Raw genomic sequence first — 143,109 nt, forward strand, 5'->3', positions numbered from 1 at the left:
GGTCAACGCCATCCCACTAGTCCTCCATAACTTAAGAGCATGCCCCCGTGGAAGCCTCAAATTATCCCCCTATGAATTACTATTCGGAAGACCCTCCCCAGTGTACAATACCCAGTTTCCTACCTCAGAGCTAGAAGTGGGCGAGTCAGAATTAACTAAATACGTAATACAGCTCCAGCAACAACTCATTCTTCTCCACAAATACGCCGCCTCAGGCCAAAACATTCCCTTAGATGAGAATATCCACCCGTACCAACCAGGGGATTGGATACTAGCAAAAACTTACCATAAGGTACCCCTACAGCCCATCTGGGAGGGCCCCTACCAAGTACTTTTAACCACTCCAACTTCTATTAAGGTAGCTGAAAAGACAGCCTGGTTGCATCACACTCGCTGCAAGCCTGCTTTGCCACCCGAACCTGCCTCAGACGACTCCCCCTGCTGCGTCCCAGGCAAACCGGTAGATGACGACACTGAGATAGAGGAAGACCAACAGACCGGACCAGATCGGGGCACAAATCGAGCCCAACAGACCGGACCAGATCGGGGCGCGAATCGAGCCCAACAGACCGGACCAGATCGGGGCACGAATCGAGCCCAACAGACCGGACCAGATCGGGGCACGAATCGAGCCCAACAGACCGGACCAGATCGCGGCACAAACCGAACCCAACAGACCGAACCTCACCCACCATATACATCAGCCCATTGGACCTCCGAAATAATCACATCAGCCACCCAGGATGACCAACCCCCAATACGCCTCAGACTTTCTAAGACACACCCAGTTTGACAGCTCTACATTTTGACAGCTCCGCACTTTGACAGCTCCGTTTGACAGCTCTACAGTTTGACAGCTCCGCACTTTGACAGCTCCGTTTGACAGCTCTACAATTTGACAGCTCCATTTGACAGCTCCACAACCTGACAACAAACGCTATTTACAATGATAATCACCATACCCACCCTCCTCTTTCTCTCTATTACCTCGACTCTTTCTCATAACACCATAACCACACACGACTCATGCCCTGGATTACAAATGGAATACAAATATCTAGACTTCGGAATTGTTGATATGGTAAAAAGAGGGACGCCCGACCGCCTAGGAGATTTTGATTTCTGCTTACCTGAAACCCGCGTTCTCCTTCGACATTCCATACTACCAACCCTCGCTATTCACCAAACGTGGGAACTTTTCATTCGCTCACCCTCATACCTACCACTTGGCAAACTCATCCTCACTAAAGATGGCCCTTGGAACCGAGCCCGCTGCCTCAATGGCTCTTACGTACTTTTTTCTGACGGTACACCCAAACAAACTCTAAACTGGACACTTCTGGACAATGGCGGCGGTGACTCAGTCTATACTGACCGAAATCACCCCACAGATCACCTGATCCATGGGTTTTACTGTCAACGAGTTGATTCCACTCCCCGCCAAACCATCCTACAGGGAGTTTGCCTGCGCAGGTACTGCTGCGTCTGGGACATCGGACTCGCCTCCGCTTGGGACGGGAAAGCATACCTAGAAGGCTGGCATCACTCCCTTACATCTTCAGCAGAGTGGGACACTACCGGACCCCAAAGATGTGGTGGTCTTACTACAAACCTCACTTACCTACTCCGCCAAGACCCTCTCCACCCCCCCGGTACTGCACCTCGACAAAGGGGGGAACTGTCAATATCCGAAAACCCCGACAGTAATGATTTGTTATCCACTTGGCACTCCAACACCTACGTAAAACTGATCTCTCAAATTGCGAAACAGACAACGACCAATGAGTGCTGGATTTGTGCCAATGCTCCCGCACACCTCCACAGCGGCCTACCATTTCTTGGAGTACCCCTCACCCTACAACAACATCTCTCCGCTGACGTACAATCCTGGAACCTGACTGCCGTGAACTTGACCCATCAATACATCTACCTAACCGGACCCACAACGGGTGACCTCTGCCGGAAGTTCAGCGGAAATGACAAGCCCATCGGAGAGAGCACCTGTAAGTACACCATTGATATTGCTCTAAATGGCAGGATTACCCTATGGCACCAGGACAACCCCTCTATTCACCCCACCTTAATGTCTGCATGGAAACGCGTAATGAGCTTACCTGACTCCTGGAGTCCCTCCCCGGCCTCCCGGTGTTTCTTCCGCACCTTCCTCACTGGCCGCATAAACTCGTGCCTACAGGGGTTGTTCTGGGTTTGTGGCCACCGCGGATACACGTGGGCCAGCCCCCATTCCCGTGGCACTTGCTACCTCGGACTAATTTTGCCTGGGGTTCGGGTCACACAAGATCTACCCCCCCGGGAGGAGACGCAATAAGAGGGCAAAGGACTTATCACAACTCTCCGACGTGGCAGCTAATAGCGAAACTTATGGTCGGGCTCTCTTTCCCGCGTATGGAGCTGGCTCCAACCACGTCGACATCCTTAAATTAACGGACATCCTACTAAATTTCATGGAGGAGTCCAATGCCGCCACTCAATCTATCCTGACGGAATTAACGGAAGTCAGGCAGACTGCGATACAGAACCGCCTTGCTTTGGACTACGTTCTCGCCTCGACAGGAGGCGTTTGTGCCCTTGTTGGAACTGAGTGCTGTACACACGTGTCCGATCAAACCCTCAATATTACGGGACACCTTAATAACATCCATAAACTAACCGACGAGCTTAAAGATATACAACATGAAGGATTGTCAGATAGCCAGTTGTGGAGCTGGCTACCGGGGTCTGACTGGATAAAACAGCTCCTTGGAAACGGACTTCTGATCCTGATCACTGTAACCATCTGCATTGCTGTCTTTTGCTGCGCAATCCACTGCTTCCCGATGTGCTGTCAAACCTGCGGCTTTTGCCCTCCAATCCTTCACCCGCGGTCGACTGCCACCTATAGACCGCCAGCACCCGGAACCCAGTCCACCTCCATCGAAATGGGACCCCTGAAGGACTTCCAGAATCCGGACACTAGGTATGACATGTCAAACTTTTATTGATTTGTGCGGAGAGAAGGATTGCGCGGTTTTCCCCACCTTCGCAATCTTATCTCCGAAGGGGGGAACTGTCGCCGGAAATCACCCCCCCCCTTAACACGTGTTTCACACAAGCACCATACTCACACACACGTATCTCCCCCTCTAACCCTAGAGATGTTCCTTTAGAGGGCCATCTCTTAAGGAAAGCCTTCCGTAAATAAGGAAGCGCGAACCTGACAGCTTTCCAAAATAGCGCTCCGCATCGCCCTATCTTTATTGCCAGTAGACCGGCCGCCTGAACTTTACGGTAAGCAACGGCCGTCTCAGCCAATCAACATTGTCGAACAGCGCCCCTTGCGGCAGCCACGCTGGTACTGCAGGCTGCAAGCGCTTTTTCCCTCACCTCTTGACAGCTCTCAATACAATGTTTCCGAGTTCAATTGACCGTGACTGATCTAATCAAAATGTAGCAAGTTGCTTCCGAAAAGTGAAAGTACTTCGAACTACAAGGACAATATTCTTCATAAATTCGCCAAAAATCAGCCGTACCTCGGATTTTCATCGGACCACTTTTATTCTACTCCATATTACAAAGGCTATCGAAGGGGGGTGACCTGATGCACGGCAGCCATAATCTTTTGACCGGGCAGTCACGTACTCTGGAGAGCTTCCCAGCTGATGTGATCACCTTGATGGCCATCGTGATGGGCCCAGACGAAAGGCTATCAGGAACACAATAACCGGCATGTTTTAGTGTATTCCGCACAGACTCTCACAAAGGACTCTGGCCAGGATTCCCCTCAGGGGGCAGGAAACCTCGCCCTTCTTTTGTTTTTGAAAATGACTCATGTGGGATGGGGAGAGGGGGCTCCGGCCAGGTGTCAGGACTCTCGGATTACCTGTGTAACCCCTCCTCGACTCCTCCCAATTTTGATGTAATCGTGATGTAAATATGATGTAATTCTGGGGGTGTAGCTTGGGGGATTAGCAATTAATAAAAGTTAGGGTCGTCCTTTGTTCGGGGCTTCCATCTTGCTTCACCTCGTGGGCGGTGGAAGTCCTGTCGCGACAGTCTTTTCCTTAAATAAAGACCGAGCCTACTGGCTGCTGTTTTGCTCTGAATTGCTCTGGTTGGTGTCTTCATTTGTCCAAGAGAGCCCTCGGATTTTCCGGTAACACTTCCCATCTATTCAAAGGACCTCTGCTGCACGATACCAAATGTTGGAATTCACTGATCAATGTCTCTATGTACTGGCTCACAGGGAAAACTTCAGAAATTCCTATAGACATGTGAGCTCAGCTGCTCAGCAGCCCCTCTGCCTGGGTGATAATTCCTGGCATCCTGATACCTGAGTGCCAGACAGGTAGCCATTCCAGAAATAAGAAACCCAGATGAAGACAAAAGGGTGTCATTAACGTGGCTGGGAAACAGGGAAATGTAAATATCTCTTTTGTTACACGATGGGTGTTTGGTGGAGGGCAAGGGGAACCATGGGGCAGGGTCCAGGATGCTCAGATTCCTGCCACCAGACCTCCCTTTTCATGATGTAACCATGATGTATTAGTGATGTAGTTTGGGGGTATAACATGGGGATTAGCAGCTAATAAAAGTTTGGGGCTTCCATCATGTTCCACCTTGTGGCAGGTGGGAGTCCTGTCGCAACAGTCTTCAATAAAGACCAAGCCTACTGGCTGCTGGTTTGTGCTGGTATTCCTGGCTGGTGTCCTTGTTTTTTTTGTCCAAGAGAGCCCTCAGATTTCTCCGTTAACAGGAGTGACAGCAGTTCACTGGGAAAGCATCAGAGAACTCCAAGCATCTAGATCTCTAAGCAATTATTATTTTATTTATTGAATTTAGGTACCGCCCTATACCTGGAGGTCTCAGGGCAGTTCACAGAACAATATCAAAATATAAAACCACTATATATATATATAATCGAAATAAAAACAACCCAATAACACCCCCTCCCAAAAAACCCATATTTTAAAAGGGCATAGGGTATATACATAACTGCTCTTTAAGGAGGACAACCTGATCTAGTACATGTATGACACCCTTTGCTGTCTTTTAGTGTTATGCTGGACATTGCTGATAGTTGTGGTGTGGAATCTATAGTATTTTAAGGCCTGAAAACCTTTAGAAAAAGTAAGAAGGTCTCCTATTGACGTTTAGGATTGTCAGGACTGCAGTTCCTTAAAGAGAATTGTAGGCACATTTACATGGGGGTGTATCCCACACTGAACTCGGTGAGTTGCTTCTGATCATATGGACATAAAGATAAAGGGACCCCTGACCATTAGGTCCAGTTGTGACCGACTCTGGGATTGTGGCGCTCATCTCGCTTTATTGGCCGAGGGAGACGGTGTACAGCTTCCGGGTCATGTGGACAGCATGACTAAGCTGCTTCTGGCGAACCAGAGCAGCGCACGGAAACACTGTTTACCTTCCTGCCGGAGTGGTACCTATTTATCTACTTGCACTTTGACATGCTTTCGAACTGCTAGGTTGGCAGGAGCTGGGACCAAGCAACAGGAGCTCACCCCGTCGCGGGGATTCAAACTGCCGACCTGATCGGCAAGTCCTAGGCTCTGTGGTTTAACCACAGCGCCACCCACGTCCCTTATATGGACATAGGATCCAACTTTAATTAGATCCTGCCAATATAGTTTTAAACTGGCTTCCAAATGCACCGTTCCAAAATTATCACAGCCCATGTCCAAATCACACACACAGAGAGATGTTTGACTTCTTAACATTTTTATCATTACAAAACGTGCAAAAAAGTTTACATCCAAACATTTCAAAATATAGACTAAATATCCTGAAACAAATCCTATTTTATTTATTACGGAGCATCCGAGTTTTGCAGAGCTGTTAAGCTCAGGCAGAAAATGAGGACAAGGCAGAGGCCGGCTGTAAAGGTGCTTCTGTTTATCTGCGGAAAGTATTTCCTCAACTTTCACTGGCATTAAAAATGCAATCATCCCAAGTTGTGGAGGTTCTGGATTTCACCTGCTCTGGGTCCAGCCTGTGGACAGCTCACCAGATGACATCACAAAGATACTAACAAAATGGACAGACACAAAGGATGTGTGAAAAGTGCAAAGTTCTCCTCTTCCTCCCTTCTACACTAGATAAAATATCTGTATATTTTAATTTAACTTTTAAAGAAAAACATTAACAAAATTGCAGAGCAGATGGGTGGAGGGAAGAGGAAACTGATATAGCCCTTTTGCTGAAATAACCCTTTGACAGCTCCCCACCCCCTTTTAAATCTCAACTGTGAAAATATATAATTTGGCATGAAATCTACCTACCTTGAATCTGAAATGAGAGAACCTAGAAATATGGATATTTAACTGGCTAATTTTTATTCCAAATTACTTTAATATGCTGTTTTATCTGATACAGGGTCAGTGGCAGGGGTCAGCATTGTTGGTCAACTTTCATTATCCACACACTTTTTTTTGGGGGGGGGGAGCATTGTCAACCCCCAGAGCTTCCTGGCTCTGCCACTCTGAGTGTGCAAGATGATGTAGATGGGACAGCAGCCTTGACCGTTTTTCCATTCTCCCTCTGGTCCAGAGAGAGAATAGTAGGCAAGTGAAGGAATTCCACTCTCCCTCTGTTTGTATTGGGTCTGGGAGGGGAAGGGAATGGGCAGTGGGGACAGCCCTAAGGAGGGGGGGGGTGTCATCTTGGGGAGGAGATCTACTGAAGTCATCTTTTCCAAATACCGATATATATTGAGCTGGCACTGATCCATTATTGCTCCTTATGCTACTTCTCTGCCATATTTTTTTAAAAATCTCATTCTTTCAATCTTACGTTTTAGGATTCTGCAATTTTGCACTTCTATTTTTTATGTTGTTTTATTGTTACCTGGTTTGGGAATTTTCTATAAAAATATAGCGCTGTGGGTTAAAGCCTCAGCGCCTAGGACTTGCCGATCGAAAGGTCGGCGGTTCGAATCCCTGCGGCGGGGTGCGCTCCCGCTGCTCGGTCCCAGCGCCTGCCAACCTAGCAGTTCGAAAGCACCTCCGGGTGCAAGTAGATAAATAGGGACCGCTTACCAGCGGGAAGGTAAACGGCGTTTCCGTGTGCGGCTCTGGCTCTGGCTCTGGCCAGAGCAGCTTCGTCACGCTGGCCACGTGACCCGGAAGTGTCTCCGGACAGCGCTGGCCCCTGGCCTCTTAAGTGAGATGGGCGCAGTCTCTGTCAAGACTGGCCCGTACGGGCAGGGGTACCTTTACCTTTTTATTGTTACCTGGTTTGGGAATTTTCTATAAAAATATATACGCCCCAAACTTGAAATGCAGTTGTGAAAACAGTGTGGTTCTGCTCATGTGAACAGATACCGTGGTCTTAGTGCCCTTTCTCTTGCACAAGGATCAAAGGGTGCCTAAGCCACAAGAGCCTTGCAAACTCCTGATTCAGCACAAGACAGACTATACAAATGCCCAGTCCACCTGTAATGGTTGTAGGAAGCCACCTTATACCAGGGCAGACTGTTTCTCTACCCAGCTGCATATTGTTTACTCTGACTGGCAGCAGAGGTGCCTGATATTTGACTGCAGTCAGGTATTCCATGAATCCAAGGATAGCTTTTCAGTGCCCTTTTAATGCCATCATGGCTTTATTCAAGTTGAAAGATAGGACAGAGTATTCTCAGCAACTCTTTCCTACCTTCAGGAATCTAGATTCACAAACACACACAACTAATTAAAAAATAAACCTGCTTCTCATTATACGTGCATTTTGTCTGTAACAGTCAGACCTTCCCTGGCACTCCAAGTAAAAACCAGGAATAACAGTTTGTTCCCTTGAATATTGTTGGCATACACTGATATTTCTATAATATTATAACCTATAAATAATACATTGATCAGAATAGTTTAGGATTTAATCTCACTGCTACTAGGGCTCCTGCGATCAATATAAGCCAATTAGGCTCACCATCTGTAGTTTATTTCAGGGAACAGTTTTCTATCCAGAATTAAAATTTCATATTGCTAAATAAGCAATCATCCCTTGAATTAAGAAAGAGGTGGCAAGCTTAGTTAGAATGCCTGTAAGTAGTGGTACTGTATATTTATAATATTACTTGCCTGGTCAATTAGTCAGATTCTCTTGCATTCCACCCCTGTCAAATGACAATCTCTCTCTCTCTCTCTCTCACACACACACACACACACACACACACACACCAGACACTTCTAGAGCAACAGCCAGTGGTTTTCTAGCAGGCAACAAAACCTTGAGACAAAAAGTGCATGACATGCTTCAGCAGAAATGGCATCTACTGAATGGAGTTTTTTAAAAGGCATTTTAGCTATGAGCACAACAATTGCTTATGTTGGATCGTCTTGAGGGTCCATCAAGTACAGTCCCGTCTCCCAACAGCAGTCAATAAAATGTTCCTTGTAAGCTCCCAAGATGCAGGCAGCTACTTTTGCCTAAGCCACAGGGGGATCTTGACATCAAACACTGGCTCTCTCTCAAGCATCGTACTGCAGTGACTGTCCCACTCTGCTGTCTGGTCCTCTGTCTCCTTTAAGGCTGTTGCTGGTACTGGCTTTCGGTGGCAGTGAAGAAGTCCTCCAGGATGCTCTGATTGTACTCGAACGTCGGGCGGTCCTCAGGCTTGCGTTTCCAGCACTGCATCATCACTTCATAGAGCTCCTCTGGGCATCCCTCCGTGCGCGGCATCCGATAGCCGCGCTCTAGGGCACGGATCACTTCCTGGTGCGACATCCCTGAATTCAAACGGAAGGGAGAGAAACCATAGCTCAGTGGTTGTGTACCTGCATTGCAAACAGAGGGTCCTAGATTCAGTTCCCAGCACCTCCAGGTTGGGCTGAGAGAGATCCCACCCTTGAAATATTGGAGAGAAGCTGCCATTCATTGTAGGCAATGCTAAGCTAGCTAGACCAATGCTCTGACTCAGTAGAAGGCAGCTTCCTAGGTTCCTATGGGCTTGTAGAAGCTAAGGGTGGCATCCAAAGTAGAGCTATGTGACTCATTCCATCAGCACAAGGATTTCTCCTTGTGCACTTGAACCTTTCTCCTCTCCTTCCCCTGTAGGTAAAGGTAAAGGGACCCCTGACCATTAGGTCCAGTCGTGGCCGACTCTGGGGTTGTGGCACTCATCTCGCTTTACTGGCCGAGGGAGCCGGCGTACAGCTTCCAGGTGATGTGGCCAGCATGACTGAGCCACTTCTGGCGAACCAGAGCAGCACATGGAAACACTGTTTATCTTCCCGCCGGAGTGGTACCTATTTATCTACTTGCACTTTGAGATGCTTTCGAACTGCTAGGTTGGCAGGAGCAGGGACCGAGCAATGGGAGCTCACCCCGTCATTGCGGGGATTCGAACCACCGACCTTCTGATCGGCAAGCCCTAGGCTCAGTGGTTTAACCCACAGTGCCACCCGCGTCCCTTCTCCTTCCCCTGAGTGCCTCCTAAATCTGTTCTAGGAGTTGCCCCCAACCCTTTGGAGCAGATTTGAGGAGGGCACAGCCCACATTCGGGGGGTGGAGGGGGGAGAATTTTGGATGTGCTAGTGCAGTCCTTCTGCTAATGGAAACAAGTGCATTGGATATCGCCCACTTAAAAATGGAGTAAAATTGGACCCATCTGCTCACCAAATAACATCCCTTCTGAAAGCAGAAAAGTTGGAACACTGCATGCAAATACTATGAACATACAAAGCTGCCAAACAGAGATTTTTGAGAGCACATGGTTGTATTTGGTAAACAATCTCCCATATTTAATCAGGCAGTTTAAAATAGGCGCATCCAAGAGGTTAAATCGTTTTCTTACCTAAGCAGTTTATTTCCCAGCTAATTCCTCTTGGAATGATGACCAGGATGCTATTCTTATTAAACTAAGATCTCTTGGTGGAGCTATTTGGACGTTTGTTTCTACCAAGGGTGGATAACTAGCTGCCCTAGCCCTTAAAGTTCTCGTGGGGTTCTCTGTGACCATCACCACCCCCTGCTCCTCCTTTCCACCAAGTATCCCTACTTTTCACAGCCATGAGCCAAAAAAATCTGGAGACTTGAACATCAAAACCACAACATGTACTGTATCTAAAGGACATTGATAGCCCTTTAACAGTCACAGCTTCCCCCCAAGAATCTTGAGAACTGCAGCTTACCCCTCAAACTCACTCTTAACGAAGTACAATTCCAAGGAAAAGTCGTGTGCCTTAAAAGTTTGGTGTGGGTGCCTGCAAAGAGACTTTACTTATTACGCACCTGGGTATGGGGTCCGCCCATAGGTGATGATCTCCATCAGGAGGATCCCGAAAGACCAGATGTCAGACTTTATTGTGAAGGAGCCGTAGTTGATGGCTTCGGGCGCAGTCCACTTGATGGGAAACTTGGCACCTGCCCAGGATGGTCAAAACAAAGAAGGGGAGGCTCAGAAAGATGGCATGGTATGCGCAGCAAGAAGTGGCTTATCAGCAGATAACAGGTTCGCTTTCCAGACTGCATTGTGGACACAGGCTGGGCCTGCACTACTAGTCTTTTACTGCAAGGAAATCTGGCTCCTAAAGGATCGTGAAGCTGCATCCTAAAGTGGATGAAGCGATTCTCCTCCGGATGCAGTGTTTAGAGAAAAAGCAAGTGATAAGCTATGCGTGTTCTGTAGAACATCAGCTGACTACACTTCTAAGTGAGTACTGATCCTTAGCTACTTGATGTACCTGTTAGTCACTCTTCATCAGCGAATAAATGGTCCTATCGAAACAGTTCATCATCCAGAAAAACTGTTCTACGTCTGGAACAGTTACAGGACTGTGACTGTTGAAAGGCTTTGTTTGCCTCTTTGATACTGATTGACTACATTTTCTAATTTTGTTCATGCAACATTGATTGACTTCTATTATTTGTGACTCTTACTACATTTTTTCTGTTTAAAAATTGTGAAATAATACATGTTACAAATATTTTGTTAGAACATTATTAGCCGTGTGTTGCCTGTGATTGTTCGGAGTACTCCGGAGAACCGCCTTGCAAAATTCGGAGAAGTATGAATTCTGTTGCTTCAGAAAGTGCAAATTGGGTAGGTCTGCCTTTCAGTGCAAACTGGATTGAAATTTCTCTGCCCTCCATCCTTATTAAGTGTCTAAACCCTAATGCATACTGTACACAGAAAGATTGACAGGGCAAAAGCAGGAGGGGCTGGCTTGTGCAATCAAGCATATAAAAAGCCTCTCTTTGCACCTTCCCGGGCTGTGTATTCGTTGTCATCAATCACCCGAGCCAAGCCAAAATCGGCAATCTTGCACACCAGCATGGCTGAGACCAAGATGTTGGCAGCTCTCAAGTCCCGGTGGATGTAGTTTCGCTTCTCAATGAAAGCCATGCCTTCTGCAATCTGCAGTAAAGAGAGAGAGATCTATTGTAAGGGGAGCAATAGTACAGCACCTGGGGAGGTTAGGACAACATAAATGACTGGTGTGCTGAGAGTATCACGGGGGTTCACTAGACACACCCTTAGAACAGGGTTCACATACCTCCACAGCCCCAGTAAATCTTTGCAGCAGCCTCTGGCAAGTGTGTTCTGTGAAATGAAATCTAGGGTGACCTGCAAATTCTGCAGCTTTCCTTAAACAAGTTTTCTTGCAGGTGCACGGAATTCCCCCCTTTGGGAAGAGGAATTTGCTTCCAGACGATGTTAATGGTGCCATGGCTAAAAATTGGCCGCTGTTTCTTTAATGCTTAAAAAAGCTGGGTCAGCATGAGTCAGCGGCCTGCACTGGGTTGTATATATAGAGTGAGAAATGTTAGTTTGTTGTTGGGTTGGTTGGTTAGTGAAAGCTGGTAGTGTTGATGTGTGTACAGTTGGTCAGTCGCTTTTGCAGAAAGACTTTTAAGAATAAAAGCAGAAAGTACTCTGCAAAGATACTTTTCTCGGGGACTCTTTTATGCCGACAAGGGTCCGAGGACCAGGCTGAGGCGACAACGGGAGGTCAGAACCTTTTTCTTCTTACAAACACTGACAAATGGAACAAGTCTCATGCCCCCTGCCAAAATGCAAACCAATGCAGCCTCCACAACAGAACAGCAAACCAAGACACCGGCTGACCCTTCTAGTATGCCATACGTTGCTATATTAAATTGCTTTGGGGTGCCTCATGGGAAGCCGATTAATAAATGAAATAAATAATAATTTACATTAATAAGTGAAGGAGAGAGATTTGTGATGCTGATGAGCACTGTGGCAGGTAGGATTCCTTTTCACTTATTATGTTTCCTCTGAGGCGCACAAGGAGGGGCACATGGTTTGCTACCAGATGTCGGAAATCAAGCCTTATCAGGAGAAACTGGCAACTCTCCCAGGCACCCGGCATGATTCCCTGTTGACCTCCCTGGCTGCATTCCCCAGCAAGATCCAGGCTAGGTCGCAATAGCCGATCCTTCTCAGCGTGAGAAGAACACACCCCTCTTTCCTGCCCCCCCTGGGCAGGGGAAAGAGATAGACAGAAACGTATTTACATGCCTTTATTTCTGTCTTTGCAGCATTACAAAAAACGTGACTGCTCTCTTCAAGCTCCAGCAGTCAAGTGACAAACACTTCCTGGACAGGAATAAACGGAAGAGCTCATATTACACTCTGAGCTAATTCCGGTGCTTCGCACTGTGAATTGACTGCCCCTCTGATTCCCATGGGCAGCCCCAACATTCCCATCATGTTTACTTTTCAAGCTAGCACTTTGCAGCTGCATTGCATCCATATCGTAACATGGTTCTCCCCACTGCACCATTTTACCCTTACAACAACCCCGTAAGGTGAGGTTGAGGAATCATGGGCTGGTTGATAAATCACACTTTCTCTTCCCACAGTGCAGTCATGGGTACTGTCAGTCAACTGCAGCTTGCTGTACCGTCCAAACCCCAAAGAACTATGTTCATTCTCAACAGAGCCAAATTAGCCAACTCCAAACCCAAACAGAATTATAAACCCAGTTGAAAGTATAACTACTTGTGCCCGTAGATGCCAGTAGTACACGTGAAAAGGATTTAGGGATCTTAGTAGACCACAAGCTTAGCAAGAGTCAACAGTGTGATGCAGCAGCAAAAAACACGAATGCTATTTTACAAAAGTATAGTGTCCAGGTCCAATACCACTGTATTTTGCCTTGGTCAGACCACACCTGGAATACTGTGTCCAATTCTGGGCACCACAATTTAAGAATGATGTTGAGAAGCTGAACGAGTGCAGAGGACAGCGACCATGATCAAGAGTTTGGAAACCAAGGGTTGTCACATGGAAGAAGGAGCAATCTTGTTTTCTCCTGCTCTGGACGGTAGGACTCGAACCAGTGGCTTCAAGTCACAAGCAAGGACATTCCGACTCAACATCAGGAAGAACTTTCTGGCCTTAAGAGGTGATCAACAGTGGAACAGTCTCCCTCAGAAGGTTGTGGACTTTCCTTCCTTGGAGGTTTTTAAGCAGAGCTTGGGTCAGCTGTCATGGATGCTTTAGCTGAGATTCCTGCACTGCAGCGGGGTTGGACTAGATGATGCCAGGGTCCCAACTCTACAATTCTATGATTCTACGCCCTGAGAGTGGCTTGTCGAAAACCATGTAATGCCATGGGTGAGGCGAGAATTTGACACAAAACTTCCTGGTCTGGAGATTCGAGCTGAGCGATTATCGGACGACATGTCTCTGGGGCTCTGCAGAGACCTGAAGCCAAGGGGTTAACTGTCAGCCCCACCAACCTAAGCAAGACAGATGGCACCCTGGGTATACCTGCTCTTTTGATGGACTGATTTTGGTGGAGGGAGGGAGAGCACAGACCGTTGTGACAAAGGCCGCCTTGTTCCGCAGCGGAGGGAGACCCAGAGGAAGGAAATGCCCTTGGACCCGTTCCAGGTTTCCTACTTCCTTAGGAGTCAATGCAAACAAACAAAGCACACTAGGCAGATTTGCATATTCAAATCTGCATCACTGCGGGGGGGGGGGACAATGGGTTCTCACAACCATGGCCCAACGCTCTCACATCCCTAGATATTAAATGCAACAAAACCCCACCACAAAGTGGTGCCTTGCTGTTAGGAGCCCACTGGAGGGTCTCTAAGCCTAGGAACTCTCACATCTGCAGGGTTGCTCATGCAGGGACAGGGGAAGGAACATGTGGCCCTTCACATGTCACAGGACTCCAAGTCCCAGCGGCCATTGCAGCTGGCATGGCCCAATGACCCACACACACCTAAAGACCTGTTGGACAGCTTCTTTGGCCCTGAACAGGTGGGACAATCCTTGTAGAGTTGTTTTGGGCAGTGAGCGAAACATATTGCCGTCGTATGAATCTAGGGTACGACTGCATTTGGAATCCTCTGCACAATTCTGGCCACCTGGCTCAAAAAGCAGGGCAGAAGCCCAAGAGCGCCACACCACCAGGCTGGTACCAGTAGCAGTACCGGCTTGTGGCAAGAACTCACCAGAACTTGCCACTGCCACTTTGTGAGTGCCGCAACACAAACCAGGTAAGGGAGGCTCGGGTAGAGGTGTCAATATCCAGAAGGATATTGCAGAGTTGAAAAAGGTTCAGAAAATGACACCCTATAAAGAAAGGCTGCGGCATTGGGGACTTTTTAGTAGCCGAACAAGTTTAGCGTCAACTGAATAAATTCAAGACCTGGAATAGCTCAGTTTGTAAAGCATGAGACTCTTAAGCTCAGAGTTTTGGGTTTCAGCCACATGTCAGGTGAAAGATTCCTGCACTGCTGGACTAGATGACTCTTGTGGTCCAACTCTGCAATTCTATGATTCTACGTAGTTTTTCAGCAGCTCCTTGGCTGCCCAGGATGGAGGGCAGGTGTGGAATTCTAGCTGGGATGACCCTGCCCTGCAAAGAGGGAACAGAGACCCCATTGGGTTGAGACACCTTGGGTCAGGCTTTAAAAAGCGTCTCTTACCTATAGCTATGAGAGGACAGACTTGGGAGGTATGAAAGGAAGTCCTTTCCCACAAAGTGCATAGCTAAAACTACTGTCATGGTCCTGTTCATGGGCAATCGAAGTCCCGGCGGGGGACGTCAGGACTGGGGGCAAGATGGTGGGGTGGGAGCAGGAACGGGGGTCCAGAAGCCAGGATTCAGGAAGCCAAGAGTCTGAGGGTCAGAGAGCCGTTGAGTCAATAAGCCAAGGGTCCGAGTGTCAGGAATCAAGGAGTAAAGAAGTCAGGGGTCCGAGGGTCAGGAAGCAGGGAGTCAAGAAGTCAGGGGTCTGAGGATCAAGAAGCAAGGAGTCAAGAAGTCAGGGGTCTGAGGATCAAGAAGCAAGGAGTCATGAAGTCAAGGGTCCGAGGATCAAGAAGCAAAGAGTCATGAAGTCAGGGGTCCGAGGGTCAGGAAGCAGGGAGTCAAGATGAGGTTCAAGGATCAGGAAGCAAGAAGCCAAACACAGCAAGGCAGGAAGTGTGTTGCTGTGGCAAAGAAATGCTGACCTTATATCCCTTCCCGGCTCTTGCCACCAGGTACTGTGAGTTACCAATCAGCCTCACCTGTGTGGCCACGCCTTGCCTCCCCAGAACAAACTCAGGAAGGCCCAAGTCCTGCAAAGCCCTATTGGTCACAGGGCCCGGCTCCTGCACACACTCCTGACAACTACAGAACTTGCTGCCACAGGAGGCAGGGATGGCCAGCAACTTTAAATGAGGATGAGACAAATTCATTGAGAAGAGGGCTATCAATGGCTACTAGACTTCCAAATCCTGCAGACCATAGGAGGGGAGAGATCCAAGTACTACTTGTGCATTTGTCACCAGCATTGGTTGGCCACTGTGAGAAAAGGATGCTATATTAGGTATTTTAGGTCAATACATACCAAAAGAAATGAGGACTTTATTTATGTATGCCACTACAGCAGCAAGAATGTTGACTGCACAAAATTAGAAGACTGGAGAAATACCAACTAAAGAACACTGGCAAGAGAAGTTGATGAACTATGCAGAACTGGCAAAAATGACAGAAAGACTAAGAGAAAAAGACAACAGAGACTTTGAAAAAGATTGGGAACCATTCATATTAAATTTCCAGAAACAAAGATAGGCGATAGACTTGATGGTAGGATTTAAATAAACATCCACATCATTAGCATCAGAAAATGTTTAGAAGATAGTGAAATAAGATGACGTAGTTTATTTTATTTTTAGGCTTATAGGTTTGATGTTATGCTATTAATAACCTTTACTGTTGAGAGATAGCAAAGCGGATGAAAATAGAAACAAACCAGAAACGCAAGTTGGGGGAAGTCTTGGAGGGGAGGGAGGGAGGGAGGAATATAGAGTAAATGTTAAAAATTTGAGGTGTATGTAATGAATGAAAAAGAAAAATGAATTAATTTTTTTAAGAGAGAGAGAGAGAGAGAGAGAGAGAGAGAGAGAGAAAAGGATGCTAGACTAGATGAGCTCCCCTTGGCCTGATCCTGGTCTCTTTTTCAGGTCACACTCACCTGGGCACAGAAGTCTATCAATACAGGGAGCCGCTGTTTGTGACCCTCGTCACTCTTCAGGAAATCCAGCAAACTACCTGCGGAGAGGAAAGAAACTTGACAGGGCGCAGTCCACTGTGTTCTTCAGAAGGGGCCAGATCTTCCATTAGGAAGGGACCCATTGCTCAGTGGCGCAGCACATACTTTGTTCCCAGGCTCACATAGACATGGGCTGTCTGGATGCTCAGAGACACGGGCTTACCCCACCCTGTCTCCCAATAATCAGCCTTTCCCAGGGGCTGATGGGAGTTGTAGTCCAAAATGGCTGGAGGGCACCAGGTTGAGAAAGGCTGCCCTATATCATAATTAGCACCAAAAAGTTTTGCAGGGACATCTGGTAAGGTGGCCTCTCAGTTATGCAGCTGAGTCTTCTGCATCTGGACTCCGGAGTAATCTCTGTTCCAGAGGGGCTTACTCCCACTTTAGAGTTAAAGGCACTTTCATAATAAAGGTAAAGGTAAAGGGACCCTTTGACCATTAGGTCCAGTCGTAGCCAACTCTGGGGTTGCAGCGCTCATCTCGCTTTACTGGCCGAGGGAGCCGGCGTACAGCTTCCGGGTCACATGGCCAGCGTGACTAAGCCACTTCTGGCAAACTAGAGCAGCGCACGGAAACGCCGTTTACCTTCCCGCCAGAGTGGTACCTATTTATCTACTTGCACTATGAGGTGCTTTCGAACTGCTAGGTTGGCAGGAGCAGAGACTGAGCAACGGGAGCTCACCCTGTCACGGGGATTCGAACCGCCGGCAAATCCTAGGCTCTGTGGTTTAACCCACAGCGCCATCTGACTTCAAATATCTTAAGGACTGTTGCATGAAAGATGGAGAAGCTTGTTTTCTGCTGCCCCAGAGGGCAGGACCTGAACAAATGCATTCAAGTTACAAGTAAGGAGATTCTGGCTAAGCATCAGGAAGGACTTTCTGATGGCAAAAGCCGTCAGACAGCAGAACAGACTCCCTCAGAAGACGGTGGACTCTCCTCCCTCAAGGTTTCTAAGCAGAGGTTGGGTGGCCACCTGTCAGATATGCTTTAGGTGAGATTCCTGCATTGCAGGGGTTGGACTAGATGACACTCGGGGTCCCTTTCAACTCTGCAATTCTATTATTATCTTCTTCCTCCTCGTTCCCATGCTGCATCTGGCCTCCCCACCCAGCTATCTCTTCCTCCCAGCTGCGTGCTGCATCCTGCGCAACCTCCGTGGCATGTGGCACTCGTGTCCTGGGAGCTGACGGCGCCTCCGCAGAATGCTGCTAAATTGTACCAGCCCTGTAGATGCTGGCTGCCTGCTGCCAAAAACAAGGCAATAACCCCGATTCTTAAGGAACTCGGGTTTCAATAAAAGGCGAAAGATTTATACAATCTGAAGAGAAACCAGAGTATGTGGTGGGAATGTAGAGACATTAAAAAATTCTGGGAAATGATATATAATGAGTTAAAGAAAATGTTCAAATTAACATTTGTAAAAAAAAAACAACCAGAAGCATTTTTGTTAGGGATTGTAGGAAAAGACCTGCCAAGGAAAATAAAGAATTTATTTATGTATGCGACAACGGCGGCAAGAGTCTTGATAGCACAAGAATGGAAGAATGAGGAAATCCTGACAAAAGAACAGTGGCAAGAGAAATTGATGGATTATTCAGAACTGGTGAAATTAACATACAAACTTTGAGACAAGGACAACTGTGACTTTAAAGAAGAATGGGAACCTTTTACAAATTACTTAAAAAGACAACAAAATGAACTGAACTCCTTGGCAGGTTCTGAATAAACATACACAAATTTATTAAGGGTCAACATAGTAGATAGATAATATAATGATGTACAGTGGTACCTCAGGTTAAGTACTTTATTCGTTCCGGAGGTCCGTTGTTAACCTGAAACTGTTCTTAACCTGAAGCACCACTTTAGCTAATGGGGCCTCCCACTGCCGCCGCACCACCACCGTGTGATTTCTGTTCTCATCCTGAAGCAAAGTTCTTAACCCAAGGTACTATTTCTGGGTTAGCGGAGTCTGTAACCTGAAGTGTATGTAACCTGAGGTACCACTGTATACAATTTTATAATATGCAGAAGTTAAAATTGGTTGAGAAATCGGAGAGAGGAGCTGAGGTAAGTCCTAGGGGGGAGGAAGGTTTTTTTGGGGAGGTGGGAGGGGGGGAAAAGGGGGGAAATAATGAAAATGATTTGTTTGAATAATTTGTTATGTGAAAACAGTCCTTAAAAACCCTTATATAAAAAAAGGAACTCGAGTTTGAAAATGTTTCCAATTTCTAGCCTTCTTGATTGTGATGAGAAGGCTGAAAAAAAGATAGAGAAGGATGAGTGGAAAAGGTATTGTTGGGCAGATGCCTTTTGCAAAAACCTCCTTTTGGGGATAGAGGCTTGGGGATGGAACAAGCTTCACCAACCGGGCACCCTCCAGATGTGCCGGCTGAGTCTGTAGTCCCAAACATCTGGAGAGCACCAGGTGGGCAAAGGCTGCTGCAGAACCTTCCGCTCCTTGGAGGATGGGTGGCGGCTAACAGATTGAGGTTGAATCCTGAAAAGACAGAAGTACTGTTTTTGGGGAATGGGGGGCAGGCAGGTGTGGAGGACTCCCTGATCCTGAATGGGGTAACTGTGCCCCTGAAGGAACAGGTGCACAGCCTGGGAGTCATTTTGGACTCACAACTGTCCATGGAGGTGCAGGTCAATTCTGTGTCCAGGGCAGCTGTCTAGCAGCTCCATCTGGTACGCAGGCTGAGACCCTAACTGCCCACAGACTGTCTCACCAGAGTGGTGCATGCTCTGGTTATCTCCCGCTTGGACTACTGCAATGCTACCTTTGAAGGTGACCCGGAAACTACAACTAAGAATGTGGCAGCCAGACTGGTGACTGGGAGTGGCCGCCGAGACCACATAACACTGGTCTTGAAAGATCTACACTGGCTCCCAGTACATTTCTAAGCACAATTCAAAGTGTTGGTGCTGACCTTTAAAGCCCTAAATGGCCTTGGCCCAGTATACCCAAAGGAGTGTCTCCACCCCCATCGTTCAGCCTGGACACTGAGGTCCAGCGCTGAGGGCCTTCTGGCGGTTCCCTCACTGCAAAAATCGAAGTTACAGGGAACCAGGCAGAGGGCCTTCTCGGTAGTGGCACCCGCCCTGTGGAACACTCTTCAATCAGATGTCAAAGAGAACAACAACTACCAGACTTTTAGAAGACATCTGAAGGCAGCCCTCTTTAGGGAAGCTTTTAATGTTTAACAGACCACTGTATTTTAATACTTTGTTGGAAGCCTCCCAGGGTGGCTGGGGAGGCCCAGCCAGATGGGCAGGGTATAAATAATAAATTATTATTATTATTATTATTATTATTATTATTATTATTATTATTATTTCTGCGTCTCACCTTTCTCCATGTATTCGGTGATGATGTAAATAGGCTCCTCCTTGGTCACGACAGCATGCAGCTTGACCAGCTTGTCGTGCTGCAGGGTCTTCATGATGTTGGCTTCTTCCATGAAGGCTTCCACAGACATGCTCCCTGGCTTCATGGTTTTGACGGCCACTTTTGTGTGCATGTTGTAGGTGGCTGGAGAGGAGAGAAGGGGCTGTTTCAGAGTGGCAGAATCACAGAGCATCATCCATTCCTACGCCCTGCAATGCAGGAATCCTTTGGCCCAACATGGGGCTCAAACTCATGAGCCTGAGGTCAAGGGTCCAAGTGAGCTATCCATCATGGGAAATGGAGCTTTCCATCATCATACCCAGGGGGACCGTATGAGACCCCAAACACTATGCTAACTGATGCCCAGGGATGTTGTGCAGTCTTTGATTTCCAGGCAAGCGTGGGGTGCAGTGTAAAAGCAGAGTGTGGAACGGGCTACGGAATTCTTCAGCTTTAGCTAAGAACAGTTTCTAGACTAAAACAACAGGCCCCCAAAGCCTACGGGCGTTATTTGGCAAGACCCAGTGTCAGAAGCACCCTGCATCTAGAAAGCTAGCACATCAGGCAGCATGGTTCCAGACTCCTGGGGTTTCTTCATGAACATGTGAAGAAACTACAATTAATCCAGAATGCGGCAGCTAGACTGGTGACTGGGAGCGGCCGCCGAGACCATATAACACCGGTCTTGAAAGATCTACACTGGCTCCCAGTACGTTTCCGAGCACAATTCAAAGTGTCCTTTAAAGCCCTAAATGGCCTCGGTCCAGTATACTTGAAGGAGCGTCTCCTCCCCCATCGTTCTGCCTGGACACTGAGGTCCAGCGCCGAGGGCCTTCTGGTGGTTTCCTCACTGCGAGAAGCCAAGTTACAGGGAACCAGGCAGAGGGCCTTCTCGGTGGTGGCACCCACCCTGTGGAACGCCCTCCCACCAGATGTCAAAGAGAAAAACAACTACCTGACATTCAGAAGACATCTGAAGGTAGCCCTGTTTAGGGAAGTTTTTAATGTTTAATAGGTTATTGTATTTTAGTGTTTTGTTGGAAGCCGCCCAGAGTGGCTGGGGAAACCCAGCCAGATGGGCGTATAAATAAATAATAATAATAATAATAATAATAATTATTATTATTATTATTATTTATTACATATGGAATTGGCTGCAACCGATGGTTACCAAATGGACCCTCCATGTTCAGAGGCAGTATAACTCTGCTTCCCAGAAGCCCATCTGGCTGGCCATCACAGGGAACTAACACAGAGGACTAGGGGCTCCCTCAGCCTCATCATCTGACAGTCCAGTTCCGATATTCTTACCCATCCAGACTTCTCCGAATTGCCCAGCTCCCAGTTTCTTCTCCAGCTTCAGAGAGCTGCGGGGAATTTCCCAGGCATCTTTCTCCCAGGGCTGCTGAGGTTTCGGAGCGATACAAGGGTAACTCAGCTTTTGGCACAGACCATCAGCTTGCCCTGGAAAAGAACACCAGGTTATTCTACCCTGCAGGATCCCAAGGCAAGGCTACAGGCTGGCACTTTTGGAAACAAGGCCCCAAACGGACCACAAATTTTGTTACGCTGAGAAGAGCTGCACTTGTGCCACCATGGAGAAGCCTTTGTATGAACCCACCGCAGATACGTGAGAGAGTGGCGTGGATTAGTGGTCAGAGTTCTGGACTAGAGACCTTGGAGACCAGGCTTCAAATCCCCCCTTGGCTGTAAAACGCACTGGGTGACCGTGAGCCAGTCACAATGACATTGAGGTGTTCCAGGGAGCACCCAGTACAGGCTCACCCTTATAATGGCTGACCAGCTCCTGCAGGCTGCTGAAGGTGTTCCGAGCAGAAATGTAGAAGCCGCCGCTGTCCAGTGTCCGAATCTTGTAATGCTTCACTGTCTCCATTTTCTTCTGGTTGTCGAAATCTCGCACAGACAAGGAGTAAGAACCTGGGCCAAGAGGGAGGAATGCAAACTGAGAAAGGAGGTTCACGTGACCATCTCACCTGTTCTCCCATACCTGCTCTTTGGGTTTTGGATCTTGTCCATTATAAACGGGAGGAAGGGAGTGCTTCTAAGGAGCCAGCTTCAACGAGAAACAAATAAAACTACTGGTGGTATCTGCCATATGGACATTGCCTCAGGCTGGGCGCAATGACCTGGTTTGCATGAAACACTACACCATGGTTTGTGTAAGGCAGCCTTCCTCAACCTGGTATGCCTTCTTGAAGTTTTGGACTACAGTGGTACCTCGCAAGACAAATGCCTCGCAAGACGAAAAACGCGCAAGACGAAAGAGTTTTCCGTTTTTTGAGTCGTTCCGCAAGACGAATTTCCCTATGGGCTTGCTTCTCAAGACGAAACGTCTTGCGAGTTCTTGCGAGTTTGTTTCCTTTTTCTTAAAGCCGCTAAGCCGTTAATAGCCTCTAAGCCCCTAAGCCGTTAATAGCCGCTAAGCCCCTAAGCCGCTAAGCCGTTAATAGCCGCAAAGCCGCTAAGCCGTTAATAGCCACTAAGCCGCTAATAGCCGTGCTTTGCAAGACGAAAAAACCGCAAGACGAAGAGACTCGCGGAACGGATTAATTTCGCCTTGCGAGGCACCACTGTACAATTCCCATCAGCCCCAGCCACACAGCTGATGGGAGTTGTGCACAACGTTTGGAGGACACCAGGCTGGGGGAGGCTGGTTCAAGCCGTGGTTTGTTTAGCAAACTACAAGTTAGCCATGGTTTGTTTACCAACTGCTCTCACCTTGTGCCTATTTAGCTTGGCAAGTGTCTCCGGTGGGCTGGCCAAGCAAACCACGGTTCACATGCAATTCCTGTTGGGAAACTTTGTACGTGCAGCTACTCATGCAGAGTCAATTAGGGTTTGGCAGACAGCCAAAAGGCCATGTGAAGGAATAAGTCTGCCTGATGATAAAGAGGCATGGAGACAGCTCCTTGATTGGTCAAGCTCTCTCAAGGGAGGGTTAATTAATGGCCTACTAACTGTTAGTTCAGTGGGTCAGTGTCAGTGTAGGAGTTGTGAGTCGTGTATGAGAGAGCAAGCTAAAGATCCGTGTTCTGTTCCTGTAAATAGCCCACTGTATATAATAAACACCTAACTACAAGTTCCTGGTTCCTGCTTCGTCTATCCTGCAGTCCAGTCGCCAATTGCTTCCATGGATTCTGCGTTTACTCTGCTAGGTCTGGCTAAGGTCCTGCGACTAGTCGGAAAGTTGCGAAACACCAAATAGGTTTTGCCAGGAATTCCAAGCCATAGTTAAGACAAACCGAGGTCTGTTAACCAGCAAGCCATGGTTTCCCCATTGTGGTTTGCTGGCAGGAAACAAACCACTAGGCAGGGTTTGAACGATGAGAAAGTATTTCCCTAAACTGTGTGTTACACACAAACCAGGCCAGAGTCTGTCTTTCCTATGTTCAAGCCCCGCCCTCACAAGTCAGCCTACTGACCCCCGCCCTATGATTGCCTTGACTCACCCAGGGGTTGGGGAAGATTGCAAGTGGCCGTTTGGGTTCTCGTGTGGTCCTTGCGGAAGAACACCCTGCTCAAGCAAGCGATACAGGTGGCAGGGCAGGACCTGTCCTCCTCAGGCGGCAGGCAGGAACCTGGCCATCTAACCTCCCTGCCGCTGTCAGCGCCTCCTCCTCCTCCTGCAAGTCACACACAGGGAAAAGCTTGCAGAAAGCAGAGGTGGGTCAACCTGTCCTGTAGCAGCAGCAGGAGGGAGAACTGGAAAGTGCCACTGGATCACCAGCACTTCCTCCCCAATCAGCGGCGTAGCGTGGGTTGTCAGCACCCAGGGCAAGGCAAGTAATTTGCGCCCCCTAACCTGGGGCAAGGCAAGTAATTTGCGCCCCTAACCCCTAACCTGCCGCCGCTGCCAGCTTCTTCTTGCTGCTGCCTGGGCTGCTGCCATGGGGCTCTGCTACAGCCTGCGCCAGAGGCTCTTTGGCGACTCCGGAGGCAGCGAGCACGCCCCCCCCAGATGTTGCGCCCAGTGCAGCCGGCCCCCCCTGCACCCCCCACGCTACGCCACTGTCCCCAATCCAATCTCAGCCCCCTGCACTGGAGAGGCTCACACAACAAGTGGGGCCTGCCCAAGCCCTCCACTCTGGGACTGCCCCACAGGAAGAGAGAGGAAAGGAAGATGCTGTATCAGGATGGTGCCAGAGGTGTAGCAAGGTACTGTATTTTTCGCTCTATAGGACGCACTGGACCATAGGAGGGGGAGAACAGGGGGGGGAAATTCTCCCCTTCTCTGCTCAGCGAAGCTCAGGAGAGACGGAGCCCCTTCCATTTCTCCTCCCGCTTCGCTGAAGGGGCGCTGCACAGAGAGGGAAAACTGTGCAGCACCTCTCCAGCGAAGCGAAGCCTGGAGAGCGAGAGGGATCGGTGTGCACCGACCCCTCTTGCTCTCTAGGCTTCAAGCGGCTATCCGCAAGCCTTTGGAGCTCAGCGCGAACTCCTGCTGCGCTCCGAAGGCTTGCGGATAGCTTCCTGAAGCCCCCGGAGTGCAGTGGGAGTTCCCTGCGCTCCAGGGGCTTCAGGCGGCTTCAGCGAAAGCAACACGAAGCCTCCGGAGCAGGGGGGGAGCTCTCCCTCTGTGCTTCGGAGGCTTCGCGTTGCTATCGCTGAAGCCAAGGAGCCTGCATTCACTCCATAAGACACACGCACATTTCCCCTTCATTTTTGGAGGGGAAAAAGTGTGTCCTATAGAGTGAAAAATACGGTAGGTTGTGGTCCAGCCTGAGTGCCACCTCTGGGGGTGTGTGTGACAAAATGCTGTGCGGCACTCAACGTCTGCGAGAGACGCTTTGGTTTTGGCACGCAGGCTGTAGGGCAGACGGCAGACTCCATGTTGAAGGCGTGTGATCTCCCCCCCAAAAAAGCTCCACAACTTTGGCTTCCCCAAAGAAAGCTCCACAACTAAAAAGCTCCACAACTTTGGCTCCGCAAAAGAAAATGGATTACAGTGGCACCTCTGGTTGTGAACAGGATCCATTCCAGAGGCCCATTTGCAATCTGAAAAGAACGCAACCTGTGTCTGCGCATCTGCGCATGCGGGGGTCACGATTTGCTGCTTCTGTGCATGCGCGTGATATCATTTTGCGCGTCTGCACATGCGCGAGCAACGAAACCCGAAAGTAACCCGTTATGGTACTTACGGGTCGCCGTGGGACGCAACCTGAAATCGCACAACCTGAAGCCAACGTAACATGAGGTATGACTGTAAAGTCAAACCATTTTTGCAGGCAAAAATAAATAAATTTCAATGTGGGGGTGGGGAAATTTTCCGCCCTGGGTACCACCTGACCTTGCTACGCCACTGGACGGTGGAAGAGAAAAGCAAACTGAGCAAGGGCAACATTTGCTCTGCCCCACTTGTGGGTTTCCCAGAGGCATCCAGCAGGCTCCTTCTATGTGTGAGCAGCTCCTCTCTGAACAACAGGGCATCTGTTCTCCAGCGGGTCCAGCTGTTTGTGGGGAAGAGCTGATCTGGCACATGCACACAGGAAGCAGCACCACTTACCCTTGGTTGTCTCGCTGTCTCGGATCATGAAGGAGCCTATCACGTTCCCAGGGCTCAGCAGCTGCCGCTCAGCGTCCTTCCTGCTGACGCCTCTGAAAAACCACCTGGGGGGGGGGGCAAAAGTCACAAAACAGGAGGGTGAGCAAGCCAGGTCTGGCTTTGCATGCGCTGTGCACCTTCCCAAGCAGGCAGGGGTGGGGGGCAAATCGGTCCATTTCAGTTTCTCATTTTCCCAAACTTTAGTTCGCTTCTCCACATTTCCACATCAGTTTGAAATTCTGTATTTTTTTAAAATTATTATTACCGTATTTTTTGCTCTATAAGACTCACTTTTTCCCTCCTAAAAAGTATGGGGCAATGTGTGTGCGTCTTATGGAGTGAATGCAGGCTGCGCAGCTATCCCAGAAGCCAGAACAGCAAGAGGGATTGCTGCTTTCACTGCGCATAGATCCATCTTACTGTTCTGGCTTCTGAGATTCAGAATATTTTTTTTATTGTTTTCCTCCTCCAAAAACTAGGTGCGTCTTGTGGTCTGGTGCATCTTATAGATCGAAAAATACGGTATTTTTAAATAAAATTTTATTATTTTCCTTACACATACCTTTGCAATACAATACATTAAATCACATAAATACCTCTAGCTCTGCCGAGGTTGCAACCCTCCCTCTCTTCAGCAGGAATCCCTTATTTTCTTATATCGCGCATAGTCATACCTCAAGTTGAATGCGCTTCGGGTTGAGCGCGTTTGAGTTGCGCTCTGCGGCAACCCGGAAGTAACGGAGCGAGTTACTTCCGGGTTTCGCCGCTCGCGCATGCACAGATGCGCAAAATGACATCACGCACATGCGCAGAAGTGGCGAAACGCTACCCGTGCACACGCGGACGCACCGTCGCGTCTTGCGTTCCATTCGGGATGCGAACGGGGCTCCGGAACTGATCCTGTTTGCATCCCGAGGTACCACTGTATTCTACTTTTTAACCTTATATCTGTCATACATTGTAAGAGCTATTTCAATCCTGCCAGTGTTTTTAAAGTTTTACAATTATCCTTTATATACACCATAAATTTACTCCAACTTTCTTGAAACCTCTGATCGTCCTGATCCTGAATTCTTCCCATCAGTTTGGCTAGCTCTGCATATCTCATCAATTTCGCCTGCCACTCGTCAATAGTAGGAATTTCTTGCAGTTTCCAGTTTTGGGGCAAGCATTTTTTCTTGCTGCTGCTGTGGCGTACATAAAGAGACTTTGGTCCACTTTCTTAATTTCTTATTTATTTTTTAAAGTCCTTGTGAAAATCCATCAACGCTGGGGTTGATACTAGGGAATTCTACTCTAGTGGAAGCTGGCAGGGCTAGGTGGAGAGGGTCATTTGCCCCTGTTCACTATCCCACCCACCCCCCAGCACAAACGGCACTTTAATTGCAGTCCTAGATAAGCGCCGTGCCGAGAAGACCCCCTTCGCCACCCCCCAGCCACAGAACAGACTCACTCCTCTGTCTCCAGCGAGTTGACTCTGGCGACATAGTTGCTGGGGATATAACCCTCTTGGCCTGTCGAGAGGGCTTTGGCTCTCCACCACTCGCCCGAGCTGCAGAGAGAAAGAAACAGAGAGGAAGGGGGGCAGAAAGAGGTAGAGAATATCAGTCTTCTGTCACTGAGAAGCAGCAAGCACACGCTCCAAATGGCAAGTTCAAAAACAGATGCCCAGAAAGGCATTCCCCGCAGCGACACCCCTGCAATGCAGGCCGCTTGCTGCTGAGGTTTGCCAAACGCCAAAACGTATTCAAGGCATGATATAAGATGCTGTGCTTGGGTAAAGGCTAAAATGCATCTTAAAGGGTGTGTGGCAAGGGTTCAGGGGCTATGAGCCACAGACTTTCCCAAGGTCCACCAACACGTGTCTATGTAGTTGTCTGAATGGGCTGCAAAGGTCTATGGCTGCATTCAATTCAAAGTGTTGGTGCTGACCTTTAAAGCCCTAAACGGCCTCGGCCCAGTATACCCGAAGGAGCGTCTCCACCCCCATCGTTCTACCCAGACACTGAGGTCCAGCTCTGAGGGCTTTTTGGCGGTTCCCTCACTTTGAGAAGCCAAGTTACAGGGAACCTGGCAGAGGGCCTTCTCGGTGGTGGCACCCACCCAGTGGAACGCCCTCCCACCAGATGTCAAAGAAAACAACAACTACCAGACTTTTAGAAGACATCTGAAGGCAGCCCTGTTTAGGGAAGCTTTTAATGTTAGATGCATTACTGTATTTTAATATTTTGTTGGAAGCCGCCCAGAGTGGCTGGGGAAGCCCCGCCAGATGGGCGGGGTATAAATAATATATTATTATTATTATTATTATTATTATTATTATTATTATTATTCACCCTGTATATTTAAAGCACATGGCTCCTCCCAACGAAACCTGAGAACTGCAGTTTGTGAAGGGTGCTGGGAATTCCAGGATTCTCTGGGGGCAAGTCTACCTATGCTATGAATTTAAACAGGTTTTATAATCCTTCCTTGTCCCCAAGGGAAATACCTCTGCTACGTAAGCTTAGGATCTGTCAGATGGGAGCTGGAAACAGACATCTCAGTACCATAAATAAACTACAATACCCTGGAAGGAAGCAACAGCAAGTAAAGAGCTATACAACCAAAGTTGCTTCATAGTGTAGAGATATGAATGCCTCTACATGCTTTCTGCATAAAGGTAAAGGGGCCCCTGACCATTAGGTCCAGTCGTGGCTGATTCTGGGGTTGCGGCGCTCATCTTGCTTTATTGGCCGAGGGGGCCGGCGTACAGCTTCCGGGTTATGTGGCCAGCATGACTAAGCCGCTTCTGGCGAACCAGAGCAGTGCACGGAAATGCCATTTACCTTCCCACTGGAGTGGTACCTATTTATCTACTTGCCCTTTGACGTGCTTTCAGTCTGCTAGGTTGGCAGGAGCAGGGACCGAGCAACGGGAGCTCACCCCGTCGCGGGGATTTGAACCGCCGACCTTCTGATCGGCAAGCACTAGGCTCTGTGGTTTTCCCTTTTCTTTTCCCTTTTCTTGTGAGGAATCCTTTTTGGAATAAGGGAATTTCCCTTAAAAAAAGGAAAACGTTGACAGCTATGGCTTTCTGTGTCTTAGACTTGTAGCATGGAAGTGATGAATGGTCTGTTTAAATTTGAAGGTTCATTATGGTTCCACAAGATGTGTATTTCTTTAAAGGCCAGAGCAAATAACGTGACCTAGTTTTACAGCCATGAAGCAGTATAGCAGGTGCTGCTAGGTAAAGGTAAAGGTACCCCTGCCCATACGGGCCAGTCTTGACAGACTCTGGGGTTGTGCGCCCATCTCACTTAAGAGGCCAGGGGCCAGCGCTGTCCGGAGACACTTCCGGGTCACGTGGCCAGCGTGACATCGCTGCTCTGGCGAGCCAGAGCCGCACACGGAAACGCCGTTTACCTTCCCGCTGGTAAGCGGTCCCTATTTATCTACTTGCACCCGGAGGTGCTTTCGAACTGCTAGGTTGGCAGGCGCTGGGACCGAGCAGCGGGAGCGCACCCCGCCGCAGGGATTCGAACCGCCGACCTTTCGATCGGCAAGTCCTAGGCGCTGAGGCTTTAACCCACAGCGCCACCTGCGTCCCGCAGGTGCTGCTAAGTTGTAGTAATTAAGCTGTTGGGTATGGTATAAACAGCAGCATGTAGCTCTCTCAGTACCCTGGTAGATGGGTCATGCTTATTGATATATTGTAATTTAGTGTAAAAGGAGTTTTTGTTTTTGTTTCTAAAACCTAGCAAAAGTTATTTTGCGTTTCTTGAATGTGTGGTCTCCCCAGCACGCCTTCTGCGGTGCAACTAATCTGCAAATAGCCGACAGGAAGTATACTGTATTATATATGAAACCTATTTTTATGATTTTTAGCAAGAACTTAAACGAGCTAATACCACTTACTGTGCGAGGGGCGGGGGCGGATTTGCCCCACCAAACTGAAAGCAGGCAAAAAAACCACCCCTGCAGAGCAGCCCTAACACTTATGAGGATCCAGCATAGACAGGATATAACAAAATTGGGTCAACCAGATTCCCAAAGAAAGCAGATCAGGGCCCCCCACCACTTACTCCTAGATTAGACCCCCCCCCCCACACACCTTCGCTCAATAAACAGCTGCACTAGAGGGGGTCTTGTACTTACTTCTCTAGGACTTTGAGACGGTCGCCCTTCTGGAAGTTCAGGTCTTCCTTGTGGATGGCTTCATAGTCGTAAAGAGCCAGAACAATAAACTCTTCTGTTCCTGCGAGAATGAGCAAGGGTTGTATTCACACAAACTCAGTGTTTACTCTGGACGCAGGGACAAACCTCACTTCGCCGGCAGCTAAATTATTGCTAAGTTATTGTTGCTGAATTTCCTTATTGGTAATTTTATTGTTCTATCTTTGTGGTTGTTTTATTGTAAACAAAGGTAGCTCTATGTGGGGCTACCTTTGCAGGTGACCCGGAAACTGCAATTAATCCAGAATGCGGCAGCTAGGCTTGTGACTGGGAGCGGCTGCTGGGACCACATTGGTCCTGAGAGATCTGCATCGGCTCCCAGTACGTTTCCGAGCACAATTCAAAGTGTTGGCGCTGACCTTTAAAGCCCTAAACAGCCTCGGTCTTGTATACCTGAAGGAGCGTCTCCACCCCCATCGTTCAGCCCGGACACTGAGGTCCAGCGCTGAGGGCCTTCTGGTGGTTCCCTCATTGCGAGAAGCAAAGCTACAGGGAACCATGCAGAGGGCCTTCTCGGTAGTGGCGCCTGCCCTGTGGAATGCCCTCCCTTCAGATGTGAAGGAAATAAGCAGCTATCCTATTTTTAAAAGACATCTAAAGGCAGCCCTGTTTAGGGAAGTTTTTAATATTTAATGCTGTATTGTTTTTAACACTCGTTTGGGAGCCGCCCAGAGTGGTTGAGGAAACTCAGCCAGATGGACGGAGTATAAATAAATTGTTGTTGTTGTTGTTTTTGCAATCGGTATATAAACGTTATGAAATAAAACAAATAAAACCAGCTGGTTGACAGGCAGGTATGGATGTGGAGCAAGGGAGGTGACTGGCGCTGTGGCTTAAACCACAGAGCCTAGGGCTTGCCGATCGGAAGGTCGGCAGTTCGAATCCCTGCGACGGGCTGGGCTCCCGTTGCTCAGTCCCTGCTCCTGCCAACCTAGCAGTTCGAAAGCACATTGAAGTGCAAGTAGATCAATAGGTACTGCTCCAGAGGGAAGGGAAACGGTGTTTCCGTGCGCTGCTCTTCTTCGCCAGAAGCGGCTTCGTCATGCTGGCCACATGATCCGGAAGCTGTACGCCGGCTCCCTTGGCCAGTAAAGCGAGATGAGCGCCGCAACCCCAGAGTCAGCCACGACTGGACCTAATGGTCAGGGGTTCCTCTACCCTTTACCTTTTTATGGATGTGGAAAGCTGAGCCCATGGCTGACAAGGGGACGTATGTCTTTGCAGCACACAGCTCTCTGATGTAGGCCAGGGGCCACAGATCTATGGGTTCCCCTCCCGCCAAGACAGACCATAGAGGCAGGCATACATACCATCAGTTGCGGAAGGCTTCGGTTTGCTGGGTGCTGGGCCAAGCTGGGATGCAAGAGAACAGAAATAATTTATGAACAGGAAAACCGAATCTCCACAATACAGCATTTCTAACCCTCAGTCTCCTGCACAGTCTTTGCAGCACGCTTTGCCAAACTGGTGCCCTCCAGCTATTTCAGGAGACAAGTCACATCCTTGCCGGCCTTACGGAAGATGGAGTTCTTGTTGTTAAATATACCAAGAGAAAAGAGCACACCAAGTACTCAGGCCAATACAGTGGTACCTCGGGATGCGAACGGGATTCGTTCCAGAGCCCTGTTCACATCCCAAACAGAACATAAGACGCGGCAGTCTATCTGCGCATGTGTGGCTTGCGTTTTGCCGCTTCCGCACATGCTCGTGATGTCATTTTGACTGTCTGCGCATGCACAAGCGGCGAAACCCTGAAGTAACGCACTCCATTACTTCTGGGTCGCTGCGGAGCGCAACCCGAAAGTGCTCAACCTGAAGCGTATTTATCCCGAGTTATGACTGTATAAGTTTCAATAGTGGGAGTGGTCCCTACTCGCAAATCAGTAGTCAATTGAAACAAGAACTAATCCATTCAAAAGTATGTATTCTGACAAGAATTACAAACTCAAACAGAGATTACCAACTCAAACTCATAAGGATACGTATATCCAATTATGGATCAGAAACCAGTAAGTTCATGTTAGCCCAAAGTCAGATTCAATGTCAAGGTCTTAGTTTCAATCATTGAGCAGAAGTCAGAAGTCAGTTATGGATCAGAAACCAGGACAGGGCCCTGTTTCGATCAGCTGGAAGTATCTAATATTACATGAAAGTACATTTAAATTCTAAATTAACAAAAATAGTAAAACAGTCATAACTCTATTTGAGTTTGTAATTCTTGTCAGAATACATACTTTTGAATGAATTAGTTCTTGTTACAATTGACTATTGATTTGCGAGTAGGGACCACTCCCGCTATTCAAACTTATATTGGCCTGAGTTCTTTTCTCTTGGCCTTACGGAAGATGGCATCAGCTCTTACGGGTTAGAGACTGCTTCCTCTAGTGGTGATCTCTAACCCCCAAAAAGCTTATCCCATCACAAATATACCAGCCTTTAAAGCAAATGCTTCAAGAGTTTGAAGGGACCCCGAAAGGCCATCTGTTCCAGCCCCCTGAAATGCAGGAATCACAGCTAACCAATCCATGACAGATGGCCATCCAGCCCTTTGCTTAAAAACCTCCAAGGAAGGAAAAGTCCACCACTTTTGGAGGGAATCTGTTCTGCTGTCAAACAGCTCTTACCATCAGAAAGTTCTTAACACTCCGTTAAATACCCTTAACACTTCGTAAAATACTGTATTTTTCGCTCTATAAGACGCACCAGACCACAAGACGCACCTAGTTTTTGGAGGAGGAAAACAAGAAAAAAAAAATTCCTAATCTCAGAAGCCAGAACAGCAAGAGGGATCTCTGCACAGTGAAAGCAGCAACCCCTCTTGCTGTTCTGGCTTCTGGGATAGCTGCGCAGCCCGCATTCGCCACCATAAGACGCACACACATTTCCCCTTACTTTTTAGGAGGGAAAAGGTGAGTCTTATAGAGCAAAAAATACGGTATCTCTCCTGACTTTTTCTTTGAGACTGGCAAGTAATTTAGACTTACAGCGTTAGTGGGGTCTGGTATGTAATTATTCAGATCACCCAAGCTCTGACGAGGTCCTGAGTCTTTTTTATTGAGGTCGATTTCTTTGGATTTCATGCAGCCCATTCTGGGAGAAGGGAGGGAGAGAGAGAAGAGATTCTAAGCCCAGGCTCTAGACGAAAATATGTGTTTTTCTTTATTTATCTAACAAAATTTATGTACCGCTTGATGGTAAGGAAATCTCCAAGCGGTTTACAGAGATATAAAACAAAACATTAACATTGCTGATTAAAACAAGTAAAAGCAGGTGGTTTAAAATATTCAGAAGATTGTTAAGATCAACAGCAGCTAAAAAGAAATAAAAACACGGGTAACTTCGACACGTCTGTAGGCTTGCCTAAATAACAATGTTTTAAGGCAACTGTCAAAAAGCACAGCCAAGGTGTCAAGTGGCAGAAAGTTCCAAAGTGCAGGTGCTGCCACACTAACAGATTGGTTTCTTGCAAGTGCAGAACAAGTATGATGTTGTGCAGTCAAGAGGGCATATCCCACAAGTAAACTGGTCCCAAGCCGTTAAGGGCTTTACAAACCAATAGTAACACTGTGAGCTTTTGTGGGCAACCATAAGCATCATATTTTGCATTCACGGGCTAAACCACCTGAGCACAGCACCCTCAGCGCCTGAGTTGAGATGCATCCAATTTGCATCCCAAACAGACCCTTTCTTCTTCTGTCCTTGTAACTCAAGCCAACATAATTCTGGAAGCATCAAGCTAATCCTGTGGCCCGTCCATCATTATTGAAATAGGCAAAGCAATATTTAAAAGACTAACCCAGCGGCGGTGCTCCTGCTGCTACCAGGGACAGGAATTTTCCTCACAGATGATCAGAGTTGTGAGGCTGCGCAGCAGGTGCAAAATTCGGGAGTTGAAACCGAGTTCCCTGCACGCAGAAAGCAAGCCCTTCAGGAAGATGATCTTGCCTCCAACTTTTCCCCATGTCTTTTCTGTGTGCAGGGAAGTGTTGGCTGTGTGCTTATGGTTTGTTTTTGAAGTTCAGGTGGAGGCCTTCACTCATGCGGTGCTACAGCCTTGCGCTTGAATCCGGCTTGCACAATTGGAGTCTGGACCAGATGAGCCATTGGCCTGATCCAGGAGACTATTCTTTTTTTCTTTTAAATAATTTTATTAAGAATTTCAACATAACAAATTATCAAAACATATCATTTTCATTGTCCCCCCCTTTTCCCCTCCCCCACCCTAGGAAGAACCCCCAAGACTTCCCTCAGCTCCTCTCTCTGATTTTTCAACACATGCTATTCTCTGCATATTGTAAAGATCCTCAAATTCTCTGTCTATTATGGTAACAATCAATAAATTTGTGTATGTTTATTCAAAACCTGCCAAGAAGTCCAATTCATTTTGTTGTCTTTTTAAGTAGTTTGTAAAAAGTTCCCATTCTTTTTTAAAGTCACAGTTGTCTTTGTCTCGTAGCTTGCATGCCAATTCTGCCAATTCTGCATAATCCATCAATTTTTCTTGCCACTGTTCTTTTGTCGGGATTTCCTCATTCTTCCATCCTTGTGCTATCAAGACTCTTGCCGCCGTTGTCGCATACATAAATAAATTCTTTATTTTCCTTGGCAGGTCTTTTCCTACAATCCCTAACAAAAATGCTTCTTGGTTTTTTTTACAAATATTAATGTGAACGTTTTCTTCAACTCATTATATATCATTTCCCAATTTTTTAAAATTTCCCAGAATTAATTTCCCAGAATTTTTAAATGTCTCATACGTAAATAGATTCTTTATTTTCCTTGGCAGGTCTTTTCCTACAATCCCTAACAAAAATGCTTCTGTTTGGTTTTTTTTTTACAAATGTTAATTTAAACATTTTCTTCAACTCATTATATATCATTTCCCATTTTTTTTAAATTTATCTACATTCCCACCACATATCATGAATAGCAGACTATTCTTAATACCTTACGCTCTCAGGAAAAACACTCACCCTAGAGCATTATCTCCCTACGAACCATGGCCACCACAATAACCACAGAGCTGTGATAGGAGGCAAGTGGGGAAAGGGCATTTCCTTCCCCACTGACATGATCCCCTGTGGACATTTAACATCCCCTCTCAGTCTCTGAAAAGCAGAAGGCGCTCTCAGCTCAGTCGATCAAGAGGCATGGCACATAGGGAACAGAATTTGGGCCACTAGCCCAAAGCGGCGCCACAAGGGTATGAGATAAGCTTTCCTCGGCGCAGGGGAAGTTGGTTAGGAGGAAGAGAAAGTTTCTTCTCTCTCTCCGGGGACAGGAAGAAGCACACAAAGCACACACACAAGCTACTGGTTTCAATTGGCCTCCACCTGCCAGCATTTTGGGTTTCGATCTTTACATATTGCATTTGTTGCAATGGCGGCCTCCAGACGTTTGCATGGCAACTCGCGCCAGCTCCGGCCATCACGGGTGCTATTTGCTCCCAAAACATCGGGGAGGCATTTCTCCTCTTGTGCCCTCGGTGCCAGTGGAAGCAATTTTAAATCTTGAGTCTCAGTCGCCAAGACTTCTCAAACTGCTTGCAATCAGACAACTCCCACTCGCAAAATGCGCCAGGCACCTGGCTAATTCCGAACGCTGGTCAGAAGCTGGGGAAGGGTGACATGCAACAACAGGCCCAAAGTGCCTCTGAACATACCGTATTTTTCGCTCTATAAGACGCACCAGACCATAAGAAGCACCTAGTTTTTGGAGGAGGAAAACAAGAAAAAAAATATTCTGAATCTTAGAAGCCAGAACAACAAGAGGGATCGCTGCGCAGCGAAAGCAGCGATCCCTCTTGCTGTTCTGGCTTCTGGGATAGCTGCGCAGCCTGCATTCGCTCCATAAGACGCACACACATTTCCCCTTACTTTTTAGGAGGGAAAGAGTCTTATAAAGCAAAAAATATGGTACTTGCAGCAATAGACCAAGGCACTGCTGGGGTGGAACTGTGTGTTTCGGGGCAATTAAGCCTTGTTCGCAGCATTGTCATAAGCCGCTCCACACACAGAGCCAGAGACCACTGGTCCATCAGCCTGCCACTTTGCAGGGGTTCGCACTAGCAGAACTTCAAAACGGGACGTTCTTTTGCTATAAAGTGCTGTTTCACGCCACCTCAATCTCTGAGCGGGGAAACTCCAAGGCTTTCCGGGCACTTACTCAGGGTTTAATTTCCTCGGAATGAAGGTCAACAGAGACTGCAGTGTATTTTGGATACAGTGGTACCTTGGGTTAAGAACTTAATTCGTTCTGGAGGTACGTTCTTAACCTGAAACTGTTCTTAACCTGAAGCACCACTTTAGCTAATGGGGCCTCCCACTGCCGCCGCACCACCACCGTGTGATTTCTGTTTTCATCCTGAAGCAAAGTTCTTAACCCAAGGTACTATTTCTGGGATAGCAGAGTCTGTAACCTGAAGCACCTGTAACCCAAGGTACCACTGCATAGGTAAAAGGTAAAGGACCCCTGGAGACTATGGGGTTGCGGCACTCATCTCGTTTTCAGGCCGAGGGAGCTGGCTTTTGTCCACAGACAGCTTTCTGGGTCATGTGGCCAGCAGGACTAAACTGCTTCTGGCACAATGGAACACCGTGGCAGAAACCAGAGCGCATGGAAACGCTGTTTACTTTCCTGCCACAGTGGTACCTATTTATCTACTTGCACTGGTGTGCTTTCAAACTGCTAGGTTGGCAGGAGCTGGGACAGAGCAACGGGAGCTCACCCCATCACAGGGATTCGAACTGCCGACCTTCCGATCGGCAAGCCCAAGAGGCTCAGTGGTTGAGACCACAGCGCCACCTGTGTCCCTAGTCTTTTGCATATATGGCTTTATTTACACACACAGTGGTACCTTGGTTGTTAAACTTAATCTGTTCTGGGAGTCTGTTCGGCTCCCGGAACGGCTCAAAAACCAAGACGTGGCTTCTGATTCGCTGCAAGAGCTTCCTGAACTCAATCGGAAGCCGTGATGGGTATTTGGCTTCTAAAAAACGTTCGCAAACCGGAACACTCACTTCTGGATTTGCGGCATTCGGGACCCAAAACGTCCGAGTACCAAGGCATTCAACAACCAAGGTATGACTGTATCTACAACCTGAACATAAGATAAGAGGGGCCGACAGAATGAATACCCCAAAAGATCTTGCTTCTCCATGAGTCACTGCTTTGAACCCAGAACAGAGCAAGCAGGTCTCTGTGAATCCAGCTTCCTGCCTGCTTCCAGCTCAGCTCACACCCCAAAACTTTGGCAGTTGTTCTCCTACCTAGCAGCTAGGAGATGAGGGGCACCTATCTGCCCAGATGGTGCCACCACTCACTTGTAGTTCTTGCAACCTAGCTCATTTTTTGGGGTGCTGACCAGGACACTTAAGTGGCCTGCAGAGGTCATTGTCCTAAGAGAATTGTCTGACTAGTTTAGATTCTCTTCCACTTCTTCTTCTTCTTCCTCTTTGGCAATCACTTGTAGCCACGTAAGACTGTCTTCCATAAACACGGTTTTAACAATGAGTCTATAAGTGACTATGGAGGCCAATTCTGGATCCACACGTCCTTCCACAGTGGGGACATAGGTTTCCAGGTGGGAATTGATCATGGTGAGGGCTTGCTAAGCGTGCCTTCCTCTTAGCACGTTTCTCCCTTGCATCCTGAGTTCAAGTGTCTTCAAAGCCCAGGACACCTTTGGTAAAGGCTGTTCTCCAACGGGAGCACTCGCAGGCCATTGTTTCCCAGTTGTCAGTGTTTATACAGTGGTACCTCAGGTTACATACGCTTCAGGTTAAAGACTCCGCTAACCCAGAAATAGTGCTTCAGGTTAAGAACTTTGCTTCAGGATGAGAACAGAAATCGTGTGGCAGCGCAGCAGCGGGAGGCCCCATTAGCTAAAGTGTTGCTTCATGTTAAGAACAGTTTCAGGTTAAGTACAGACCTCCAGAACGAATTAAGTACCGTATTTTTCGCCCTATAGGACACACTTTCCCCCCTCCAAAAATGAAGGGGAAATGTGTGTGCGCTCTATGGGGCGAATGCAGGCTTTCGGTGAAGCCTGGAGAGCGAGAGGGGTCGGTGCACACCGACCCCACTCTCTCTCTCCAGGCTTCGCGGACCTCTCCGCAAGCAGCGGGAGCGCTCCCGCTGCTTGCGGAGAGTTGCCTGCGTGCTGAAGCCTGCGCGCGCTGAGCTCAGTGCGTCCAGGCTTCGCGGACCTCTCAGCAAGCAGCGGGAGCCAGCGCTGGGCTCCCACGGCTTGCAGAGAGCTGCCTGTTTGGGGGCTGGGGTCGGGGGAAGCTCCGGCGGGCCTCCCCCGCCCCAGCCCCGCGCCTGGGGGGGGGGGAAATAATTTTTTCCCCTTTATTTCCCCCCCAAAAAACTAGGTGCGCCTTATGGGACTGTGCGTCCTATAGGGCGAAAAATACGGTACTTAACCTGAAACTGACCCCCCAAACCGACAACGGTGCAATATTAAGCATTTTAATGTATTGCACATTTGCAAATGTAGGGCCAGCAGCTTTGCATGGAGAAGAGGCCCCAGCATCTCCAGGTAGGCCTGTCTGAGCTGTCAGCTGTCAGTGACAGCTAGATCAGACCCTCCAAACTAAGCTAGATCAGACCCTCCAAGTGTCCCTATTTTGCAGGGACAGCCCCAGATTTACAGAAGCCATCCCAGGTTCTGATTTGATCCCGGAATTTCCTCCTTTTCCTTAAAGGTAAAGGGACCCCTGACCATTAGGTCCAGTCGTGACCAACTCTGGGGTTGCGGCGCTCATCTCGCTTTATTGGCCGAGGGAGCCGGCATACAGCTTCCGGGTCATGTGGCCAGCATGACTAAGCCGCTTCTGGCGAACCAGAGCAGCGCACAGAAACGCCGTTTACCTTCCCGCCGGAGCGGTACCTATTTATCTACTTGAACTTTGATGTGCTCTCGAACTGCTATGTTAGCAGGAGCAGGGACCGAGCAACGGGAGCCGACCTTCTGATCGGCAAGTCCTAGGCTCTGTGGTTTAACCCACAGCGCCACCCGCGTCCTTTTCCTTAGGACGTGTCTATTTTCATCAGAGAAATGTTGGAGGGTATGGAGCTATGCAACTCTCAAGCCAAGTAGACAAGTAACTGTACAACTTTAGACAACATCTGAAGTTTGCCCTGAATAGGGAAGTTTTTAATGTTTTATATTGTGTTTCTATATATGTTGGAAGGTGCCAAGAGTGGCTGGGGCAACCCGGTGAGATGGGTGGGGTATAAATAAAATGATGATGATGATGATATGTCTATTTTCATTGGAGAAATGTTGGAGGGGATGCTAAATAGATTGTTTGCCTCTGTATAAGGCAGCTTCCTTTCATTCTTCTGCTACACAGTGTTCCTGTCTCAAGAGAGCCAGGTCAACCTTTGGTTTCTAGGTAAAGGGACCCGACCCCTGACCATTAGGTCCAGTTGTGGCCGGCTCTGGGATTGCGGTGCTCATCTCGCTTTATTGGCCGAGGGAGCCGGCGTACAGCTTCCGGGTCATGTGGCCAGCATGACTAAGCCGCTTCTGGCGAACCAGAGCAGCGCACGGAAACGCCATTTACCTTCCCGCTGGAGCGGTACCTATTTATCTACTTGCACTTTGACGTGCTCTCGAACTGCTATGTTGGCAGGAGCTGGGACCGAGCAACGGGAGCCGACCTTCTCATCGGCAAGTCCTGGGCTCTGTGGTTTAACCCACAGCACCACTCGTGTCCCACTGGTTCCTAGCAATGGTTTTAAAATAATTTAAAAAGAGAACTTGTCTTATGGCTCATCAGATCTGCAGACAAGGCAGCCCCTGTGCACTGATCATGCTTTTGCATGAGGAAGAAGAACTTTCTCAGGAAATTAAGACTTTTCCCCACAGTGCATAATTTGATTCAGGGGCCCTGCCAGCTCCTCTTTCCTACGGTGGCCACAAGCGTTCCAGTAAATATACCCTCAAAAATCTACAGTGCCCAAGACAGGGTGGGTAGGAGCTGCTTGCTCCATTTTGGGTCCCCAATCTCTTTTTTTTCTATCTTTTAGATGTGGCAGCTATTAGGTGTTACGCTCCTGTCTAACGGCAGCCATTTTGCGACTGGCGCCCGCGAAGCCTTCTGAAGTTTCCAAATGGGTCCGTTGGCCAAAAAAAAGGTGGGGAATTTAATTATTTGCATTCACTGTCACACGATGAGATAAGCTTTGTGACTTAAAAAATTGGATTAGGTCAAGGCTTCTCAAACTTTCTACCTCCAGGGGGGCTGTCTGAAAAGACCAAAATTTAGTCTACGGCCATACTACCCTGAACACGCCCGATCTCGTCTGAAAAGACCAAAATTTACTGAGGTTCATTCCCCTCACAGAGCTATAATTCCCAGAACGATTTAAAAGCCAATCTCTCTTCATAGCGAACTCTGGGAATTGTAGATCTGTGGGGGGAATGGGGGGGGGTGTCTCTTAGCAAGCTTCACAAACTACAACTCCCAAAATTCTTTGGGGGAAGCAAGGGCTGTCTAAAGTGGTATCACAGAACTTTAAAAGTATGGCATGAAAGTGGCCTGAAATTGTCCCAGTTGGAAAGGGCGCATGTTGCACTTTTCTAAAAGAAAGAAGGAAATCTGTTAATAATAATAATAATAATAATAATAATAATAATAATAAAATATTTATACCCCACCCATCTGGCTGGGTTTCCCCAGCCACTCTGGGCGACTTCCAACAGAACACTAAAATACAATAACCTATTAAATATTAAAAGCTTCCCTAAACAGGGCTGCCTTCAGATGTCTTCTGAAAGTTTGGTAGTTATTTTTCTCTTTGACATCTAGTGGGAGGGCGTTCCACAGGGCAGGTGCCACCACTGAGAAGGCCCCCTGCACTTCTCACAACGAGGGAATTGCCAGAAGGCCCTCGGTGCTGGACTTCAGCATCCGGGCAGAACAATGGGGGTGGAGACGCTCCTTCAGGTATACTGGGCCGAGGCCGTTTAGGGCTTTAAAGGTCAGCACCAGCACTTTGAATTGTGCTCAGAAACGTACTGGGAGCCAGTGTAGGTCTTTCAAGACCGGTGTAAAACTTGCATCAACACATTTTTCCACTTAAGCACCATTGCACAAATATTTTTTAATTGGCAAAAGTGTGTGCAAGTACAAATTATGAGATCAATTTGAATAAAATGGTGCTGACGACACGGGGAATATTTTCTTTTTTTTTTATAATAATTTTTATTCGTTTTTCAAACAGATAACAAAAGTACCACAAAACAACATAATTTCCAACTGATCGTTTCATACCCTTCTTTCTTTTGACTTCCCCATACCTCCCCATCCCTGCATTCTTGTTTAGTGATTCTTTAGCAACCCTTAGGTCCATTATCTTAATTCCCTTTCATAAAAGTTCCTTTAGTTTTTTTGACACGGGGAATATTTTCAAGGTGTGCTGAAGTTGAGGAGTGACAGCAGGGGCTCACCTGTCTGAAACATCAAACCTGCCGAGTCACGCTAAAGCTGCCTGCATTTGCAGAGAGAATATGCAATCGAATCTTTTGGCCACTTAGATTGCGCAATTTCAACCATGTGTGGCTAGGGGCCGGCTGGTTGAATTCTGCAAGTTTAATGTAAGCAAAGCCAAGAGCTTGAAAGCTCTTTCCACACCACGTAAGCCAAGCAGAAACAGTGTGGTATGAGCTCTTCAGCTCTCTGCCTTGCTTGGAGGGGGGGCGGGGTGGGGGGCAAAGCCCTGTTGGTGCACCAGTTCTGGAGTGCTTTTGCGAGATCTTGCTGGGCTCACAAGAGCATCCCTGGCCTTCTGGAGCCCATGCGCTGAGCATCCCTCGGCCTCTAAGAGACCTCGTGCTCTGTTGGAGCAAAACCAACCACAATGGACATACTTGACCCAGCAGGAGAGTTGTTGGGGGGTAGCTCGGTGGAGATATGTCTATGACACACACAATACACTCTGCACAATTTGCTCAGAAGCATTCATACATATGCAATAGCTAATGTAAATTTGTGCCCTAGACCTATGTGCAATGTGCCTGATACTAGGAACCATGGTTTGTTTCCTCTGTGCATTGAGGGGACAGGACAACCCACCATCAACTATGGTTTACTGTGACGTGCTATCTGGGTCACAGAAGCAAACCAATATTTCATTTTATTTATGAGAGAGGAAGAGAGATGATTTTCAAATATACCAAAACTAAGGAAACAACAATAAGAATATTAGGTGCACATTCCAGCCCAAACTCCTTGGAGACCCTGGGTGGAGATGTGGGCTCAGTTTTTTACCCCCAAAAGCAGCAGTGTTGGAGGAGAAAATTGTCTGGTTTCCATGTAACACTACACTGTGGTTTGACAAACTACAAGTTCACCATGAGTTGCCGCACAGACAATCAGACAAACAATGGCTTATTTATCCAAAGTTTGTTTGTTCGTTGTTGTTTTTCCAGTTGCTCCTGCAACTGAGGTGGTGTGGCCAAACAAACCTTGGTTCAGGAGGGGGTGTCAAGTTCAAGCATGACGACAAGCTGCAGTTAAAACAAACCAAAGTTCATAAACCAATAACAAACCATGGTTTGTTGGAAACCCTAGTTATACCTCTGGACAAAGTTTGTGTGTGTGATTTTAATAAACCATGGTGGTGGGTTAAACCATAGAGCCTAGGACTTGCCAATCATAAGGTTGGCGGTTCAAATCCCCGCAACGGGGTGAGCTCCCATTGCTCGGTCCCTGCTCCTGCCAACCTAGCAGTTTGAAAGCACGTCAAAGTGCAAGTAGATAAACAGGTACCGCTCCGGCGGGAAGGTAAACGGCGTTTCTGTGAGCTGCTCTGGTTCGCAAGAAGCAGCTTAGTCATGCTGGACACATGACCCAGAAGCTGTACACCGGCTCCCTCGGCCAGCAAAGCGAGATGAGCGCTGCAACCCCAGAGTCGGTCATGACTGGACCTAATGGTCAGGGGTCCCCTTAACCTTTTTAACATTCTGAGGCAGCCAGGCTAATGGTTAGCCTTTCCTCACACAACTATTGGGGGGGAAAATGCAGGTACTTGTATCCCCGCCCCCACTGGGTGAGCAGTGGATTGCAGCTTTTGCAGGGGGAGCAGTGGCATAGCGTGGGGGGTGCAGGGCGGGGCCCGGCCGCACCGGGCGCAAAATCTGGGGGTTAGCGTTAGGGATAGGGTTAGGGGGCGCAAATCCACGGGTTAGGGGGCGCAAATTACTTGCCTTGCCCCGGGTGCTGACAACCCACGCTACGCCACTGAGGGGGAGGTGTGTATAAACAACCAGAAGGACAGAGCTGGACACCCCTCCCACAGAGCTGCGATACAGATTAAAACAGAATCAAGATGCTAGATTTCCTCCATTGTTCCCACCCTTAGAATATCTTCGCTGTGCCTCTACAAACTATGATGTGCTGAAAAGCCTTAGGGCACCAGAGCTTGCGTGACTTAACTCCGGTTCAACTGCAGTGTACAGCACGTTCTCAGGTGCACACTGAATAGCACGGTTGAGGGCTAAACATTTAGTTGAAAGGGTGAGTTGAGTCCTTGTGAAACTACTTTCTTTCACCACCTGGCTACGTATTCCAGCAGCCTTCTCCAACTTGGTGCCCTCCAGGCTCCAGATGTTTCAGACTGCAAGGTTCAGCTCCTGCAGAGCCACTGAATCCAGTGGGGTGACTTATGAACTATACAATGCAAACAATAGAGTTTTGGGGGGGCATGTCCCCTACAAACCCCCTTGAAAAGGGAGACGTCTGATCAAAGTACCCAGAGCCTTCGCAGAGCCTTGACTCACGACTACCCAGATGAGCCGAAAGCGCAGGTGAGTGATGACTCGGGGAAAGAGGAAAACAAATTCTGCACATGCTCTAGAGCAGGCTCTCCGCTGCCTTATCATTTCACAGGCTCCAGGGCATTAAAGACACAGACAAAACTCCGGGTTAAGCATTTCCTACAAACACACAGACAAGACTCCGGGGTAAGCATTCCTTACGCTTCCCTCGTACGACCCATCTCCATCCTGCCATTCCCGAGGGAGCGGAGGGTCGCGGCTGCCCCCTGTCCCCGCCGTCTCTCCCCGGATTCACCTGCCTGCCGCCTTCCGACGTTCCCTCGACGGCGCGTTCTCAGCAGCCCGGCAGCTCCTGCGCGCTCGCTGGTGCCTCTTCGGAGGTCAGGAGCATCTCCAGAATGGCTCTCGCCTGTACGCAATCCTCGGGCGGGACGCACCCCACAAAAATGCCCGGCCAGGGGAGGGGAAAGGTCTCTGCCCCGCGCGGTTGCTGCAGCAAAGCAGGAAAACAGCAGTTGTTGCGCCTCCCCGACGGTTTCACGGTCCGCAAGCAGAAGCAGAAGCCGACGCGCCCGCGATGGGGAAGCCGCGCGCTTAAGAACCGCCCAGCCCCACGGCGGCCGCGCCTCTTTCCCGAAGGCCTCGCCCCCCAGCCTCTCCGTCCCCACCAGCCCTTCCACTTTTTAAAAAGAGGGCTCTCTCTCAGCAAATACTGTAGTTACCTTTCACTCTCGCAAGAGGCAAAGGGCGGTCACCACTTCGGATGGAGACTAGGCAAATTCATGGCTAAATTGGATAGAAGCGTTTTCTTTCCTCTCTCCTCCTAACACTAGAACTCTTTAGCTCAGTCGGTGAAGCATGAGACTCTCAATCTCAGGGTCGTGATGGCCGAAAGATTCCTGCGTTGTAGGGGGTTGGACTAGATGACCCTCGGGTTCCCTCCCAACTCTTGTTGTTGTTGTTGTTTTGTTGTTGTTTAGTCGTTTAGTCGTGTCCACCTCTTCGTGACCCCCTGGACCAGAGCACGCCAGGCACTCCTGTCTTCCACTGCCTCCCACAGTTTGGTCAAACTCATGCTGGTGGCTTCGAGAACACTGTCCAACCATCTCGTCCTCTGTCGTCCCCTTCTCCTTGTGCTCTCCATCTTTCCCAACATCAGGGTCTTTTCCAGGGAGTCTTCTCTTCTCATGAGGCGGCCAAAGTCTTGGAGCCTCAGCTTCAGGATCTGTCCTTCCAGTGAGCACTCAGGGCTGATTTCCTTCAGAATGGAGAGGTTGGATCTTCTTGCAGTCCATGGGACTCTCAAGAGTCTCCTCCAAAACCATAATTCAAAAGCATCTATTCTTCGGTGATCAGCCTTCTTTATGGTCCAGCTCTCACTTCCATACCTCACTACCATAGCTTTAACTATATGGACCTTCTCCCAACTCTACAGTTCTAGAATTCTATGGCATCCAATGAAGCTGAAGGTTGGACGAATCCGGACAGAGAAAAGGAAGGACTTCTTCATGCAAGGCAGAATTAAATCTGTGGAACTCCCATCCACAGGAAACAGGGCCACCAACTTAGATGGCTTTAAAGAGGGATTAGAGATATACCTTTAAGAATGATAAAGGATTCAACATATTTGTGGGAGGAAAGGGGTATTGATGGCTATCACTCATGATGGCTTCTGAATCCCTGTTGCTGGAAACCACAGGAGGGGTCTTGTGTTCGGGTCCTGCTCATGCGCTTCCCATGGGGGCATCTGACCCAGTAAGCTCTTATTATGTTTTTACCTTGCAATATGGAAATGTGAACCCTGCATAGAGGTTCTCAAGAGGTTAAAGGGTTGCAGCAGGTGCGGGGGGGGGGGGGGCGGAAGGGGAGGAGGGAACGGTGCTTTCCCTCCCGGGCAAGCAGCTTATTTCTCTGTTTGCCCTACTCCACAACTGGACCCCTGCGGTTATTTGCACTGCTCGTATCCAAATCACAAACTACACATTCAAATAAGGGTGCAGCCTTAACCAGACTTACTGGAACATTAACTCCTGAAGAAACCAACAGGACTTCCTTCGGAGAAAATAAACCAACAGGACTTCCTTCGGAGAAAATAAGATGCTTGTGTGGAATGTGCTGCTGTTCATCTCTCAGAAATGTATGGTGGAGCTGCTATCCAAAATGCACTTTTCCCTTTCTGGTCCTGAATGGGGTAACTGTGCCCCTGAAGGACCAGGTGTGCAGCCTGGGAGTCATTTTGGACTCACAGCTGTCCATGGAGGCGCAGGTCAATTCTGTGTCCAGGGCAGCTGTCTCCCAGCTCCATCTGGTACGCAGGATGAGACCCTTCCTGCCCACAGACTGTCTCGCCAGAATGGTGCATGCTCTGGGTATCTCCCACTTGGACTACTGCAATGCGCTCCACGTGGGGCTACCTTTGAAGGTGACCCAGAAACTACAACTAATCCAGAATGCGGCAGCTAGACTGGTGACTGGGAGCGGCCACCGAGACCACATAACACCAGTCTTGAAAGACCTACATTGGCTCCCAGTACGTTTCTGAGCATAATTCAAAGTGTTGGTGCTGACCTTTAAAGCCCTAAACGGCCTCGGTCCTGTATACCTGAAGGAGCGTCTCCACCCCTATCGTTCTGCCCGGACACTGAGGTCCAGCGCCGAGGGCCTTCTGGCGGTTCCCTCGCTGCGAGAAGCCAAGTTACAGGGAAGCAGGCAGATGGCCTTATCAGTGGTGGCGCCCACCCTGTGGAATGCCCTCCCACCAGATGTCAAAGAGAACAACAACTACCAGACTTTTAGAAGACATCTGAAGGCAGCCCTCTTTAGGGAAGCTTTTAATGTTTGATGTATTACAGTATTTTATTTTTGTTTTTTGTTTTTGGAGGTTGCCCAGAGTGGCTGGGGAAGCCCAGCCAGATGGGCAGGGTATAAATAATAAATTATTATTATTATTATTATTATTACTTCTGAACACCCTCAAATCACATAGGATGAGGCCACCATTGGCTCCTATCTCCCTCCACTGCTCTTGAGGCCGCATCCAGCTCATGGCGTTCCCTTTGGAGCATCAGGTTCGCCACTCTGGGAGCAGGATTCTGCGCTAGATGGGCCACCTGTGGTCGGCCAATCCAGCCACCAGTTCAGTGTTGCAATTTTTGCTTTGTTTGTCACTTAAAACCAAAATGTCACTTTCTTTTCTCCCTCCAGAGTGTCAGCGGCTGGTGGGTTAATCACATTAGATTTCTTTTCTTTCTTTAATTGCCACAGCAACAATCTTCCAGGTTTGTTTGCAAATTCAGACTCTTTCCGTTTAGGATATTTTAATTTCATGTAGAGTCAGAATTGATAACTCTGTTTGTAGCATTTTAATAGTCTGCATTACAACCGTGTTTCCCAGTTTTTCAGTTCATTTATTTTCATTCATAGTAAGTTCTTTTATTATCTCTTGCTTCTTGTCTTCTCCTGATTTATTTTGGGAAGCGTTTTGTTGTATATAAAGAAGCCTCTTATTACTGCCTTACCCGCATCCTGTACCATATTTAAGTCTGTTTAAATTTATTTCAATGTAGTCTTTCAGGACTTTCATCCCTTTCCCCTATATCTCTGGCTTCTTTAATAATCCTTCATTTAATGACCATCTATATGTTGATTTCTGTTATTATTATTATTTATATGCCACCCACCTGACTGGATTTCCCCAGCTGCTCTGGGTGACTCACAACAAAATATTTAAATCACAATAAAACCTCAGACATTAAAAACTTCCTTGTACAGGGCTGCTTTCAGATGTCTCCTGGAAATAATAGAGTTGTTTATCTGTTTTACATTTGACAGTAGGGCATTCCACAGGGAGGGTGCGACTATGGAGAAAGCTCTCTCTGCCTTGTAGTAATAGTAATAATAATAATAATAATAATAATAATAATAATAATAATTTATTATTTGTACTCTGCCCATCTGGCTGGGTTTCCCCAGCCACTCTGGGCAGCTTCCAACAAAGATTAAAAATACATTAAAATGTCACACCTTAAAAACTTCCCTGAACAGGGCTGCCTTCAGATGTCTTCTGAATGTCAGGTAATTGTTTATCTCTTTGACATCTGATGGAAGGGCGTTCCACAGGGTGGGCGCCACTACCGAGAAGGCCCTCTACCTGGTTCCCTGTAGCTTTGCTTCTCGCAATGAGGGAACTGCCAGAAGGCCCTCGGCGCTGGACCTCAGTGTCCAGGCAGAACGATGGGGGTGGAGACGCTCCTTCAGGTATACAGTGGTACCTCGGGTTACATACGCTTCAGGTTACAGACTCTGCTAACCCAGAAATAGTACCTTGTGTTAAGAACTTTGCTTCAAGATGAGAACAGAAATCGCGTGGTGGCTGCACAGCAGCAGCGGGAGGCCCCATTAGCTAAAGTGGTGCTTCAGGTTAAGAACAGTTTCAGGTTAAGAACGGACCTCCGGAACGAATTAAGCACTTAACACTAGGTACCACTGTACTGGACCGAGGCCCTTTAGGGCTTTAAAGATCAGCACCAACACTTTGAATTGTGCTCAGAAACGTACTGGGAACCAATGTAGGTCTTTCAAGACCGGTGTTATGTGGTCTCGGCGGCTGCCCGTGGTTCTCTGTAGCTTCACTTCCCTCAGTGAGGGAACCACCAGAAGGCCCTCGGAGCTGGACCTCAGTATCCGGGCTGAATGATGGGGGTGGAGATGCTCTTTCAGTCTATTTCTACTGCATAAATAAGTAACCTTGCACTCTCTGGGGAGAAGAAAAGAGGAAACATCCCTCCCCCCCATACTTCCCTCTCTAGCTCAAAAAAGCATGACAGCTCTGGAGCCCAACCCGCCCACTCCCCGCCCTCGGGGTCACCGAGGAAAGGAGCCTTCCTGGCTTGCTTCTCTGTTAAAAGTTTAAAACAGGAACATGCAGAAAATAGGAGGAGGCTGCTCTTAAGGGCTGCTGCACTTTGAAGCAGAATTACTCTGGAGCAGCATTTTGAAGCTACAGCAAAGCCTGGTCTGCTTGTTTTCCTGCGGGCCACCTCCCCACCAAAATGCATTTTTAAGGGCTCATTATTTGTTCCTTATGTGCTGATTATACCAAAATAAGCCCCAGGGTATGTGGTTGACAAAACAAAAAGAAAAGACAAAGCGAACGAAAAAACCCACAAGCATCTCTCATCTAACTGTGCAACAACAACACCTTTTACAGAAAGGAAATGCACAAGTCAATCACATTGAAAATAGTGTTAAAGGTTGTGGGCTGGTCAGTCACGGGTCATAACCCGTGAGTCCCTTGCGCACCTGAGAGCCTGCCATTGTGATTCTAGATTCTACAAGAGGAAGCACGGTGAATCGGTCAGACTGGTTTATTGGTAAGATAATGGCCTTAGCTGGTCAGCTAAGCACAGACGGATGTTTACATGGCCAGAGAGTGAGCTCTGTTGCCATAGAGGCAAATGGACGGGACTTTTCACAACTCATGCTAGAATGGAGAGCAATAGGCCAAGAAGGAGCAATGTGTGAGGCTTGTGGCAGGTGCTGGAAGCTGCAGACACAGCATCTTGTCTTGCTCTGAACTGAACCCTGCAAACGACCTGCGACATAAACATTTCTTTTTTAACTGACTGAAACTCAGAATGTGGTTGAAGTATCGCACCAGTGCATAACGGCAGCTCGTGGCTGGCTGGCCGTCAACACGGCCTCTCAATGCAATTTTGCTTACATTTATGTAGCTACGAATGTTGCCATCTGTCCGTCTCAAGAGATAATGGAGTGCACTTCTGGGGGTGTTTGCTGCACCGACGTGATCTCCCCGGGTGCAAGACTGGGCAGGGTGTCTGGAGTTCCTGGGCTGCCCAGATGACAAGATCTCGCCCCCCTCAGCCTCGCTGCTGTGGCCCAAAGCATATATATTCATAGCTATAGGGGGCTAAGAATTCCTGGGGGGGGGCAAAGAGGCAAGAGAGTTTCAAGGGCTGCTGGAGGTGTAAATGACAATCAGTCTCTGAAAAGCTGGCATCCCTGGATCAAGTTCGTTAACATTGTTGAATTAATCAAACTAAGTAGTCTAAACGGACCCTCCAAGCCGGGCTGTCTTAAGCTGGGTAGGCCTTTTGACAGCCCGCCAATCCCAGGTGCGCAGGAGGGCAAAGCTGGCCGGCTGCCCCAGCGCCTCGCTTGCCAGCATCAGAAGAGCTGCGGTGCTCTGAGGGCTCTACTTTGCTTGGCAGCGGCTGTCGGCTCTTCCCAATACCTGGACTCCAAATCTCGGCCCTGGACTCTCGGCTTGGCGCCCCTGAGAGCCTGACGCCCGGGTGCCCCACACCCCTGGCACCTATGGGTAAGACAGCCCTGCCTCCAAGTGTCCCTATTTTCCAGGGTCAGCCCCAGATTTACATAAGTCTTCCCATTTTCTGATTTGATCATGGAATGTCCCTCTTTTCCTTAAAAAGGTAAAGGGACCCCTGACCATTAGGTCCAGTCGTGGCCGACTCTGGGTTTGTGGTGCTCATCTTGCGTTATTGGCCGAGGGAGGCAGCGTACAGCTTCCGGGTCATGTGGCCAGCAGGACAAAGCTGCTTCTGGCGAAACAGAGCAGTAAACAAAAACGCCGTTTACCTTCCCACCAGAGCGGTACCTGTTTATCTACTTGCACTTTGATGTGCTTTCAAACTGCTGGGTTGGCAGCAGCAGGGACCGAGCAACGGGAGTTCACCCCGTCGCGGGGATTCGAACTGCCGACCTTCTGATCGGCAAGTCCTAGGCTCTGTGGTTTAAACCACAGCACCACCCGCATCCCCATAATTCTTTGTAAGTGTCTATAATTCATGTACAGTGAATGCGTCTGATAACCAACAGCTAGTCCACTTCTTTGTTGTTCTGGGGGAGGTATCCTGGCAATACTATCAGTTACTTTGACCTTATTGAATTGTACTGATTGTGTTGATGAAGGTGTTGTTGTTGTTGTCTGCTTTATATGATATTGTGTTTGATATTACAGTGATCGCAGTGTTCTTCCAACTCTACAATTCTAGGGTTCTTGTCAGCCACTTGCGAAAGAGGAATGCAAATATTAAATCAACTCTACTCAATCTCATCTCAATTATGCCGTGGGGCAAACTCAGGGCCATATTTTTATTAGCAGTTTTGGAATATTGTCCAATTCTCTTCAACCTGCAAACATTGCATAGCTCTTGTTGTTGTTGTTTAGTCGTTTAGTCGTGTCCAACTCTTCGTGACCCCCTGGACCAGAGCACGCCAGGCACTCCTGTCTTCCACTGCCTCCCGCAGTTTGGTCAAACTCATGCTAGTAGCTTTGAGAACACTGTCCCACCATCTCGTCCTCTGTCGTCCCCTTCTCCTTGTGCCCTCCATCTTTCCCAACATCAGAGTCTTTTCCAGGGAGTCTTCTCTTCTCATGAAGTGGCCAAAGTCTTGGAGCCTCGGCTTCAGGATCTGTCCTTCCCTTCCAGTGAGCACTCAGGACTGATTTCCTTCAGAATGGAGAGGTTTGATCTTCTTGCGGTCCATGGGACTCTCAAGAGTCTCCTCCAGCACCATAATTCAAAAGCATCAATTCTTTGGCGATCAGCCTTCTTTATGGTCCAGCTCTCACTTCCATACATCACTACTGTGGGAAAACCATAGCTTTAACTATACGGACGCTTATCGGCAAGGCATAGCTCTTAAGTGGTAGTAACCTTTGTGAAACATGGACCACTTTTAAATGTCAGCTCCAATTCCCAAAAGTTTCCATCACCGGTGTCTTCAAAAATGTTTACATATCACTTGGGAAGACAGGTGAACTAATGTCAGTGTACTGGAAGAAGCAAAGATCACCAGTGTTGAAGCAATGATTCTTCAACGTCAAGTTCGTTGGACTGGTCATGTTGTGTGGATGCCTGATTATCACCTTTCCAAAGCAATTACTCTATTCCAAACTTAAAAATGGAAAGCGTAATGCTGGTGGTCAACAAAAGAGGTTCAAAGACTCTTTCAGGGCAAATATTAAAAATTGTCGTATAAACACCGACGATTGGGAAACACTGGCCTGTGAGTGCTCCAATTGGAGAACAGCCTTTACCAAAGGTGTCATGGGCTTTGAAGACCCTCGAACTCAGGACTCAAGGGAGAAATGTGCTAAGAGGAAGGCACTCTTGGCAATCCCTCACCATGATCAACTCCCGCCTGGAAACCAATGTCCCCACTGTGGAAGGACGTGTGGATCCAGAATTGGCCTCCACAGTCACTGTTAAGACGGTGTTCATGGAAGACAATCTTTCACATGGGGTTTGGCTTGGTGTTGTGTTCATGCCCTGGGGATGTTGCTTTGGCGCACTAACACAGCGGTTTGACTTCATGCCAGAAGGTGCACTCGATTGTCTCCGAAGGCAGACAGAGGTTAACTCAACTCAACTTCGTTGGAGAGCTGTGCTGCAAAACCCAGAGAAGTGTGTATTTTGAAGGGTTTGCACTGGTTTGCATATTGTTTCAGAAAGTGTCAACGAGGTTAGTTTGTCTTTAAATCTGAGGTGAGCCAGATTTCTTCCCCATCCCTTGTGCCTGACACCTTCCTGCCTGCGATCCAACAAGAGGAGGCCATCGGTCCAGTATACCTGAAGGAGCGTCTGCACCCCCATCGTTCTGTCTGGACACTGAAGGCCTTCTGATGGTTCCCACGCTGCGAGAAGCCAAGTTACAGGGAACCAGGCAGAGGGCCTTCTTGGTAGTGGCACCTGCCCTGTGGAACACCCTCCCACCAGATGTCACAGAGAAAAACAGACTTTTAGAAGACATCTACCAGACTTTTAGAAGACATCTGAAGGCAGCCCTGTTTTGGGAAGCTTTTAATGTTTGATAGACTATTGTATTTTAATATTTTGTTGGAAGCCGCCCAGAGTGGCTGGGGAACCAGATGGGCGGAGTATAAATAAATTATTATTATTATTATTATTATTATTATTATTATTATTATTATTATTGTTGTTGTTATTATTATCAGTTCCCTGCAAGAACTCAGCTGAAGTTGGTGCCATGCAAACCACGTCCACTTCCCCACTGCGAGAGAAACCCTGTCAAGCCCTTCTTGCTGAAATCTGGTTATTATTTTCATGGACTACTTCTATAAATACACCCCCCCCCCACGTATCCACACCTTCTCCTGTTTAAAAGAAGGAACTAGCAAAGCCTCTGAATGCAAGGTTTAAACAGAAAGCCTTTGCTCTTCTGCAGAAAATGAGGTGGTGGATTTTTCTCTCTTCACTGAACGCTACACCCACCTGCACCACCGACCCAACGTGCCGTTTTGCACGGCCCACTTCTCCTGTGAAATGCTACAGGAGTGCAGCGTTTACCCAGATTTTATTTCCTTTGGGAGGAGGTCACTGGAGGCTTGCTGGTGTTTTGCTTGCAATATTGACTTTAATTTGAAAGCACACAGGAAGGATCCGGAATCGACATGACCAGAGATTCACAGAAGACTGGAGTAAATTTACAGAATATATGCAAAATTTAAGTGATAATCAGATAATGTTTGTAAGTTTTAAAGAAGTTTTGTGATAAGACAAGTAAGATAAAAAGTAATATAATAATATAGTGCAATATTTAAGAAATGTGGAACAAGTAAATAAAATGGAGGATTATCAGACAAGCTGGGGGAAGTCAAAAGGGAGAAATCAGTGATAAATAAGATGTTTTGACTGTATGATTTTATATTGGAAAATGAATAAAAATATTTATTAAAAAAAAAAATTGCAAACACACAGGTTGTGTCAGGAGCTCATCCTACTCTTGAGTAGGACCCTGGCAGAGACAGATGCCCGACTGGCATGTTCTCTCCCTCCTGGTCGATCGTTCAGGCGCTTCAAAAGCTTTCTTTTGCCCAAACATCACAGCGACCGATGCCAACAGACATCGGTACACTTAAGGATTTGCAGAGTCTTCGCAGTTTTGCATAACAGACCCCAGCAACTCAGCATTTTGGCTAATCTACTTTATTTACACACACACACACACACACACACACACACACACACACGGAGCACTGCAACATGGCTCCTTCTCTCTCTAGCATCAGACAGCAAAGAGAAAAAGAACAAAGGACAATAGTCCCACTTCGTGGAACACAGGAACACAAACATCCTGTCTCTGTCACTTCCCACTCTGTGGAGTCAAAACATACACCGTCATGTGAAAGACAACAGTCCCATGACTGCAATCACAGAGCAGGAATTCTAACAGGTTGAGCGTAGTTGGAGGAACGTGGCCGAAGAACTCAACAGACACCTGAAGTCTACTGGTCTGACATCAGGTCTTCTAGGGGAGGGGTTGCAGGACTACAACTTCCATCTTTCCTATTGGCCATGCAAGCTGGGGTTTATGGGAGCTGGAGTCCAGCAACATCTGATGGAGGCAAGCAAACTTCCCATCCCTGCTTGACAGGACCAGCCAGCACCTCCAACTCTGCTTGCAGAGCTCAAGAACTCAGCTATGTCCTGGTCCTCAATTTCTGACTCAAAACTGATGGTCTGCAATTCTTTTCCACAGACACTGGGGTTTACAGATGCCTTCGTCTGGGAATCAGTGTGGATGAATGGTCTCTTAGCTACCCCAAAACACCCAAAAAGCCAGGGATCGACTCACAAAGGAGATCTGCCAGGCTAGGCTTAGCCAGACCAGTTTAACCTATGATTTCATAGAATCACAGAGTGATTGCTCTGCAACGTAGGATCCTTTCACCTGACGTGGGGCTTGAACCCACGACTTTTAGATTAATAGCTCTACTGCCTGAGCGATTCAGGCATTTTTTAACAATATAGATTTAAAAGGGGGATTTAAGACTTTTGTCAGGGGAGTGGACAGTGGGGTGGTGATCCAATGGAATTAGAGTTCAAGACCTGGGACTTTTACTAATATTTTGTTAAGCATTTCTGCGGAGTTTCCCTGCAAAGCGTGGTTTTTCCCACGTTGCAAAAATGCAAAGCTTTGCCCGAAATGGTGAGAGGAAGTTGGTGCAGATTCTGGAATGATGTCACAACAACCGAGTCCTTCTGGTGACTCACCCTCCAGCCTGGTCAGGGGCATCTGTGGGGCCAGCAGGTACCAAACGAGAAGCCCCACCCAGCTGGCAGGAGGCCTGGGCTTCTTCTCGGAAATTGCAAGAGGGGGAACTTCCTTTTCTGAAATGCAAATTGCTCCATGTTTACACTTTGATGCAACCCACGAATCTTTATTTTGCTGCTCAGTCAACTGAGAATTGAGGAAGAAGGAGACAGAGGGAAAGTACTTAGCCATCAGAGCTCATTGTTGCCTCCAGCATCCGTGCTGGACGAGGTGGACCCCCTTGGGCCTGATCCAGCCACAGGGCTTTTCTCCTGCCCTTCACATTTCCCAGGGACAGACCTTGATGTGGAAAACCCCTTACGGGAATGATTTCCACGAGTTATAAGGGCCACTGCTGAGCCAAGAAACACAGGTAGCACACAAGCCACTCACTGAAAGAACATGACTTACCCAGCAAAAAATCCCGGGAGTTGTAGTTTGCTAAGGGTGCTGGGAATTGTAGCTCCCCAAGGGGCAAACCATTCTGCCTTACGCAAGCCTTAAAAAGGGAAGGGCGTTACGAAGAGAGGACAGCACCCTCTCGTGGTTTCTCAAAGCACAGCCAAACGGACTCATACTGACCCTTGCTCTGCTTTGCTGCAGGTCTGAGAAAACCTTTGTTTTTTTAAAAAAATAATATTTATTCTAATTTTGAAGATTACAAAAAAGACAAACAATCCAAGAGAGAGAAAAACAATCCAAGAGAGAGAAAAAAGAAAAAGAAAAAAGAAAAAGAAGAAACACACAAATCCAACCTTTACATAACTTTCTTTCCTTTGCTTATTTCCTTGACCTCCTCACACCTCCCTTTTTTGTATTCTAGTTTGATTAGATATTTCAGCAAATCCTTTCCATCCTAAAAAAAAATTATCTTGATATACTATATTTTTGCATTCTCCTCTTTCACTAATTACCAATCCATTTTTACTTAATCCTTTATATCATTTCTGCTAAAACCACAGAACTTCATTCCAGCCTCCTTCTAACATTCCTTAATTTTACAATATTTCTGTAGATAAACTTTAAATTTCTTCCAATCTTCTTCCACCAACTCTTCTCCTTGGTCTTGGATTCTGCCAGTCATTTCCGCCAGTTCCATATAGTCCATCACCTTCATCTGCCATTCTTCCTGGGTGGGTAGATCTTGTGTCTTCCAATACTTTGCAATAAGTATTCTTGCTGCTGTTGTGGCATACAAGGTCTGAGAAAACCTTTGGTCCCCAGGTTTCGCTGTGCTACTACGACTCCCACCACCCCCAACTAGCTGGTTTGGGATGATGGGAGATGTAGTCCAACAATGCCATGAGATCCAAGATCCAAGAACTCTAGACTCTCTTGCTCAACCAAGGACTGTCCGCAGAGCTGCAAAGCAGCCATTGCAGAAACCTCAGGAATGGTGAGCCCAGGGGATTCCAGATGTTGTCGCACTCCATCTCCCATCTGCCCCTGCCAGAACGGCCCAGTGGGCAGGGACGATGGGATTTGGAGTGTAGCAATGTTTCAGGGACCCCCAGTTTCCCCTCTCTGCGTTAGAGGTAGGGCAATGGGGAAGGACAGAATGGAGGAAGTCCCACTGCATGAGTGGAGGTCCGCTTGCAGAAGTGTTGGGTTCCGCCTAAGTTTTTAATGATTTTATTGTGGGAGGGCTATTGCACAGGGCTGGAAACCAGCCCAGAAAAGCTTCTGTTAGTATGAAAACAAATAAATATTGCAATTCCTAAAAGAGGTTGTAACCTCATTTCAAAAACAAAATAAAAACCCTGCCGTTGCACCGATTGTAAAAGCTTGAGTCTCGAAAGAGAACTTGCAAACGATGGTGCAATGTGATACCTGTCTTGGTTATCATGGTATAAGCTCACTGCATACGTTCTGCAAGAGACCAGCAGAGGGCAGTCTTGCTCTATTAAAAATTGCTTGGCGCTTGACCAACTTCACAAGACAAGACATCGGAAGTCCATCCGAAGGGGACTCTCCTGAACCTAGCAGACCAGAAGGATGAACTCGAGCTGCAGAGAGCAAGCCATGGGGTGGGACAGGTGCAAGAACATAGGCAGAGTTCCTGCAATGCAGGGGGTTGGACTAGATGACCCTCGGGTCCCAACTCTACAATTCTATGATCTCTGGTGGATCAGGCCAGATGTCCATATAGTCCAGGATCCTGCTTCTCACATTGCACAACCAGATCTTTCTGGGATATTCAAAGGCAGGACATGAGCTCCACAGGCTTCTCTCAACCCCACGGCTCAGCAAATGATATTGAATGGTAGACTGCCTCTGAACATGGATGTTCCAACGCAGATCACTTTCGCAACTGGGGAGCAGGTAGGGAGAGAAAGGCGTGGCTCACCTTTGCTCGCCAGGATCCATGCCCTCCAACATTTCTCCGATGAAAATAGGGGTGTCTTATTCAACAACAACAACAGCAACATTTCAACAACAACAACAACAACATTTTTACCCTGTCCCTGGCAAATAGGGGCAATTGAAGGGTGTGCAGGATCCAGATATTAATTGAGTAAAAAGGTAAAGGTACCCCTGACCATTAGGTCCAGTCACGGACGACTCTGGGGTTGCGGTGCTCATCTCGCTTTACTGGCCGAGGGAGCCGGCGTACAGCTTCCGGGTCATGTGGCCAGCATGACTAAGCCGCTTCTGGCGAACCAGAGCAGCGCACAGAAACGCCGTTTACCTTCCCGCCAGAGTGGTACCTATTTATCTACTTGCACTTTTGATGCGCTTTCGAACTGCTAGGTTGGCAGGAGCAGGGACCGAGCAACGGGAGCTCACCCCGTCGCGGGGATTTGAACCGCCGACCTTCTGATCAGCAAGTCCTAGGCTCTGTGGTTTAAACCACAGCACCACCCGCGTCCCTCATTCATTGAGAAGAAGGCTGAAATAAGGATTGGCTGCCCCACCACGGCAGCCCAATGGTAGAGCATCTGCTTTAATTGCAGAAAGACCCAAATTCAACCCCCAGCCTCTCCAGGTAGGGTGGGGAGAGACCAACCCTAAAAAAACTGATGTCAGTCAGTATAGACCATATTGAGCCATCTGAACCAATTGTCTGACTTCATATTCAAGCGCTTTCAAGAGCTTTCAGTGTTCCTGGCTCTCCTCAGGCCCAAATGGTCTCCCCTCCTCACAGGTAGTTGTCTTCATCATCATTGCCACCGCTGCCATTGTCGTCTTCGCCGTCTTCCTCCTCTTCATCCTCATCCCTCGCCAGGGCTTCGATGTCGTGGGTGATGTCCGTGATCATGCGGTTGAAGGACTCTGATTCCGAGCGCAAGGACCAGCTGTCGTAGCTGCGCACGGCGGAGGCCGAGGTGTTGCTCATGCTCTTCTTGATGCGCCCGAAGCTGTCCGTCAAGATCCCTCCTTCGCGGATACCGATGTTTTCCAGGAAGCTCTCGAAGTAGCCAATGTCTTGGTCAGGGATGAAGGGGCGCATCCCTGTGGAGCCAGAACAGAGACAGGTGCCAGGGAGATTGGGCGAAGGCTCCTTGGTCCACCAGGAGCCCATTCCTGCAAACCCCCAAAGGGCAAAACATCACCCTTGCCAACAAAGGCCCGTATAGTTAAAGCCATGGCTTTCCCAGGAGTGATGTATGGAAGTGACTTGACCTCCCCCAGTGGCGATTTTCCCATCTCTTCCTTCTTCTGCCCCACCAAAAACAGAGGTTTTTCATTTACCCAGCAGCAGGAACTTCCGCTTTTCTCCGTAGAGCTGGAGGAGGCCGGCACAGTATCCCTCCACCGCCAGACCCATCCGGTATTCTCTCAGCAAGAAGGCAAACTGTTGGATCTCCTGCGGTGTCAGTTTGTTCCTGAGCTATGGGGTGAGACAAAGAGGCAGGACAGTCACGCCAAACGACAAACATTTATCATTTGCAAGGAGGGAACTGTAAAAACAGACTTCTTGCACCTCTTTCGGGAAATGTATTGAATATAGGGGAAATAATTGTGTACACCTGAAAACGGTGTAAATAAGTTTTGATCGATGCAACAATGGAATACTGATTGGTATAGTTTTTGCAAAATATGCAGGGATTTATGATATGTAAAATGGACCATGGAAAGAGAATAAAGGAAGTCATTGATATCTTAAGGATGTAAAATGAGTATTGTAAATTGTAAAACAGAAAAACACACATACACTGCTTTTTTTTCTAAAAAAATGTTTAGGGGTACTCTCATTTTCCACCTCATATTGAAATACTGCCCTTCAATGAGGCCAAACTTAGATTCACAAAATGTTTAGGGGTATGTGTACCCCTGCGTCCCCCCCAAAAGCACTCGTGTGTGTGTGTGTGTGTGTGTGTGTATGTATCTTTCTTCTATCTACTTGCTCCATGCCTATGTAGTGCTATAAACTATCATGTTGCCTATGTTTACATCTATAGGTGAAATAGTATCTTTTGTAGTAATTTTGATTTTTGCAGTAATAATGCAAACGGACAGTTCCCAGGAGTTGGTTTTAGAAGCACCCAGTGACTGCAAGGCTCGTGGATTCAGGGCACCCAAAGTGCATCTCTGCCCCCCCAGGCCACCCCCGCAAACTCCACTCACTGTGATCATGTAGTCCTGTAGTTGCTCCAGGCCAGTGTTGCTCTGGTCGCTGCCACTGCAGGCCGTGGCCAGGCTGTGATAGGACTGATGGAAGGAGGGGGACGAAGTGTCGCTGCAACAGGCCTCAAAGGTGTCGTGGGAACCATCGCTGAGGGAAGAAGGAAGCAAGCGGATCAGTAACCCTTCCCATCTCATGTTGTCAAGAAGGTCTCCTTCTCTTCCCCACTCCTCCCCACTCCCCAATTGCCAAGGAGTCAGCCTTCCCCATTGTGCCCTGGGACTACAACTCCCATCAGCCCCTGCAGCCAGCACAGCCATTGTGGACTACGACTCCCATCAGCCCCCACTGCCAGTGCAGCTATTCTGGACTACAACTCCCAGCAGTCCCCAGCTGGAGCAGACATTTTGGACTACAACTCCCATCAGCCCCTGCAGTCAGCACAGCCATTGTGGACTACGACTCCCATCAGCCCCCACTGCCAGTGCAGCTATTCTGGACTACAACTCCCGCAGTCCCCAGCCGGTGCAGCCATTCTGGAATACAACTCCCAGCAGTCCCCAGCTGGTGCAGACATTTTGGACTACAACTCCCAGCAGTCCCCAGCCAGTGCAGACATTTTGGACTACAACTCCCAGCAGTCTCCAGCCGGCGCAGCCATTCTGGACTACAACTCCCAGCAGTCCCCAGCCGGAGCAGACATTTTGGACTACAACTCCCAGCAGCCCCCTCAGCCAACATAGCTGTCACGGACTGGTTGGACGCAGCAGAATGGTAGGAGGCACCTGCTGCGGAACCCCCAAGGGAAGAAAGCTCAGAGTCAGGGGATTGGTGGTGAGATGGCGGTGAGTGATCAGAGGGAGAAGAATGGGAGGAAGAAGCTGAAGAGGTAACAGGGCTTGGTGAGCAGGGAGATTCTGTGGCAGAGAGAAGTCCAGACTCAGAGGCAGAAGCTGAAGTGGAAGGGAGGCCAGGTGTAATGTACTGAGTTGAATAGGATCCAAAATGCAGCAGTCTGATTGGTCCTAGAACAATGCAGCAATATGATTGGTCCACAGGAGCCACCCAATCCAGCTCCAGGTGGAAGTGAATCCACAACCTGATTGGCCTACAGGAGAATTCCGGAAATAGCCAATCACATGCAGCCCATTGTGTAAATAATGTATATAAAGCAGATACTTTGGGGGAACATTCATTCCTCCTCACCACTATGAGCTGAATAAAGAGCATGAAATCCACTCTCAACTCCAAGTACATTTCACCAAGAGACAGAGATGGTTCACGCTGGTGAAGAAGCACAGGTATCTTTTCCTCCTGCTTGTCATGAGCTCCCCCTCGCGCTGGTCTCCCAGAACCAGGAGAGGCATGAAGAGGGCGGAGGAGACGTTAGCTTCATGCAGGCGTAGTCTCAGATTGCTTGGGGAAAACCCTGAAGAGGAGGGGGTTGTGGGGAGGCAGGGACCTTCAGTCTCAGCAACTGCTTCTTGGGGGCAAGACCTGTGGGAGATGAGTTGCTGTGCTCATTGGGCCTGATGCTCCTATGCAGATCCCGCTTTTGCTAAGAAAGATTTAACTCTAACTTGCTCAGTGCAATTTACTGCTGACTGGCTCCTGTCAACAGACATTTTGAACTACAACTCCCATCAGCCCCCTCAGCGAGCACGGGGGCTCGTGGAAGTTGTCGTCCAAAATATCTAGAGGGCACCAGGTTGGTGAAATCTGCCTCGGGATCACAGAACAGGAAGTGACCTCAGACCAAGCATACACCTAGCAGGGCATTTTCTAGCTGTCCAAGGCAGATACCTTTGAAGAAAAGTGCTCTTCCCAAATGGTACCTGCTATCTTATCTGCAGGGACGCAGGTGGCGCTGTGGGTTAAAGCCTCAGCGCCTAGGGCTTGCCGATCGAAAGGTCGGCGGTTCGAATCCCTGCGGCGGGGTGCGCTCCCGCTGCTCGGTCCCAGCGCCTGCCAACCTAGCAGTTCGAAAGCACCTCCGGGTGCAAGTAGATAAATAGGGACCGCTTACCAGCGGGAAGGTAAACGGCGTTTCCGTGTGCGGCTCTGGCTCGCCAGAGCAACGATGTCACGCTGGCCACGTGACCCGGAAGTGTCTCCGGACAGCGCTGGCCCCTGGCCTCTTAAGTGAGATGGGCGCACAACCCCAGAGTCTGTCAAGACTGGCCCGTACGGGCAGGGGTACCTTTACCTTTATCTTATCTGCACTAGTTTTAGAAATGATTTATTAAAGAATCCCATAGCTGATTAAGTGGGGGGGTTACCTTTTTAGCAAGGGACATGAGTGGCGCTGTGAGTTAAACCACAGAGCCTAGGACTTGCTGATCAGAAGGTTGGCGGTTCGAATCCCCACGACGGGGTGAGCTTCCGTTGCTCAGTCCCTGCTCCTGCCAACATAGCAGTTCGAGAGCACGTCAAAGTGCAAGTAGATCAATAGGTACCACTCTGGCGGGAAGGTAAACGGCGTTTCTGTGCGCTGCTCTGGTTTGCCAGAAGCGGTTTAGTCATGCTGGCCACATGACCCGGAAGCTGTACGCCGGCTCCCTCAGCCAGTAGAGCGAGATGAGCGCTGCAACCCCAGAGATGGCCATGACTGGACCTAATGGTCAGGGGTCCCTTTACCTTTTTAGCAGATGAAAAGGTGCTTAGTTGGTTAACATAACCAATTAAATGACAAATCAGGTCAGCCTTCGACAACCAGGTACTGTTCCGATGTCAACTCCCAGAAGCCCCACTTGGTGCAGCCATTTTGGACTACAACTCCCATAAGTCCCAGCCAGACATCCCTCTTGCTACCAGTGGGGGGGGCAGGACTCACAAAGAGCTACAGCAGCTGAAATCAGCATCATAGCCGTACGTCCCATCCGTCCGACAGCTCTCACCTGGAAGAAGACAGCACAAGGGGTTAAACGGGGTATTGGAAAACAGGTTTCTGTGCTGTCAGACCTCAACCCTCCATCCTTTGCAACCATCAGGTGGCCCAGGGGCAGCCCATGCAGTACGTGGCAGATTTTTTGGACTACAAATCCCATTATCCACAGTCAGCCAAGCCCAGTGGTCAGGGATGAGGCATGTCGTAGCCTAAAGTATATGGAAGGCACCCATAAAACTATTTCCACCAGTTGTTTTTTTTTTTATCACTAACCAAAGGGTGTTTGCAATGCTAAAAAATGTTTGCTTGCAATGAGATTCAGGAACCAATGGCACTGTTCTACTCATCTGAAGACCCATACCTACCGTATTTTTTGCTCTATAAGATGCACCAGACCACAAGGCGCACCTAGTTTTTGGAGGAGGAAAACAAGAAAAAATATATACTGAATCTCAGAAGCCAGAACAGCAAGAGGGATTGCTGTACAGCGAAAGCAGCAATCCCTCTTGCTGTTCTGGCTTCTGGGATAGCTGCGCAGCCTGCATTCGTTCCATAAGATGCACACACATTTCCCCTTACTTTTTAGGAGGGAAAAAGTGTGTCTTATAGAGCAAAAAATACAGTCGTTTTGGGCACAACAGTTCAGTCACTGTTGGTCACAGCAGAAAATACTGGGGTAGTATTGATTCCTCAACGTCAACTTCGTTGAATTGGTCATGTTCTTCGGATGCCTGATTATCGTCTTCCAAAGCAACTACTCTATTCTGAACTTAAAAATGGAAAGCGTTGTGGTCAACAAAAGAGGTTCAAAGACTCTCTCAAGGCAAATCTAAAAAAAATGTAGTATAAACACCGACAACTGGGAAACACTGGCCTGCGAGTGCTCCAGCTGGAGAACAGCCTTTACCAAAGGTGTCACTCGAATTCAAGACAAAAGGGAGAAACATGCTAAGAGGAAGGCACGCTTAGCAAATCCACACCGTGATCAACTCCCGCCTGGGAACCAATGTCCCCACTGTGGAAGGACATGTGGGTCCAGAATTGGCCTCCGCAGTCACCTATGGACACACCGTTAAGACCGTGTTCACGGAAGACAATCTTACTCGGCTACAAGGGATCGCCAAAGAAAGCAAAAGCAAAAGTATCATGCACCCAATTTTGTGGAGCTCATTTCCTCTCGACTCAAGTTATTCATTCCAGCAAGCATTTATATTTCTCTGAATAGTTTCAACTGATTTTTTCACCATTGCAAGTTTGTAATTTGCTTAAAGACGCTTGCAGTTAAGCGGTATATAAATTGTTCAAATAAATAAATAAATAAATAAATGAGCTGACTCATTTAACCGCCTTAGACAAAGGTGGTTGCGTAATAATAATAATAATAATAATTATTATTATTATTATTTATACCCCGCCTATCTGGCTGGGCTTTCCCGGCCACTCTGGGTGGCTTCCAACAAAATATTAAAATACAGTAATGCATCAAACATTAAAAGCTTCCCTAAATGTACTCACTCCGGCTAGACAGCCAAGGACGCTTCATGGTGGATGTGTAGTGATAACCAGCCCGGTCCACACACTCAATGGTTTGGTCCCCATAGATTATCTGGAAAACCTGGCAGATGAGAGCACACGATTCTTCTGCCATATCCTGCACAATAGGGAGAAAGGGCAGTCAGATCCGTGTTCTAGAGTTGCTTGATCATTTGTGACCAGTTATTTAGGTGCTATATCATACCCTCCAATATTCCTCTGATGAAAATAGGTAAAAGGTAAAGGGAACCCTGACCATTAAGTCCAGTTGTGGCTGACTCTGGGTTGTGGCGCTCATCTCGCTTTTTTGGCCGAGGGAGCCGGTGTGCAGCTTCCGGGTCATGTGGCCAGCATGACTAAGCTTGGCGAACCAGAGCAGCGCACGGAAACGCCGTTTACCTTCCCGCCAGAGCGGTACCTATTTATCTACTTGCACTTTGACGCGCTTTCAAACTGCTAGGTTGGCAGGAGCTGGGACCGAGCAACGTGAGCTCACCCCGTCGCGGCGATTCGAACCGCCAACCTTCTGATCAGCAAGTCCTAGGCTCTGTGGTTTAACCCACAGCACCATACGAGTCCCTTCCGATGAAAATAGGGATGCCCTATTCCATTATTATTATTATTATTATTATTATTAACCCGCCCACCTGACTGGGCTGCCCCAGTCACTCTGGGTGGCTTCTAACATATATAAAAAAATAATAAAACATTAAAAAACATCCTTATCTAGGGCTGCCTTTTTCTTTTTCTTCTCCTTTTTTGTTTTCATATACATGCTTCCCCCCTTCTTTTTCTGTTTTTGTTTTCATACAGATCATTTTTTTCACCTTGCTGATTCATAAAAAAAGCTTTTAAAAATATGAGAGAGAGAGAGAGAGAGAGAGAGAGAGAGAGAGAGAGAGAGAGAGAGAGAGAGAGATTGTCTATTTTGAAGGGAGGACAAGACCGGGCTTCTGGCTGCTCACCCTGTTAGCCACGGCCAGGATGATGAGATTGCAGTAGGCTTCGGGGCTGGGCTCTTTGGGGTCCAGGGGGTTGTTCCCGGTGTGCCACCGGCGCTCCCAGCTGCCCCAGGTCTTGCCCCTCTCCCAGCTCCCGCTGTAGGCCTGCCGCCTCCTCTCCCAACTGCCCCCAGCTTTGCCCGTGGGGCGGCGCTCCCAGCTGCCGCTATAGGTCTGCCTGCGCTCCCAGCTCCCGAAGGGCCTGCCGCCTGCGGGACCCTGCCTCTTCTCCCAGCTGCCCGTGCCCTGCTTCCGCTCCAGGCTGCCCCCTCCGCTGGGCCTGCCCTCCGGCCCGCCCCGTGCCATCTTCCAGTCCAGGCTGCAGATGGTGTGGCGTCGCTCCATCGTGCCCCCCAGCTGCCGGGGTTCTGCCAGTCTCTTCTCAGCTGGCCCTCCGGGAAATTTCTTCTCCTGGGTGCTTCCAGGGTAAACATCCGCGCTACCTCCTGCAGGGACCGGGTCTACTCCCAAGCCTGGAAATAATAGGGACAACAACAACACAAGCTTAACCTGAGCCAAAGCTGTGATGCAGCAGCAAAAAAGGCCCATGAGCTGGACCATAAAGAAGGCTGATGGCCGAAGAATTGATGCTTTTGAATTCTGGTGGTGGAGGAGACTCTTGAGAGTCCCATGGACTGCAAGATGATCAAACCTGAAATAAACTCAGAGTTGAGTGCGGATTTCATGCTTTTTATTCAGCTCATAGTAGTGAGGAATGAATGTTCCCCCAAAATATCTGCTTTATATACATTATTTACACAATGGGCTGCACGTGATTGGCTAATGCCCCTTCCGATCTTCAGGAGGAGGGGGGGTTGTGGGATCACGACCCCGCCCACACTCACTCTGCGAGGCTGGCGTCAGCCTCGCAGGAGACAGGGATTCACCCAATTAGCATACCCTGTGGTGCCAGCCAATTGGCTGGTGGCAGGGGCGGGCCTTCCTAGGGCCACTTAAGGTCAGGGCAGCCCCTGGCTCGCCCCCTTTCTTCCCTGGAGACGACGCAGTTTCCTCCTTTCCTCCTTTTTTTTCCTCAGTTCCTCCTTTTTCCTCAGTTTCCTCCTTTTTTTCCTCAGTTTCCTCAGTTCCTCCTTTTGCTTCTCCCCCTCTCTCCCCATGGTTTGAATGCTCTTTAATCAGCTGATTTTACAGTTTCCTCAGTTTCCTCAGTTTTTACAGTTTCCTCAGTTTTTTCCTCAGTTCCTCCTTTTTTTTCCTCAGTTTCCTCAGTTCCTCCTTTTGCTTCTCCCCCTCTCTCCCCATGGTTTGAATGCTCTTTAATCAGCTGATTTTACACGGTCTCCGTTCTGCCCCCCTTGTTTCTCCCCTCTCCCCAGCTAATTTAAACAGTCTCCATTCTGCCCCTTCGTTTCTCCCCTCTCCCCAGCCAGCCCTCACGTTTCCCGCATATCAGCTGTTCCTGCTTGTGGGAGATCTTATCTGCCTTGCCTGGAGCCTTCCTGCCTTGCTTCTTTGTTGCCTTTGTTCTTGAGCTGCAGGGCACCTCGTGGAATATGCTGTAGCTTCACAGAAAAAGCTCCCTTTCTTTTACAGGGAATTTTCAGCATTCGCTGCTGGTGTTGCTTGATTTCTAAACTGCTTGATTTTCAGGAGTTGTTATCTCTATTTTTGTGGGGCTTTTCTCCTTCTGGGGGTTTCCCCCTTTGCGCTCCATTCCAGCTGCTGCAGTTTAACACCGGAGCTGTAATTGAGCTAAAATCACTGTGTGTGTGTGTGTGTTTGTGTGCTTTCCTTCCAGCATCTCTTTCACGTCTGTAGTTTTACAGGAAGCTCTGTGTGTTTTGGTGCAAGTTCCCTGCCCTCAGGAGCTTGCCTTGCCTGCTGCTGCATGCCCCCTTCAGAAGAATTTATTCAGCTTTGTGGAGCTTTTTCTGGTGATCCGTTGCCTGCCCTCGGCTGCTGACTGCCTGTCCTGCAAGGAGCTCAAGGAAGAACGGCCGTTCGGAGGACGCAGCGCACCCATCCAATCAGGTTTTGCTGTTGGGGCTTCAGGCTTTAGCTAGGGGTTTGTGCAGGGGAGCGTGGTGCAATTAGGCTGAACGGCAGCTGCGGGAGGAGAGCGGGCTGCGTTTGGTGCCGGTTGTGTTTCATTTTCCTGCTGGGGTGAGGGGGCAGAATTTCTTGTCAAATAATCATTTCAGCAGCATTCTTGAGGGGGTGAGTTTCTACAGGCTGTTTTATTTTCGCGCGGAAGTTTAGACTTGGAAAGCATCGGAAGCAGCTGTGCCGTTGCCGGGCAACCACCGTGCCCCTGCCGCCATTTCATCCACCCACATGGCCTTCCGGGCGGTGGCCATTTTACTATAGGCACTCCACCTGGGAAGTAATTTTAAAAACCCTACCTTTTAAGCCTAACCGGCGGAAAAACCAGGGAAATAATTAATGTTCATAAGGGGTACGTGGGGAATGCCTGCAGGTTTTGCTCTTGCGGTTGTGGAATTTTTTCAGTGTTAAAGGGCTAGCGTTAAGTGTTTCCGCACATGTTCCTTGTCACTAGGCAGTGGGAACGCATTACGGCCGCCATTTTGATTGCCCACGTGGCCTTGCAGCGGCGGCCATTTTAGGAGAGGCAAAACCATGTGGGATCTACTTTTTGAGTGCCCCTCACTTTCTATTTGGTTTTAAATTCAAAAGCAATATAAACAATATAAACAAAGGAAATAAACATAAGCAATATAAACAAAGGATGAAAGCGCAATTATTAAAAGAGCCTAGCTTAAATAAGAGCACGCAAGGGGCTGCAGGGAGCCCCTCCTCTTGGTGCATAAGCTTGTATAGAGCTGGCTACAGCGTCTCTGGCTAGGCTAATCTTAGAATTAATATCCTCTAATTAATTTGACTGCTTTTGTTTATACTTACACTCTCGAGAATTTCATTCTGGGAATTTATGAAACACATTTAAATCAAATTGAAGCATTAGTGCATAGTATATTGGAATTCAAATTATTTCATTCAGCTTGCGGTGCTCTGTGGAGCTGTGTCATTTACTCTCTGCCTAGGCTTTAAGTTTATAATTTGGTATAGTTAATTCATAGTTATGAGGAAAAGAGATCCAGGTTTTACGTCATTTGATTTATTAAAGGGTTTCTTCGCCTGCAATCTCTTGCGAGCTTTGCATACAGGTTATAGGGAATCTAAAGCAAATAGCTCATGCCTCTTTTACGTTCATCTCTTTCTGGTATTTCATCAGTTAGTTTATAAGTATATATTTAATCTGGCAATTTTAAATCATTTGGTTGATTTTGATAATAGTGCTTAAGGGCTTTTGGGAGCTTTGCTTTGCTTATAGGTTTGTTGCATAAGTCAACTTATCATTTTTCACTGCTGTATTGCTGGGTTACAATGTATAATTCTACCTCTAGCTTGCTGCATAGCTGCTGACATTAGTATTCCTCTAAATACATGGCTTGAGGTGTGGGCTGGTATTTTGGTCTGCTATCCAGTGCAGATAATAATGAGCTACGGTGATATTGTTTGCAGCTAAATACAATTTGTTGGAGATTAGTTAGGCATCTTTGATTCCTTTAAACTCACCAGTGCAGACAATACTGAACTACCGTGATATTGCTCGCAGCTCACGCATATAATCCAAGCTAGTTGGCGTTGATTTTACTGAACCAGGCTAATTAAGGGTATCAAACTATGTCTGCTCAAAATGCCGCTATATCTGGGGTGGCACAAGGGAACCAGGAGGGGTCCCAGGCTTTGTAATGCCTGCTGTATCTGGGGGGGGGGGGGGCCATAAGGGAACCAAGAGGGGCCTCAGGCCTTCGTAGTGCCTAGTAACCCACATACTTTGGCACAGTTTTTCAATGCTTTTTAGACATTTTATAGGCAATATAGGCCCGCAGGCCAGGTGGCAGCGGCACCTCTTGCGCTCACCCAAGAATGCATCCCGGATACGCCACCTAACGTTGTGGACCGCCCTGGCACCTCCGCGGCCACCGCAGCAGTGCTGAGAGCAGCCAATGATTCAACAGTGGGTCCTGTGTCCAAGATGGGTCAGGGTAGCCTCCTGTGCCCTGCAACCCACAGGCCTAGTCAGTGTTTCCTCTGCTTTGGAAACCTTTTACCAACAATTCAGGCCCATGGTCACTACGGCCTCTTCCGAAATAGTGAGGAGCTCCTTTGCACTTTGGCCTCCTTATTTAGGGTTCCACATTCGGGTAGCAATCCATTTATGCATCCTCACACATAATTACGGTCTACGTGTCCCTGGGTTTCCAATGACAGATCCTCGGGAGGTAGGGCTCATGCTTACAATTATAACCTTTCTGCCTCTCAGTATACCCCAGACTTTCCCAGTATTCCACAGGGAATGCTGTGGAAGGGAGAAAGAAGTCTAAGTAAGAAGAAGCATTCGGCCGAGAAGAGCAAAAGAAGTAAGCCTTCTGATGCCGAGGACAATTCAGAAAAGCTTCCTGCTGCGTTCCGAGCGACCAGAATTACTGGATGGAGCATATGGGTCCCTATGTGGGAAAAGGAAAGTCGGAAAATTTGAAGCCAAGCGAGTCCCTCACCATGAGGTTTGCTGGGAGTACAACACGGGTGTGTGCCAAGGGCCAAATTGTAAGTATGTGCATGAATGTGAGAAGTGCCTAGGTAACCACCCAGCGTCTTCGTGTTTTAAAGGTAAACAGCCTCTTCCGGGCAGCAGGGGGCATTTCCATCAGGGGTCTTGAAAAGCTCACAGACCCGCCAAAAAGAACAGCCAGAAACTGGTATCAATTTGGCCCTTGACTGGGATGTTCTCTTCTGTTGAGCTCTCACCTCTTAGAACCCTTCTCGATAGATACCCTAAAATAGAGGCAGCAAAGAGTTTCTCTTATGGCCTCAGGATCCTCATTTCATTACCCCCTAACTCGGGGAACCCCCCCCCCCCAAACCAAAGAATCAGTTCGGGAAGTGTCCCGTCTAAACAATTATCGCACTCCTAGAGTGGCAAACCTGTCCCGGACCTTTGACCTTTAGTGCTTAGAAATAAACATCTACTTCTCTAACAAATTTACCCCTGGGGTTAACAAGGGCATCACGGATGCACAGGTGCAGCGAATTGCCACAGCCATTCCGGGAGCACCTTTGGAGCCTTGGGAACATGATGTCCTGAAGGGAGTATTAGCTTCAGGAGCCCCGCCCACGCTTAGATCTTTAAAAGGGCTTGGGTGGACTTTATGGAGTTTCAAGGCAAACTTATAAAATAATAATTATAAATATGATAATGATAATAATAATAATGACAATAATAATAATAGTAAAAAAAAAAAAAAAAAAAAAAAAAAAAAAAACCCTACGCTTGACACACCTCAAGGTAAATTAAAAAATCCTAAGCTTCACACGCCTCCTACCAAGGCTGAAGCTCTGCAATACTTGGTACATTGGAGAGTGCTGGGTCGTGCAGCAAAGACTCTTAAACATCCAGTAGGCGGCAATCTCCTTTTTCTGTAAGGTTGTTTAATCCAGAGACCCTGGTGTGGCCTTCTTAGTGTAAAGGGCACTGTGGGGCTGGCGCAGGCCGCAGCCTCCTAAAAGTGATGGTAGAAGGCCCTTAACTTATGACATTCTATGCTAATTCATAAATAAATAAATAAATGTAAAATAATAATAATAATAATAATAAACCATAAAAAAAAAAACAAGAAGAAAGAAAATTAAGAAGTATCTGTTGGTCCGAGGACAAGGCCCAGTTATTTACAGCTGCATACTCCATTGCCTTTGGCGTTATGCGCAGTGGCGAAGTGGTTTGTAAGGGCCAACCAGATTCCATTGCCCGAGGTAGTTTGAGAGACCTGACCTTGTTCAGATCCAATTTAGTCCTGCATGTCCAATGTTCCAAAACCGATCAGCAGTAAAGGACACTAAACAATTCATGTACATGGGACCAACCGTCTCAGGTCCATCCCTCGAACATTGGGATGGCTCCGGCCTTGCACGGCATCAGTCCATGCACGTTATGCGAAGGGCGATTGCTGCCTGAGGTTTACCCTCAGCTAAATTCACGGTTAACTCCTTTCGGATTGGGGCTGCCACCACAGCAGTGCATTTGGGACTCTCATCTGAAAGGATGAAGGACTTGGGGGCAGTGGAAGTCTGATGCATTAAGGGAAGTCTGATGCATATAAAGGATATATTCATAAGACCTTGTGATTGTTCACAGTATACCTGACCTGGCTTTGTTACCTTCTTTTGCTTTCAGGTGACGTTGTGATGCATATTTGGAGTATAGGCCCTGCACCGTCCACTGGGATATAAACCATGCCGCTAATGGGGACCTAGGGTGCAGGAGCTACGAGGGCGCGCATCTGGATAATCGGGCACAGCATGGTGCATTGGGCCAGGGTCCGCGCCATCAATTCCGGTCTCGGGCCGCACCATAGCTACATAAATATATCTTGGATCTCTTGAAGGAGAATGCGCTGGGCCAAAAATGTTGCCCGCTATTAGGGCCAGAGCGGCGGCGGAGGGGCCCCCAGATGCTTTAGTTAACCAATTAGGCGAAAAGTGTTAGCTTACAGAAAGGCAGTCGACTTTATGTGGCATATCTTTAGTGACTTGGAGGAACTTAAGGGCTCTTACCCAAACGTCACTACTTTTATTTGGGCCTCGTGGATGGAGAGGCGGGTCTGGAGAGATTGCAGGTGCCCGATAGCCATAAACAGGGCTAGGAAAGCCTGGCATTGGGCGGTGGTGCGTAGAGTGGCAGCCCTGGGTGGGAGTGGCATTGAGGGCCCACCCAGTGCCTGGTCATCCAGCTGAGCGAGAACGACTTGGCGTATAGGAAAGGGGTGGACTTGATATGGAACATTATCAATGACTTGGAATTGTTGAGGGCATCCCATGAAAACATTACAATAATCTGGTCATCTTTGCTGGAAAGGCGATGTTGGCGGGATGCAAAAAAAAAACCCGTGGCTGTGAACAAAGCTAGGAGGATTGTGGAGCGCACGGTGGCTCGTAGAGTGGCCGCATGGGGCGGTCGGGTCATTCAGCACCCATGCATACGGTTTGACAAGGAAATGCTTTATCGCTGGGATGGCGTGCATTTATCGCTGGGATGGCGTGCATCTATCTGATGCTGGCAATGTTATTTGGTTGGCAGATAATTTTCAAGGCCTTAGGGATTGGTTACAGGTCTGAGGGTATTGGCGGCGAGCCGGCTTGCGGCTCGGTGGCGGTAGGCATTGGCCGGGGTATTATCATGCAGATGAGGTTGGGGGGGAGGAACGCCATCACCTCCCCCAATGCTTGAAGGGTAGTTCGTTAAAGGACTCCGAGGGGCGACGCCTCGTCCGAAACCTACGGAGGCTAGGGCCTAAAGCGCGCCCCCGAGCGGTAACCCATCGGGGAGCGCCTAGGGATATGCATCTCGGGTGGCTCCCCCTGTTGGTGTTTAACCCTTCCCGGTCAGACCGGATAGTCGGTTAGGGCCAATGCCTAAAGCCAATACCCTTCTTTCCTGTAATCAATAAAGTTGTGGCCATTTTCGCCCATTAACCTAAAACTCTGTGTCCGTTGTCTTCATTTATTCCACCTGTGGGGGGGGAGGGAATAGCCACACAATGCCCCTTCCGATCTTCAGGAGGAGGGGGGGTTGTGGGATCACGACCCCGCCCACACTCACTCTGCGAGGCTGGCGTCAGCCTCGCAGGAGACAGGGATTCACCCAATTAGCATACCCTGTGGTGCCAGCCAATTGGCTGGTGGCAGGGGCGGGCCTTCCTAGGGCCACTTAAGGTCAGGGCAGCCCCTGGCTCGCCCCCTTTCTTCCCTGGAGACGACGCAGTTTCCCACCCACCCGCCCTTTAGGTTTTGCCACTGACCTTGCTATGGGCCTCGGCTGGTCGCCGCAAGGGGCCTGGTAGGAGTTTTTCCATTTGGCTAATTGGCTGGTTTTGTGAGCCACTTGGTTTTTTCGCCTACCTCGTAGCAAATCGTCACAACTCCCTCGGTTTTGGCGGTAGGCATTGGCCGGGGTATTATCATGCAGATGAGGTTGGGGGGGAGGAACGCCATCACCTCCCCCAATGCTTGAAGGGTAGTTCGTTAAAGGACTCCGAGGGGCGACGCCTCGTCCGAAACCTACGGAGGCTAGGGCCTAAAGCGCGCCCCCGAGCGGTAACCCATCGGGGAGCGCCTAGGGATATGCATCTCGGGTGGCTCCCCCTGTTGGTGTTTAACCCTTCCCGGTCAGACCGGATAGTCGGTTAGGGCCAATGCCTAAAGCCAATACCCTTCTTTCCTGTAATCAATAAAGTTGTGGCCATTTTCGCCCATTAACCTAAAACTCTGTGTCCGTTGTCTTCATTTATTCCACCTGTGGGGGGGGAGGGAATAGCCACACAATTCCAGGATTCTCCTGTAGGCCAATCAGGTTGTGGATTCCCTTCCACCTGGAGCTGGATTGGGTGGCTCCTGCAGACCAATCATACTGCTGCATTGTTCTAGGACCAATCAGACTGCTGCATTCTGAATCCTATTGTTCTAGGACCAATCAGACGGCTGCATTTTGGATCCTATTCAACTCAATACATAACAAAACCTCTCCGTTCTGAAGGAAATCAGCCCTGAGTGCTCACTGGAAGGGCAGATCCTCAAGCTGAGGCTCCAAGACTTTGCAGAGAAGTTCTGCAAGGAAGAAGAAGCTTGGGATTTCCCTTTGAGACCAGAGCGAGGAAAGTTTATTGAACCACAGTAAAACTTTGAAGCACTTTACCGCAGTGGAGACACACCATTCGTACGCAAGGTCCAGTTCAGGGAACAACTCTAACACAGACTCCCTCGGATGGTGGTGTACTCTCTTTCCTTTGCAAGTTTTAAAGCAGAGGTTTTTAAGTTTTCCTGCGTTGCAGGGGGGTTGATCTTGATGACCTTCTGGGTCCCTTCCGCCTCTGCAATTTTCTGATTTTATGCAGGACAAGCGGTGGTGCTTAGGGAACTCCAATGGAGAAGAGGCTGTATTTGCTTATCTCCAACCTGTCAGGATAATAGTGAATGGATTTCTCTTGGTCTAACCTCAGAACAACCTTGTGAAGCAGGTTAGGCTGGGAGATAGCAATGCTCATTTGCTTTCAAGTTGGCAACAACTCGTTGCAAAATAAGGCTGCGTTTTGGGAATGGAAGACCCTTGCTGCTATAAGTAACTAGGTGAGCAAATCCTGGGCGTTCACACATTACAGCCAAGGAGAGCCGGTTGGTTATCCTGTTCGAACCCCTGAACTCAGGAGAAATTAGAGGGAAATGTTTTGACTTGTTCTTGGTACTTCTTTGTATCAATTCCATAAAAACCCAAATAAAAATGAAAAGAAGTCTTGTAAGATGGATTATTTGAAATATTGCAAGAAGAGGACCTCCTTTGGCAATCTGCACAGAATTTTTGCTTAATGGTTGCCATCAATTTGATTTTTATTAATTTTTATAATGAAATGTTTTTAGAGTGCTGCATTATTTGATTGTTGTTAGCCACCCTGAGCCCGGCTTTGGCTGGGGAGGGCGGGATATAAATATTATTATTATTATTATTATTATTATTATTATTAGTTAAGGATAATTATATGTAAGAAATGCAGAATAAGTGATAAAAACGGAAAATCATCAGAGGTGTTGATGGAAGTCCAAAATACTGTATAAGATGAGAAGTTATGTTGTATGACTGTTCGAAGTGATATGTTAAATTTTTTTAATAAAAATGTATATAAGGTATTAAAAAAATATATATTGCAAGAGAAAAGGGGAAAGATATTGCAAATAGTGTGCACCAACTGAGCCATGCAGAAACACGCATTCTGCCCTAAGGCCCATGGCTTGGAAGTGGCCTGATCCATTTTCAACCAGGTGGGAATTCTCTAGTCGGGAATCCACCTGAACCAGCCCACACCTGTTTTGAGTACCAGGAGGTGAAAGGCATCGTCCCGCAGGTAGGAGGCGGCTGCAATTTCATGGGTGGGGATCCTCAGGATGAGTTCCTCGTTGTCTCTCCAGGTAAGAAGCAGGCAGCGGGCCGAAAGGCTCAAGATGCTATCCTGCTCTGGGGTTGTCTTCAGAGGAAGTTCCTTCAATTGCTGCAAGAAAGGTGGAGCAAAAAGGGGATGGGAGCCCGTTAAATGGTGCCCAGTTTCGCTGTTTACCAGCTCCATCTGGTACGTAGGCCGAGACCCTATCTGCCCACAGACTGTCTTGCCAGAGTGGTGCATGCTCTGGTTATCTTCCGCTTGGACTACTGCAATGCGCTCTACATGGGGCTACCTTTGAAGGTGACCCGGAAACTACAACTAATCCAGAACGCGGCAGCTAGACTGGTGACTGGGAGCGGCCGCCAAGACCATATAACACCAGTCTTGAAAGACCTACATTGGCTCCCAGTGCGTTTCCGAGCACAATTCAAAGTGTTGGTGCTGACCTTTAAAGCCCTAAACAGCCTCGTTCCAGTATATCTGAAGGAGTGTCTCCTCCCCCATCGTTCTGCCCGGACACTGAGATCCAGCTCCGAGGGCCTTTTGGCAGTTCCCTCACTGCGAGAGGCCAAGTTACAGGGAACCAGGCAGAGGGCCTTCTCGGTAGTGGCGCCCGCCCTGTGGAATGCCCTCCCATCAGATGTCAAAGCGATAAACAACTACCTGACATTCAGAAGACATGTGAAGGCAGCCCTGTTCAGGGAAGTTTTTAATATGTGACATTTTACTGTACTTTTCATCTTTGTTGGAAGCCGCCCAGAGTGGCTGGGGAAACCCAGCTAGATGGGCGGGGTACAAATAATAAATTATTATTATTATTATTATTATTATTATTATTATTATTATTATTATCCCTGGGAAGGACTTCCCAAAGCTGTAGTCCTCCAGGCCAGCTGCTCTGGACCACAACTCCCATCAGCCCCTGGAGGACTCCAAGTTGGGGGAAACTGGACTATGAGGCCATCCCATCAATGCAGAAAAGCACAGGGGGTTAGACTAGATGAGCCTTGGGGTTCCTCTCAACATCACACTTCTATGAAATTGGCTCAGATAACTCAGGCAAGTCAGCCAAGCCACACACCACAGGGAAAGGCAGAATAGTCTCTGAGCCTAAACATACATGCCTATGTTGTGCAGATGATGACCACCTGAGAAGTAGCTTCAGAAAGGGATTAGAAGGATTGGCCCCAGATTCTTTGTCACCTGGCGTGGAGCACCTGGGATTTATAGCATCCCAGACGGCCAAGTTATTTTGGCAGCCGAGACATGGCGACATAACTTATTCATCCTAGTGGTTCTCCCTAGTGGCGCCTGTCGCAAGTCTCTTCAGCACCTCTGCACCCCTTCACGTCCTCCCAAGCGGGCAGTTTCCGTTCCAAGCATATGACCATTAATTGAACAACACCAAAGCGCATTGAAGTACATTGGAAGGTTACCCTTGCAGTGTCCAGTAGCTGCAACAGCTCGTCACGGCTGGAGGGGTTCAAGGAAGTCGTTACCCAAGTCAGGTGACCTAAAAACTGGAGATAAAGAGATAAGAAGCCACAATAAAGTGGGACAAGGCTAAGGCAGGAATCTCCTAAGTGATGGTTCCATGCTGAAGGCAGAGGGTTCTGTCTGGATAGATCTGTGGTGAGGAGGACAGATTGAAAGACCTACATTGGCTCCCAGTACGTTTCCGAGCACAATTCAAAGTGTTGGTGCTGACCTTAAAAGCCCTAAACGGCCTTCAATGTATCTGAAGGAGCGTCTCCACCCCCATTGTTCTGCCCGGACACTGAGGTCCAGCTCTGAGGGCCTTCTGGCGGTTCCCTCATTGCGAGAAGCAAAGCTACAGGGAACCAGGCACAGGGTCTTCTCAGTAGTGGCACCCGCCCTGTGGAACGCCCTCCCACCAGATGTCAAAGAGAACGAAAACTACCAGACTTTCAGAAGACATCTGAAGGCAGCCCTGTTTAGGGAAGCTTTTAATGTTTGACAGACAACTGTATTTTAATATTTTGTTGAAAGCCGCCCAGAGTGGCGGGGTATAAATAATAAATAATAATAATAACAATAATATATATATATATATATATATCGCAGATCCAGAACACACTTTGCGTCATTTTGGGACGTTTAGGCTGTCAAATAGTTTGGAAGTTTTAATTGCATAGGAACATAAGGTATAGCACACTTAAAGCTTGAGTTCTCACAAATGCAGAACCAAGGGGAAAACCCTCCGCTCAAAATCCACACCGGCAGAAAATGTTTCACGTGGTCCTCAGCTGCTGCGTTGACACCAGCAAGTTCCGCACTCTGCTCCCTTGGGCGCTCTCACCTTCACTTCCTTTTCCACGTAGTCGTGCAGGAGGATCTGAGGGTCGATGAGATAGTCCGGAGGGTAGAGCGGGACGGAGTGAAGAGGGCGGCGGCAGAGGCTGCTCTTGAGGGCCTGCCTTCGGGCTGCCTTTGGGAAGACGAGCCTCTTGATCGGTGACACAAAGCCCTGTTGGGGAAGCAGGCAGAAGCCGAGGCCCCGTCAGTAAAGTCACAACAGGAGGGTGATGGAGAACGGCTGCAGGCGGCCCAGATGCTGGCAGATGCCCTCGTTGCAAACATGAGCCAACAGTGCAATGCAGCAGCAAAATAAGCCGATGCAATCCCAGGCTGCATAAATAGAAGTCCAGGATTCCCCAAACTTGGGTCTCCAGCTGTTGTTGAACTACAACTCCCATCATCCCTTGCTAGCAGGACCAGTGGACCAGGGGTGATGGGAACTGTAGTCCCAAAACAGTTGGAGACCCAAATTTGGGGAACCCTGGTCTAGATCAAGCTGGAAGGTATGCAGAGGAGAGAGAACGAGATGTTCAAGGGTCTGGAAAGCAAGGCTGATGAGGAACGGTTGAAGCAGCTGGGTATGGTTAGCCTGGAGAAGAGGAGACGTAGCCGTCTTCAAATATTTGAAGGGCAATCACATGGAATATAGGGCAAGCTTGTTTTCTGCTGCTGCTGCTGCAGAAGGTAAGTGTCATGGCCTGGGATTCAGACTCGGATGCTGAACCTGAGGAATCCCAGCCTGCGCAAGATTCCCCGCCTCCAGATCCAGCTGAGCCGGGGCTGGGGCTTGAGCCTGAAGGGTCCTCACCTGTGCTGGATCCTCAGGTGCAGGCATCAGCTGAGTCTGCTCTGGCTCCTGAGGTGATGGAGGACCCATTGCCTGCAGGTGCTCCACTCTCAGCCCCGTCAGGGGAAGCTGAGGTTGCCTCTGGGTCCAGTAACCCTCCAGCCTCTCCTGAGCTGCAGAGGCTCAGGGCAGAGAGGCGGAGGGAACTAAGTTCCTGCAGGAGGAGTGCTCCCTCCAGGCCAGGAGAGGCGAGTCACCTGAGGATTGGGGGCGCCCTATGTCTCGATGCAGATAAAAGCCAGCCAGCCCCAGTCCCAAGTTGTGGGAGCAACATTGTTGGCTGCTAGTTCCTGCCTGAACCCTGTCCTGCTCTCCTGCCTGAGCTCCTGACCTCACCGGGCTCCCTGCCCTGCACCCAGCTTCAGCTTTTATGGCCTGCCTCCATATTGCTCCTTTGACCTTGGACTGGACTCGGACCTCGCCTCTCGGTTGATCCACGGGACCAGCACAGTAAGGCTTAAATCAATGGATTCAAATGACGAGAAAGGAGATTCCGACTATACATTAAGAATAGCTTTCTGACACTAGGAGCGGCTTGACCGTGGACTGTGGAGTGGATTCCCTCAGAAGGTGGTGGAGGTTTTCAAGCAGAGGTTGGATGGCCATCTGTCATGGATGCTTTAGCTGAAATTTCTGCATTGCAGGGGGCTGGAATAGATGACCTTTGGGAGTCCCTCCCAACCCTACAGTGCTCTGATTCCATGGCTTCGTCCAGACTCCGTGATGGCTCCGAGCATGCTCTCTGCCAGAAGGCCAAATTAAGTTCTGTATCAAGGAAATAAAAAGCCTGCAGCCTAATTGAATGCAATTTGCATATCATTGCTATTTTGCATTATTTATCTTTGCTCCTGCTACAGCAATCAACAGGGAGGAAGAAATGACACTGGGCAAGGAAGCCCAGGCTCTGTCACTCCGCACAGACTCTCCTCTCACATTCCCAGAAAGCAGCTAGGTAGCCCCTTCCTCTCTCCAGAGGTTTTGCCTCAGTTTCCAGCTAATCTCATCCAGTTCCACACGTTAAGGGCTCATCCACATTGACCTTTCGCCCCATGCTTTCCAGGCACCAATTAAACATCAATAGAATTTATCTATAATCTATAATCTATTGAAACATACAGATAATCATAAAAGCATCACAGCACCAGCCCTTTCCTTAAAAAGAGCCCGTGGTTTCCTCAGGTGGGAAGTAGCGACTCCTGGGGGGGCAGTGGGGGACACTAAGAGGCAGGGGGCATAAGAGGTCAATGACCATCAGACTTCAAAATCATCAGTTTTAATTTAATTTAATTGTTTTAATTCGATTTTGTGCAATTAATTGTTGCTGCTTTGAATTTTACTTTTTTTATTATCTTCCTTAGCGGGGTCACCTTGACCCAGAAACTACAACTAATCCATAATGCGGCAGCTAGACTGGTGACTGGGAGCGGCCGCCAGGACCACATAACAGCGGTCCTGAGAGATCTGCAATGGCTCCCAGTACGTTTCCAAGCACAATTCAAAGTGTTGGTGCTGACCTTTAAAGCCCTAAATGGCCTCGGTCCAGTATACCCGAAGGAGCGTCTCCACCCCCATCATTCTGCCTGGATGCTGAGGTCCAGTGCCGAGGGCCTTCTGGCGGTTCCCTCATTGCGAGAAGCCAAGTTACGGGGAACCAGGCAGAGGGCCTTCTCAGTAGTGGCACCTACCCTGTGGAATGCCCTCCCATCAGGTGTGAAAGAGAACAGCTACTACCAGACTTTTAGAAGACATCTGAAGGCAGCCCTGTTTAGGGAAGCTTTTAATGTTTGACAGACAACTGTATTTTAATACTTTGTTGGAAGCCACCCAGAGTGGTTGGGGAAACCCAGCCAGATGGGTGGGGTATAAATAATAAATTATTATTATTATAACATGTAAACCACTATTCTGGATGATGCTTTCTATAGGGTAGAGGGCACCGGGTTCCATGGCATTTATGGAGCCAAGGGGGAGGCAGCTCAGAAAAGTTTGTGAACCACTGCATTAAGATAGTCATTGCGAACAAATTGCAATGCACGTTCATTAAACAGCCGGTGTTACCCAAACTCCCTGCAAACAAATCAGGATGAATTCTCCATCAACAGGTGACCTGGCCACAAAGTGAGGTGGATGGATTCTTCAGGTGCAGTGGTTTGCAGATATGACAAACGCCCCTGGGGAAATTTCCCTGTGCAAAAATCTCACTGATGTGGGATCTTTTGCAGCTCCCGCTCACTTCTGAGGGGCTTGAACTGGGAAACTTTATGACGGATCAGGAGGCCTCTAAACCAGGGGTCAGCAAACTTACCGCGTCTCGGGCCAATGTCTCCAGCACTGATCACGCGGCGGGCCGGAGGCCGGGGAAGCGCATGCCCACATGTGTGCGCATGCACTATTTCTGGCGCACTTCCGGGGCAGAGGAGCACCAGAAATAGCTTGTGCGCATGTGCACGGGCCTCCTCTGACCCAGATGTGCACCGCAAATAATGCTTGTGCATGCACAAATAACGCTTGCACATTTGCAAAAGCTATTTCCGGTGCTCCTCCGACTCAGAAGTGGGCAGCCGCGCAGCGCAGCACGGGTAAGAGCGGGCGGCAGAGGTCGCCGAGTCCCTTGGGCCTTATATGGCCCGTGGGCCTTAGTTTGGGGACCCCTGCACTAAACAGTTAGAGAGGAGGCAGGGGGGACATTGGGACCACCTGCTTCAGGCACCCAACAACTGCCTTCTCTTTGCCCCATGGGTGATGCCCAAGCAAACCAATTTAACATGCCGGTCTCGGGATCGGCTGCTGCTGTTTTTTCGGCCAGGAGCCCAGGCTGACAGCTGGGCTTCGCCTTGGGCAGCTGGAGGGGAATTGTATCCCCAGAGGCTTCGGATGGTGCTGGATCTGTGACAGGGTCGGGAAAGGCCACCCAGGCCCATCTGCTCAGGATGTGGGCAGGGCGGGGGAGAAGAGTTCATTGCTCCCCCCCCCCCAATTCCCAAAGCTAAAGCAAGAACGGCAAGCGCATTCACTTCTCTTGAAACGATTGTGCAAGGCTTGAGATGAGCCTGGGCTGAGTCCTGGGACTTGCTGGGCCAGTTCAATGCCTGTTTGCCTCAGCTGCCTCCCCCTCCCCTTTTTATGAAGATTACCCGCTCTGGTATCCCACGGCTAATTCTCCCCTGGTCTCCTCGCTGGCCCAAGTAGGACTAATTTAGCCAGCTAGCCCTGGTGATCATCTAATGTTTATTGGATGGATTTCCCCCCTAAATTGACTTTTGAATTCTGAATTTATTGTTATTCATGTTTTATACTGTATTTTATGCTTTTTTTTGTTGTTGCATCAATTGTTTTAGAAAAGCAATGACAAACCTAGACAGCATCTTAAAAAGCAGAGACATCACCTTGCCGACAAAGGTCCATATAATTAAAGCTATGGTTTTCCCAGCAGTGATGTATGGAAGTGAGAGCTGGACCATAAAGAAGGCTGATCGCCGAAGAATGGATGCTTTTGAATTCTGGTGCTGGAGGAGACTCTTGAGAGTCCCATGGACTGCAAGAAGATCAAACCGATCCATTCTGAAGGAAATCAGCCCTGAGTGCTCACGGGAAGGACAGATTGTGAAGCTGAGGCTCCAAGACTTTGGCCACCTCATGAGAAGAGAAGACTCCCTGGAAAAGACCCTGATGTTGGGAAAGATGGAGGGCACAAGGAGAAGGGGAGTACAGAGGATGAGATGGTGGGACAGTGTTCTCGAAGCTACCAGCATGAGTTTGACCAAAGTGCGGGAGGCAGTGGAAGACAGGAGTGCCTGGCGTGCTCTGGTCCAGGGGGTCATGAAGAGTCGGACACGACTAAACGGCGAAATTTGTTGTTAGCCACCCTGAGCCTGGTTTTCTGAACCGGAAAGGGCGGGGTATAAATAAAAATGTATTAATTATTATTATTTGGGGAGTTCCTCTGATCATGTGCAGATAGGACATCTGCCCACCCCTTCCAGCGCTCCTCTACCTTGACGGCATCTCAGTTGTGGTGAGTGACAAAGTGAGACTGTCAATGCCAGGTAAGCAAGAGGTGTGAACAGCTTTCAGGTGATTCTGAAGCAGTCTGTGGCTGAATCCTGGTTCATAGAATTACCTGCACAAACACTATGCAATAAAACGTAAGAACATAACCCCCATCTCTCTCTCTCTCTCTCTCTCTCTCTCCTTTCAACTCCTTCACAGATTCCCCCCCCCCGCCACCTCTGTTTAAAAACCTCCAGTTTTTAAGGCGAGTGCAAGAAAGTCTGTTCCACTGCTGAACAGTTCTTTCCATCAGAAAGGTCTTCCTCAGGTTTGGTCGGAATCTCCTTTCTTGTAACTTGAAGCCATTGGTTCGGGTGCCCACCTCTGGACCTGGAGAAAGCTACTTTGCTCCATCTTTTGTGTGACAGCCCTTCAGATACTTAAAGATGGTTATCCTGTCTCCTCTCAGTCTCCTCTTTCCCAGGCTAAACATACACAACTCCCTCAACCATTCCTCATCAGGCTTGGTTTCCAGACCCTGGATCATCCTCTGCACATGTTCCAGCTTGTCAATATCCCTCTTAAATTGTGGTGCCCACAACTGGATACAGGACTCCAGGTGTGGTCTGACCAAGGAAAAATAGAGTAGGACTATTACTTCCCAAGGCCGGGCTGGGAATACAGGCTGTCTGCAGCCCTGAAAACCTGCTGCCAGCCCGTGTGAGCAGTACTGGGAGAGATGGCCCAATGATCTGATTCAGTCCAAGGCAGCGTCCTACATTCTGATGTGTAACAGTTTGTTTCTAAAATGTGAACGTGCTGGGCACCAACACCAGCAGCAAAGACCGGCCACCTAACCCAAGATTGATTAAAGTCAGTGGCGGAGGAACCCTGAAATATACTCAGAGTCGCAAAGTGATTTCATGCTCTTTATTCAGCTCATAGTGGTGAGGAGGAATGAATGAAAGTCCCCTCAAAGTATCTGCTTTATATACATTATTTACACAATGGGCTGCACATGATTGGCTAATTCTGGAATTCTACTGTAAGCCAATCAGGTTGTGGATTCACTTATATCTGGAGCATGATTGGGTGGTTCCTGCCAGCCAATCATACTGCTGCATTGTTCTAGGACCAATCAGACTGCTGCATTCTGAATCCTATTGTTCTAGGACCAATCAGACTGCTGCATTCTGAATCCTATTGTTCTAGGACCAATCAGACTGCTGCAGTTTGGATCCTATTCAACTCAGTACATAACAAACCCTCTCTGGCACCTGGGGCGGGAGCGTGTTGTACGGAGTGCGCATGTGCGCAGGGCCTTGCAGAGCCAGGTAGAGGCCCGGGCCAGGTAGATAATGTACCCCCCTTTTTTACCCTGGGGATAACTGAAGTCTTATATGCCAGGGAAGCTTTTCCCTTGCGCTGCCAGCCATGGCCCCAGGGAATCCACCCGCTGAGGCATCTAATCATAAGCCTGAATTTTTATCAAAGCTTATATGTTTAATCAGGGCTTGTATTTTAAAAATGAGCTTAAAGATCTTCAAATGTTTCATGCCAGGCAGAAGAGCAGCTGCCTAGAAGAACCTTGGCAATGTTTTTCTCCTAGACAAGGGGCCCCCTGATTTATAGCAGAAAACAATTCTCAAAGTCGTAAAAAGGGAATTACAGGCTGACAGCCAAGGTTACACTGACCCTACAAATTAAGGGTGGATAAATAGTAAAATGAGCCATATCTTCTTCCTAAGGTTAAAAAGGTCAAGAGCAGTGAAAAAGCAACTGGTCTGGCTGGCAGAAACAGAACATTTTTGGGAAGTCTTTTCTAAAGCTGTTTCTTTCTTAAACTAAGATCCTTTTAAGATTTCTTTTCCTTTTAAAAGGTTATTTATGTATTAAATATATTAGTTTAAATATAATTATGCAAAGGATTTAAGAAATGCTAGATTCTTATTTCATATAGTTGGAAGAGATCACAGGGGCCATCAGCCACCAGCCCCCCTTGCTAGACAGGAGACGCCATCGAGCACTCCTGATATATGGTTGTCAGGCCTTTTGTTTAGAAACCTTCAGATGAAGGAGATCTCTCAATGTTGATGTGAACTCAAAATCCTTGACATATGTTTAAGATAAAAATTCAAGATTAATCATCTGTTTTGGAAGGCAATAGGGCAAGGAGGGCAAGAGGTGAGCTGGTAATTAAGATTCCTTGTTGAGACACATGTAAGATATATTACTACTTATTTGTCATTTATAGATAGAAGAATATATAGCTTTTTGATTTCCATAAAAGGGCAAGAAGGAAATGGGTGTATCTTTTGTGATTGGTTCTAGCAAACAGCCAATAGGAATTTTAACCAGGCTGATTGGACAGAGGCAGCCACAGGAGGAGCAAGGGGGCTGGATTAAGGAAATATAAGTGCTGGCCAGAATGGCAAGAGGCCAGGCCAGAGCTTGGTAACCATATACCACTGTGCCTCATATTTATTTGTCTGACAAATAAATTATTATTTTAATTTCTCTATTGCTGCGTTGAATATTTCATTCCAGCTAAGCGTTAACCACAAGCAGGGTGCTACACCGCCACCACCACCACCTTTGCGCCTCCGCGTTTGCCCCAGTGCATCCCCTGCGATTGTGAATATGCTGACCGAGGCCCCTTTTGGAATGGGAGGCCCAGGCCAAGTGGCCCATATGGCCCCCCCTCTGCCTGGGCCTGCATGTGCGGCATCCCATACAGACTGCGCATGTGCAGCATCCCATGCGTGTGCACTCCATGTGGAATACATGTGAAAAGGATCTAGGAGTCTTGGTTGACCACAAACTTGACATGAGCCAACAGTGTGACGCGGCAGCTAAAAAAGCCAATGCAATTCTGGGCTGCATCAATAGGAGTATAGCATCTAGATCAAGGGAAGTAATAGTGCCACTGTATTCTGCTCTGGTCAGACCTCACCTGGAGTACTGTGTCCAGTTCTGGGCACCACAGTTCAAGAAGGACACTGACAAACTGGAACGGGTCCAGAGGAGGGCAACCAAAATGGTCAAAGGCCTGGAAACGATGCCTTATGAGGAACGGCTAAGGGAGCTGGGCATGTTTAGCCTGGAGAAGAGGAGGTTAAGGGGTGATATGATAGCCATGTTCAAATATATAAAAGGATGTCACATAGAGGAGGGAGAAAGGTTGTTTTCTGCTGCTCCAGAGAAGCGGACACGGAGCAATGGCTCCAAACTACAAGAAAGAAGATTCCACCTAAACATTAGGAAGAACTTCCTGACAGTAAGAGCTGTTTGACAGTGGAATTTGCTGCCAAGGAGTGTGGTGGAGTCTCCTTCTTTGGAGGTCTTTAAGCAGAGGCTTGACAACCATATGTCAGGAGTGCTCTGATGGTGTTTCCTGCTTGGCAGGGGGTTGGACTCCATGGCCCTTGTGGTCTCTTCCAACTCTATGATTCTGTGATTCTATGATTCTATGAATACTGCATATGCGCAGTCCGTATGGAATGCCGCACATGCACACTCCGTATGGGATGCCACTCACACGCAGCTTCTGTACGGGCTGCCGCTTACACGGCAACCACGAGCATCATCCCGTACGGACTGCGCATGTGCAGCATCCCGTATGGAGTGCGCATGCACGGTAGCCTGTACGGACGCCCATATGGACGGCGTGCGAGAGCGGCAGCCCGTACGGACGCCGTGTGAGTGGCGCCCATACGGAGTGTGCGCACCCTTGGCCGCTCTACAGCTGGGGCAAGGCAGAGGCCATCTTGTCACCCCCTGGAGTGGCACCCAGGCTGCCCCACCCCCTCCGTCCCCCCCTCCTACACCCCTGATTAAAGTCACAGGTAATTACTCTGTTTGCTCTGATGCCGTGTTTCCCAACCTTGGGCCTCCAGCTGTTTTTGAACTACAATTCCCATCATCCCTGACCACTGGTCTTGCTAGCTAGGGATGATGGGAGTTGTAGGCCAAAAACATCTGGAGGCCCAAGGTTGGGAAACACTGCATGCATTGCACTTATTTTTGCAAACCCTGGCACTCAACTTGTAGGATGGAATTCTGGGGCCAGCTCAATCAAAGCTCTGGGAGTCGCCGGATAGAAACATGGGGCTGGGGATGGGCAGAAAACAGTGATGGAAACGGCAGTTCCAAAATAGATTCTGCGGTGCACGGCTGTCTCGTTTCACGGCATGCTGACAGTGGAGGCACCATTGTTTGCTGGCTCCTCCCCCTTTCTAAGGGCCGAATCCTTTTTGTGGCTTAGAAAAAAGGCTGTGTGGCGTTTGCATAGGGCAGTTGGGGTTCCCCGAACACCTTACACAGCCCATGCCAGCCTGGTGCCTGACGGATGTTTTGGACTACAACACATGGGAGTTTTAATCTGAAACACCTGGACTGGGGGGGCAGCAAACTTTTTCAGCAGGGGGCTGGTCCACTGTTCCTCAGACCTTGTGGGGGGCTAGACTGTATTTTTTTTTGCGGGGGGGGGGGGGAATGCACAAATTCCTATGCCCCACAAATAACCCAGAGATGCATTTGAAATAAAAGGACACATTCTACTCATGTAAAAACATGCTGATTCCCGGACTGTCCGCGGGCCGGATTGAGAAGGCAATTGGGCTGAATCCGGCCCCCCGGGCCTTAACTGCCTACCCATAACCTGACCTATACACTTGGCTGCTGCAGGCTCCCTTAAGAGATCCAAGGATCTGTTTTGCACCCAGAAACACAACTCAGCCTTCCTCATCAGGTCAGGTTGGAGAGGTGGAAACTGATGTGTGTCGTCCCTTCACCCCATAAGGCACCCAAACCCACTCACAGAAAAGCACCCCCATACGGCGTCCCCCCCCCTGCACTCACCTTCTTGCCTTTCTTTGCTTCGTGCTCCATGCCTCGTCCTCGCTCTGCTCTTGCCCCAGGAAGGCGGCTTTTCCTTTACGCCAGCCATCCTTTGTTTCCTCCATCCTGTGTCGGAAACTCCACCAAGCGACCGGCCCTGATGTCAAGTCGCCAAGTTCCTGCCCCCTCCGTGGGATTGATAAGCAGATGGGAGCTGCTGTGGAACTGCAAGGGGCTTGGAGGGGCTCTTGGATGTCAGAGAAGGATCGAAGTGTAGAATTGAGAGGGACCCCCAAAGGTCATCCATACCAACCCTCAGCAAGGCAGGAACCACAGCTAAAGAATCCCTGCTGGGTTGCCACCCAACCTCTGTTCAAAAACCTCATGGTGGGGGGTGGGGGGCGGGCGGACTAACAAGGCAGGATCAAGTTTCTGGGTTCATCCACAATTCCTCTAGCCCTGGCACTTTCCCCCAGGGTAAACCCACTGCTTACTGCTGAAACACAGCAAATGCCAACTATGTTTTATCCAGATTGACATTTGCTCTGATTTAGTGCTAAAGAGGGACGCGGGTGGCACTGTGGGTTAAACCACTGAGCCTAGGACTTGCTGATCAGAAGGTTGGCGGTTCAAATCCCCGCGACAGGGTGAGCTTCCGTTGCTCGGTCCCTGCTCCTGCCAAACTAGCAGTCTGAAAGAACGTCAAAGTTCAAGTAGATAAATAGGTACTGCTCCAGCGGGAAGGAAAACGGCATTTCTGTGCGCTGCTCTGGTTTGCCAGAAGCGGCTTAGTCATGCTGGCCACATGACCTGGAAGCTGTAGGCCGGAGGGCACCAGGTTGGCGAATGCCGCACTAAGCTACGCCTATCTCCCCTTATTTCCCTTGTTATGATTTGATTCATTATAAGCTGCCTTGCACACCTTTATTTCGTGCATGTGGTGGGAAGGCAGTGATCATAGTTTAGAGGTCCCAGGCCCTAAGGAAGTCAGACTATCCTCCACCAGGGCCAGAGCCTTCTCGGTGATGGCTCCCACCTGGTGCAATGCTCTGTCCCATGAGACCAGGGTACTGAAGAATTTAACTTCCTTCCGCAGGGCCTGTAAGACAGAGCTATTCCGCCTGGCTTTCAACTTGAACTTAGCCGAATCTTTTATTCCCCTTCCTTCCCTCCCCCTCCCCTTTTTATGAAGATTACCTGCTCTGGGATCCCACAGCTAATTCTCCCCTGGTTTCCCCGCTGGCCCAAATAGGACTAATTTAGCCAGCTAGCCCTGGTGATAATCTAATGTTTATTGGATGGATTCCCCCCCTAAATTGATTTTTGAATTCTGAAATGATTGTTATTCACATTTTATGCTGTTTTTTGTTGCATCAATTGTTTTAAATTTGTTGTTAGCCGCCCTGAGCCTGGTTTTCTGAACCAGGAAGGGCAGGGTATATAAAAAAAATTATTCTTTATTTATTATTATAAAGGTCCCAAACAAAAATGAGCTTGGTGTGCTGTCGACTCCGGCTGACATTGGCTCCCTGTCTTCTTATGGGAGTGCAGGAGGGAAGTGTTCTGCATGCAAGGCTTTCCTCCTGAGCTACGGCCCTACTCTGCTCTCCCTCCCTGCCAAAGAGCCAGCGCTGTGACAATGTGAAGAGCGCATTCGGATTTCATCCAGGGACTTCTTTCACAGCGCTGAGGCAGAATGCGAGAAGGCATTGAGCTCTTGCCTCCCCAACCTACAACAAGAGATGATTTTGTTTTTCTCTGCCTTGGGGAGAAATGTTGGCAACCGGCACCTCCTCTCCCCTCCTGCAGCAGATCGGCACTGTCCCTTTGTCCAGAAATGGCAACAGCTCCGAACGCAGCTGGTAACTTATCTCTCTCTTTCTTTTTAATTGCGTGAAATGGCAGGAAGCCTGGACATGAGAAACGACGGCGTGCTGGCCAAGAGCCGGTCAGATGACAAGTGTAATCATGGCTAGTAGCCACCAAGAGACCTCTCCTGCGTCGCAGGCATCTGATCTTTGCATTAATCTGGAATAAAGGCCTGCGACCTTGCAAATGACCCCTAAGAAGGAAGACCATAAAAACAGCCTTGTCGGCTCCGGCTGAAGCCATACCATGCATTTAAAGTACAGTGGCACCTCAGGTTAAATACTTAATTCGTTCCGGAGGTCCGTTCTTAACCTGAAGCACCATTTTAGCTAATGGAGCCTCCTGCTGCTGCCGTGCCGCCAGAGCCCAATTTCTGTTCTTATCCTGAAGCAAAGTTCTTAACCTGAAGCACTATTTCTGGGTTAGCGGAGTGTGTAACCTGAAGTGTATGTAACCTGAAGCATATGTAACCCGAGGTACCACTGTATCATGATACCACTTTGAACAGCCACGGCTACCCCAAAGAATTCTAGGAGCTGTAGTTTGTTAAAGGTGCTAAAGAGCAATTAAAGGTAAAGGGACCCCTGACCATTAGGTCCAGTCATGACCGACTCTGGGGTTGCGGCGCTCATCTTGCTTTACTGGCCGAGGGAGCCGGCGTACAGCTTCCAAGTCATGTGGCCAGCATGACTAAGCCACTTCTGGCGAACCAGAGCAGCGCACGGAAACACCGTTTACCTTCCCGCTGGAGCGGTACCTATTTATCTACTTGCACTTTGACGTGCTTTCAAACTGCTAGGTTGGCAGGAGCAGGGACCGAGCAACGGAAGCTCACCCCGTCATGGGGATTCGAACCGCCGACCTTCTGATCGGCAAGCCCTAGGCTCTGTGGTTTAACCCACAGTGCCACCTGCGTCCCACCAAAGAGTAATTAGGGTCCCTCCTATTCCCTGCCGGGTGCTACCATTCCCAGAGCGGTTTAACAATCAAGCCCTCTTCCCAGGGAATTCTGGGAATTGTAGATCTCCTAACAACCCTCAGTGCCCCTAACAAAATACAGCTCCCAGAATTCTCTGGGGGAAGCCATGACTGTTTAAGAGCACATCGCTTCCCACAAGCAGGACGTAACGGCAAGGGAGCTCCCGGCAGCTGACTGTAAGTTGCAGAGGTGATTTGATTCCAAGATCTCTGGGCACCATTCTCACTGATGTTGCCCTCAGCCAGAACCAATCTCACATATTTTTGTCTAGTGACTTTGGATTTGCCCCCCAAAGGAAAACCAAAGGCAAATCTGCCAAGCTGCATACCGTAAGTGAAAAATGACATGGGAGCTGCTGCTAAAACCATTGGTGGTTTAATCTGTTTGAAAGTGTTCTGTGCTTTTTTAACCCAGGCCTCTGCTTAAATTGGAAATTTTAATTTTTGTCATTGTAGTCCCGCTTGTTTGTCTTATGACAGAATTGTTAATACAATTAAGTGTTTTAAATTTGTTGTTAGCCGCCCTGAGCCCGGTTTTTGAACCGGGAAGGGCGGGGTATAAATAAAAAAATATTATTATTGTTTATTATTATTATTATTATTATTATTATTATTCTTCTACCTTTTCATGCAGTACATACTTAAACTCTAGAACTCATTTGCAGAGGAGGAGGGGACTGGAGAGAGGCCTTTCAAAGGCTGCTGCCGGAGGGCAGGGGAGTGTATGCCCATACACGTACGCACACACTATTTCCGACGCACTTCTGGGTCGGAGGAGCACTGGAAATAGCTTGTGCACATGTGCACGGGCCTCATCCGACCCGGATGTGCACCGGAAATAACGCTTGCGCATGACCAAACAATGCTTGCGCGTGCGCACAAGGTATTTCTGGTGCTCCTCGGACCTGGAAGTGGGCAGCCGCGCAACGCAGCGCCGGTAAGAGCGGGCGGCGGCAGCAGGGGTCGCCGCGGGCCGGATGAACGAGTCCCTTGGGCTTTATCCGGCCTGCGGGCCTTAGTTTGGGGACCCCTGACCTACACCCTGTGTGGTGGGGGGCAGAGAATCCAGGGTGGAAGGGAAAAGAGGACCTCTTTCTGCTTCTGCACTTTCAGAGACCCTCTTAAGACTATTACAGAGTGGAAAGTGGGGAACCATGTCTTTGATTTTGAAAGAGAACGGAGGTTTGTTTGTGGGGGTGCTCCTTAAACCTTGTTAAAACTTCTGAGAACCTTGAAACTCTGAATGCCGCTGCAAGCAGCTGTTTGGGTCTCCTAGGCCTTTAAAGAAGCAACATTGAATTGGCTGGTTGGCTTTGTGGAGCTGCGGACTGTATTTAGGATCCTGCTTGTGAGTGTCAACCTGCCCTCAGATACACTGCTTAGGAACATTGAGGTTCACCTTTAGCCACTGTGGCTCTCAGCCATCAGGGTCAAGTGCATACCAAAAATTTAGCTTTGTGCCATTAAAATGGATTGAAGCACTTTAGCAAAATATATCCACTTTAAAACAAGCAAGCCCTCCGTTCCCAAAAAGGGCTTCTTGGAGTGAGGAAAGCGATGCCAAGATGCACTGAAAAGTGTGGGATGAATCCTAATGGCCCAAAAATGGAAACAAGAGGAATTACCGACATTGGAAGAGTGGAGGCTGAAACTTATGGACTTTGCAGAATTAGATAAAATGACTGGAAAAATTAGATACCAGAAAGATCACAAGTTCACTCAGGACTGGAGAAAGTTTACGATTTATCTGGAAAATATTTGTGATGAACAGACAACGCTAGTTGGATTTAAAGAGGCTTTGTGATGAGAAAGGGTATTGTAAAGAGAAAATGAGATGTAAGGATATTATAAACTGGCAATATATTATAAAGGAAATGCGGAACAAATATAAAAACATGAGGATTGTGGGAGGAGCTGGTGGAAGTCAAAAATTTGTAAATTGTTGAATATGGTTGTGTTTGAACAATTTGTAAAAGAATTTTTTTTAAAAAAATTAATAAAAAAGAAAAGAAAAGTGTGGGATGAATGAATGATCAACAAGAAGTTGCACCAGGAGAAATGCTCATTGTAGTATGTTGTTGTTGTTGTTTAGTCGTGTCCGACTCTTCGTGACCCCCTGGACCAGAGCACGCCAGGCCCCTTTCTTCCACTGCCTCCCACAGTTTGGTCAAACTCATGCTGGTAGCTTTGAGAACACTGTCCCACCATCTCGTCCTCTGGCGTCCCCTTCTCCTTGTGCCCTCCATCTTTCCCAACATCAGGGTCTTTTCCAGGGAGTCTTCTCTTCTCATGAGGTGGCCAAAGTATTGGAGCCTCAGCTTCAGGATCTGTCCTTCCAGTGAGCACTCAGGACTGATTTCCTTCAGAATGGAGAGGTTTGATCTTCTTGCAGTCCATGGGACTCTCAAGAGTCTCCTCCAGCACCAGAATTCAAAAGCATCCATTCTTCGGCGATCAGCCTTCTTTATGGTCCAGCTCTCACTTCCATACATCACTACTGGGAAAACCATAGCTTTAACTATACGGACCTTTGTTGGTAAGGTGATGTCTCTGCTTTTTAAGATGCTGTCTTAAGATGCTGTTGTAGTATGACCTCCCCACAAAAAAATCAGAATAAACGCTCAATAAACACTGGGCAGAGTATAATCTGAGTGCTCACTGGAAGGACAGATCGTGAAGCTGAGGCTCCAAGCCTTTGGCCACCTCATGAGAAGAGAAGACTCCCTGGAAAAGACCCTGATGTTGGGAAAGATGGAGGGCACAAGGAGAAAGGGAGGACAGAGGATGAGATGGTGGGACAGTGTTCTCGAAGCTACCAGCATGAGTTTGACCAAACTGCAGGAGGCAGTGGAAGACAGGAGTGCCTGGCGTGCTCTGGTCCATGGGGCACAAAGAGTCGGACATGATTAAACGACGAAACAAAAAAAGAGTATAATCTCCCTGCAAGTTTTCTGCAAACAAATCTGGGTGAATTGTCAATAAAGAGGTTGTCCAGAGGCCCCCCCCCCCCGAGTCTGATCTGTTTTTAAACCATCTAAGTGAGTGATCCTCGTCATATCCTGTGTCAATCAGTTCCACAGGTGAATTGCATGCTATTCCCCAATGGCAATTAGAAGCGTGGTTGGCCTGCAGAGGAGAAGAGAAAGCAGGCAGGAGGAAGGAGAAGAAAGAGCCTCACCCAGACAGGCTTTATTGAAATGAATTTTAATATCATGTTGCAGCAGAATTAAAAATATACAAAAAGTTTGTGGTATACAAAAGAGTCTCAGTACAGATCCTCGGCTCCTCCCGCCCACCGACATGTGTCTGCGTGGGAGAGTCAAGAGAAGAGAGGCGTTTGATGTATGTACAGAACGTGGTGGAGAGGACCAGATCCCAGGAAGGCAGAGGGAGAAGGGGAGGGAGGCACGGATGGGGAGGGGAGAATGTGTCCGTGTGGGGTCCTCCGCCCCTTCCTCCATGGTCAGCGGCTGGCCCAAGTCAGCCAGTTTCTTGGCCTAGCATAGATCAGAGTGGCCCCGCCAAAAAAGCCTAAACAGGGCTCTGGATTCTAAAACAGCTTTTCCTTGAGCATCATAACTCCATAGAAGATACTGAATGGCTCTTATCTCAGAACATCACAGCCACAGAGCATCCTTATCCCTTTCCTCTTTTTGGAAAGTCTGAGCTGGCTGTCCTGCTTCTAATTTGCACCAGGGTAAGCCAGGAGTTCAGCATCCTCATTTTGAAAAGTGTGTGTGTGTGTGTGTGTGTGTGTGTGTAGCACCTCTGAAGACACACCTGCCCTGCCCCTCACCCCCAAACCAGTGTTTCTCTTAAAAAGCAAAGCCACTCTCCTTCCACACGTGCCACCAACCCAGGGAGACCTAAATCTATACGGAAGCACCCAGGTTCAAAATTCGGCACGTGGGCCAGAAATCCTCTTTTCTGGGTTGCACGGTGGCCTTTAACTGGGGAGAGACAGCTTAAGAGCGAAGCAAAACAAGGTCTGGTTTTTAAAACAGATTTCCTCATGGATACGATGCACTTTGTGGGAATTGTGCATTTTCCAAAGGTTTCACTCTCCGTTTTGTTAAGTCAGCCCTATTTTCAACTTACATGAAACACCGAAAACGGTAACGGAAAAAAATTGAGAATGATGGGAGTTGTTTTTTCTCTCGCTCCAAAGCTCCTTGGCCACCACCCACGATCCCCACCAATTCCCCAGCTGCATCCCATAATCTCAGATGGATGTTCCAACATGACAATAATAATTTTATTATTTATACCCCACCCTTCTGGCCGGGTTGCCCCAGTCCATCTACAGATCTTCATCTCCCTGTCCCAGGTCAAGGAGAGCTGTATGGCAGAGCTACAGAAACTCAGAAGGGGTCCCCCTCAATCTGGGGAGAGAGGGTGGATGCTATTGTCTTCTCCTTTTAATCTCCCTTCCATCACTGCCTTTTGCATGCAAAGACATGTGCTGGCACCCACACCAAAATCACACACCTGTACACATCACCAGGGGGAGAGAAGATGCTGGCAGGCTGCAGGAGTGTCTGCTTGGGATCTACTCTGAGATTATTGCAAAGGTTGAGAGAGCTCGCAGCCCAGAGGCTGAGAAGACCGTGGCGAGAGTGCATAGAGAATAGACCCCCCTCCTTTTGCCAGCAGGATCTCCCCCTCCCCCAGCAAGAGCTCCTCATGTAGAGGATGCAGCAGAGATGCTGCGCATCTTAAAATAATGGCTTTGCTCAGCTCTCGGAGGCTCCCCCAGCCCTTCTGAAAGACCCACAGAAGGGTGTTTCAAGGTCATTGCTAATCGTGCCGTTTTCCCCACAAGGAGAGGGAGCAAAACACGCGCACACTCATGCTCAGGACTGTCCAGTCCTTCATGTTCCCCTTCCCAGAAAGGCCCGGCAAACGGAAGCTTCAGTCCCTATCAAAACCCATAGCCATTGTGGGGAGGGGGGCAGCTGGGCACCCAAGAGGTGTGTAACCAGGGGAAATTGTGCCTTTGGTTTGGGTGACGAGGGCATGTAGCACCAGATACCTAAAGCTGCCTTGGTTTGTTCTTTCTGCTTCAGCCCTCCTGGATTTCTGGTGGTGGTGGTGATGTAGGCGATCATTATTTGCCCGTCCAAAACGATCCCCTCAACAGAACAAGCAGCATTGCAGGGACTTCACATCTGCTGCATACCTGGCTGCGTAAGCATCCCAAGTGCTTAGAAGGGCTACTATTTACTTAAAGGATTGGCGCCTGAGTTTGCTATTTTTCCTCTTCCCTCCCTGTTCCTTTTCCCTTTTGTGTTGTGTCTTTTCAACCGCAAGCTTGCAGACAGAAGCTGAAACGCCAGGAAATTGCACAAAACAAATGAAATACCATGAAATACTGGTATTTTGTTTGTTTTGTGCAATTTCTTAGGTCCGTCATTGTCTTTTTTCTACTGGAAACTCCAGGAACACAGGAAGTTGCCTTAAACTAAGTTGGAACAATGGTCTTTCCAGCTCAGTACTGTCAGCAGTGGCTCTCCAGGAGGACTCTCTCCCTGCCCCACATAGGAATGCCAATGGGGCCTGACCCAGAGACCTTCTGCATGCATTGCAGATGCTCTGCAACTGAGCTACTTCACCCTCCTCAGAAAGAGCGCAGAATCCTGCCCTTTCGAATTGGACCCGTGGCAACACCTCAGATCAACAACTGCACATCTTGGGCAAAAGACCAGACCATCAAGAGCTGGTCCAGTTCACCAGGCAGGAGACAATGATGGGTCACTCCAGCCTTGCAGAGGAAGCAGTTCTGATAGATACTGCCAGATGGCCTTTTAGACACCTCTTTGGATCAACAGGATATGGACAGCAGGAACCAACAGCTTCAGAGGAATGCTAAGGTACAAAAAATCATCTGGGGGCCGGGGAAGGAATATGGTGGAGTGGAGGAACCTCCGAAAACAGCCCATTGAGGGCCGAGTAGCTATGGAGTGCTCACTGATGCTTGCAGGTGGGGTGAAGTGACAGAAAAGGTGGGGTGAAGTGACAGGAGGGGAAAGGAATGGAATGGAGTCATACGCAGGAGGACACAGCTGGCTGGCTGGCACAGTGAACGGGACCACCCCATACTGCAGGTCCCATTTGCCTTTATGACTACATGGCCCGATATTGCTTCCTTCTTGCTCTCCCAATAGAGTCTCGGTTCCTAGGGAGCGAAATCAAGCTCAGCTGCTGAGGAAGGAGCAGTCAGGCAGCTGTGATCTGATTCAGAGCTATGATCTGGACCTCGTTTTCAGTGCTAGGTTTCGGCCCTTGGACAAAGCATTGGAGAGCTCCCAGAATCCTATGCCAAATCCCTTTCCTAATAACTGTGTAACCACAGTTTTCCTAATAACTGTGTAACCCCTGCCCGCCCTTAACACACACACAAGAGGTTCTAGTTACAGGTAGGTAGCCGTGTTGGTCTGCCGTAGTCGAAACAAAATTAAAAAATTCCTTCCAGTAGCACCTTAGAGACCAGCTATGTTTGTTATCGGTATGAGCTTTCGTGTGCATGCACGCTTCTTCAGATAACAAGTGTGCATGCACACGAAAGCTCATACCAATAACAAACTTAGTTGGTCTCTAAGGTGCTACTGGAAGGAATTTTTTTTAATTTTGTTTCACACACAAGAGGATTAGCCAATGACTTTAGCCTTCCTTCTTCATTCAGAACCAGGGGGAGTTGGTTCACATGGGCTGCACCCAGAAGTTCTAAGACATCTAGTGGAAGTCTGGAGCACAGCAATGGCAGCTGCCAACGAAACCATCACCAAGCTGCCAAACACACGACCGAGCAAGCTCCTTTGCCAACCTGGCGCCCTCCAGATGTTTTGCCCTACAGCTCACATCAGCCCCATCCAGCAGTGTGTTTCCTTCACACCTTGGTTAAAACTGTAAACCCTCTGACAACCAGTTTGGTCATTTTTAAATACCCACATCTGCTTGGTGGTGTCCCACTCGCATGGGTGAAAGTGAGCTTTCCCTCAATGGAAGAGTCAAAGCAGAGGTCAGGTGGGCATCTGTCAGGGATCCTTTCGCTGCAATTCTTACATTGCACGGGGTTGGACTAGATGGCTTTTAGGAGACCCCTTCCAACTCGACCATTCTATGATTCCGTGGTGGCGAGGAAGCCCCCAGCCCCATCACAAACCTCCAGCTGGGTGAGCCCTTCCAGGACACTGCCAAGTGGCACCATGGAACTCAGTGAGATGGGAAGCTGCCTTCTGCTGAACCAGACCATTGGTCCATCCAGTTCAGTGTTGGGCTGGCTCTGCAGGGCTTCAGCCTGAGGACTTTCCCAGACCTACCTGGCAATGCTGGGGACTTCCTGCATGAAAAGCAAGAGTTCTGCATCTGAGCTATGGCCCTTATCCTTTCTCGGAAGGAAAGAACCTGCCTCAGCCTTAGCCTTTGCTGTGCTGTTTGGCCTAGTTTAGCTGATTGATCTCCTTCTATCAACTGTACTAGAGGTGTCAGTGCAAGTCAGGCAGGCACAAAAAGCCCAGGGCTCAGAGGAGAACTGGATCTTCCATCAGGACAAACATCTGCACCTGGCATGGTCTGGCAAATGCCAGCACCCCAGAGCCTCCAGATGTCCCACTGCGGCTTCGGTCCTGTATATCTGCGGTCTTGGTCCAGTATACCTGAAGGAGCATCTCCACCCCCATCGTTCTACCTGGACGCTGAGGTCCAGCACCGAGGGCCTTCTGGCAGTTCCCTCGCTGCGAGAAGCCAAGTTACAGGGAACAAGGCAGAGGGCCTTCTCGGTGGTGGCACCCGTCCTGCGGAACACCCTCCCACCAGATGTCAAAGAGAAAAACAACTACCAGACTTTTAGAAGACATCTGAAGGCAACCCTGTTTAATGTTTGATGCATTACTGTACTTTAATATTTTGTTGGAAGGCGCCCAGAGTGGCTGGGGAAACCCAGCCAGATGGACGGGGTATAAATAAATAAATAAATAAATAATAATTATTATTCCCCCGGGCATCCCTCCACTTCTCCATTTTCAACTCACTTCTCTATTTCAACCTTTTCCCTGCTGCTGTAGTCCTGATCCGGTTTGGCTGCTTTGAGAATAAATTAGGATACATTCACAGAGACAGGAGAGAAGATCATGGGCCTTCAATGCCTGGCTCCTGCCTTCACCCCACCCTTCTGACAATGTGCATTTTGCCGCTTCGTAATAAAGAACACAGGGGCTCCCATATGCTTTGCAGCATCACATATTTTGCTAAGCTGAAAAGCAAAACACCACCGCCTACGTCTCCAGAGAACACAAGAAGAGCCAATGGCCCATCTAGTCCAACATCCTGTTCTTACAGTGGCTGAACAGTTGCCTATTATGGGAAACCAGGAAGCAGGATCCAAGCACAAGAGCCCTCTACCCTTCTGGGGTTTCCAGCAACTGGTATTCAGAAGCATTGCTGCTGCCAACTGAGCCTAGCCCTCCTGGCTAGTAGCCACAAAGCCATCTTGCTTGCCACATGCAGAAGAGGGCAAACTTTGTCTGCTGCTCTCCTAACAGGTGGGAACACACACGCCTGGGGATGACATTGCAACACAGGTTATTCCACAATCACACCCTCCGTTCTGCTGCTGCTGGATTTGAGAGCCAGCTTTTCAGACCCTTTCCCAGTCCCGAAATAGCCCTAGCAGCAAGGAAGGCTCCCTGATAGCCGAGACTCAAGGGGTAGAGCAACAGGGACAAAACTGTCCCTTTCAAATGGCCCCCTTCGTCTCGGCGCCTTGGCAGGCGTTGGGGGCCTTAGCTGCAGCCTGCAGGAATCGGATGGCATGGGTTGCGATCTGCCACAGAAGCTGGGAATGCTTTGCTAATTGCCCGGTCCAAGCTGTGCATGATGGCACAGGCTGCTCAGGGGAGGGAGAATGCAGGCAAGGCCCCCCTCCCTCCTAAGGGCCCCCCCTGCTGCTGCTGGTAGGGGGGGGGGCTTCAATGGACACTGCTAACCACAGCCTGAGGTAGATAGTTTTTCACATCGGGCGGAAGCAAAGCGATGGGCAACTGTTTTCAGCTGAGCTGGTGAAACAAGGTGGGGAAAATGGAAGCAGAACGGATCCGGGCCTTTTGCACAGCCGTCGTTCTTGCAGGGAGGTTTAAGGTGGGGCCAGGGACCTCTCTGCAACAAATCTGCTTTTCTCTTGCTCCCATCCCTGCCCTTGCAGCTGCAGATATTTTTGCAGTAAATGTAGCACCAGGGGACTCTAAGCGGCTGCTGTGTAGCTGCCCTTCAGTCTTGCACAGTTAAAGGCAGGGTCATGTGCATTCCATGCGCCTGAACCACGGCAGTGCAGAATTTAATATTGGCCCTAGGTTGTCAGCTCTTCAAAACAAGTTTCTAGCCCTTATAGAAGCCAGAGATAAACTCGGAAACGGCTGCGCAATGGCTGGTGGCATCTCACGGGCTGAATGGGTTCGAGTGCTCTCCATATCCCCATCAGAACCAGTGGTTCCTATTTACATAATCTATCCACATCACAAAATTCAAGCTACTTCATCACAGAAATATGGATGTGTGAGCACTGAGCGCTGAATCTGCAAGGCTCAGTTAGAGCTGGAGACTAATTTTCTAACCCAGTTAAGGAAAGTTTAGAGTCAAATTTAAATGGGCTGGACAATCAAATTCCACACCCAGCAAATTCTCTTGTCCTTCAAAGTCTCAGCAGCAAAAAAAGGCAACACAGAATATTTTCAACTCAATAAACCGGAATGTGCCCCTTTCCCATCTTTTACCAGCCATATTCCTGTCATCAGTAATATCCCTGCCCCCCAGTTGACAGGCCTCATCCCTGACCCTGCTAAAATAGCTTCCTTCCACCCTTTTCATCCAAGTCACCTTCTCTACTGACCAAAACGCACAGCCCCTCATTCCACATTCTTCCTCCCCCCCCCCCGCGAGGCCAGTCCCATCACTGCCTAGACCTAAGGATACTTAATCATGTATGTGACCTGTACCATGGATGACACAGGTCCAACAGGAACCCAAAGAGCAAGGTTAGCACTTCAAATCAAATTAGTTCCTTTAAAGATCTCTTATTCTTTTCCCGGGACGCAGGTGGCGCTGTGGGTTAAACCACAGAGCCTAGGACTTGCCGATTAGAAGGTCGGCGGTTCAAATCCCTGCAACGGGGTGAGCTCCCACTGCTCGGTCCCTGCTCCTGCCAACCTAGCAGTTCGAAAGCACAGCAAAGTGCAAGCAGATAAATAGGTACCGCTCCGGCGGGAAGGTAAATGGCGTTTCCGTGCGCTGCTCTGGTTCGCCAGAAGCGGCTTAGTCATGCTGGCCACATGACCCGGAAGCTGTAGGCCGGCTCCCTCGGCCAGTAAAGCGAGATGAGTGCCGCAACCCCAGAGTCGGTCACGACTGAACCTAATGGTCAGGGGTCCCTTTACATTTGCCTTTTTATTCTTTTCCCACACCCTGCTGAGGTTCATATCAGTCTGGCCAGGTCCTTTCATATAGTTTTTGTTTTCGTTTTTCTGCTGTCGAATACTGTACATACACTTGACAAAGAATGATGTACAGTGGTACCTCAGGTTAAGTACTTAATTCGTTCCAGAGGTCCGCACTTAACCTGAAACTGTTCTTAACCTGAAGCACCACTTTAGCTAATGGGGCCTCCCGCTTGTGTCGCGCCGCTGGAGCACGATTTCTGTTCTCATCCTGAAGCAAAGTTCTTAACCTGAAGCACTATTTCTGGGTTAGCGGAGTCTGTAACCTGAAGCGTATGTAACCCGAGGTGCCACTGTACAGCTCAACGGCTGTATTTGGAACCATCCTTGACATATTGACTGGATTCAGTAGGGCTTGCTCCCAGTAAAGTACGCATTGCAGGTGAAGAGAAGCTTTGGCCCTTCCAGATGTTGTTGAACTATATTTCCCATCAACCCCGGCCATTGGCCATGCCAGCCTGGGTTGATGGGAGTTATAGTTCGACAGCATATGGAGGGGCAAAGGTTCTCCACCCTTGATGTTCAGGATTGCAGACTTGAGGCTACAGCTCTCAGTGGGACAGTCTGCTGAATGGCCATGCTGAGGACTGCATTGAAATTTACTCAAATAAAAGGGATCACTTTATTTGCACTGTATGTCCGGGTTTGGGGGCAGGCATGAGTATTAGGACTCACACCACGTTTCAAATTTAAACCTCTGCCCCCCAAAAGCCTTTGGAGAAAACTCATGCCCCCAACTTAAATATGTGGGAACCATCACAATTTACTATTTTGCTTATTTCTCCTCCCCTCTTTCCCCTCGTTGCCTCCCCCTCCCTCCATGCACATTGTTGGACATTTTGGAACAGGCGGAAGAGACAGTCCCCTGCCCTGAGCAGCTTACAATCGAATCTTCATTAGGGCAGTTAGTTTACTAGGCCAGCAGCATGTTGCAAGAATATAGAACTCTTTTATCAGGCTAGATGGTAAACATTGACAGGAACGGGTAAACAGGGAGGAAACGAATATCAAGGGATACTTGCTCGCAGACTGTCTCGCCAGAGTGGTGCATACTCTAGTTATCTCCCGCGTGGACTACTGCAATGCGCTCTACGTGGGGCTACCTTTGAGGGTGACTTGGAAACTGCAATTAATCCAGAATGTGGCAGCTAGACTGGGGACTGGGAGCCGAGACCACATAACACTGGTCTTGAAAGACCTACATTGGCTCCCAGTACGTTTCCGAGCACAATTCAAAGTGTTGGTGCTGACCTTTAAAGCCACAAACGGCCTCGGTCCTGTATACCTGAAGGAGCGTCTCCACTCCCATCGTTCTGCCCGGACACTGAGGTCCAGCTCCGAGGGCCTTCTGGCGGTTCCCTCATTGTGAGAAGCCAAGTTACAGGGAACCAGGCAGAGGGCCTTCTTGGTGGTGGCACCCACCCTGTGGAATGCCCTCCCATCAGATGCCAAAGAGATAAACAACTACCTGACATCTGAAGGCAGCCCTGTTCAGGGAAGTTTTTAATGTGTGACATTTTAGTGTATTTTTGGTCTTTGTTGGAAGCTGGCCAGAGTGGCTGGGGAAAACCAGCAAGATGGGCGGGGTAGAAATAAAAAATTATTATTATTATTATTATTATTATTAAGTCATGATGGCTCTGCTCTGACTCCACAGTTGGAGACGGCATTGCTTCTGCATACCAGCTGCTGGGAACCACAGGTGGGGAGAGGGGTCTTGGGTTCAAATCCTGCTTGCCAGTTTCCCATCTAGTTTGCTGCTTTGAAAACAGGGTGCTGGACTTGACGGGCCAGTGGGACTCTTTGTGTCATTATCTGCTTACCATCCAGCCCGATCAAGTCGTGCACACATTATTCTGTAACCATGTGGTTGCTAGCTTTCCCTTGGAATCACGAAACGGAAGGGACCCCGTGGTCCGTCTAGTCCAACCCCTTGCAGTGCAGGAGTCCCAGCTAAAGCATCCATGACATATAGATGCTTCTTCTTTTCTACATGTTATTCCAAAAAAAGCACCAATGTATACTGATAGCGCTATGGAGAAGAATACCCACCTAATGTATACACTTCTGTTCTGGGTCGCTCATCCCGCAGGGCCAACACTGCTGCGATCGGCCTGAACGGAGCTTTTTGGGGGGCAGTTGGGAAAAAATACATCATCTGGGAAGCCACGAAGCAGCGGCTGCTGCCATCAACCCACTCAGCTGAGAAGCCCTTTCCTCAGTGGGCTGAGTGGGGACGACGACAGCCCTTTTGATCCTGGCTAGAACACTCACAGCACCTCCTTTAAGGCATATATATCTACAGACTAAAGTGGTGCAATGGCCATGCCCCCTCCCCCAAGGAACCCTGGGAACTGTAGTTCCGAGAGGGAGAAGCTGGGGCTCCCTTTAGCAGAACACCCGTGGGTGACCTTGACCCGACTACAATCCCCAGGAATCTTTGGGGAGGGGGAAGTGAAAAAGGTATAGAAACCAAGATAGGACTGCAATGTAGGTAACATGTCCTTAGAGACCGGCTCCTTGGCTTGGCGTATTAACGGTGCGTGCGCCCCGCCTTTTATGCCCGCAGGGCTTGGAAGAAGACCCATTCATTCCTGGAAGCCCTCCTTGTCAATGTCAAATCTACATATATTTAAATGAGGGGACGCGTGTCGCGAGAAAACGGACACCCAATGGAGATGGACGAGGAACGAGACGGGCGGTCATGTTTTTGAGGGCTAAATCTGCTCTCGTTTCAGCCCCATGTTCTGTTTATATTACCAATGTGCCCCAGACCAGCCTTCTCTGGTACCCTCCCGGTGTTTTGGACTACAACTCCCATCATGCTGGGGCTGATGGGATTTGTAGCCCAAAACTTCTGGAGGGCACCAGAAAGAGAAGGCGGCCCTGGACTATCACATCAAACCCACACGGATGCCAGCAGGTATCACACAGCCCCTGAAGGCCCATTCCCAGACCCTATGAGCCACTCCTATCTCCCTCCCATCTTTTGACTCTCCAGCACCCCTTAGCGTCCCCAGAATCAACGCCGCCACCTGCCCGCCCACAGGTTAACTTGGACCCCATCATCACTGCCCAGCCACTCTTAGGCGGCTTATTCTCCCCATTGCCCAACAACCAGAGGTCAGCAAATCATCCGCAGACTCGAGAGGCCTTAGCTACCTGGGCTCAGGTGAACAGGTGAGGTATTTTGGGAGAGAGACCATAGGGCCTCCTTCACAGGGGCGCATCAAGGGGGTGGGTGGCACCCCCCCATTCAAGGCAGGAGGAGAAACAGCACACCCTGCCTGAGGGATGGGTAGGGGGATTGGGGGGTGAGAAGCAACCTTACGGCCGGGCAGCGAGCTTGGGGAGAAGAGATAGCACCAATTGGCCTCAGTCAAGCTCACCCCTGTCTCTGGAGGAGTTGGGGGCCAGGAGTTGTCAGTGCTGTGTGTGTGTAAGTTGGGGGGACAGAAAGAAAGACCAAATCAAAGTTGCTGACGAGACATTGGGGTCAAGATGCTGCTGTCTGGGCCTCCGTCGCCTCGCCCAAAAAATGGCGGGGAGAGGACCACAAGGCCAGCTCGCTCTGGCTGCTGAGGAGCCAGGTATGGCCCTTGGGGTCGGGAAGGGCCCCTGCGGTGTGGCTCCAGGCCCCCATGGGAGGGGGGGACTCCGCTTTACACCGTGGTCTCATACTCCAGCAGCTCCTGAGAAACCCCCACGGTGCGGTACTGGAGGCGCGGAGTAGCGGGCGAGGTGTACTCCAACGCCAGGATGGTCTTTCGGAGGCGCCTGTCGATGAAGTGGGCATCCCAGGCGGGGTATTTCTTGCGGGGCAAGTCGATGCGGATGACGGGCCCCTCTGTCCGTGGGGCCCGGGCGACGGGCGTGGGGGGCACGCTGGGCCTCACCTGGAAGACCGGCACGCAGCTGTCTCTGTCCCCCGGCACGCCCTCCCTCTCGGCCCCTGTAGTCCTTGGCAAGGAGCGCGGGGGGCTAGTGACGACGTCGGCCGGGGGCCCTGCCCCGCAAGGGACCACTGTGGGCTCCTCGCCACACATGCAGCCCCCGCCACGCGGCCCGAAAATGGTTCCGTTGGGGTGCAAGAGGCAGTAGTAGATGAACATGAAGAAGACCCCTAAGGCGAAACTGGAGGTGACCACACAGACGATAATTAAGGCGTTGGACTCGGGGACCCCGCTCTGGTCCCTGAACCAGTACCAGAGGCCCGTCATGGCGGCGTTCTCCGACAGGATGATGACGTAGTAGATGGACATGCGGCAGCGGCTGCGGCCTTCCTTGACGTTGAACCAGCAGAAGATGTAGATGATGCCCACCACCATGTTGTAGATGATCTCCTCCCACTTGGACATGCAGAAATCCGTCTCGCCTTGGATAATCCAGAAGGTCATGATGCACCAGTGAGTGACGATGAAGATCCCAAAGTAGAGGTGGAACACGGAGGCGAAGAGGGCGAAGGCGATGGCCCGGGCGGCGATAGTGAAGAGGTGCCAGAGGATTTGCGTCACTGCCCCCTTGTAGGACATGGGCATCTTGTCTTCCCGGGAGTCCCGCAGTACCTTTTGGTAAGAAGCCAGCGTCCAGGCCAGGGACACCAGCGAGGCGGAAGCCGAGAGACCTGCCCAGGCGAGAGAGAGAGAGAGAGAGAGAAAGGGAAAGCCGGGAATTAGGGGGAAGAGAAACGGTCTTACTGAGGGATCGGAGGGGGAGAGAGAGAGGGAGGTGGAGGCAGGAGGAGAAAAGGGGTGGATCTAAGAGGAGGACAGGAGACGGAGGTCATGGAGAGAGACTAGAGCGATGGAAGGATGAGCAGGAGGATGCTGGTACTAGCCTGAGCCTGTGTGCATGTGAGAAAGGCACACAGGCAGGAAGAACGGAGTCGTGGTTGAGGAAATCCCAAGAACAGGAGCCAATCGTGGTGTGGTGGTTAGAGCGTTGGACTAGGGTTTGGGGGAGGCTGGGGTTCAGATCCCCACTTGTTGGCCATGAAACTCACTGGGAGTGACATTGGATGCCAGTCCTTGCTCCCCAGCCTAACCTGCCTGACAGGGTTGTTGTGAGGATCAAACAGAGAGGGGGAGAATTGTGTGTGCACCCTGAGCTCCTTTGAGAAAACATGGGATGCAGGGAAATCAATAGATAAGAGGGGATTGGGTCACAACTTTGTGGCCGCGTCGGTAACGCTGGTCATGCCCACCTCAAGGAAATATATAGCACACACACAGAGAGACGAGCTTTGGAGAGTGGAGCAGTTTGGAAAGAAAAGAAAGGGGCATCCTGTAATGATCAGGAGGCCAGCGAAGTGCAAACACGCTGGCAGGAGATCCTCTTTTTTCACCTTCAGCATCATGCCCCTCTCCGCCCAGTGATGCCTGTGACGGACCACTGCTGGGAGAAGGAATCTGTTCCTTAGGAAGCATTTGACCTGCTTAGGGCGAGGGGTGGAGGAGCTGAGGAGCACAGGAGAGATTTGTGGAAGTATGGAGAGAGCGTTGTGTTTTTCCTCCTCTTAAAAAAACCCCACTAGAGGTGCATTTGCACTGCACCGGACTTCCCATTTCCCAAAACAAAAGAGACTGGTAACTGCGGATGGAGCCAGCTTGTTTTCCACGGCTCCAGGGGGTAGACCCCAAACCAATGGATTCAAATGACAAGAAGGAGATTTCGGCTAAACATCAGGAAGAATTTTCTGAGTGTAAGAGCTGTTCTACAGTGGAACAATCTCCCTCGGAAACTTACAGGACCGCCTCTCCCGGTATGCCCCACGGAGAGCCTCAAGGTCCATAAATAGCAACACTCTAGAGGTCCCGGGCCCTAAGGAAGTCAGATTAGCCTCAACCAGAGCCAGGGCCTTTTCAACACTGGCCCCGACCTGGTGGAACGCTCTGTCTCATGAGACCAGGGCCCTGCAGGATCTAATTTCTTTCCACAGGGCCTGCAAGACAGAATTGTTCCGTCTGGCTTTTGGCTTGGAATCAACTTGATCCCTTCTGCCTCTTTCCTTTTTCCTCCTGTGATGGAACTCCTATTTGGGGACTTCCCTGGCTTTTTTCTGCCCCACGTAGGACCAGTCTGGATAGTTGGCCTTGGTGAGGATTTGTTGTTTTCATCCCCAACAAGTTTTCAATTTGAGTTTCCACTGAAATGAGGCTGCATTTTAATGTTGTACTTAATCTTGTTTTTAAGTTGTATTTTAATCAATTGTTTTTATATTTGGTGTTAGCCACCCTGAGCCCGGTCTCGGCTGGGGAGGGCGGGGTATAAAAAATTATTATTATTATTATTATTATTATTATTATTATTATTAGACTCTCCTTCCAGGGAGGTTTTTAAGCAGAGGTTGGGTGGCCATTTGTCATGGATGCTCCAGCTGAGATTCCTGCATTGCAGGGGTTGGACTAGATGGCCTTTGGGGGACCCCTTCCAAACCTACATTTCTATTATTCTATGCTCTGGCCTAGCATAGTCATCTTTATTGTGGAAACAGGAAGCATGAGAAGAGGGTGCAGGGAAGATGGAGAGAGAAAAGAAAGAAGGTGACAGCCTGAAAATGGGAAGAAAGAGGTAAAATTGCAGGTGTACAATTGCAGGTGCAACAGCAAGGTGTAGGAAGTGAGCACTACAGGGTAAAGGATCGAGGGACAGGAAGAGATACAACATTTCTGAAAATTTTGAAGGTGTGGAATATATAACATTTTTTTACCTCTCTCTTTCTTTTTAAAAAATACGGAAGTGCTTGGGGTGAAATGAAATAATCGCAGCATTGACTTGATTGTTAATATCAATCTCAGGTGCAAATGCTGTTACAGTCACGCATCACCTGCCCAAAAACGACAGCTGGATTTGTGCAAAGGGCTCTGGGGGAAAGAGTGGAATTCTAGCCATGTTTGCTCAGAAATAAGCCTCAGCACACGCAGTTCCTATCATAGTTAAAGGTAAAGGTACCCCTGCCCGTACGGGCCAGTCTTGACAGACTCTAGGGTTGTGCGCCCATCTCACTTAAGAGGCCAGGGGCCAGCGCTGTCCGGAGACACTTCCGGGTCACGTGGCCAGCGTGACATCGCTGCTCTGGCGAGCCAGAGCCGCACACGGAAACACCGTTTACCTTCCCGCTGGTAAGCGGTCCCTATTTATCTACTTGCACCCGGAGGTGCTTTCGAACTGCTAGGTTGGCAGGCGCTGGGACCGAGCAGCGGGAGCGCACCCCGCCGCAGGGATTCGAACCGCCGACCTTTCGATCGGCAAGCCCTAGGTGCTGAGGCTTTTACCCACAGCGCCACCTGCGTCCCTCCTCCTATCATAGTTAGGGGAAGGCAAAAGTGATGCTGTGCTCCCCAGTTACTGAATCAAATCCTCCTCCCATCACTTGGTCGTGAATCTATTAATGGGAGCAACAGACAAGTTGCTCACAGAGTGTTTGTTCTGATTTGTTTTTAGGGAGATTAGATGAGGTTGCATCAAAGCCAGTACCATCCCAAAGTTTCTGTTATGTACTGGGTTGAATAGGATCCAGAATGCAGCAGTCTGGTCCTAGAGCAATAGGGTCCAGAATGCGGCAGTCTGATTGGTCCTAGAACAATAGGGTCCAGAATGCAGCAGTCTGATTGGTCCACAGGAGCCACCCAATCCAGCTCCAGGTGGAAGTGAACCCGCAACCTGATTGGCCTACAGGTGAATCCCGGAATTAGCCAATCACGTGGGGCCCATTGTGTAAATAATGTATATAAAGCAGACATTCTGGGGGAACTTCTATTCCTCCTCACCACTATGAGCTGAATAAAGAGCATGAAATCCACTCTCGACTCCGAGTATATTTCATTTTCCTAGCGCATTTTCCAATTTCCTTATCACAAAACAAAAAAACAAAAAAGCACCGCATCTTTGGGAGAAGTGGGCTTGTAGTACAAGGCCTCCAAATCAGCTTTGCAGGCATCCGTGTACTTAGGTGCAATCTACTTAAATCACCACCAGTTGGGTGAGGGCTGTTGCCCTCAGATGGGCTTCGAGGGGGCTTCTCCGCAGGCTCCACTCACCCTGCAAAGGATCGATCCTATTCTGCTGCACCATGATGCTGAGCTGCAGCACCAGCTGCGGGGCGCTCTTGAGGAAGGTCTCCAGGAGCCTCAACATGCTGATGTCGGCGCTTTCGAACATCATCCTCCAGTAGAAGTGCCGCCGGCGATGCTCCGACTGCCAGCGGCTCTGGAGACCCAGATACAGGGTCCGCAGGTACCTGCGCAGAAGAGAGAGGGGGCATGCGGAAGACAGCAGGTGAAGACTGGGGAACAGAAAGCCTGGAGGGGACCAAACTGCGAATTATTGCAATGGGATCGGGAGTCTTATTCCTTGCACCTCTAGGGGGAGCTGCTGGCCTGATGTCCAGGGACACAGAGCGCCACTGCTGCGGCTGGCTGGAATGTGTAGCGCGGTTCCCATCCCAGCAAGGATCAGGTGATCACACTAAGCCAATATGGTTGCATTTGGCCTCCGATAACTGCTGGCTCCTGCTTGGCAGGGGCATATGAAGGGGGGGCGGGGGGGCGGTCCGCCCTGGGCGCCACCCGGGTGTGTGTTACAAGATGGACCGCTGCCCCCCCAGCTGTAGAGCGCCTGAAGGCGCGCGGTGCCCATACGGGCTGCTGTGCATGCGTTGTCTATACAGGCTGCCGCTTGAGCATCGTCCATTCGGGCACCGTGCATGCGCCATCTGTACGGGCATTCGCATGCACCGCCAGGAGGTTTGCCCCGCCCCGGGTGCCAGAGAAGTTTCCCCCACCACTACTGTTTGGTTGCTCAATCTGAGCAAGAAGCTCTGATGTAGTTGGAATCCTCCTTGAAAGTCTATTGCAAAGGTGGAGGACCTGTTACACTCGGGTGTCATTGGACTCTAGCTCCCATCAGCCTTGCAGTCAACATGGGACAATGGTCAGGGATGATTGGCGCTGTAGTCCAGCAAGGACAGGAAGGTCTCAGGTTCCTCACTTGTGCTCTACCAGGCTGTCTGAGAACCTCCAGCTTGGCTTCTAAGTGGGTGGGGTCATGCTTCTGCTCAGCTTGGTTCAAATGAATAAGTAAATGCACATCTTGCCATTCCACGGTCACACAAAGCCCTCACAAGATAGCAACAATTTATACTCGGGATAATTATTGCACAGTTGTTCACACAGCACCACTATGTGAATCTCATCAGCAAGTAGACCAGGTCTCTGCCCTAGGAGTAAGGAAGAGAAGTGTCCAGGAAACAAAGGGTTAATGTGAGCCAATGCCTTCTCAGGTACTGAAGCTGCATCCTGGTTGAGTTGGATGATTGGGTGGGCTCTGGGATGTGAAACACAAGAGCAGTCAAGTACAACATTCCTAGAGTGAACATGTTTACACATGGAGAGGAATGTTTGTCCAGCCAGCAGGTAAACTTCCTGTTTCCTTCTGGGCTGGGACAGACATCCTCTGCATGTAACCAGAGGTGGGCGTGGCCTCACCTGTGCAGGTAATGACAAAAGCACAGGGCAGGGCAGCCATCTCTCTCTCTTTGACTACATGCATCGAAGAAGCAACATCTGCTTAGCCAAAGATGCTCTCTGTCTCCTTATGAGATAGTTTCCAGGTGTATGTTATTTTTCTAAGCTAAGTCTGCCTTCTGGGATCCGACTGTGAACAGAATGGTGTGTGAGTAAACCTTTTAATACTTTTATAGAAGACTGTGTCGTGTCTTATCTTTTAAGAGGGAAAAAGGGGAAAATACCAGAACAGTTATTATAGAGGCTTTAGCGAGCCTGAGCAAATGCATCCGCTGTGAGTTTAAAAAGGGGAATGTTACTCTGCTAAATTGTGAACTTGTTAACACAAGTTGGAAAGGCTATAATCAGTATATCCTCTCCCGCATCCCTGAACATTCCCACAAGAAGCAGCACCAACAGAGGTGCCTTATGATGAGACAGAACACTGATTTGTCTGGCTCCGTACTGCTGACACCGACTCGAACTCTCTGTGGGAGGTTTTGCAGACAAAATCACAAAGGCATGATTGCTAGACAATCGCAAACAGGGACAAAGGTAGCCTGCTGTTTCAGGGGACTCTATGACATCATACTTCCAAACCTGGTGGTGGGGGAAAATACAATGGGTTAATCCCTACCTGCCACTCACTTTTTCCTATTTGCGATGGGTGAAGACAGTATCTCTGTTCTCCTCCAGAGAGCAATTGCCATTTTGAACTGGACTATGGATATTTGTAACATTTTAGGATTATTGTCTGCCTGATTTTCATCACTGTATATGTATATGCATCCTAGCTAGACTTTTGATGTGAGTAAACCTTGTGGGTTTTTGTGGGGGGGCGGGGCGTGAAGGAACTTTGGCTCCTAGGAGTTTGCTCCTATGATTTCCAGTGAGATCTCATGAGCTTGCCCCCAAATCTCACAACACCTCACCCCAAACTGCCACCACTTCCCACCACAGCAGCACAACCTAGGTAAAGGATGCTTCAACAGTGGTGGCAGAAGGGCAGGGAGACAGTTTCCGTTTCTCCTTAAGAAAATCAACAAGCAGGAGTGTTTTTTTCACCATCCCTTACACTTTTAGAATCATAAAATCATAGTTGGAAGATGTCCCCAAAGGTCATCTAGCCCAACCCTCTGCAATGCGGGAATCGTGGCTAAAGTTTCCCTGCCAGTTGACCATCCAGCCTCTGTTTACAAACCTCCAGTGAAGGAGAGTCCGCCATCTTTAAAAGTCCAGGAGCCATGCCAGGCGGTGGCGAAAGAGGCAGCTCCGATCACTTGTTACCAACAGAGCAGGCTTGTGTCTGTTGGTCACCCTGCACTTCCTTTGCACTGCTGTCTCCTGTCCTCCAGGGGGCACTCATACCTGTTGCAGGTAGATTCTCCCTCAGGCCAGCTGTAGGCGGAAAATTAGTTTGCATGGAGAGGGAAGGACGTCTGTAGAACGTTTGCCTGTCTCCCTCTTGGTCTGCCAGCTCCAGAACCAACCTTCACCTGACTTCTAGTGAAACACCCAACAAATGGGTGCTGAGATGGGGAGGAGATTTTATAGACAGCTCATTGCACTGATCAAATGTGCCAGAGAAGGAGGCAGGAACAGCTGGTCTCCCAGAGCCACATGGAGCTGTAGCACTGTACTCCTCGCAGGGCCGGATGACGACAGGATCCTTGGCTCCTACTGCCGACGACTGTGTCGACCATCTGCCCATCAATCTGCACTTCGTGTAGGTGTTTGGGGGAGACGTAGTTCTGCTGCTACCCAAAAAAGGCTTTTCTTTTAGGTGTTTATTGCAAATACTGACACACTCGTCCCTGCTCCCACCGCACCTCTGCTGCCACGCTTTCCCTGCACCCCATCTTTCTGAAAGGTTCCCCGAACCCGAAAAGGTTCCACAGAGTCCAGTGCAAATATTCTGTTGTTGTCGTCACGGTGCTAAAGATTCCAGGCCAGTTCAGCCGCATGCTCTCTGCAAGTGACATATTGCTCCATCTGCATGTCACAAGTCACTGTTTGGGGCGCCATGACAGCTGATGGGGCAAACACCATTTCATGTATGTAGGGCTTAGACCCAGGCTATTCGAAACGGTGAATTATGGTGCTGGAGGAGACTCTTGAGAGTCCCATGGACTGCAAGAAGATCAAACCTCTCCATTCTGAAGGAAATCAGCCCTGAGTGCTCACTGGAAGGACAGATCCTGAAGCTGAGGCTCCAAGACTTTGGCCACCTCATGAGAAGAGAAGACTCCCTGGAAAAGACCCTGATGTTGGGAAAGATGGAGGGCACAAGGAGAAGGGGACAAGATGGTTGGACAGAGGACAAGATGGTTGGACAGTGTTCTCGAAGCTACCAGCATGAGTTTGACCAAACTGCGGGAGGCAGTGGAAGACAGGAGTGCCTGGTGTGCTCTGGACCATGGGGTTATGAAGAGTCAGACACGACTAAACGACTAAACGACTAAACAACAACAACATTCTAAATGGCATTCTCCCACAAAAAGAAAAGAGAAGTGAGATTTATACCTGGTAGATCCTGGGAGAGAGGGAGAGATGCGAAGGACCGTATTATCCCAAACCTCCCATACCAATCTGCCTGGGCTCTAAGGTCTTTGGGGGAGCACTGTGATGCAGCAGCAAAAAAAGCTAATGCTATTCTAGGCTGCACCCACAGAAGTGGGCGTCACATATTAGAAAGGATGTTGACAAGCTGGAACATGGGCAGAGGAGGGCAACCAAGATGATCAAGGGCCTGGAAAACCAAGCTTTATGAGGAGGAATGCTTGAGGAATTGAGTATGTTTAGCCTAGAAAAAGAGGAGACTGAGAGGAGATATGATAGCCATCTTTAACTATCAAAAGGATCGTCATGTGGAGGATGGAGAAAGCTTGTTTTCTCCTGCTCTGCAGGCTAGGAACCAAATCAACAGATTCAAGTGACAAGAAAGGAGATTCCAACTAAACACCAGGAAGAAATTTCTGAGAGTAAGAGCTGTTTAACAGTGGAAAGGACTATCTTGGGAGGTTGTGATTCTTAAGCAGAGGTTAGATGGCCATCTGTCATGTATGATCTAGTTGAGATTCCTGCACTGCAGGGGGTTGGATCAGACGGCCCTTGTTGATCCCTTCCAACTCTATGATTCTATGATAATGGCATAAGACTTCAGGGACTGCAGTCCACTTCACCAGATGCATTAAATTCTATCCCGGCTTGTACTTTTTGGCATCCCCCCCCCCCCGACCTCATGGTTTATCATCCTCTGCCCCACCCAGACACAGATATTTGTACTGCAGGACAGCACTGAATGCTTTTGATGAAGCAAGCTGTAATTCACAAAGGCTCATCCCATAATAACTTTGAAAGTTTTTAAGGTGCCACTAGAAGACTCTCTCTCTCTCTCTCTCTCTCTCTCTCTCTCTCTCTCTCTCTCCAAAAAATTAATCTGAATTCTCTGCCAGCATAAGAGAAAAGAGGAAGGACTGGGGAGGAGAAGAGTGTGGGGTGGGCAGATTTTCTAAATTGTCATGATGGACACACAATGGAACATTTCAGGCTGCAGGACGGGGGGGACGACGGACAGACAAACAAAAGCCGTCAGAAAACTGTAATTAAAAACCAGTGTGGGTTTTGCTCTTGACTTCAGCGAAGCGTAGATTGCAGCACATATGAAGGGGGGGGGGCGCATTTTCAAACAGGTTGAACTTTCTATTTACGCTCCAGCAAGGAACTATTTTCGTCCTGTGAATATTAAACCATGTTTTGATTGAGCTAAGGTACATTTCCAAATGAGAGCACTGGGGGAGATTTTGTTCCAGGGCATGTTTGGAACAGATTCAAATTTTGTTTTTTCCCCCCTGATAGCCTCTTCCTCTTAACAGTTTTTCTGCCAGGGAGAGCTGACTGCTCCATGTTGCTTCACCAGTTTAGCAGGACGCCCCGACTCCCTAATTCTTGCCATAAAACACCAAGGCTGTACATGAACTAAGTACATAAGAAGGGCCTGCTGGATGAGGCCAATTGCTCACCAAGTCCAGCATTCTGTTCTCACAATGGCCAACCAGGTTCCTGTGGGAAAGGAGGATCCGAGCAGGATCCGAGCACAAGAGGAACTCTCCCCTCTTGTGGTTTTCATCAACTGGCATTCAGAAGCATCGCTGCCTCCAACCATAGGTGCCAACTCCCTGCGGCCAAAGCACCCACAACATTCCCCATGAAGGGGCAAGGCACCCACAAATATTTGGTGCCAGGGCCGTGCACACTGTATGGCACCCATGGCCCCAGGTACCCACAGTCGTGGGGCCAAGTTGGCACTCCTGCCTCCAACTGTGGTGGCAGAGTATAGACATCAATACTCTAGTAGCCATCAATACTCCTCTCCTCCTCCAGGAATTTGTCTAATCCTCTTTTATAGCCATCCAGAAGGGAGTTCCATAGTTTAACAATGTGCTGCATGAAGAAGGACTTTACAGTCATACCTCGGGTTACAGCCACTTCAGCTTGCGTTTTTTCGGGTTATGGACCGTCAAAACCTGGAAGTACCAGAACAGGTTACTTCCGGGTTTCGGCGGTTGCGCATGCGCAGAAGTGCTAAATTACACTTAGCACATGCGCGGAAGCGCTGAATCGCAACCCTCGCGTGCGCAGATGCAGGTTGCGAACGCTGTGGGTTGCGAATGTACACCCCACATGGATCACGTTCGCAACCCGAGCGTCCACTGTACAGTGGTACCTGGGGTTACAGACGCTTCAGGTTACAGACAACGCGAATCCAGAAATAGTTCCTCAGGTTAAGAACTTTGCTTCAGGATGAGAACAGAAATCATGCGGTGGCGGCAGCACAGCGGCAGCAGGAGGCCCCATTACCTAAAGTGGTGCCTCAGGTTAAGAACAGTTTCAGGTTAAGAACAGACCTCTGGAACAAATTAAGTTCTTAACCCGAGGTACCACTGTATTCCATTCCTCTCTGGTCTGTCCCTCTCATAGCTATGCAAGAGAGGCTTTTTAAAGCTTGACCCAAGGTCACTCAACCCAATGGGGTGTTGTGGCCAACAGAATCCTCATTCCCTCTCTGTGGGGCAATCCCAGCTAGAATTTCCATTCTAGCTCTCTGTTCTGGCCAGCCAAGGAGCTCCTGGCAAACAGCAGCTCTTGAATTATTCAGTTGACACTAAACTTGTCTGGCTACGAAAAGAAGAGGTGTGCATGAGCAAGGACTTGGTGCAAGGGTGTTATCAAAGGAGGGCTGGGCGCCACTGCTTAGTGGTAGACTATGAGTCCTGCAAACAAAAGGCCCCAGATTCAATCGCTGATGACGCCTCCAGGTAGGACTCCTGCCAGAAATCCTGAATTTCCACTGCCGGTCAGTGTAGACAATATTGAGTGTGATGCAGGGTTCAAATCCCCACTTAGCAATGAAGCTCACTGGGTGACCTTGGTCCAGTCGCCATCTCTCAGCCTATCCTACCTCACAGGGTTGTTGTGAGGATGAGATGGGGGGGGGGGAGAAGAATAACCACCTTGAAATCCTTGGAAGGTAAAGGTAAAGGTAAACAGACCCCTGACCATTAGGTCCAGTCGTGGCCCACTCTGGGGTTGCGGCGCTCATCTCGCTTTATTGGCTGAGGGAGCCAACTTACAGCTTCCGGGTCATGTGGCCAGCATGACTCAGCCACGTCTGGCGAACCAGAGCAGCACACAGAAATGGCGTTTACCTTCCCACCGGAGTGGTACCTATTTATCTACTTGCACTTTGACATGCTTTCGAACTGCTAGGTTGGCAGGAGCAGGGACTGAGCAACGGGAGCTCAACGGCGGGGATTCGAACCGCCAACCTTCTGATCGGCAAGCCCTAGGCTCTGTGGTTTAACCCACAGCAAGGTGATATATAAATGCAACTAACCAACCAAACAACAAGGCAACTTCCTTGGAAGTCTTTTGGGTGTCTTGCCTAAATCCTGTTGTCAGTGACTCTCTCTGTGTGTGTGAGCCAAGTGCTAGCCGTGCACATCAGCTGTGCGGTGAAAACACCTCTTCCTCTTCTTCTTTTAAACTCTTTAGCAAAGGCAAGTGAGCTGCTGAGCTCTCGTTGCCGTGTGCCTTGCAGCTCTAAAACCGCAAGTGCAAGGGAATAGCAATGGTGGTGGCCTGGCTTGCCCTCTGGTTTAAGTTACCGTATTTTTATTATCAAAGAAGAAAGGCCACCACCGGCCACCTTGTCTCAGAGTAAAATAATAATAAAACAAAACCCCTCCACCACTTGCAGGGAATCTCAGTGAGCACCCGATTTGTTGTGACTTTAATTTAATTAGGGGGAGGGGTAGTGATGCAATATCCACAAACGGGGGGCAAATGAAGAGAAATTGATTGTGGAGCAGGATCCAGATCGTCTGCGTGGGGAATTAATTGGGAGTAATGGTTAAATAAATTGAACTGATTCTGCGTGATCTGGGAAGCGGTGCAAATGAATCGGAAAATGTATCTAGTGTGATTTGGAGGGGAAATCAATGTGTTTGCACGCCGTGAAATGTAAATTCTACCGACTCTTCGTAAATTTGCACATATGCATATAAATTTGAATGCCTCTGGTCTGGGAACTTTTAGCTACCCACTGAAGCCACTAGGAACCCAATCTTATGCTTGCACAGTCCAGCATCACATAATGTAATGGTTGTTGTTGTTGTTGTTGTTGTTGTTGTTGTTTAGTCGTGTCCGACTCTTCGTGACCCCATGGACCAGAGAATGCCAGGCACTCCTGTCTTCCACTGCCTCCCGCAGTTTGGTCAGACTCATGCTGGTAACCTCGAAAACACTATCCAACCATCTCGTCCTCTGTCGCCCCCTTCTCCTTGTGCCCTCCATCTTTCCCAACATCAGGGTCTTTTCCAGGGAGTCTTTTCTTCGCATGAGGTGGCCAAAGTACTGGAGCCTCAGCTTCACAATCTGTCCTTCCAGTGAGCACTCAGGGCTGATTTCCTTCAGAATGGAGAGGTTTGATCTTCTTGCAGTCCATGGGACTCTCAAGAGTCTCCTCCAGCACCAGAATTCAAAAGCATCCATTCTTCGGCGATCAGCCTTCTTTATGGTCCAGCTCTCACTTCCATACATCACTACTGGGAAAACCATGGCTTTAACTATACGAACTATACGAATGTAATGGTACCTCAGGTTAAGAACTTAATTCGTTCTGGAGGTGCGTTCTTAACCTGAAACTGTTCTTAACCTGAAGTAGCACTTTAGCTAATGGGGCCTCCTGCTGCCGCAGCAACACCACCATCTGATTTCTGTTCTCATCCTGAAGCAAAGTTCTTAACCCGAGGTACTATTTCTGGGTTAGCGGAGTCTGTAACCTGAAGCGTCTGTAACCCGAGGTACCATTGTACATACAAACTGTCTCTCTCTCCCCCTCTCTCTCTTTCTTGGTGTAAGGAAGGTTCCAGGTAATAATAATAATAATAATAATAATAATAATAATAATAATATATTACTTATACCCCGCCCATCTTCCAGGCCTCCCCAGCCACTCTGGGCGGCCTCCAACAGAATATTAAAATACAGTAATGCATCAAACATTAAAAGCTTCCTTAAACAGAGCTGTCTTCAGATGTCTTTTAAAAGTCTGGTAGTTGTTCTCTTTGACATCTGGTGAGAGTGCGTTCCACAGGGCGGGTGCCACCACCAAGAAGGCCCTCTGCCTGGTTCCCTGTAACTTGGCTTCTCGCAGCGCGGGAACCGCCAGAAGGCTCTCGGCACTGGACCTCAGTGTCCGGGCAGAACGATGGATGTGGAGATGCTCCTTCAGGTATACTGGGCCTTTGAGGCCGAAGCCATTGATCGCCCTCTCCTCCTCCATGAATTTGTCTCCTCCTCTTTTAAAGCCACCCAGGTTGGTAGCCTTCACTGCCTCTTGGGGCAGTGAGCTGAATTGTTTCACTTTGCACTTTGTGAAGCAGAGAGAGAAAGGGGAGGAGGAGGAGGAGTGGGAAAGAGAGCCTTGTTTCCTGCGCCCCTTCTGTACCGAAAGGGATTCCTGCCTTTGTGATAGGGGAGAGATGATGACTGCCAAAGGAGAAGGATTAAGCAAGAGGTACAGGGGCTATAAAGCTCCCTACTGACCTAGTAAACCTGTCACCCAAACGGATGGCTTTTATATCGGATCCATAAAACGCTCCCGGTCGACTCCATTAGCCACCGAGGAGGGCCAGGAGAAAAACCTTATTCCAGCACTTTCGCCCCATACATCAGCTCTAAAGAGGACTGCAGGAGCTTGTCAGCCCCACAGCTCCAAGACACCAAGGGGGCCTGCCAAACGGCCCTCTCCGCAAGAGGGTCTGGATGCCTTCCGGCAAGACAGGAGTCAGCCGGGATCATTTTCTTGCCTGCCACCATAAGTCAAGGCTCCTTAGTCGGTGTGACTTGGGGGTGGTAAGCCAGACTCGCTCGATGGAAGGCTTGAACGGAGTCTGAGACAGTCTTCAGTGAGGCTTGTTGAGGGGGGCAGGAGGGGATGGGCAGATAGCACCCCCCAGGGACTGGGAACGTGGTCCGTCTGTCACTGGACAAAAGGGGAATCTTTGGAAGCAGTCAGCTGACCTGACCATCTGTTTGTGACAAGGATCCTATGTCCCCCCCATATATATATATATATATATATATATATATATGTGTGTGTGTGTGTGTGTGTGTGTGTGTGTGTATGTATGTTATTTTCAATTCAAAATTACAGCAAAAATTACAAACGTCGAATCCAAAATAAACTATACAAACAAGAAGGAAAAACAGACCACAAAAGAAAGAAAACAAAAGCAAAAAAAGCACACATCTACAAATAAAACCATAGGTAAAGGTAAAGGGACCCCTGAACGTTAGATCCAGGTGTGGCCGACTCTGGGGTTGCGGCGCTCATCTCGCTTTACTGGCGTACAGCTTCTGGGTCATGTGGCCAGCATGACTAAGCAGCTTCTGGCGAACCAGAGCAGCGCACGGAAACGCTGTTTACCTTCCCGCCAAAGCGGTACCTATTTATCTACTTGCACTATGACGTGTTTTCAAACTGCTAGGTTGGCAGGAGCTGGGACTGAGCAACGGGAGCTCAGCCCGTCGCGGGGATTCGAACCGCCGACCTTCTGATCAGCAGGTCCTAGGCTCTGTGGTTTAACCCCCAGTGCCACCCGCGTCCCTTAAATAAAACCATATCTTCCTTCTAATCTAGTCATTACATCCATAGACACATATTGACTTCCTTCCTTTGTTCTAAGTCCTCACAAATTTTACTCTTTCTAAATTGTTGTGTCTAATGTAGATTACTTCTATCTTTATACTTTTTACACCATTTTTCTTTTTCTTTAACCCTGCAAAGCATCATTCATTACATATTAATATGCTTACTCCAGAACAATATTTTTTCATATACTCTTTAGCACATCCCCATTCTTTTAACAATTTCTGGTCCAATTGTCCCCTTATGAATGCTGTGAGTCTTGCCAGATTTATATATTCATATATTCACTTTTGTTGTTGTTGTTTATTTGTGTCTGACTCTTCGTGACCCCCTGGACCAGAGCACGCCAGGCACTCCTGTCTTCCACTGCCTCCCACAGTTTGGTCAGACTCATGCTGGTCTCTTCGAGAACACTGTCCCACCATCTCGTCCTCCGTCATCCCCTTCTCCTTGTGCCCTCCATCTTTCCCAACATCAGGGTCTTTTCCAGGGAGTCTTCTCTTCTCATGAGGTGGCCAAAGTCTTGGAGCCTCAGCTTCAGGATCTGTCCTTCCAGTGAGCACTCAAGGCTGATTTCCCTAAGAATGGATAGGTTTGATCTTCTTGCAGTCCATGGAACTCTCCAGAGTCTCCTCCAGCACCAGAATTCAAAAGCATCCATTCTTTGGCGATCAGCCTTATTTATGGTCCAGCTCTCACTTCCATACATCACTACTGGGAAAACCATAGCTTTAACTATACAGACCTTTGTTGGCAAGGTGATGTCTCTGCTTTTTAAGATGCTGTCTAGGTTTGTCATATTCGCTTTTAATGTAACATAAGAACGTCAGAAGACTGCAGTGACTGGAGACAGGCATCCATAGCAGTGACCAGAGGAGGGATGACCACTGGGAATGGCCACAGAGAAAGAAAATGCCAAAGTTCACCTGCATCAGAACAACTGGACACCTTCATCTGCCCCAGCTGCAACAAAACATGTCTTTCCCCTATTGGTCTCTACAGTCCAGGCACGCCAGCTTGTTCCCACGATTGAGGAGGCCGGCGTCATACAACATGCTGACATGTCTCACACATGACTCTCATGCAGGTTGTGTGGCATGTGCATTTAAAAAACTGTTTTTTAAATGTCGCGAGGGATTGACTGATGGTTTTATGCTACTTTCTTATTTTAGTTTTTAATTCATCCGTTTGTTTTGAGCGTTCGATAAACATTGTATTTATTACTTGTTATAAGCTGCCTTGTGAGGCTTATACCGTAAAAGGTGGGATATAAGTACCTTAAATAAGCAGACAGAACCCGAGCATGACAAATCCCCTCCGCCAGAGTTATCCTCGAGGGAAATTAAGTAGCAATTATGCATATAAATTGCTGCGTGTTTATGCAGCAATTTTACACGCATGGAGGGTTGTCGCACACAACAATCTACATGTGGGATTCATCTCACAAACGACTAAGGTTTGGTTTTGGCTGCATTTGGCTGACCAACACATTTTTGTTTTACTCAGACTAGGGCTTGCTGATTGGAAGGTTGGCGGTTCGAATCCCCGCGACGGGGTGAGCTCCCGCTGCTCGGTCCCAGCTCCTGCCCACCTAGCAGTTCGAAAGCACGTCATAGTGCAAGTAGATAAATAGGTACCGCTCTGGTGGGAAGGTAAACGGCATTTCCGTGTGCTGCTCTGGTTCGCCAGAAGCGGCTTAGTCATGCTGGCCACATGACCCGGAAAAGCTGTCTGCGGACAAACACCAGCTCCCTCAGCCAGTAAAACGAGATGAGCGCCGCAATCCCAGAGTCATTTGTGACTGGACTTAACTTTCAGGGGTCCTTTACTTTTTTGATGGCATAAGCACAGATCTGCAGCCCTACCAGAGAGTAAGTGATACTTTCTTCCAAGAAAGCAGGCACAAACTTGAGTTGCAAATTTTAATCTGTAAAGATGCATATCGTAATCTGCGTATCCAAAAGGATCAAAGAAACAAGGCGATAAACAGAGAGTCTTAATTTGCTACTAGTTTTTGTGTGTGTGTGTGTGCATGTTAGGAACTAGAACTGAAATAAGAACTAGAGGAGGAAGGCTTGAAGGAGAGCTATCTGCCATTGTTGTACCAGTCATCTCCTCCCATACAACTAACACAGGGATTTATATCTCACCCTTCAAATACATTCACAGGGTGTCCCAGGAACAATGAAAACACTAGTATAGATCAAAAGAATCTTTAAAAAACAACCCTGTAAATATCTCATGGTGACAAAACTGCTTAGATTAAAAGGAGTAACAGCCTAAAAAGATCTTCACGTGGCACCCACGTAGCATCCAGGTAAGGTGTCAGACAGGCCTCTCTGCAGGAGAGCATTTCACCCGCAAGGGTGCCACCACAGATGAGGCCATGTTCCTAGTATAAAGACTGGTTTCCCCCTGTCCTCAGCATGGTGTAGTGACCTGACTTTTTTCTCTGGTTCGCTGGTTTTTTCTCTGGTGTTGCACTGCATTGTGGGAAACAGGCCCCCTGTAACCTCGAAATCACTTGTGACTCTGGGAACCTAAGAGCTGACATCCTGGCTTCAGAAATAACTGACACCCCCCCCCATGAGAAAGGGCACAAAATCCATCATTTCCCCCCCCCCCTTTAAGAATGCGTCTTCTTCAAGCAAACAGAGGTTCAAACTGACGATCTAATGATTGACATGGTAAAAAAATGCCCGTTCTCCCATAGATGAACATATTTTGCACCTTCCACAGGAGACAGAGGAGAGGCCTCGGAAGACGCCCAGATCACCTATACAGTGGTACCTCAGGTTAAGTACTTAATTTGTTCCGGAGGTCTGTTCTTAACCTGAAACTGTTCTTAACCTGAAGCACCATTTTAGCTAATGGGGCCTCCTGCTGCTGCTGCGCCGCTGGAGCACAATTTCTGTTCTTATCCTGAAGCAAAGTTCTTAACCTGAAGCACTATTTCTGGGTTAGCGGAGTCTGTAACCTGAAGCGTATGTAACCTGAAGCGTATGTAACCCGAGGTACCACTGTATTACCTTTCAAACAAATCCTTTCGAACTCCTCTTGGTCCATTTCCACTCCTATTTTACATTGGAACCTACGAGATCCCAAAGCACATTTAAGGTGGAGTTTTGGAACAGGTACTTTCGCACACTCTGCTCCAACAGAGCTCTACCCACTCTACATCACTGTCAAGGATTGTAGAACTGGAGGGTATCAGGTTGGCAAAGGGCGATAGAAGCAGAATCGATGTCAGGAATGCTAAAAAAAGACTTGTGTTATTTATGGAAATTATATCCCGCCTTTTCTCCTCCAACAAGCTCAAGGGGGGGGGCGTGTGGTTCTCTTCCCATTTAATCTGCAAAACAACCCCATGAGGTTGGTTAGGCTGAAAGACTCTGACTGGCCCTCAAGGTCACCCCCAGTGAGTTGGGATTTGAACCCTGATCTCCCAGCTCCTAGCCCAACACTCTAACCATTATACCACACTGCCTTTCACGGTATTGCTAGGTCCTTTTCTCTTTCCTGACAATCAACTACTTTCCATTGTGACTCCTGAGCATCCGATAGAAAAATGGTCCTTGCATGTCCTTGCATGACATCTCACCGAACTGAGGACATCTCACCCAGATGATACATCTCAGCAACAGAAGAGCCCCATAGCAGCTGGGGAATGTGGAGTGGAAGGGGGAGGCAGCAAAAGGCGGCGGGGGGGGGGGGGAAGCCTCCCCCCTAGAGTCAGGGTGCAGAAAAGGACCAGCAAGGCAGGTTCAAAACCGCCGCGGGGTCAAGAGCGGCCGAGGCAGCCTGCAAGCCCTGCTCTTGAGCTGTCAGCTGGTGCTCTGGACGGCTGCATTACCAAGGACACTGACATGTGACAGACACTGTTAATCCCAGACTTCAAATATTCAGAGAGAAAAGGTGGTGGGGGGGAGAGAGATTGAGGATTTAATGGGCTTTGGACAGTTTCCCAGGCATTCAAATATGTCCAGAACGCTGCAGCGGCGCAATGCTCTAGGAAGCAGCTGGATGAGATGCGCCAAGGGCATGCCCGTCGCCACCAAGGAAGATGCCAAGCTCAAAAGCTGCTTTTCAAGGCGCAGGTTACGTTGGGGAAGCAACAGAGGTAATGGCTTGGAGAGGAGGAGCCTTCCTCCATCCCAGGCGGGCCTTCTGGTCTGCAAGGAGCTGGTGCTGAGTCCTATAAAAGCCGAGCCCCCCTTTTAAGCTCCCCATCTCACCCCCATAAAGGCCAGAACCCCCACAACGGCAGGAAGGACCTTTGCTACCAAACCTCAGAGGGTGGCAGGAGATATTCCTGCAGGCCTGCAAAGTTCAGACCAGACAGGACTTTCCAGGCATTCATCATCCATTTCATTGGGCTCAGTAGCTAACCGGAAGTCAGTGCTAAGGAGCAAAATAGCTGCAGCTTGACCTTTCCTTCAGCAGGGACTCACCGGAACTCAGTTCTGGCACCTCTCAGGTGGGTGCCATTGCTATTACAAGAGAACAAGGGTTCATGGTGAATTCCAGCACCTCTTTTTCCAGAGAAACAGCATTGCCTGTAACATGCGCTCTGCAGCTGGCTCTAGCTAAGAGGGCGGCTGCAGCATAATGCACAATATGCCATGAACAGTCTTCAAGGGCTGCCCTGTGTAAAGGTCATGGTGGTAATCTAACCAGGAGGTCAGGGATACATAAAAGACAGAGGCAATGGGAGCTGCCGGCTGGCGCAGCTCTGACATGATTCCCAATTTCTGTCAGTGGCAGATATTTGTAGAGACCACCAACCTTTCAAGGAGTCCATTCCACTGTCAAACAGCTGCTGCCGTCAGAAAGTTCTTCCTGATGTTTAGTCGGAATCTCATTTCTTGTAACTTGAAGCCATTGGTTTCGATCCTCTCCTTCAGATCAGCAGAAAACAAGTCTGCTGCATATTCCACGTGACAACCCTTTTGATGTTTGAAGATGGCTATCATAATCTTAAAAAGCAGAGACATCACCTTGCCAACAAAAGGTCCGTATAGTAAAAGTTATGGTTTTCCCAGTAGTGATGTATGGAAGTGAGAGCTGGACCATAAAGAAGGCTGATCACCGAAGAATGGATGCTTTTGAATTATGGTGCTGGAGGAGACTCTTGAGTGTCCCATGGACTGCAAGAAGATCAAACCTCTCCATTCTGAAGGAAATCAGCCCTGAGTGCTCACTGGAAGGACAGATTGTGAAGCTGAGGCTCCAAGACTGGCCACCTCATGAGAAGAGAAGACTCCCTGGAAAAGACCCTGATGTTGGGAAAGATGGAGGGCACAAGGAGAAGGGGACGACAGAGGATGAGATGGTTGGACAGTGTTCTCGAAGCTACGAACATGAGTTTGACCAAACTTTGGGAGGCAGTGGAGGACAGGAGGGCCTGGCGTGCTCTGGTCCATGGGGTCACGAAGAGGCGGACACGACTAAACGACTAAACAACAACAACAACATCATTATCTCCTCCCAGCCTCCTCTTCTCCAGCCTAAACATCCCCAACTCCCTCAACTGTTCCTCATCAGGCTTGGTTTCCAGACCCTTGATCATCTTGGTCGCCCTCCTCTGCGCACTTTCCAGGTTATCAGTATCCTTCTTAAATTGTGCTCCCTAGAACTGGACACAGGCCTCCAGGTGGGGTCTGACTGCTTACTGCTTAATTGGAACAAATGTCAATCCATAGAAAACCAAAAGGAAAATTTGTCCCCCTTCCGAACCAGTCCTAAAATAGCTCCTGAACAGGATTTGCTTTCCCAGGAACTGTGTTGTGGATGGTCCACTCAAACTTCTTTTGTTCCTTTGCTTACCTACCCCTGCATAATAATTTTCCCAGTTGTCTCTCCAGCTCCAAGCAGTGCACTTCCGGTTTTCTCTATGTGCTTATTGTGCTTTCTTCTGTTTGGCACTCGTATAAAAATTACAATTCAACGATATATGAGCTAAATGTGTGTGTGTGTCTCACTCATTTGTTTTGATTGGTTGTGATGGCTCCAATCACAGCTTTATTTTCTGCCTTTAATAATACGCATTGGAAAGGTCCCAGCTCCTTTTGTATTTGTCAAACAATTGTCTGTTCATCCAGTTTTCTGATTATCCGGTTTTCTGATTCTCTGGCTCCCTGTCCTGAGTGGGCAGGACCGAAGGTGGAGACAGCATGAAAAGTGAAAAGTGCCGTCCTACTGATTATAGAAGGAACGAACAGGAAAACATGGCCCGGAAAACCCAGGAACAAATTGAAAAAGAAGAGGCATGTCCTTAAGGGAAACTATGACACTGGGCTGTGCTCTGCAGAGCTGTATAATGACATGTGCTAACTGCAGAGTATTCTGTGCAAACTCTGCCAAATATTTCTCCCTCTCCAGCTCTTGCCCACACACGACTCCAGCCTTTTCTTCCAGCTTTGGAATGGCTTTTAGCAAGAGATTCGTGCAGCAAGTGAAAGGTGTTTTCTCCCCAAGCACAAAGGGGACGCCTTGCAAGCAGCCCATAATAACCCCTTTGACTTTCCCCTCCCTGCTTTAATAAGCCAACTTTCAGTCACCCCCCCCCACCCCTTTCTCTCTTTTCCTGAGATGGTTTCAAGTCTCTCCTGCTGTGAGTCGCGAAAGGGCCCAGCGAGTGTTGACAAGTGAACAGGGCCCGTCTTGTCAGCAAATAATGTGATTTTAATAGTCACATTTCCAGCGTCATTATGTCCCAATTACTGCCATGTGGAGGTCTGGAAACCCAGTGGCCAGTTTCTCTGGCTTCAGCAGATAGGTTGTAGCGGGTGGGGGAACCAACCCTTAAGATTTAATACAGAGTTTGGCTCAAGCTGCTAAATTTAGCAGCTGGCGTAACCTGCAGCTTCATGTGACCTTTCAATGCCCAAGCTATGCCCTGGAGCATGTGAAATATTAATAAAGTGCCTGGAATCATGCACAGAACACATCTTCCAAACCACAGGCAGTCTCTACTATCTAGGCCACTTCCAGACTGTTGTGATTTTCGGGTAGCATTTGTTGAGGTTTTTTTTTTTGTTTTTTGGAAAAGCTGAAAGTTTTCCAGCTTTTTTTGGATTGATCCAGGACAAAATGCCGCCTTCTGGAAAATTCCCCCTGGATGTTAATTCCACCTTTGAACTCCTGGTAACGTCCGGGAAAATCTGGACGTATGGCAGCCCTCGATTTGGTCACTTGCGGACAGTTGTTGGTTCAAAAAATCTGGCGGGCATCAGGTTGGAGAATGCTGACCTAAGATCACCGAGACTGCAGTGAGAGTCCAAATGACACAGAAGTGTTTTTTTAAAGGTGATGCTGCTCAGGTATGGAGTGGATCAGGCTGAGTCTCCACTTACAAATGCCATCTCCAACTTCTCGAAAGATTTCATCAACAGTGTCTTGGAAAAATCTTACACATCACTTGGGAAGACATGCGAACTCATATCAGTGTACTGGATGAAGCAAAGATCACCAGCCCTTGAGATATTTGAAGATGGCTGTCATATCACCACTCAGGGGAGAGTGGAAAGGGACTGTAGCCTTATTAGAGTTCACCGATTGGGTCTGCGTTGCTCCGGGACAGGAGGAAGGAAGTCAAATGACACCGAGGTTGATTCCAAGAAAGAGTTTATTCTGCTCTCCGGATAGCAGAAGGCACTTGCGTGGTGAGTCCACAGCAAGTCCAAAGAAATGAGAAGTTTCATGGAGGAGTTTGGATTTGATATCCCGCCTTTCACTCCCTTTAAGGAGTCACATGCAATATATATATCCTCCAGGCACCCTCTCCCTCCTTCTCATATAAATCCAACCACGTCAGGCTATGTACACAGGTTGACATCACATATGTTCCTGCTCTGGTATTCTTAACCATAAAGGGGTATTCCTCCCTGTACTTCTGACCATAAAAGGATCTTCCTCTGCCTACTCTTATCTTGGAGGAAGAGGTCATCATCTCCAAGAACACGCTTCTGGCGTTGTTCCCGGACTTAGGTCTGTGCATCTTTTGTGGTCAGGACATAAGATAAGGCACTGACGTGTCTTCTGCTGGTGCAGTCAGGGCCATCCCTGATGTCACAAACTGATAAAGGAGTTAATGGATTTTAGCTAAGGGAAAATAGGGATTTTGGTGCAGTTTCAAACTGCCTGCACAGTCAGTTTTGGGTTTGGGAAACCCATTCCTTCATGTATACAAAGCCCATTTTGTGAATGCAAGGATTCTGCCCTGGCTTCCATACTACTTCATAAGTGCCTATTCAGATAATAAATGTTGCCGAGTCAGCTCATGAGTCACGGCTATTCAGTAAGAAGGACAACAATGTCTGCTACGAGATGAAACATTCTTAAGAGTGGACTTTTTTTATTTAAAAAAGGGGGAATGGTCCCTTTGTCAACACAGCTGCTTTCAGAAGCCAGCGCAAGTTCGGTTCTTGCAGATTAAGTGGACCCAGTGATACAGCAGGTGGTGGAAAGAGTCTTAAAATGGGATAGGTTTGCATTGTTTGTGTGCATGCAGAACAGGGACACAGACCACACTTTCCAGACAGAAGGTTATCTACCTAACTCTTCCTGGATCTAGGTTTTATTATTTTCTATGTCCCTTGTAAAAAGGTCTTTGGTGTGTGGTCTGTTGGTAAATAGCATTGGTCAGTAAAAGCCTTTGATGTATGGCCGCTCGTAGCTGAACCTGTACTGGCCCTAACGACACAGACCTATAAAATATCTAGTTTGGGGGCACTGCAGTCAGAAGTTGGCCACAGTGTTGTGCATCGAAGGCTACCTGGGGGTCACTTCTTCAGGGCTCCACAGTGGCAGATTGAAGTGCTGCTTGGTAATGTATATTTTACTTGCTGTTCAGAATAAAATCTGTAATCTCACCCACTTGTGTTTGTATTGCTCCTGAATCTAATTTTAAAAGAACCATCCTTCATTTTGCAAGACAGAAGCTTAAGATGGCATACATGGGCTTGCCCTTCCTTTCACCTTCACAACAACCCTGTGAGGTAGGTTAGACTGTGAGACTGTGACTGGCCAGGGCCCTGCAGAGAAACGTCAAGGCCCAGTGGGGATTCAGACACTGGTCTCTCCCAGGTCCTAGTCCGATCCCCTACTGTTTCACCGCACTGACTTGCCAGCATCTTACAGGATCAGATAGCCTACAAGGGGAAATATCTGGACCCTAGACCAGCCTTTGCCAACCTGGTGCCCTCCAGGTGCCTGTGGTAGCCCCTCAAGAAGGTCTAAGCTCAAGTCTTCGCCCCTCCTGTAGTTTCCAGCACAGGTTTCCAGTTGTGGAGGCAGAGCTTAGCCATGCTAGCTTTGTTGTTGTTTAGTTGTTTAGTCATGTCCAATTCTTCGTGACCCCCTGGACCAGAGCACGCCAGGCCCTCCTGTCTTCCACTGCCTCCCGCAGTTTGGTCAAACTCATGCTCGTAGCTTCAAGAACACTGTCCAACCATCTCGTCCTCTGTCATCCCCTTCTCCTTGTGCCCTCCATCTTTCCCAACATCAGGGTCTTCTCCAGGGAGTCTTCTCTTCTCATGAGGTGGCCAAAGTACTGGAGCCTCAGCTTCACGATCTGTCCTTCGAGTGAGCACTCAGGGCTGATTTCCTTCAGAATGGAGAGGTTGGATCTTCTTGCAGTCCATGGGACTCTCAAGAGTCTCCTCCAGCACCAGAATTCAAAAGCATCCATTCTTCGGCGATCAGCCTTCTTTATGGTCCAGCTCTCTCTTCCATACATCACTACTGGGAAAACCATAGTTTTAACTATACGGACCTTTGTTGGCAAGGTGATGTCTCTGCTTTTGAAGATGCTGTCTCCCTTAGCTGAACCTAATTTACAAGGTTGTGAGGATGGAATCGGGAGAAGAGACCCATCTGTGCCATGCTGAGTTTTTTTGAAGGAAAGGTTGGACATCAAAGCAAAAAGAAAATAAATAACAGTAAAATAACAAAACAAGACCCTCCAAGGATTTTGCCACTTAATCCTGCTCTCCTCACCCCAGCAGCCCCTCAGGGGTGGAGTTTGGTACTTTGCACAAAATTTGGAACCACCAAATATTTCTTATTTTCACCATAAATAATATTATTATTTTGCTCAAAGCCCTGAGGGCGGGGGGGACCACCTGCACCACCATAAATCTAGCGCTGAACCCATCACCTTCCCTTCTGGTCTGCATGCTGACAAGTGTGATCTAACAAACCCACAGCTGCCTGTTTTATGATGGTGTTGGTGGGGGAGAAACAAGTGGGGGGGTGTCTCTAAGCCTTTAATCAATGCTCTTTGACGTGACATCATTCAGACTAACTTGCCACTCGGAGGCCTGTCTAATTATCTGACTTTGCACGATGCATAATGGGTTTAAACGGCTGCAGCCCACCCCCTTCCCAAAGGCCATCTTTCCTCTCCTTGTTCTAAATAAAGGATTATAGACTAATATCGCCAAATTACTTTTTAGGAAAAATTCTACTCTGTATCAGTTAGGTTTAGATCTGCAGGTTTTTATCTCTCCCTCCACCACCTTTTCTCTGTCTCTCTCTCTTTTTTAGCAGAAGAAGTCGGGGGGGGGGGAGGGAATCCTAGATGATGATTAATGAATTTAGTTACAACGGGGGCTTGCTTTTCTTCTCCCCGACACTAAGAAATGGGTGGTTGTAATTGGAACAACTTAAGAGCGTGGCTGGCTGGGGAGAGAGAGATGCTCGGATTGGTTTGGATTATTTATATAGCTCTGAAGAAGGTTAATAATGAGGGTCTTTAACTGGCCACTTGCTGTGCGGCTCATCTCCAGGCAGTGGCTGGAATACGAAACGTTTTTGTTTTTTCAACAGGTCTATTCTGGAATGCAACACTTAAAATGGCACTTGGGGTAAAGTGAGAAGTGCTTGTGGCAAAATATACCGTATGTAAAAAAACCCCCACACATTCAAAGCCCATGATTGTCTGCTTTGTGGCAAACGGAGGGTGCTGCGGCAGCTTGCACTTTGGAAGAGATGGTTATTCATTCAGATTAAGATTATACGAATAACAGTTCTGGATCAGGCCAATGGCCCATCTAGTCAGCATCCTGTTCTCACAGGGCCAACCAGATGCCCATTATGGGAAACCTGCAATCAGGACGTGTGCACAAGAGCAACTTCCCCCATCTGTGGTTCCAACAACTGGTATAATAAACGAAAATCTGCCCTTATCCCTTGTAGAGTCCTTTGTAGGTTCTCCATCGGTCGGAGAAAAAAACAGAGGCCAACCAGAGAATATTGAAGAAGCAAAGCAGCTCATAAGCCTGATCTTTATTGAACTGCTGCAACAGGGTGTTCCCCTCACACGCAGGAGGGAGGAGGAACCCAGAACAAAGGTGTGAAATAGACATTTTAAATTGCCCACCCTGGAGTCCAAGACCACCCCCAGACACATCATACCTACATCACAGAAAGGGCGGTCTACAGCAGAAATCTGAGTGCGTTGTTTATCTCCTGTCGTGGTTTATCTCCTGTCTGGCAGGCTACCTGTTAATGCTCACTTGATTGGATACCCTGGGGAGCCTGGCCAGTCTTTTGTAGTGACAAATACCCAGTTCCTGAGCCAGGCCAAAGGCTCAGCCCATTCATACACAGATATACCCTCAAGATAAGACAATGGGGAGGCTTTTCCATTTCCCTTTGACCTTGCAGAGAAAACATTTGGGAGCCAAAATGGCTCCAGGACTGCCCTCCTGCGCTGCTTCAGACATGTGGTTCACATATTTATGTACGTATTTGTGCGGTATATATAAGACCTTAATTTATTTATTTCACTGGCTTTCAGAAGCATTGCTGCCTCCAACTGTGATGGCCTTGGACCTAAGATGGTTTTAATAAAGGATTGGACAAATTCATAGAAACGTGGAATTGTAGAATTGTAGAGCTGGAAGGGGTTCCCAAGTGCCATCTAGTCCAATCCCTTGCAATGCTCAACTAAAGCATCCATGACAAATGGCCATTGTTGTAAAACCATCCAGCCTCTGTTTAAAAACCTCCATGGAAGGAGAGTCCACAACCTCCCGAGACTGTTCCACTGTCAAACAGCTCTTACCGTCAGAAAAGTTTCCCCTGATGTTTAGTCGGAATCTCCTTTCTCCTAACTTGAAGCCGTGGGTTCGAGTCCTACTCTCCAGAGTGGTAGAAAACAAGCTTGCTCCCTCTTCCATGGGACAGCCCTGAAGTTGGATGAGGCTATCAAAGGCTACCAGCCACAAAGACTATGTCCAAGGTTGGAGGCAGCATGTGGTTGAAGTGTTTCTGAGCACAATTAAAAGTGTTGGCCCTGACCTTGAAAGCCCCAAACGGCCTCAGTCAAGTATACCTGAAGGAGCGTCTCCACCCCCATCGTTCTGCCCGGACACTGAGATCCAGCTCCAAGGGGCTTCTGGTGGTTCCCTCCCTGCAAAAAACCAAGTTACAGGGAACCAGGCAGAGGGCCTTCTCGGTGGTGGTGCCTGCCCTGTGGAACACCCTCCCACAAGATGTCAAAGAGATAAACAACTACCAGACTTTTAGAAGACATCTGAAGGCAGCCCTGTTTAGGGAAGTTTTTAATGTTTGATGCATTACGGTATTTAAATATTTTGATGGAAGCTGCCAAGAGTGTCTGGGGAAGCCCAGCCAGATGGGCGGGGTATAAATAATAAATTATTATTATTATAACAGGGAATCATAAGCAGGGAAAGATCTGTTGCACTCAGCCTGATTCTAGGCTTCCCTTAAGCACCTGGTAAGGATAAGGTGCTGGACAAAATGGTCCTTTTTCCTAATTCTGCAAGCTCTTCTTTTTTTGCTCATGATGCTTCCAGCCTCGCAGCTTTGAACGCCCCCCTTGCAGACACGCTCCTTGCTCTACCACTGTAAGCTACGTGAGGAATTGCAGGCTCTTTTCACACACTTCATGGGGCACGGTATTTTTTTTTTTTGACATGCTCATCCCTCTTGTGTTCTGTCCACACTGCTGAACACCACATGGCTGCAGGGACAGGCAAGTGACAATGAGCTTCAGCACGCTATATTCGTAGAAAGAAAACAGCAATACCGTTCTGAACTGTGGAGAGGCAGCAAAAGGCTCAGGCACCTGAAATGTCACTGCACACGGTTAGGAGCGTTACTCTTTCAAAAGGCAGATGAGGAGGGTGATTACAGTCTTTGCCAACCTGGTGCCCGCCAGATGTTTTAGACTACAACTTCCATCAACGTTGAGCAGCTCTATGCAGCCTGCAACAGCCGCTTCCTCCACCATGAATTTGTCTACTCCTCGCGGGTGGCGCTGTGGGTTAAACGACTGAGCCTAGGACTTGCCGATCAGAAGGTCGGCGGTTCGAATCCCCGCAATGACGGGGTGAGCTCCCGTTGCTCGGTCCCTGCTCCTGCCAACCTAGCAGTTCGAAAGCACGTCAAAATGCAAGTAGATAAATAGGTACCACTCTGGCGGGAAGGTCAACGGCGTTTCCATGCGCTGCTCTGGTTTGCCAGAAGCGGCTTAGTCCTGCTGGCCACATGACCTGGAAGCTGTACGCCGGCTCCCTTGGCCAATAAAGCGAGATGAGCGCCGCAACCCCAGAGTCGGCCACGACTGGACCTAATGGTCAGGGGTCCCTTTACCTTTATATCTTGTGGGAGCACAGTGTCAACAGCCAAGAGGCACACTTGCAGACTTCAGGGTGGGAATCGGTCACATGCCAGCAAGTTTAGGCTCCACAATTTATAGTTTGCGCAACACGCCCACTTCCTCAAAGGATCAGCCCTTTTGCAATTAGGAAAGCGACGGGGAAGTACAAGATAGCCCTTACTATGATGAAATGGCCATGCAGGCTCTCTGCAAACAAATCAGAGTGAATGCTAATTGAATAGCCGGCAATGTCTAATCTCCCTGCAAACAAATCAGGAAGACAGGTTGTTTGGAGGTGTCCAAGCAAGGAGTGAGTGGGCAAGCACTCTATGGAACCTGCAGGCATTATACTTTACAGTACTTGGTTGGCCTTTCCCATTATTCGAATGTGAAAACAAAGGCAGGAGGAGTGTCTTGATGAAGCAGATCAGAGGCCCATCTAGTCCCCCCCCCCCTTCTCTTTCCAAGGTCAGCCAACCAGATTCCTCAGGAATCTCTCAAGAAGTCCTGACTGTGATGAATGTGAATCTCTTGCTTCTCTCCAGCATCCGCTACACAGAGAGAGCTACATTGTCTCTGACCATACAGGTTCAATTTAGCTGCCATGGCTAGGAAGAGTTAACAGACTCCCAGCCCTCTCCCTGAGGTTGCTTCACCCCTTCTTTGAAGCCACAAAGTTGACTCAGTTTCAGTTTGCTGTCCACTATAACCTCTAATCATTCTCGGAAGTCCCACTGCTGAGCTGGTTGACGGTTATTCCCTGGCACGATGACAAAACCAAAATTACTGGCCGTCTCTGACCGGAGACGAGCAGCAGCTTATATTACAGTTCTTAGGACTCATCTTGACTTCTGCCAGTCCCACCACTTTCCCCCAGGAAAACCTGATCTTTACCACTGGATCAGAGCCAATGTCTATCGGGTTTTCCACGGACTGATGTTTGCTCCGATTCAGCAGTAAAGAGCAGGTTTTCCCTGGAGAGGCAGTGAGGCAAACAGAAAACAGCTTGGACCCGTGCCTAGAAAACACAGGGGAAGTGGAAAACCGCTCAGACCCATGCTTCCTAGGACCAGGACAAGAAGAAATGTGGGCAAGCCCATAATATGGAAGTATAATGTGCAGATGTTAAAACAGCCTCCCCCAACCTGGTGCCCTTCACGTGCTTCAGACAACATTTCTCATCAGCCTCAGCCAGCCATGGTGCAGCTGGGTAATTATGGGCCCTGGACTTCACGGACTTAGCTACACACACACACACACACACACACACACTCTAGACAGCCATGTGCATTATCCCGTAACATCTTGGTTCTGTGTCCCAGATACATTAGAGCAGAATACAGAGATGTTAAGTTTGCCAAACTTGTGAAAAGCAAATAAATCCTCAGTTCACAAGCAGTTGTCCATTTTTGTGTGGGTGTATTCTGCAAAACAACATTCTGCACACAATAACAGTGGTGGATTTGTACTGGACCGTCTACACATAATTCCAATTTGGCAATTGTTCTGCAACGCTTCCCCAATGTAACGTCATTATTGCCATTTGCTATGGTTTGCTATTGCCTTGTGCTACGGTGCAGGGGCAGACTTTGGTTTTTCAAATTTCAGCAGTGTCCTGCACAAGGCCAAAATCTGGCATGCCCCAGCTTCTCATTTTCTGTTCCACTCATGCTATGTCATAGATGCAGCACCCTGGGGTGTCTCCCACTTAGCTTGGCACCTAGTGCGGGGGAAACAGTTGCGCTGCCCTAAATCCACCTAAAGAACCTTTTAATGAGGGTGAAAGAAGAGAGCGCAAAATATGGTCTGAAGCTCAACATCAAAAAAACGAAGATCATGGCCACTGGTCCCATCACCTCCTGGCAAATAGAAGGGGAAGAAGTTGAGGCAGTGAGAGATTTTACTTTCTTGGGCTCCACGATCACTGCAGATGGTGACAGCAGTCATGAAATTAAAAGACGCCTGCTTCTTGGGAGAAAAGCAATGACAAACCTAGACAGCATCTTAAAAAACAGAGACATCACCTTGCCAACAAAGGTCCATATAGTTAAAGCTATGGTTTTCCCAGTAGTGATGTATGGAAGTGAGAGCTGGACCATAAAGAAGGCTGATCACCGAAGAATGGATGCTTTTGAATTCTGGTGCTGGAGGAGACTCTTGAGAGTCCCATGGACTGCAAGAAGATCAAACCGATCCATTCTGAAGGAAATCAGCCCTGAGTGCTCACTGGAAGGACAGATCCTGAAGCTGAGGCTCCAAGACTTTGGCCACCTCACGAGAAGAGAAGACTCCCTGGAAAAGACCCTGATGTTGGGAAAGATGGAGGGCACAAGGAGAAGGGGACGACAGAGGACAAGATGGTTGGACAGTGTTCTTGAAGCTACGAGCATGAGTTTGACCAAACTGCGGGAGGCAGTGGAAGACAGGAGTGCCTGGCGTGCTCTGGTCCAGAGGGTCACGAAGAGCTGGACATGTCTAAATGACTAAACAACAACAACAAATCCACCTCTGTTATAATGCAAGAAGCAAAACCCAGAATATTTGTGGTAGGAAAAGTTACAAGCAGGAAGTTGTGGGACGTGAGCTATGTGGAAATGAAGGACTATGCCCTCCCTAAAACCTCTGCCGGAGCGAAACAGTACAGTTGTACCTTGGATCTCAAACGCCTTGACTCCCAAACAAATCAATTCCTGAACAATCAAAACCCGGAAGTGAGTGTCCCGGTTTTCAAATGTTCTTTTGGAACCCGAATGTCCGATGCGGGTTCTGTGGGTTCTGTGCTTTGGTTTCTGAATGTTTTGGAAGTCTAACAGACTTCCAAATTAAAACTTCCACAATGAAAATGGCAGCCTGAGTGGAGTCGTGCAAGTCAGCTATGCTTCATATACTGCAATATCTCACTTCCAACTAAACATCAGGAAAAACTTTCTGACAGTAAGAGTTGTTCAACAGTGAAACGGTCTGCCTTGCAGTGTAGGGGGTTGGACTAGATGACCCTCGGGGTCCCTTCCAACTATAATTCCATGATTCCCAAATACTACACTTTTCAGTATATCAGCTCAATACAGAATGATACGTATCTGAGATCAAATAGCAACGCTTGGCAGGTGAGTCCCATTTTTCGGAACAAATTCAGTTCACTCCAGCACCCTGTGAGAAAATAGGCACTGTAGCCATTCGGCACGTATGGTTAGAGGGTAAGGATCTCCTTACTACCCACCTAGCAAATGCATTTTTAAACATTTAAGTTGCCCCAAATCTATATATTTTCCTGTGCACCATACAGATCTGCCTTTCAAATACTATAATTTTCAGCCTTTCAAACCAGTCTATTGTGTTGGAGATAGGGGACATTGTACAGGAGAGGGTTAATGGGGCCAGAGGCATTGCTGAAACCTCCTTACTAGATGGTGGCAAAGTCACAGAGCATCTTTTGTTAGGGAGACTGCTAGCTTTCAATGGGGAGTGGGTGCTTTCTAAATGGCTAGGAAATCCCTGGAGGCCCTAAAGGATCTTACGCAGTCTTCTTCCCCTCATCCCAGCTAAGAATGATGTAATCTGTAGACTGCTTCCAGATTCCCACTATTTTGCAGATGGGATTCAATTGCATAATGGCAAAGTCAGGTTACACAACGGATCTGACACTCTTGTGCCTCAAGCCTGCCTCCCTAAAAAAAAGGGGGGGGGGATTTTGCTGTAAGCAAAGGGGAAATGCAATGCAAATATGAGACAGCAATTGATGTGAGGGTGTGTACATAACCTCTTTGCAACCCAATCAAAATGAATTATCAGTCAACAGCAGGCGTTATACAACCTCCCTGCAAACTTTGTGCAACAAGTCAGGATGAATGTTCAATAAACAGTTTGTCTGGAAGTGACCTCCGTCTGTGATACAGCTGAAAGGGAGGGAAAGGAGACAGGCAGCCGTAGTTTGGGGGAGAAAGAGAGGATCGGGAGATATAGGGTTGTGTCTCACTCTGGAGATCCGATGTGAAACCATGAAGTCAGCTATCTGTTGGCGAATTATGCTGCAACTTCACCTTTGCCTGCATATAACGCTTGCTAATAAAATATTACAAAACACCATGAGCTTCCAGTGATCTGGAAAAAGAAAAGAAACCCACACAAGCACTGTGTCTCTGGGCAGCCTCCAACTTCTCACCTTGTGGGAAACTCAGGGCAAGCATAATAACAGGCTAGCAGTACGATTTCCATGCAAAAGCAAGAAAGTGGCACTTTCAGATGGCAGCAGTGGCAGAGCTTAATTTGAGCCAGGATATCACCAGGGTGCATATCATTAGGTCGTAGTTTATTTCTATGCTACTTATCTGCCAAAAGGCTTGTATGCCAACCCATGCCTTCTGAAATGCCCTCTTCTGCACAGCTGTTAAGGATGCAAGAGTTTTCTCCTCTTTCACACTTCCCCTGCAATTTGCCCTCTTTTTTGCAGTGTAAAGGAGCAGGCATAGGGCGTCATCAGTGCATGTGCAGAGGACTTTTCCCTTACCACCCTGTGATCACAACCAGTCTGCCAAATGTCAAGGGGTTAGAGATAAATGCTTCCATGGCATGACTGGGGTTGCCACCATTTCCCCACCTAGCAGGTTTCCTGTCCTATGCCTTTAAGAACTGCACATCAGGCAGAAATTCAACAGGTCAAGCCTTTCCCAATTTGGAGGGGCTGCAGGAAGCTAGATTACACCTGTTGAATTTCTGCCTGCTGCACAGCTTCTTAAAGGCACGGGGCCTGTGTAAACGCAAGGTCTGATCCGCGAACAGGTCTAAGTCCCAACACCTCTCACTTGAGAAATTGTGAACTGAATGGGACAGGCTTCCTCAGTCTCGGCCCTTCAGATGTTTTGAGACTACAATTCCCATCATCCCTGACCACTGGTCCTGCTAGCTAGGGATCATGGGAGTTGTAGGCCGAAAACATCTGGAGGGCCGAGGTTGAGGAAGCCTGCAGTAGGAGATAGAAATTTGGACGATTTGCATATGGCCCCCTTGGGAGATGAGATAGAAAACCCAAATTGTCCTCACCCAACAATAACACAATGTGTGACATTTTAATGTACAGTCATACCTCGGGTTAAATATGCTTCAGGTTGAGCGTTTTCAGGTTACTCTCCGCGGTGACCCGGAAGTAACGGAGTGCGTTAATTCCGGGTTTCGCCGCTCGCGCATACGCAGACATTCAAAATGATGTCACACGCATGCGCGGAAGCGGTGAAACACGACCCACGCATGCACAGACACGCAATCACATGTTACGTTCTACTCAGGATGCGAACGGGGCTCTGGAACGGATCCCGTTCACATCCAGAGATACCACTGTATTTTTAATCTTTGTTGGAAACCGCCCAGAGTGGCTGGGGAACTCAGCCAGATGGGCAGGGTACAAATAAATTATTATTATTATTATTATTATTATTATTATTATTATTATACTTTAAATAACTCACAATTTGCTGCCTTTTGTGGTGCACAAAATTGGCTGCCTTGGGTACAAAGTCGTTGGAAAGTAAAGGTGCTTAGGTTTGCCAGATCCTCACCTGAAGTTCCTTGTTGCTGTTTAAAATAACCCCAGGTGGTAGTGTACTTATTCAGCTGCTGCCTCATTCCACAACTGTTCTGCTCACTCCCACCTGCTATACAGGACGAGTTCTGCTCAGTTCTACTCTTGCCCTACCCAAGTGGGAGGCAGAGGCACAGCATGTGGTCAAAGCACTGGCAGAAGTTTAGCTCCTGCACCACTACAATCAGGCCCTGAACACCAAAGAGTTGCCACACATGCAGAAGACAACAGCACGTCTGGACCTTTAACAGCTGAGCAGAAGAGGGACTCTCAGCAGGTGCAACTTGCATTGTAAGCCACACTCAATGAAATTTCCTCTTCTGTACAGAACAACCGTGGGGAGTCCTGTCCTCTTTTGCATCTTGGCACCTTATGGACAGAAGAGCACAAGAAGATCCTACTGGATCACACCTTGGACCTATCTAGTCCAGCGTCTTATTCTCACAAGGACCAACGTGAGGCCCCAATGGGGATTCCACAAGCAAGACCTGGGCACTGCAGCAGCCTCTCTCCTCCCTTGCAATTGGTATTCAGTGGTATATTGCCTCCAGCTGTGGAGGGAGATGGTAGCCATTGTGGCTATCGGCCTGGATAGCTCAGTTGGCTAGAGTGTGGTGCTGATGACGCCAAGGTTGCAGGTTTGATCCTCAGGGTCCCTTCCAACTCTACCATTCCATGATTTTATCTTACGATACGATAATCTTTATTGTCATTGTCCCATACAGAACAACAAAATTGAGAAAAATCTACATAAGACATTCAAAACCCAACAAGCCTGCTATCCCAGCTATCCCAACCTGGTTAGAAGAAGAAGAAGAAGAGTTTGGATTTGATATCCCGCCTTTCACTCCCTTTAAGGAGTCTCAAAGCGGCTAACATTCTCCTTTCCCTTCCTCCCCCACAACAAACACTCTGTGAGGTGAGTGGGGCTGAGAGACTTCAGAGAAGTGTGACTGGCCCAAGGTCACCCAGCAGCTGCATGTGGAGGAGTGGAGACTCGAACCTGGTTCCCCAGATTACGAGACTACCGCTCTTAACCACTACACCACACTGGCTCTCACCACACTGGTTAGCCCCCTAAAAACTCTGATACCCCATTTTTAAACACAATATACTCCCATACAGACTCCTTACAAGGCGTTTAAAACCAAAATCGCATTTGGGTAGAAACTTTTTCTCAGGAGGCTAGTCCTAGTCTTTATAACCTTGTATCTTCTTCCAGAAGCTGAAGGAGATCATTTTCGGGGTGCGCACTATCCTGCACTATCTCTGCAGCTTTCTTAAGGCACCTGGAAGCGTAGATTTGATCCAAGGTGGGAAGAGTGCACCCAATTATTCTCTCCGTCGTCTTTACAACCCTGGACAGTATTGTTTTTTCCCTGACCGTGCAGCTCCCAAACCACACACAGAGACCATAAGTTAATACACTCTTAGTAGCCATGTGAAGTCACAATTAGCTGTGCAGCCATCCTTTGCTGCATAAATGTGCATCATTATTTGCAAGATCTGCTTAGAGTGTACTGTTTGGGTTTTGCAGAAATGTAAACTAGGAAGGAAGGGAGGGAGGGAGGGAGGAAGGAAGGAAGGAAGGAAGGAAGGAAGGAAGGAAGGAGAGGGGTGTGTGTGTGTGTGTGTGCGCGCGCGCAAAGGATAGCATGAAAAAGCAGATAAGGACTGGAAGGAAAAGGCAGCAAGCTGTGCAAAATACTTATTTATTTATTTTGTGGAAGCTCTTCCTACAGCACAGTCCTAGGCAGGTTTACTGATCTCATTGGGCCTCACCCCCTAGGAAGTGTGCACAGGACTGCAGCCAGCAAGCCCCCATTAAGTTTCCAAGTCTTTGACAACCAAGGGCTACAGCTCAAAGCAACCCTTATGAACTCTCACACGGATCTCTCATGTATGTGGACAGGGGGTGCTTGTTCCCACCATGAAATGCATGTCTGGGAGAAACAATTCAGAAGCGCTTGATCTGTGGAACTGCACGCAGATTGACCAACCCTTCAGATTTGCTCAGGGTTGCTGCCACAAGACGCTTTGGCATCCCAGGGAACCTCTGTAGTTGCTTCGAATGGCCCATGGTGGATTCTTGCTCATGGCCCATTTGTTCCAGCTGGGCCCGCAAAGTTTCAAGAGCTCTTGAACTGGATAGAGACTCCCGTACAGCTGCAACCTGGATCTACTCTCCTTTTTTGTATTATTTCAAGGTACGCTCTGCTTCCTAGCAGTGCCCTTACAAGATAGGTGTCATTCTAAAATGATACATATGCAATCTAAACTCGCAGTCACAATCAAAAAGGTCAATACATACAACCCACAAAATATCAGAGCAATAGCACTAATCCGAATCCAGAGTCAATACTGCCACATAACAGCTATTCTGCATTTGTAAAAAACTGGATCTTTTAGTGGGGCAGCACCTATACTCTGGAACTCCCTGCCTATTGACATAACACAGGCACCTTCACTGTTTAATAAGATATCCAAAATTATAGCTCTCTGCTTTATTTTATGTTGGCAAGAAAGCTCCCCCTGGGGAAATTTTCTCCCCCCATCTATTTAAATTTGGAGTGGCAATGAAGGGAACATGATGTGTCTAGTTCTGGCGCGGCCTCCCCTCTTTAGCCCTGCTCACACACAGCAATTAGGCTTAGCTCCCATTCATGCAAGTGTGAGCTTCCCCCCTCCAGCCTAATTGCTGCAGGAGCATGCAGTTTGGGGGCTGGTGACACCTAGAGAAGGATAATGCTCCTTGCATGCTGCCGTTTCCCCCTTCAAATCACCCTTGCACAGCAATTTGGCTTACAAAGAAAGCTCCTATTCCTCTAAATGGGACCCTGTTTCTAATTCAAATTGCACTCTCTCTCTCTCTCTCTCTCTCTCTCTCTCTCTCTCTCTGTGTGTGTGTGTGGGCTTCTGTAACATTAACCTATTCCCACCCCCTGGCCAACCCCAGTGTGAGATCTAATTCCAGCTAGGATGACAATGTTTGCTTCCCTTGCAGAAGTTGGATTGCAAACTTTCTAGTTCCCTGAGCAACTGAGTATTGGCAGCGGTGTGTGTGTGTGTGTGTGTGTGTGTGTGTGTGTGTGTGTGTGTGTACTGGGGATACGTGATAGGTGAAAAGCACCTGAAAACCTGTGCAGAAATTGTCCCTCAACATCCGACTATGCCTGGAGGATCTTTGTTTCCCTCTTGACAGTTCTACAATGTACATGATGAGAACAGGGCTTTGACCTCTTGTAACAAGGCACAGGGGATCTCCCCACCTTGGAAATCTTATCAGCCCAAGACAGATGCTGACGGGCTCATCATGTTAAGGTGGTTAATTATATCTTCACAAGCACATCACCTTGGTGCTACAGAGGCTTCTGAACGCAAGGCAAGGCAGGCAGACCACCTCTTTTCATGAAAGGCACTTTCCTGTAGGAATTTCCATGCAGCATCTATGAGGATCATTGCATGTGACAATGGCTCAACATCACCTTTTGTTCCAAGGCGGTACCATGGACAGAAAACCTGCCTGTTCAGTGATCAGTCTGCACAGAAGGTCCCACATGAATCAAGCTATATAGGGACATAGGGAACTGCCTTGAAGTGAGTCAGCCCATCTAGCTCAGTATCGCCTTTACACCAGTGTAAAGGGGCAACTGCCCCCTTGGTCGCCTACCCTATAAAAAGCATTACTCAGAACATCAGTTTTCATGACCCACTAAGGAAAATAACAACACAATAATATTCAAAAGCGTGACAATTAATTGCACATTTATTCAAAACCCAATTGAAACTAGTTTAGCTAATTCAAAGTAATTTATGAACTTGATCCAGTGATACCAGCTTCTCAAACTCTGATAGTCATTTGCACCTCCAGAACCCCTCAGCGGCTCCTTTCTCTCTTAGCACCCCACTAGGGAATTCCACTTCCCACCAGGGGGCACCACTGGCCACTTTGGGAACCACTGGTCTACAATGACTGCACGGAGGAATTGTGCAAGGCGTGACTTGGCTCAGGGAGGCTCAACATTAGCCTCTAAGAAAATTCATTTCAGAATTGCAGGCTCCTCACAAATGCAGCCTCTCAGCAACCAGGTAAACCACAAGCACTATAGCTGGTTTTGCATGGAAACAGATTCTGCGATTTTTTTGAAGAAGGAAAAATGTTTCGCTGCAAAATTATGCTCAGGGGCAAGATGCCAGGCCTTGCACACAGGTGCACACAGGTACACATGCACACATGCAATTGCAGAGATGAAATTGGGGAGAGTTTGAGCAAAGCCACCTCCTACCAAGTCAAAGCATGAGTCCATCTAGCCAAGCACGGTACATGCTAGCAGGCAACAGCCTTGCAAGCCAAAGATCCTATGATCAGATGCCAGATATTGAACCCGGTACCTCTGGTGTGCAAGGGATGCCTTTCGTCACAGAACTGTGGCACCAGCCCTAATATCTGCTGCGTACAACAGGCGCCGTCTCCAGAACTGTGCTATAAAGGAGCTTATGAGATGCAAGGGGAGGGGGAGGGGGTCGGGACGAAGCCCAGCCTCCCATTCTCCTCTTCCCGGGCACAGTTCATCTAGCAATAATTCATCACTTCTTAGAAACAACTGTCTACTTCCTGCACCAAATCCAGCCTTGCTAATGGGTTTAGCAAACCGCATTTAACTGGTCAGTGGAGCAAGTGCCACAAATCCCAAGATTAGGAAGAGACTGATACACAGCTCAAGAGCATCAGTGGCCAGGAGGGCCTCTCTGAGAGGGACAGCTTTAATTGGCTTAATGCCCTGCCTGGTGGAGCAGATCAGGGAGGGGAGAGGGCCAGGCTGAAGAATAGAATAGGGGAACTTCTGTACCAATTGCCATGCCTGTTTATAATCCAGCAGTTCAGCGGGTTTATTTGTAGAGATGTGTATAGATGCTAGGAGAGGATATATTTATTTGATATTATCCTTCCTTCCTCACCCTGAGTTCAGCTGAGTCTCATCCCTTTGCAGTTTAAAAGGAAAGCTTTGATAGGCTAATTTTAGCCTTTTAGTTTAAGTAATCCAGGATGCAATAAAGCAGAAGGGATTCTCCTGGTATTCCCCCCCCCCTTTAAAACAATAATCACACACGGGTAAAAATAACATTTACTCTCTCAAAATACTTGTTGAAGAGTAACAGAGAACAGCAGCTTTGTTCAGACAGGCTTAAAATGGTAATCCAGTTACAAAGACATACTTTAGTCTAGCTTAAGATGGTGTCTGAGCACATGCAGATTGCTGGAATGGGGTCAAAGAGCAAAGAGGAAGCAGCCTGGCCAGGTGACAAG

The 143,109-nt window shown here is 48.5% G+C and overlaps 3 protein-coding genes across 5 annotated transcripts in view; all 3 read right to left on the reverse strand.

Moving 5' to 3' along the window:
- Positions 1–5,722: 5,722 nt before the first annotated feature.
- On the reverse strand, positions 5,723–44,061 carry HCK (HCK proto-oncogene, Src family tyrosine kinase). 2 transcript variants are annotated; one of them, XM_079979531.1, is made up of 14 exons: positions 43,791–44,061; positions 32,687–32,792; positions 31,013–31,055; positions 29,625–29,724; positions 26,941–27,039; positions 25,449–25,552; positions 21,710–21,862; positions 21,236–21,388; positions 19,886–20,068; positions 16,456–16,532; positions 11,215–11,368; positions 10,243–10,374; positions 7,250–8,738; positions 5,723–6,864 (listed from the first exon to the last, which is right to left on the reverse strand). In XM_079979531.1, the coding sequence occupies exons 2-13, from the start codon at positions 32,789–32,791 to the stop codon at positions 8,536–8,538; spliced, it is 1,506 nt and encodes a 501-aa protein (XP_079835657.1). In that variant the 5' UTR covers position 32,792; positions 43,791–44,061; the 3' UTR covers positions 5,723–6,864; positions 7,250–8,535. The 2 variants fall into 2 exon arrangements, with proteins under 2 accessions (XP_079835657.1, XP_079835656.1); XM_079979530.1 differs by having other exon boundaries at positions 43,787–44,061.
- A 13,621-nt stretch (positions 44,062–57,682) lies between these two features.
- Positions 57,683–86,862, reverse strand: CCM2L (CCM2 like scaffold protein). 2 transcript variants are annotated; one of them, XM_079979340.1, is made up of 10 exons: positions 86,564–86,861; positions 76,868–77,035; positions 75,984–76,067; positions 74,472–74,655; positions 64,544–65,052; positions 63,561–63,696; positions 61,992–62,055; positions 59,161–59,308; positions 58,285–58,423; positions 57,683–58,044 (listed from the first exon to the last, which is right to left on the reverse strand). In XM_079979340.1, exons 1-10 carry the CDS (start codon positions 86,591–86,593, stop codon positions 57,731–57,733), a joined length of 1,776 nt encoding a protein of 591 aa, XP_079835466.1. In that variant the 5' UTR covers positions 86,594–86,861; the 3' UTR covers positions 57,683–57,730. The 2 variants fall into 2 exon arrangements, with proteins under 2 accessions (XP_079835466.1, XP_079835467.1); XM_079979341.1 differs by lacking the exon at positions 76,868–77,035 and having other exon boundaries at positions 86,564–86,862.
- Positions 86,863–101,373: 14,511 nt separating this feature from the next.
- XKR7 (XK related 7) overlaps positions 101,374–143,109 on the reverse strand; it is a gene marked incomplete at its 5' end in the record, with an annotated part of 46,325 nt that continues 4,589 nt past the window's right edge. The window contains 2 exons of the mRNA XM_079982169.1: positions 101,374–104,500; positions 107,916–108,115. Of these exons, the coding sequence (XP_079838295.1) occupies positions 103,539–104,500; positions 107,916–108,115 (1,162 nt within the window). The 3' untranslated portion in view covers positions 101,374–103,538. The remainder of the gene's footprint in view (positions 104,501–107,915; positions 108,116–143,109) is intronic.

The sequence above is a fragment of the Podarcis cretensis genome (genome assembly GCF_951804945.1).
Source record: "Podarcis cretensis genome assembly, chromosome: 6".
Lineage (NCBI taxonomy): Eukaryota > Metazoa > Chordata > Lepidosauria > Squamata > Lacertidae > Podarcis > Podarcis cretensis.

Excerpts from the sequence above, each read along its gene's own strand:
- HCK (XM_079979531.1), bottom strand. The coding sequence starts at position 32,791 with ATGGGCTGCATGAAATCCAAAGAAATCGACCTCAATAAAAAAGACTCA. Across the intron at positions 31,056-32,686 it reads TACCAGACCCCACTAACGCT|CTTGGCCCAGCACCCAGCAA; the intron begins GTAAGTCTAAAT and ends CTTGCATCCCAG. Across the intron at positions 29,725-31,012 it reads GAAGCCTTCCGCAACTGATG|GAACAGAAGAGTTTATTGTT; the intron begins GTATGTATGCCT and ends TCATTCTCGCAG.
- CCM2L (XM_079979340.1), bottom strand. The coding sequence starts at position 86,593 with ATGGAGCACGAAGCAAAGAAAGGCAAGAAG. Across the intron at positions 65,053-74,471 it reads CCTCCTGGTACTCAAAACAG|GCTTGGGAGTAGACCCGGTC; the intron begins GTGTGGGCTGGT and ends TATTATTTCCAG. Across the intron at positions 58,045-58,284 it reads GCGGAAGTTCCTGCTGCTGG|GGATGCGCCCCTTCATCCCT; the intron begins GTAAATGAAAAA and ends CTGGCTCCACAG.